General features: G+C 41.7%; 2 protein-coding genes across 2 annotated transcripts; one reads left to right on the top strand and one right to left on the bottom strand.

Moving 5' to 3' along the window:
- Nucleotides 1-11,067: 11,067 nt before the first annotated feature.
- col9a2 (procollagen, type IX, alpha 2) lies at nucleotides 11,068-32,401 on the top strand. The gene is made up of 32 exons (XM_034236710.1): nucleotides 11,068-11,275; nucleotides 12,366-12,440; nucleotides 13,599-13,634; nucleotides 13,737-13,799; nucleotides 18,044-18,097; nucleotides 18,323-18,358; nucleotides 19,792-19,815; nucleotides 19,910-19,963; nucleotides 20,078-20,131; nucleotides 21,323-21,373; nucleotides 21,463-21,519; nucleotides 22,126-22,179; nucleotides 23,916-23,969; nucleotides 24,054-24,107; nucleotides 24,567-24,620; nucleotides 24,708-24,761; nucleotides 24,870-24,923; nucleotides 25,016-25,069; nucleotides 25,159-25,212; nucleotides 25,966-26,010; nucleotides 26,115-26,168; nucleotides 26,249-26,302; nucleotides 26,383-26,436; nucleotides 26,520-26,591; nucleotides 26,957-26,992; nucleotides 27,132-27,176; nucleotides 27,589-27,621; nucleotides 27,751-27,897; nucleotides 28,169-28,223; nucleotides 28,344-28,532; nucleotides 29,650-29,727; nucleotides 31,198-32,401. Exons 1-32 carry the CDS (start codon nucleotides 11,204-11,206, stop codon nucleotides 31,401-31,403), a joined length of 2,076 nt encoding a protein of 691 aa, XP_034092601.1. The 5' UTR covers nucleotides 11,068-11,203; the 3' UTR covers nucleotides 31,404-32,401.
- A 793-nt stretch (nucleotides 32,402-33,194) lies between these two features.
- On the bottom strand, nucleotides 33,195-97,632 carry col16a1 (collagen, type XVI, alpha 1). Its single transcript, XM_034236739.1, is given in 72 exon segments — nucleotides 33,195-34,448; nucleotides 35,095-35,172; nucleotides 35,264-35,437; nucleotides 35,603-35,666; nucleotides 35,893-36,087; nucleotides 38,054-38,098; nucleotides 38,203-38,238; nucleotides 38,367-38,456; nucleotides 38,815-38,865; nucleotides 38,948-39,001; nucleotides 39,159-39,212; nucleotides 39,337-39,381; nucleotides 40,694-40,738; nucleotides 40,849-40,902; nucleotides 40,998-41,069; nucleotides 41,148-41,210; nucleotides 41,300-41,335; nucleotides 41,419-41,472; nucleotides 41,590-41,634; nucleotides 41,719-41,772; nucleotides 41,888-41,941; nucleotides 42,027-42,080; nucleotides 43,515-43,559; nucleotides 44,182-44,226; nucleotides 44,331-44,396; nucleotides 44,489-44,530; nucleotides 44,737-44,856; nucleotides 44,999-45,052; nucleotides 48,505-48,549; nucleotides 49,241-49,312; nucleotides 49,452-49,496; nucleotides 49,865-49,921; nucleotides 50,782-50,808; nucleotides 51,319-51,363; nucleotides 51,451-51,519; nucleotides 51,634-51,687; nucleotides 51,773-51,808; nucleotides 52,504-52,545; nucleotides 52,656-52,709; nucleotides 52,826-52,948; nucleotides 53,418-53,525; nucleotides 54,588-54,623; nucleotides 55,570-55,713; nucleotides 55,797-55,847; nucleotides 56,164-56,217; nucleotides 56,307-56,336; nucleotides 56,680-56,724; nucleotides 56,960-57,088; nucleotides 57,316-57,351; nucleotides 58,187-58,222; nucleotides 58,849-58,971; nucleotides 59,060-59,080; nucleotides 59,082-59,096; nucleotides 59,194-59,238; nucleotides 59,557-59,595; nucleotides 59,872-59,967; nucleotides 60,063-60,107; nucleotides 61,051-61,083; nucleotides 61,085-61,114; nucleotides 61,248-61,286; nucleotides 62,460-62,504; nucleotides 62,642-62,674; nucleotides 62,980-63,015; nucleotides 65,722-65,754; nucleotides 68,452-68,520; nucleotides 70,903-70,983; nucleotides 71,854-72,135; nucleotides 72,772-72,895; nucleotides 79,247-79,364; nucleotides 79,447-79,515; nucleotides 91,428-91,547; nucleotides 97,361-97,632. Coding segments are annotated over 71 exon segments (4,770 nt in total). The 5' UTR covers nucleotides 91,504-91,547; nucleotides 97,361-97,632; the 3' UTR covers nucleotides 33,195-34,257.
- Between the last annotated feature and the right edge of the window lie 25,639 nt (nucleotides 97,633-123,271).

The raw sequence follows: 123,271 nt of genomic DNA, 5'->3' as shown, positions 1-123,271 counted from the left end.
AGATTGTAGAAGGTCCCTAAACACTCCTCTCCCTCCTCCAGCTGCGGATTGTGACCAATTCTTGATGTTGAGCTCGGATGACGGCGCGTATCGAACTGTTCTGATAAAAACGACTCTGTAGCTCGTTGTCTACCTTGCTATGATTGTAAAGTCATGTTGTTTGTATTTTTACAACGTTATGTTCATGAGTTATCGATCCGCGAAATTCGAATCTGTCAATAACTCAGCTCAGAGGAACGTGCATGTCCCCTCGCTCTGAGTGTTTTCTTGAGGTGTCTTCACTTATGTGAAACCCTTTATATATACAGTCTATGTGTGAAACCCGTGCCTATTGCCAAGCACTGATGTTATATCTTTATATTTAAGGCCAAGCTCAAAGTAAAATCGATGAACCACTCCATTGTTGTGGTTTCTGTGTTGCCGTAGCAGCCGAACTGACCAGGAAGTACTAAATGAAAAGTATTGCGAGATCTCGCAAAAGTATTGCGAGATCTCGCAAAGGTTTTGCGAGATCTCGCAAAGGTTTTGCGATATCTTGCACGAACACACACGAACGCGCACATGACCAATGAGGGCACGAGATAAATTTGTGCACAGATGGAAGGCTGACAGGCAGTTAGGCCATCCAGTTGTTTTAGCCGGGCCGGCTCAGATGATTGGTCGTGCTTTTTACAGCGCTACGGCTTCCAGAGATTCATTTTTGTATGTATTTATTGTCAAAGCATTTAATATATTCATTGCTATCGGGACGTTAAGAGCATTCCATGGAATATAACAAAAAGTGTTTTCTGAAATAAATTACATACCCCATTGAATTATGACTGAAGATCGTCAGCTATCTTCCTCTCCCTTGTTGTTCCTCGATACGTAAAGGCTGCACCACCGTTGACAACTTCTCTCTACATATCAAACATACCGGTAAACCAGCATCGTTTGCTGTGAAAGCAGATAACTCTGTCCACACAGAATTAAATCCTGTGTTCCTCCGGTACTTTTCTTTGATTTATCCATAGTTCGCTCATCGAGCCGGGGGTCAGGTTATTCGCCTCCAAGAAAAGGCGCTCGCGCGGGACCGTAGCAGGATGTGACGCATATTTTAGTTGACCTAATTAAAACCGTTTTGTTTTTTATTTATGTGTCACAGTATCACCTCAAAATACAAGATACGAAACATTTTCAACCATGCAACAAAATATAAATAGTCCTACAAATACTTTTATTTTATTTCCTTCTTATTTTTGTCTAAGCTCAAGGGAGCCAGAGCAGAGGGCTTAAAAGGCCGCATGCGGCCCGTGAGCCGCGGGTTGCCGACCCCTGGTGTAGCCTTAATGTTTACCTGAGAGTCATCCCTTGTCACAGCAGATATGTTTCAAACCTTTCTTTATCCAGGTGTATCCCATTGAGATCATTGATCTCTTTTTCAAGGGAGACCTGCTCAAGTAGGTTCCACATGAAACATAAAAACATAAACAGAACAACAAAAAGGACATCATACAGCATCATTACAGGGATTTACAATTTACATAACTATCCACATGAACAGGTACCAACAGCTTCCGATTGAGTAGCATCCAACCAAGCTTTAAAAACATTTAGTGGCACCAGATTGCTCAGTTTCCATTTCAATTGCAGATTATTCCAAGACAGTGGAGCTGCACATCTAAATGCTTAAAGTGGACCTATCATGCTATATTTGAATAATATAGTGTAGGACCATACCTATATAAGGCATATTTATACTTTTTATTTTTCGAAATACCAAACAGATCATGCATTTTAGCCATTCCTCATTTCGCTCAATTTAACACTGTCTTTTCATGGGCTGATTCTGTGAGAACAGCACCATCTACAGGCCTGGCATATGTACTACAGCGTCTCCAGCGCTTTCGAACGGCAATGTCCGTGGCTGTCTACTCCTGATTGGTGGAGTTGGCCCAATAGCTGTAGCGCCACTTCTGTGACGTCATAGAAGTGTTCAAATCTGGATCAGTCTGTTTCAGATCCGTTGCAGCCCCTTTTTAAGAGATTTGGGTGTGGAGGAAAATAGAGAGGGTTGTGTTTTCTGACACTTGGTGAGTTCCCTGGAACACCGGGGACACATATTCATGTATAAGAGACGTACAAAAGTGCATTTTGCATGATAGGTCACCTTTAAATGTGGTGTGTGTGTGTTAGCTATTGTTAGAAGGGGCTTTTGGACGATGGAGCCGTGAGCTTCACAAGGATCATGAAACATGCCAGGGATTAGATATTTATTGTGCCAGATGTATATTGCCCCGGCAACTGTGTATGTTTGTCCTTAAATGTACCTTATAGTATAAAGTAAGGCTCAAGCAGCCAGCTGGACGTTTCTGTAGCGTATAATTGTAACCTGGTACATTTGAGCTATAACCTAGACCATTTTGGTTTAATTTGTATAACAACATATATGAAAAAGAGAGAATGAATGGAAGAAAATAGGAGCTTGTGCCTACTGCTTGTAAAAAAATGAATCACGCTCATGCTTTGTTCTTTGCATAATCCATTCAGAGCTGGTGCTGGAAAGTCACAGCAGGCGTTCCATTTAATTACAGTTCTCTTTAACAGTTTAAATGTGGCATTGTTAACAATCCATTCGTGCATGCCATCCAGATGTAATACAGTAATTATGATGCGTCTGTCTGCTATTTAACAACTTGATTGTATAACTAATGCAGAAATTGACTCTTCAGATTACCATCTATTTGACTGATAAATTGAGGCATGTTAAATGATATTGTATAAAGCCATGATTAAAATAGAGAGCTTAGTTTGTTACAGTTTCCATCTCAATACAATGTTTTCCCTTTTTGTGAGTGTGGTAATATCTACACAAACAAACACAACTATACCAATGTACTCACAGCCGCCCAAGATCTCTGAGAATAGGGTTGAACAGATAAAGCTGAAATAGAGATAACGCTGTTTTAGAGAGTCTCCCTGACATATTGGGGAGTTCTTTCTCTTTCTCTTTCTCTCACAGAATATGCAAATCTGAATATTGTTATTCCTGGGAGCCGGAAATAGCCGAGGCCGGCGTTATGTTTGTCCATCAATCCGTTTGTCTTCACGCTTTATCCTCAGTAATGCCGTGAGGGATTCTCTTTTTAAAACTAAAGAATTAACTGATTAGATTTTGGGGTCATCTCAATATCTCTTAAAGTATGACGGTTTGCTCTACAGGTAGCTTAAATTAGGTTGATAGTAACTTCTGTGGCCATTAACAATGCTGCTGTTCTCTAGAATGGGTCAACAAATTATATTTTAGATCCCCAAATGAGTTGCCTGGCTATTAAAATAATTGAGTATAATATAAATACATTTATCATATGGGAAAGGCTACATTTTCCTTCATTTTTTCACATATCTGCTTTTCAATATTCTGCTATTTTTATTCTTTATTGAGTGACAGTTATCTTTAAATTGATTGCATTTCAATGTTCCTGGGCTTGTGCTTGATAAAAGGTCGGAGAAATTAAATGACAAGTGTAATGGGCTCTTGTGAAAACATGTCATCTTACTGTACGAAGCCCTCCTCAAAGCCTAAATGCAGGAAGTGAGGTTGATTACGGCAAACCTGTGTGAAATTATCCTGCCTCCTGTTATGTCACGGCACCTCTTCATCACAGTTACATCCCATTCATCATCATACACTCGGTAAGTCATTCATTACATCATTTAGATAGCTTTGAAGGGTATTGCTGACAATAAAGATAAAACGCATCAACTGTTATCTTAACTTAAAAGAAAGACACACCAGCTTTCAGGATTAACATTTTGCATGGACATATACATAATTAAAACGGAGACCGCTGAATCTTGGTGCATTTATTTTTAAGTCACTCCTTGGGAACATCCAACGGGGGCAAGGAAGTGGATTATTCAAGACCCTTGTTTGTCGGTATCGTCTCATTTTGAGCTCAGGATTTTGGCCAGTACACCATGTGAATTTATTTTTGAATTACATCGGTGTAATGACACTTTGTGTAGCTGGACGGTTGTCAGACTCAGCGCAGCATTTTTCTCGTGGAAAGTACTGCAGGTCCAAAAAACACCCCCAGCTTATTCTTGTTCTTGGCTGGGTGTGGAAAGCGTTGCAGAAGACAATCAGCGGGGTGTTAGTGCGCCGTTATGCTTCAACAGGGCAGAGGGGAGTGAAGGTTAGCATACTGAGTTTGTCTTCCCTACAAGAGAGTGACAGTACATATTTGTAAGGCATGAAAAATGGCTGAGCATAGTTTTGCCGTAGGAATACAAACATAGAGAATATTCGTCAAAAGTGAGATTAGATGATCAACACCACCATATACACACACTTAATACAAGATAGAGATGGTTAGTTTAGGTTGTTCAAATGACTGGAGGCAGAACGGAGCAGCCACTTAAGCATATTTGTGTAAAAGAAAACCTTTCAAATTATGTAAATCTAACCAACAAAGCATATTGTAATGGTCCATTACCCCAACATTGTCAAACTACTCCTTTCAGTGCCATGTAGAGTGCAGCAGCTCAATGTGTGAAACATGTGTGGCTGCCTCATCCCTAAAAAGCCTGAAAACATCCCCGCTACATAATCTGCCTCTTTCCACTTCACATCTGCAACCGATATGTTGTGATAACTCGGATTTACTGTCTGTTATTTATGACGTTTCATGTTTGGAAATCTCAGTAAAAGTTCAAATAGGATTTAAAGGATGGAGCGCTTCAGGCCAGACCACCTCCACAGGCCAAGATATTTCACCAGTTATGTTTGTCTTTCATCGCCTGAAAGGTTCAATCAAATTCAGAGGAGGCTGGGAAAACTTGTGGAGCATACAAGTTGATACAACTATAATAGTGGATATCTAGCTACCATAATAGTGTCAGAGGATGACACATCCTTGTGTGTTACCCAATGCAAACACATGAAAGCAATAGTAACAATCTGCCGCCTTTTCCACCTCATCCCTTATCTTTGATGGAGGTGAAGTGCATCCCTGGGCTTTGGACTGATGTAAAATGAGTGTGTTGCCATGCTTGTGTTGCTAAGAAACAACTCACTGAGCTCAGTGTGGGGTCAGCGGCTGCTAAACAGTGTGTTTTTTTAAATCCCCCCCCAGCCGTCATCGCATTGTCAGCCTGAGACTCTGGGCCAGTTCTCAGCGTGGCTCGGTCTCGCCACTACATCAGGTTCAAGTCCACTAGCATGCTTTGGGAGATGCCCAAAATGACACAATGAATACACTTTCAAACATTTGAGCTTTCAAAGTGGTTTTGCACAATCAATGAAGATGTTTAAGAGTTGAAGTGACTAAACAAAATGGAAGAAAAGTCTGAAAGCATGTGTGAACATTTATATCCGTCACACACACCCTTAAATAAACTGCACTTTGTGATGGGCAAGCAAATTGCACCACAAAATGTCTTCATCTGCAATCATTTCACGTGTCAAAGAAGCTGTATTCGGAGCGATTTTCCCATCGAGAGAATAACCGCAAAACACGCTAATGAATGTGTTTCATAGCCTAACATCCTCAGCCTGTATATCATCAGTGTGTGCCTCTCCTCCCTCCTCTCTCACTGTAAACTTCTCCTTCTCAATGGAGGGCCTGACACACTGCGGGCCCCGGGGTCAGCCTGAAAAACTCTGCCGGGCTGTTAATGGCCTCCTCTGTTATCACTTTGCCGCTACTCCTCACACCTGCACTCAAGAATAATATTTACCCTGTCTGTCATCAGCACATGGGGGGCTTGTGTGTTTGTCTTCCTGTCTTTGCGTCAGACTTTAATGATGACTTCCATTCTGCCCTTTCTCTCGGGCGTCTTATTAGAGAAGGAATGGTCACAGGCTGTCGATGTGAAATGGATCTTTCTCATGAAAAAGTAAAAGCAGAAAGCCGAATACCAGCAGAACCAAAACCTCCACTCATAATAATTCAATTAGGCTCTACTTAAATGCATGAGCACGCGTGTGTGATTGCTTTGCTCTGTTTTGTGCATTTGTGTGGAGGCTAGATAATAACTAGGTGGGCAGAATTATTGCTCATTGGTTGAATTCATGCATCTCTCCGTAAGCTGTGATAATCATGCTATCCGCTCTTGAAACAAGATGTGATTGCTTTCATTCAAGAAAGTTACATTTGAGCCATATTCCCCTGAGAGTTTAAACATGAGCAGGGAGAAAGACTGAGAGAAACGGGAGAGGCCAATGTTTTCTTTGTCTTTTTTCGAAGTTTGAGAAGGCTGGGGAATCGTTTGTAATGAGAAAGACAACAACTGGTTCACGGTTCTTTTCAGTTTTTACCCGTGAGAAGATCAGTACAGCATTGCCATGCATTTGATTTTCTAATTTCCTGATATTCAAATATAGAAATGAATGCAATAGGACAGATTTTAAAATGCAGGCCTATGTAGATGTATATCACACATATGCCTGAAAGACTATTTAATAGCTGATGTCCAATGAAGGTGACTTCTGAAGGTGTCCGGCAGTGGCTCAGTCAGTAGGGGCTTGGACTGTGAGCCGTAGGGTCCCCGAACAGAACTAAATATGGAGTGTGGACTGCTACTTGGAGAGGTCCCAGTTCACCTCCTGGGCCCTGCTGTGGTGCCCTTGAGCAAGGCACTGAACAACCCCCCTTCCCCCCCACTCCAATTTCTCCCCGGGCGCTGTACAATAGCTGCCCACTGCTCCTAGTGCTAGACTCCTGGTACTAGGATGGGTTAAATGCAGAGGCCAAATGTCACTGTGTGTGCTGTGTGCTCTGCATGTGTGACCATTAAATAGACCCTCCAGAAAAACGTGGGCTAAAATCCTTGATTATGCGATTAAACATGCGGGGTTTTTATGTGATTTTATGCGGTGAAATTGCGGGAAGTTGCGAAATATGCGGAAAGTTGCGAAATATGCTAAATATTTTTTTGAAATATTGGGCTGTCTTATTTATTCTCTCTCACACACAACCTGCCACTAATGTTAAACCCCTTTACTATTCAATTAAATACATTCAATGTTTATTTATTGTAAAAGCAATTGGGCTATTTTAATCACACACTCTCTCTCTCTCTCTCTCTCTTTCTCTCTCCTCTCTCTCTCTCTCTCTCTCTCTCTCTCTCTCTCACACACACACACACACACACACACACACACACACACACACACACACACACACACACACACACACACACTTCTCCGCCTCATTCTGTTTTCATTTACTTGTTCGTTATCTGACCAGCTTCAATCTTGTAGGCTTCTCACTTCGTTTCTTGTAGCCCTCGAAAGGGTTTTGGAGGTTGATGCCTCGGTGAACGTGAGTTGTTTAGCTTTCTTGTCCGCAGCAGCAGAAAGCATTTTCGAATGTTTGAATGAATCAAAGTGGGTCGTCACCTTCGATTTTCTCTTATGCTCCAACAGAGTTGCACGGGGTGCAGAATAGTTTCCCCCCACTTTCGTGCAAGACATCGGGGTACTGCTTTGCCCGGTCTTTAGCAGAAATGTTCGTCGGTAAATGAGATGGATTCGATTTTTTCATCTTGGTGTTTTCTCTCTCGTGTGAGTTCCACACGTTCACTCAGGGGTGTCAAACTCAAGACCGCGACTTCATTTTCTGTGGCCCCACAAGAGCTTGCAACGAATATGTTTATTATACGGTTACATGCTACTTTACAGAAAGCACGTTGCCCATAAACTACATGTCCCACAATGCATCTTAAATTTGACTTTTTCTCAGAATTTGACTTTTTTTCTTCAACATATGCATTTTTTCTCAGAATTTGACTTTTTTTGTAAAAAAATATGCCTTTTTTCTTAGAATTAGCCTTTTTCTCAAAAATTACTTTTTTGAGAAATGTCACTTCTTTTTTTTTTTTTTTTTCTCCAGAATGTGGCTTTTCTTTTAAAATCATATTGTGACATTCTTGCAGAAGAGACTTGCAATTATTTTCCCTAGACTTCTGCTTTCAGAAGTAGTTAATCATGAAGTTATTACCCTATCTGATAATAATCCAATGCAGAGGCAATAATGTAATATAATACATTATATTATATATATTCAATATGTATATAAGTATTTTAATATAGTCTTAAAGTTACAACCGGCCCTTTGAGTGCAACCATCATGCCCATGATGAAATTGAGTTTGACACCCCTGCTCTACGGTGTTGTTTACCTTCTGTGATGCGCGAGCTGATGACGTTGCGTCATCATCATCATCACTACTTCACGTCAAGACGAGTTCACTTTTTTTTCTCAATTTTGTGTGGAAAAATGCGGGGATTATGCGCCCTTTTAATAAATATGCGCCCTTTTGCTGATTATGCGGTAAATTATGCGATCGCATAATCGCGTTTTTCTGGAGGGTCTAATTAAAGAGGGGTTTCATCACTCCCATTATTCTATTCTATTAAGCCCCCATACCGAAAAAGCGTTGGTTGTTGATTGGTTGTGTCTGCATTGCAGGGTAGCACTGTAATGGCACTGGAGCAGCACTTTATACTTTATAAAGTATAGTCATGACATCACAGCTTTAAGGAAAGTAAGGACCAACTGTTTACGGTTGTCCAGCACAAAAGCTGCATGTATTTTTGTAATACTGTTACACAGCCCTAGTCATCAGTCTGATTTCATGAATGCGCTGAAGGAACATACAGTTGATGAAAAAAACTGAAAGCTAACTATTCAATAAATGTTCCTGTCTGAAAAAGAGATGGACACATTTAAAAAGTCACTGGTTGTGATTAAATATAATTTATATGGTAAATGGACTGTACTTATATAGCGCTTTATCCAGTCTTTAAGACCCCTCAAAGCGCTTTACATAGGCCTACTACACGTCGTTCACCCATTCACACAGAGCAGTGTACCTAACTCTAGGAACTAACATTCATACACATGCACACACCGTTGGCCATGCCATCAAGAGCAACTCAGGGTTAAGTATCTTGCCCAAGGATACATCGACATGTTGACTGCACGGGCTGGGATCGAACCCACAACCTTCTGGTTGAAAGACGACCGCACTCCCTCGCAGCCACAGTCGCTATATACGCTTGGGAGCATTATCCAGTGTGCGGATTCACTGTTTTCCAACTTTTACATGTTTGTTTTGATGTGCGTGCTTTTGGTAAATACTTTTCTATGTCTGTCATTTTGTAAAAAAGCCTTTGCATTTCTTTACTTTCAAAAAAAGCTAAAGGTTTAACTCCTTGTGCGCACACACATTGTTGGGTTAGAATTGATAGTAAAATTGTAGTAAAATAAGTGCAAAACTAGATATGTACGTATAATCAATGTTTTTATTTTACCATCTGCACATATGTCATGATTTACACTCAAGACAGACTTGAAACTAACCCTTCCTGACCTCAGCACTTACTTCAATGGGGTCTCACAGTAGCTGTTTTAGTTGTTAACATTTGTAATGATAGGCTTACACTCATATTAATACCTTTAGAAGGAGGAGGGGCCTGAATTGATCGGCTATTAGTGTTGCCATCTTGGAGAATGTCCCACCAGATTTAGCAGCTGCGTTACATTTTCTTCTGTAAACTTCTTTCATTGGAAATGTGGCCGGGCTTTTTTTTTTTGGATACATACAAAAATAAAGCTTACTTATACTGGCTTCTTCAGTGTTACGCACCCAGCCTAGGTGTAGGTGTACCTACATAAACGCAACTGAATGCAAATGCGTGCAATTCATATTATTCTACTTAATAACAACCCCTTATTAAAAATAATGTGACATTGGAAAAAGAAGTGTTCACCGGGCGATGGTTAATATGTAATCTTTTTGGGCAAAGTATGATAAAGGCAAAAACATTACCGAGTTAGTGTGATTAATGCAGTGCAAGTGCAAATGTGCAAAACACATACAGTCCAGGAGCGTCCACTGAGCTGCTTTACCAATTCATTTAATGTGGTCTGATGAGATTCCCCATTGTGTGCAATACATCTCAATTTGCTAATAAATGCAACTCCTCTCAGCATCCTCAGTACTGTCTTTATCATCTGTGAGGAGAACAATGTGCTGCATAATCCCCAGTTAGAGCAGGGGAGGCCTCCATAGCAACCGAGCTGCTCTGCAGGTCTGTTAATGTGTGTCTGCTGCCATCTAGTGGACACAAGCCATGCTGTATGAGGTGTAATGTATAGTTTGTACAATAGGGGTCGCTATACTGTCTTTTCACATTGCCATCAGCTTTGTTTATTCAGCCTCAAAGGGCCACTTTGGATCGCTGTGGGAACTACTCGCACTTATTAAAATGACCACTAGATGTCAGCAAATTACTTTTCAAAACATGCAGGTGAATTGTGATTATGGTATATTATAAATTGTTTTATATATATTAATAACATTTCCAATTTTCATTAATATACTGCCCCTCTACAGGTGACCGTCAAGTTAACGCTCCCTATTTCCCATCATCCCTATCCCTAATATAATCTGTTTTATGTATTTGTTTCCGCTTTCTCTCATCGTGTAGCACAACACTCCCATGGAATTATTTTGGGAAATATTGACAGCACCTGGCAAACAATTTACTCAGAGAGAATAAAACGTCAGGACACATTTGAATGGGGGTTAACAGCAATGGCAAAAAGGTGTTCAAAAGCCTGTGGTTTTGGTGTTTTACACAGGTTTTACTCATTGGTCCACTCCTACAGCTTTGGGAGGAGCTTAGCGCCTCAGCCTAATTGGACACAGCTTTGGGAGGAGCTTAGCGCCTCAGCCTAATTGGACATTGGTCAAAAATATGCCAATTATTCATAAGCAACCAATCAGAGAAGCTGCCAGCCGAGCACATACCCAGGGAGTTTCCTCCTGTCCCAAAACTAATGTGAAAACAAAACTATATATAGGTGTGTGTGTGTGCGTGTGTGTGTGTGTGCGTGTGTGTGTGTGTGTTTCCTCTGCTTCCAGCGCCAGCTGTGGGGCAGGATTACACCTCTCTCTCTCTCTGTCCACCTCCTCCCCTCCTCATCCATCCCTCTCCACCCTCACATCTCACTCCCCTTGCTCCTGAGTGGATTTTTTTCAGGGCTGTGCATATAGCCCCCCCCCCCTCCAAGCCCCCCACCACCCCCCCCACTCCTGCCTCTCGGACAGCTTTGCTCCACCACTTTTCTGCACTGTGCCGGCCTGGAGAGGAGTAAGAGAGCAGAAACAGGAGAGAAAAGAGAGGATTTGGTGAACCGAGGAGAGGCACCATGGCTGCTCTCTCTGCCTTGCTGAAGACCTGGGTCATTCTGCAGACCCTGAGCCTGGCTCTGGCCCAAGTGGTGAGTGGACAAGGGGCATAGATACCTTTATTCTGGGGTTCAGTGTGGTTCAGGGCCTCTGGAAAGTCTTGATGTGATGTTAAAGGTTGTCTTGGTGCTGGTGGAAGTGATCTAAACGCTGCAGGTTGATGTAACAAAGGTCTATCTGTGGTGATCATCTTGCTTTGTAGCATGCATGCAAAAGAAAGAGCTTGAAATGAGTTTTTCTGCTGTGGAGAAAAAATTAAACCGGACTATCTCCTGTGGATTATCATCCTTATCGTGTCTGGACTCTTATCTCTTTTGAAGATTAGACTGAGGAGATACTGTTGAAGGCAAGGATACGCCATTACCTGGGCTCCTTTTTTCGGCCTTGGTGTTTTTTTTCCTTTGAAATTTGGAGAGAAACGTTGAAGACTATTTTTGTTTTTCATGGCCGTGGCAAAGATGGACACAAGTGGGCATTGACACACGCTAGCTCTGTTAACTGAGCGTGACAGCCCCTATGCAAACAGACACCTATGTGAAATCAGCTCGTCGTCTTTTAAGGATTATTCTGATTTTGTTTTCACATTTCTTTCTTGAAGAATCGGATTTTAAAAAGCTTTAGCACCTGACAGAATTGGATGATATTCATCAGGCTGTGGATACATAGGGAGGGGGGTGGGGGGTAAACAGTGCCAGTCTCATGATCCCTCCTTCCACATTCCTGCTCATTCCTTTGATTTTACCCCCCTCACTAACCGATTGTATTCAATAATATCCAATGTTTCTCTCTATTTTGATTCTGTTTTTGAGTTTTATAAATGTGATATACACAATACAGTTGCATTGAATCTGCCAATGTTATGCTGGTCTGTCATGCATCACAGGAGTTAGTTAACTAATATGATTTTACACTTTATTTTTTACATTCAATAAAACATTTGTACACTTATTTAAATGTGATTAAGCCTTCTGGTATTACCTCTTACAGTGTCACCTTCAAATGCATGTTGATACAGGATTATCCAGTTTATATTATTGGCACACTAGTTACACAGTATAACATTTCCATGAATGTTCTTTGTCGCTAACATAGTGTTAACATGTCTTTCTGCCTGTGTTTCAGAGGGGTCCACCTGGACCTCAGGGCCAGGGCGGCCCACCAGGCCCCTCCGGCACCCCCGGGTCAGACGGCATGGATGTGAGTATCCACACAGGTTTGCCCAGCAGATCTGTCACAAAGAGCATCATTGTGCCTGAGAAATACCTTCATGTGCTGTGCTGCAGTCTTACCAGCAGAGGGCGCTGCGAATGAAAACACAGCGGCACAAAAGAGCTCTGTTCAGCAGAGAGAGGGGTCTTTGAGAAGGGACCCTTGCCTCAATCATGGGTTTGTGTCACAGTAATGTGATACATCTGAGATATTTCAGGGTTAACTACACACAGGTTGTATAAATATACTGGAAATGGAAGCTGCTGAGCTAGCAGAGCAGGGGGGAAACTGCAAGGAAAACCTTGAAGTTAGTCCTGTTCCAGAAGTGATTAGTACTTAGTAGATTCACTAAAACAACTCTGTTATTTTAATCTGCATTCCTATTCATGTAGTCTTTTGTTACATGAATAGGCATTCTGACTGATGAGTGCTGAGTTACTGTTAGTCCTCAGCATTTGGTGCCACCAGCTGGGTCAAGTTATTACATTAACACCTCCCACAATGATGCCTTGTCCAAAGTGGAAGGTGTAGCCTTCTCATCAGTACACTTTAACATGTTGGGTCTCTGCCACAGGATAGGTGTGATGATGATTTGATAGGAATCTCAGCAAGAACAATCTGATAAGACCTCATCAAGTTGATTTACAACACAATTACTTATCTTTTCAGCATGTGTTTCTGCCTGGAAGAACCTCTATGCAAGTTCAAGATAACAACACAACAAGTCGTAAAAGAAAAGAGAATCATAATCGGGTTTATTGCTAAGTAGGTTTTCACATATAAGGAAATTGATTTGGTGTATCAGTAAAAAAAATCTGTATAATATAAAAAGTCGTACAATATATCTGAGTTAAAAACAAAAGAAATGGAAGACAGTCAGACGTACAACACATGAATCAATATCACAAAAACAGGAGAAGCACTTAGATTAACTATAGTAAAAGGTATGATTAATACTTTTGAGAACCCGCACAGTGAAGTGTAGGGCAATTAGCTTCAGTCTATCAGATGTATCAGTGATGAATGACTCTGTGGTGATAGTTAGACACAGATATGAGAAAACTAATGAGGGCTATAAATGAGTTTAAAAGGTCACATCATACCCCAAATTACCAAAACATCAACATCTTCTCTCTGTGTCTGCAGGGAGAAAAAGGACCTCCTGGGACCCTTGGTCCACTTGTAAGTCTCTACTGCACTGTTTATTCAGAGTTCTATCACCATTTATTTTTAGAATTGTATTTATACAGACTTCCTGGTTGACAATAATGTGTTTAATTGTAGGGACTGAAGGGAGAGCCAGGAGAGCCAGGCCTCGATGGAGCGCCAGGAGAGAACGGCATTGATGTAAGTAAACCCACTATGTTTTTTAAGAGAGAGAAAACGTTATTTATCAAGTTGATTATTTTATGAAATAGTTGTATCAAACTGTATACTATTGTATTGTTTTTTTAAAGCAGGTATAATTTAGAACCTGAATGTTGCACCTGAAAATGGAATATGTAAATCTTCTGTGAACTTACTTTGGCAACAACGTGTTTTTGTTTATGCCAATAAAGCTGATTGAAATGAACAGAGAGAGTGCAACACTGACAGAAATGGCTTTTAACATGTTAATGTAATTAAAACAAAAATCAGTCTCCCAGTTTCTCAAATTCTCTTAACCCTTAGATGCATGAGTGACTGGACCCTACACTCTTCCATAAGTGGGTCAAAAAGGACCCGTAATAGAATAATATGTGTTTTTATGCCATTTTTGGTTAAGGAAAATCACTTGTATAATATTTAGTATTATATTTTGGTTCACACTAGAAATATTTTATGTTAAATGTTTCCCTATTTAGAATTTTTTTTTTTTTTTTTTACATTTAAAAAAAGAAAAATGAAATTCCATAGAAATGCATGCGGGTCATTTTTGACCCACTTATTTACTGTATGGAAGAGTGTAGGGTCCAGTCACTCGTGCATCTAAGGCAGTGGTTCCCAAACTTTTTGTGCCCAAGGCACACCAAAGGACAAGTACAAATCTCAAGGCACACCTATTGTGCAAAATAGCCCTTATAACACGTGTTATCACTCATATCATGTAAAATATCTGTAAATGTGCATAATTATTTACTAATGCCAAATAAAATGTGACAAAGACAACTATATTACTCGTGAAATATTTATTAACGAAATATTTCAGAAATTAATTTGAAACTTTATCAAATTAGGTTTCATCAAAGCAGCAACACTCATTTAAACCAGACAGGTCACAACATAAAAAACGAGGCAAAGGAAACTCAGCAGAAATTCAGCACAGAGAACTGTCAATGCAAGGAAGCTGCATTGTCCATTGAACAAATTATAAATGTAACATTTCAGCAATCAGCATTGAAACATGTGCTATTGTAAATATTTTGCCGATATATTACACTACTTCGTTACTATCTACATAAAGTAACTCGTTACTTTACTCGCCGAGCACATGCGTGAGTGGCAATAACTTTCCTTACCAGCAGGCGGCGGTAGTGTGTATTTGTCATTCAAAACAGACCACAACCGAAAGACAGAGAAGAAGAACAGACTACGTGATATAAACAAACAACAAATAGCGTGTGCGGTAGCTTCACCTTAGCATGTGTTCTTTGCAGGTGTTGTTGAGGTTTGACGTGGTGTTTCCAGCAGTGGTTAACAGCTTCTGGCCTGGACACAGTTTGCACCTCACCGTCACATTCCTGTCTATTCTTCGGACGAACTCAATAATAACCACCCCTCGAAAGTTATCGCTGACTCAGCCATGTTTATGCAACACTGCACATGGAGATGTGGACGCACAAGTCGCGCAGATTACGTACATATAAACCTACAAAGTACTTATATAATAAATTAAACGGTAATTATTTTTGTGTAGTTGTATATTGCAATAATAACGTATGGTTGTCACAAAATCCCACGGCACACCCGAACTTGACTTACGGCACACCCTTTGGGAATGGGAACCACTGATCTAAGGGTTAAGAGAATTTGGGAAACTGGGAGACTGATGTTTTAATTACATTAACATTTTAAAAGTTGGAATGGAAGCTTGGGGTAGTAACGGAGCGTCCACACAGCAGCGTGCGTTGACGCTTGGAGGTGGGCGTATCTGAAGCTTGGGGATTTTTTGCGAGCAACACGACCAACAACCAATCACATGAATCTCCTGCCCCCGACATACAAAGCAATAGCAATGTTAAAACGAAGTAAACTGGATATAAAATCCCCAAACAGGCGAAAACCTACCAGTTTCACCCACTGTCTCTGCCACCTCCCTCCATGCCTCGCTCCTCCGGTTTGTATCCCGGTAGATGAACAGAGACTGATCATACAGCACCGGGTGATTCACTACCGCTACAATGAATGTTCCCTCAATTTTTTTTGAATATGAGGAAATGACCTGCGTAGTCTCTCCCAGCATACACGCGGTTTGATTGGCTAGCGATTGTACTGGCAGATTTGAATAAACGGGATTTCATTGGCTGACGCCTCCGTCGAGGCGTCAAAAGTTGAACATTGCTCAACTTTTGACGCCAGCTACGCCAGCAACGCTCCACGTCGCTTCCCAAAATGCAGTTCGGCTAAAAGTGACGTCACCCCATTCAAAGTGAATGGGCAGAAGCGTTGGAAGCTTCAACGCACGCCGCTGTGTGGACGGGCCGTAATTAATACAAAAACTACAATTTCTTAAAATGTAAATAAAAAATTTGAATGGCATGATATCCAAAACATGTTTTTTGAGGAATAGCTTGAATATGAAATGATAAAAAAATGTAATTACAAAGATACTTCAAGAAAACCACCTCACCGGGTCAAAAAAGACCCACTTATGCATCTAAGGGTTAATAGGAGGAAACAAAAATGTGAGTAAACAAATGTGATACCAATCCCATAGGAATAGCAAGATCAGCATAAAGAAACGGAATGTAACAGAAGTCTTTCAATGAAAGCCAAATAACTTTCAATGGATGATTTTAGCCACAAGTTATTAATAATCTGTAAGAGAACAAAGTGATGCATTTTTCTTTTAGAAACAACATTCAAAGGATGTTGTACAAGGAAATAATTGTATATAGGCAGGATATATCCCAATGTTCACTGACAATTATATCAAACTTTTAGGGGGACCCTGTCGTATACTTTTGCACACTAGTGGGGCCGTATAGCAATGTTTTGATGAAAGGTTCCCTGTGTTATTTGTATAAATCTTTGCTGGTGTATCCATGATAATGCACATGTCATGTGTTTCGAGTGACAAAATAGACCTATGTATATGGAGAGTTGTTACAGTGGAGATTGTATTAGTGTCAAAACAGTCCTTATCAACAGTGTGGTTTGCTCGTTTGTTTACATGTGAGCCTACTACTGATTTCAACCATAGCATATCTAGGACTTCAAAGCAATAGTAAGTAGCATTTGTCAAAACAATCAGAATTGAGTGTCCACTTTCAAGGAAGATATCTCCTGGATTCTAGACATTGTCTGGCTTTGCAAACGACAAATGGGGAAGAAGATGTATACATATTTCATTTTAAGCATGCAGACAATGGGTTTAATGAGAAAAGTAGACTGTAAATGAAACAATGAAACTCAAGAAGATTTCAAACGGTTATGAAGTCAAGGTTTGATACAAAATACATACTCATCCGAAATGTATGTTAGTTAGCGACAGGTTGTTTTAACTTTAACATGATTTTTAGAGCACTTCTCCTTTTCCAAATCAAGATGTAACTACATAAAGCAACTCCACATTTGCAGATAATTATCGTATTAAAGCATTCATAAGTTCCTTGTGAAATGGACCCTCAACGTGGGGATTTAGTAATTACAGCTTGTTTTCACATATTTTTCCAGAAATGAGTTTTGCCGAGGTAAATGGAAAGCCTTGTAAACAAATGATAAGCACGTCTACATGATGAGATTAATATACCAGACTTCTGTCAAAGCCATTATCTCATGATGATTCCTGTTAAGTCTGTGATAATCACAGGTAGAGAGGAGCCGCAGATATACACAGCCAACTTCGTCTTACAGTATTTTATAGCTTCAGGGCACTGATCGATTTAACTTAATACTTGATTTGTAGTGCAGCTACAGTCTGGGTTGGAGGTGAATTGAGTGCCAAAGCCTCTTGGTCACATGCTTACAGAAGTACACACACACACACACACACACACACACACACACACACACACACACACACACACACACACACACACACACACACACACACACACACACACACACACACACACACACACACACACACACACACACACACACACACACACACACACACTCATGCATTCCTCAGAGATTTAGTCAGTAATCCGCCCTGGAATCCCAATCTCAGGTTTGTTTCCTAATTAATCGCAAAAACAGTGTCAGCTTCGATTAAATCTGTGATAAGTCCTTTTTATAAGGTGAATTCAGGTCCCATATACCCCATGGGAAACACAGTGGTAAATAATATTGTAATCTTAAACCGCTTCAATGTCTTTTAATGGCCATGTTTCCCTCTGCATGTCGAGCCTATCTGCCTGCTAACATGTCTCTCTGTCTGTCTCCAGGGTCTGATTGGAGCAAAGGGGGATCGCGGTCCTTTTGGAAACCCTGGCCCGAAGGCAAGTGTCCAAACCTCCACCTGAACACATGATTAAAAAGAATCCATGTGAAAAACCTGTTTAACAGCAAAAAAAGAATAACTATTGTGGTCATGCTCCCATAAACGTGTCATATGAAAGCTGAACCTAACAATTAACCCCTGTTAACCAGAGAGTAAGTAACTAATGATGTGAGATCAGGCAGGTCACTACTATAATAATATTGTTGTTGTCTGTTGCCTGCAGGGTCAATCTGGACCCACTGGGGAACCTGGTCTTCCTGTAAGTAAATCATTTATGTATTTGCTGTCATTAAGTAACGAGTGAATATCTTATATGTTTCAATCTCATTCTGAATGTGTGGGAATACGTACCCAGACTTTGTACTCAAGCGGGACCTTTTGTGTTATTTGTCCTGGACACTATTTCCCCATGCTTTTGAGCCTACATGACTAATGGGGGTAACAGTTTTCAAACTAGTCCAGTATTCAGCGAGATAGCTGTAGACGGCTGCTGCTAAACAAGCTTCAAAGTATCGCTCTTTGCAATTTCACAGTCAATGTACTTCAATAGAAGTGCTCCACTTAGCCACTGACACTTTGGAAGGTCAAGTACAGATTAAATATAATCAAATGTTTTGGCTTTAGCTTCATTCGGTCTGTTAGTCATGCATGTTGATACAACAGTGTCAATTTTAGCTAAATGTTAATTTGGGTATTGACAATCTTTTAGCCAGAACTGCTGCCAACTAAATCACGATTAAGAGCTCTTACTAGGTACAGCTTTTTTATAAGGGGTCACAAGCCGAAAATGCTGGAAACCACAGGCTTATTGCATCATATTTAATATATATAAATGAAACGTAATAAAGAAAATAATTACTACGTAGTACAGTACCCGAGTAAAAGATACAATATGACAAATTATATAACATTTCATCTTCATCAAATTGTCATAATACTTATGAACCTGAGAGATGCAGGGCTAAATTATGCATCGCTTAAGTCACGTCAGTTTCCAAACAAACATGTTTTAAACCAGCTGGTCTGACAGTGGCAACCTCCTGAGTCTCTGTCTTCATGCATGGATGCCTGACCAGCTGTGCCCCCTTTTGGGCTTCATCTACCCAGATGTGGCAGATGCCTTCCGAAGCTGACATAAGCCACACTTCTACAGAGTCCTTAATAGAGAGGAATGCTTACATTATGCATTAGATATCACTGCAAAAAGAAACAACCAATATACCAGCACTTTATCTACTGTAGCACAGCCTAATACCACTAGATGGTGCTCAGTGTCCACCCAAAACTATAAAACATTAAGTCCAGGTTTATCCAATGTTACGCTTGAATGAAACACTATTAGGTAAATCCCTTGTTTAGCATTAACAGGTGGGGGGGATGTGCGTGAACATCAAGCTGCCTGCTCAGACAGGAGACCCGACCTGTGGGCCACTCTTCCTCCAAGAAGGCTTACTCACTTAATTACTTTGTTTATAATTAATTCCAAGCAAAACACACAGCGAACATAAAGTGATTGCGCTGTGCGTCTCTGTTCTTCTCGAGCACTGTTTACCCCGCGCTCTGACACTGCAAACATTACTGAATTACTGCCTCCATTCATAATTGGCTTTCACCAATGATAATTGATACTTTGATGGATTGGTTCCACTTGTTATGCAGTAGTTTAACCCCTCGTCCCTTCTGTCCACGCAGGGACCCGGCCTTCCAGGATTGGCTGTAAGTAGCTTGTTTGGTCGTTATCACTTAATTGCTTTGATGTGTGGACATACTTTTGTGGATGCTGGAATGTGTATCCCTTGTGTCTCTGTAGGGCGCTCCAGGGCCAATTGGTCTTCCAGGTGAAATTGGAATAAACGGACCAAAGGTAGGAAAACAGTTTTATTTCACTGCCTACATGATTTACAAACCTCTCAAAGAAGTTAAGTTTTCTTTACTGTGACGTTCTTATCAACAACTTCTTTCCATCTGCTTCATTTAGGGTGGCATGGGATCATCCGGAGCTTCTGGACTTCCTGGACCTCCTGGCAAGCCAGTAAGTTGTAGAGGAAATATCTTATCCATCCTTTATCTCTCTGATTCATAGTGGAATGATCCTGATATTAAAATGACCAAAACCTGAATAGGTTGGATTGCTATATAATAGCATCTTCTGAAAATACACTAAACAACATAGAACAAAACGTAGTAACTTTAAACTACTGTATAATACTCGGCAGGTCCCACCAGTACAGTACTCTAAATACACGTATTAGTCATTTCCCTCTGGTGGAAAAACTATGCAACTGTTTCAAAATACTTCAACCATATATTGTCAAATACGTTTTTTTGTGTTATTTTAGGCCTTGTAACTAACTCACCAGCACTCACTATGGTATAATCTTGCTTGAAGTGAATATATATGCACTTTCCTTGTTGTTCAGAGTTTAATTCTTTATGGTTTTTGCACTAAATGGAAGTCGCTTTGGATAAGTGTTATGTAATTTAATGTAATAACTAATATCTACAATAAGCTATTACTGGCTGATGGATAAACAGTGAGTTAAACTGTGTTGAATGGATAAACCTAAACCTTTTTTCAGTGATGTTGATGACATCAGGCTACTAGAAGCCCATCACGCTAAATGCACCATATGGTTACATCAACGTAATTGCAGTTACATTGTCTATAGATATTCCTAATAGGATCACTGTGCAAAGAAAAACTCAACATCGCATCGGCTAAAGCTATGTTGATAGTGCTCTGTTCTACAAAACCAGCAGCAATTGACATGCTTTCATAATATACTCGAGGATAGCTAAGCAGCTAGCGCCGCACAGTGCTGCTTCATCGGGTCCCCGCAGACAGCAGGGGGTGAATTATCTCAAACATTTTTGAGCGCTACACTTTCAAGTCTATTTTTCACCGGTGTGTGTTCTCCCCTGTGTGCATCTCTGTGTGCTTCCAAGCAGTGGGTGTGACTTTCCACCCATGGGAGTGTATTTGTTTAGCTTTAGTGCTGTCCTAGGGTAAATAAACCCCCATTAGATCAGTGGGCTGTCTCATCTGACTGTAGCAGGAATACATCAGCCCCCTGAACAGATACTTTACTTCCTAAGTCAATCTATAAACAGATAGAAGGAAAGATGGAGGGAGAAATAGATAAAGAGAGTGCTGGCTCAGCTCCTGGGAGCAGGGGCTACTGTGACCAGGTGACTATCTTCATCCATCTGTCTGTCCGTCTAGGGGTCTCCAGGGAAGTTCATCGGTGGAGAGGAGGGAAGTGCCGACTTCCAGGTAACACCTAACGACAACACTTGCTCTCAAATCTATTTTGACACAATCTCGCTTTTCATAATCCATATGTTCCCTTCTCCCGACAACAGTGCCCTCTTAACTGTCCGGCTGGAGTTAAAGGCCCCCAGGGACTGCAGGGAATCAAGGTGAGGCTCTTCAAGTCAGCATTTATTCAGCAAAAAAAATGTATGTTACATTAAAAAAAAATTATGACACCCTACATACGTTCTTTTGCCCTCTTACAGAATCGATTTTAAAATTATATTGTTAACTTCTAAAGCATTAAATGGTTTGGGACCCCAATATATGTCTGACATGTTGCCCTGTTACGAGCCCCCTAGAGCTCTGAGATCATCGGGAGCGGGCTTACTCATTGTTCCCCAGCTCAGAACCAAACACGTCAAAGCTGCTTTTAGTTTTTATGCTCCCCACAAATGGAACAAACTTCCAGAAAACCTGAGGTCTTCACCAACGCTGAGTTTTTTTAAGTCGAGGCTAAACACACTACTTTTGACATCTGCTTACCCAGAAGCCTTTTAACTTGTTTTTAGCACTTACCGTATTTACAATGTCGTTTTTAAACTATTTTGTATCTCATTAATGCATTGTTTTTATGAAACTGTTATTCCATTATGTTTATTTATTGTGTTCCTCTCTGTATCATGTAATGATCAATGTAAAGCACTTTGAATTGCCTCTGCGTCTGAAATGTGCTATATGAATAAACGTATCTTACCTTACCTTACCTCTAGGGACACAAAGGACGTGCCGGAGTTCTCGGAGAGCCTGGCAGCATTGGAAAATCGGTGAGCTCTGCAGAATGGATACACACAGTCAAACACCCGTACATGTACATGTGGCGAAACCCCCTACCATTCGGGACCAGCCAAGGTGAGGATTAGCTCTAATGAAGCCCCCCCAGAGGCACATGACTGGCACTAATCTGGCTGCGATTAGTCAGACCCGGGCCTGCAGTCAGCATGCAGCGAGCCAGATGAAAGGGGTGCTGAAGAGCCAGGTATACGGAGAGGAAGATGAGAAAGTCAGGGTTCACGAGCCCCCTCCCCTCGCTGTATTAAGCACAGTTAATGAGCACAGTAGGTTGTAAGCCGCAGTGCTTCTCAAAGTGTGGTCCGCGGACCACTGGTGGTCCGTGAGCGCCCCCTAGTGGTCCGTGAGTATATTGGTAAAATTTCACATTTGAAATAAATAAATAAATTTAAATTTTCCGCAATCTCGCGGGAATATCTCCGCAATGGAACGAGCTTAAGTTTCACTTTCGATTGCATGATATAGCCCAGATAAGCACCTTCATCACACATGTTGCCACTTGTTTGTACACTTTTCAGGCAATTTGTAAAAAACGATGTGTTTTTGGATATTTGTGGAGTTAGGTGGTCCACGTCCGCGATTTGTTTTTTTATTGGTTGAGTGGTCCTTGGTATGAAAATGTTTGAGAAACACTACTGTAAGGGAACTGCTAGACAGGACTCAGGTATTAGCCTCTGATCTTCCAACAAAATAAGCCTCTGATGCTAAAAAACACTCCACTGTACTCCACCCTGACACAGGGGTGCAAGGTGGTATGTCTCCCTCTTTTCAACTCAGCATGGGCAGTTTACATCCCCACTAGCGGTTCCATTCCAAACACAGATACCTTTTCTTCTTGTTATATTACTGATGATAATGTGAGTCAGACCAGAAAACAACTTTATTTTGAATCTGCTAAAAAATAAAAATATAGTAGCTAAAACGGGCTAATGGTCCAAACCTTTGTTTTTGATAGATTTGACTAGCTTTATACCGGGCAAACAGGATGCTGCTCTGGGAAGTAAATTAGGTATTTATTTTACAAGACCAACTAGATGAACCAGAAATATAAATTAATAATAAATTAAACTATGAGTATCAAATTGGTTTAATAATAAAAAAACAGGTTGCATTCTGTGTATTCTGTGGATGTTTCAAACAGGTAACAGGTGCATTGACTTCCAGTCGCTAGGAAGTAGTTAGAGTCATATAATCAATGGAAACCACTACATTTTTAAGTGAACGTGTGTTTAAGGTGGACATATATTTGGCCAGACCCAATTTAGCTATTACCTTCTGCTTCAGTTATTCATGCTAATCTAAGCTAATCACCATCTGTCTTCTGCTGCTTAAAAACAGTCCTGAGAGATTGAGTCATCTAACCAAAAAGGAGTATTTCACAAAATCTCAAACTGTTCTTATAATAACACAAGCATTTAGAACTGTTTTAGCTTCGCCTGATGTTTGTTAATTGAGTAGCCTATGGTGGTTGTTTCCCCTTTTACAATTAGATGACCTTTTTAACAAACTTGAACATGAACATATGCAACCATCAATGATCAGTTCAGACATCAAGAGCAACCAGCTGCCATCATAGACTGGTTTTAGCTGGATCTCCTTTCTGGCTTTGAATTTCTTTGGTCAAACTTTGTGAACAATGTCACTCAAATAAAGAGAGCAGCACAGAAAGAGACTTACTAATCAGCCTGTTCTTCTTCCTTTCCTCCACCAGGGTCCCAGGGGAGAAATTGGCATCTCTGGGGAGCAAGGCATCCCAGGACCTCCGGTATAATAAGAGCTTGTTTAAGTCACTTGGCAAAATAACACTGTATTATCTCGATCTGACAGAACGTCCTTGTTTAATTTGAAGGGTCCGCTGGGTCTGAGAGGTTATCCAGGAATGATGGGTCCTAAAGGGGAAGCAGTAAGTAAAACCATTCTCTTTTGTTCACACATCTAACTTTATTTGTCCTCTTTCTCTTTGGTCACGAGGCTGTTCTCATTCTAAGAAGAGCACCAAGGAGGCACACACAGACCTGCCCCTGCTATACAAACATCATCCATTACCAGCAATGGGGACATATGGAAATGATGCTAACACAAATCTCTCCCCTCCTCTAATGAGTTGGGGTTGTCTGGGTCCACAGTGCCTCCATCTGTAGTTAATGATCCGATGTAGCCATCCGTCTTACTGTTAACATTAGCCGCGTTAGCCAAGTTAGCACCCCGGCTTAATGCCAAAGCAAGAGTGGCTGTGTAGCTCCCATTAGTGAAGTGAGTTAAGCACTAATTACCCCTTTATCACAACGAATAGTAGGCTACTGTGACTTAGCATCCTCCCTGATCTGAAGTGACTGATGGCCATTTCTTTGTTTTCCCATAGGGGCCCCGCGGCTACAAGGGCATCAACGGACCTGTAGGAATTCCCGGGCCTCCTGTAAGAACACTCACCAACATTACAATGACATTAAAGAAAAGTACCCAGAATAAACCTCAGCTAATCTAACTTCTTCTCTGTTTGCAGGGTGAGGAAGGACCCAAGGGACCACCTGGAGAGGCAGGCGGCAAGGGAGACAAAGTAGGTGACTCTCCTAGCGTTGAAATACATACTGTTGAAAAAACAATGAAATATTTCTACTGATGTGCAATGTTCATTCGCTCACGCTGGTTTGGTTATCTTCTGCAGGGCAGCCGAGGTATCACAGGCCCACAGGGTGCGGTTGGCAAGAAGGGAGAGAATGTGAGTGAACGCACTTTTATTTGTACATGACACAGTCGTGTTCAGAAAGTCTGCCAAATGAGGTCCACTGACTCCTCTGCCTGCTTTTTCAGGGTCTGCCGGGCATTGACGGAAAGGATGGCACACCTGGTATCCCTGGAATCAAGGTAAGTGCTGCCAGCCGCAATAATGATGAGAAAAATCCGGTCGCAGCAAAAAGGCAATTTAATCTTCTTCTGTTCTCCTTTTTCTGCAGGGCGGCCCTGGCCTGGCTGGGAGGCCTGGTGCTCCCGGTCCTCAGGGGCATGCGGTGAGTGATCCTGCAGTGTTTCTTTGGGGTGGGAGGGTCACAAATTCCACTAAAGGCATCTGTCTGTAAAGGCTTTTTATCACTCAGAACACGTAGAGGGTCAATCTGTACTCCTCCATTCAACAACGCAGCGTGAAGCAGCCTGTAATTTCTGCTATGTTTTCTTTTCTGGGCACTCATCCAGGTAACAGTGACCCTGTGAACCACGCTGTTTTAGAATTCAAACCACCTTGAAATAGCATTCTACCGCCCAACACGAGTGATTTATCACAATCAGCACTGCGTGTGTGTGTGTTTGTGTGTGTGTGTGTGTGTGTGTTTGTGCTCGTCATTCTGACTAAAGGGTAATGGAGCATGAGATGCACACTTGGCTGTGTGGTCACTGCAGTGACACTGAGGCTGCTGCAAACTCAAACACTATAAGTTACCCTGCTTTATGCCCTACTGCAATATATACCCTCTCTCTAACACACACACACAGACACACACACACACACAGAGACATACACACACACACACAAAATCTGAGCAAGGTAAGGTGTATGTCAATAGCTGACACTGCACGTATTTCCAATGTTTTTACTCTATTAGACGTCAGCAGTATCACCACCCTCTACTATCACCCCCATACTAATATCCACTGACATTACCAGTTGCATTTTAAATATAATTTCCTCCATTTCAAACATAAAATACAGCAAATTAAATATATGTTTTCCTTTTGAAGAGTTTTTTGGTTTCCTCTGTGTGCAGGGATTACCCGGCGGCCCAGGGACAAAAGGAGGACCTGGAGGGAAGGTTAGTAATAATATATTGTATATATATATTGTGATGTATTGACCTTCTCTACTTCTCCTGGTGTTCATTTGTTTTAAATCTCATGATCTCTCTTTGCTTGTTAGGGCGAGTCTGGACCTCGGGGCCACGTTGGAATGCAAGGCACCTCAGGACCTCTGGTAACCCGCACATATGGATTTTTAGGATATATTTGTGTTCTTATATTGTGCAGTAGGGTGATCTTTAACTGTTCTCCTAGGGTGAGCCTGGTGTTCCTGGCGAGGCTGGTATGGAAGGCGTTCCCGGACCCAAGGTATACATCCAGAATTATCCCTTAAAAGCTCTAAAAAACTGCAACTTTTAAAACATACTCACCTTTCTTATTTTTCACAGGGCGACAGAGGCCAGCGGGGAGCAGTGGGTCCACAGGGAGTAGTCGGCAAGCCTGTAAGACACCTCTTTGCATATATTTAAATGTTCACTCACCTGTGGCTTCACTTTCCTTTATACATTTCATTATCTCTTTACAGGGAGGACAAGGAGAGAGAGGACCAATGGGTGTTCCCGGTGCTCAGGGTCTCGGTGGAACCAAGGGAGACAAGGTCTGTGCGTGTGTGTGCATAATGAAACACATATATTGCTTTATAAAACAGGGCAGTCATACATTCAGACATTCAAACACACTTGAATTACCCAGACGTGTCCATTGGGGGCAGTGTTCACCCGTGAATAAAAGTCACACCAATCCACAGTAAATCACCGAATGAGGCGAGCGATATAAATAAGCAATATAAATGATAATCAGAGCATCCTCATCTTCCATGTTTTAGAGATGAGACTACATCTTTCTTACTTTGTGATCTGCGGTGTCATAGCTTGAATCAATATTTAGTTATTTCTTTTTTTGAGGATATTAATATCCAGATTTAACCACATTTACGTGTACTAAAACCATCCTTCTTTCCAGGGTTTCCAAGGGAAAGGCGGGTCAAAGGGAGACGATGTGAGTAGCAGTTTTTAAAACCGGATTGTCTGAAACTGGTCTCACTTTGTTGTATTCCTGCTCCAGTGCTGACAAATATTTCTGTGAGTCAATCCTTCTCCATCCGTCCTCTTAATCTTCTCCTCTCTGCCGCTTTTAGGGTGACCCCGGTGTTGAGGGATTGGCTGGCGAGAATGGTGATAAGGTAAAAGTTGTTTTCGCACAACCTAAAGCTGTTTCAAAACGTTTTGAACCACAAAGGAAGTCTACAACACTCCAACCACCTTAAGATAAGAAGGTCTTAACATATTGTTACAAAATGCATCAGAGCAGACTACAATATACAGTAGAGGAAAATGGATGAACTATACAGACGTTAAGACAAAGAGAGGAAGTCTGTTTTTGAATTTCCAAGCAAATCCCCATAATAGTCCAGATGGCAAATGAGCTATTTACATGGCAGTGAGGCAATGATGCACGTTGGCTCTGTAAAGCAGCGTTTTACAGATTCATATACAATATTCGTTCTTGAATTATTGCTCAATGAGTGTCTCTGATGCGGAAAGGATCGCTGGAAGTGATGAATGAGAATATGATATCATCGTTTCCTTTCTCAGGGTATGTCTGGTGAACCCGGGCCCAAAGGACAGGTGAGGATGAACTGTGTGCAAAAATAATATCTTAGTCTTTACTCTAGGGTTGTTCATTTTAGTTTGAAACATCATCGCTTTTCATCAGGCTCTTTTTTTTACTCTATGAATTTGCTCATCTCTTCACAGCAAGGAATCAGGGGTGAAACGGGACACAATGGACCCACTGGAGACCCCGGTAAACCTGGAGACGTGGGCCCCTCAGGACTGCCCGGCCCCAGGGGACTGAACGGAGAGCGAGGAGTACCCGGCATGTCCGGCATTTCAGGGACAGCGGTGAGTTAACTGTGCAATATATACCTGGCTGCTAAATCCTCAGAACTGTTACAGGATGTGATTTTTGTAAAACTTTTGTTATTACAATTTTTTTTATGCTACTTAGGTAACATTAAGCTGTCTTTGGCTCTTTTCTGCTGTAACAATGTAAATGTCCCCTCTGTGGGACTAATAAAGGTATTCTGATTCTGAGTCCAGTTCTCTTTCGATCGCACTTCCGATGCACGATTCCATCTCTCTGTATCGCTCAGACTCCTCTTCCTCTCTCCAGGGCCGCGATGCATCAGACCAGCATATTATCGAGGTGGTGCTGAAGATGTTGCAAGGTGAGCCTCCGGACCTCGATGTTCACCTTTGATGTCCTCAGGGGGGGGGGGATTAGATTACTCTCGTCTCCCGTCATTAAAGGTAATTAAATCACCAATGTGCTGCTGTGTGGGTTACAGAGAGGCTAGCTGCTGTGGCGGTGAGCGCCAAGAGGGCGGTGCTGGGTGGAGCTGGTGTGATGGGACCCCCCGGCGCCCCTGGACCCCCTGGATCACCTGGTAGTCAGGGGCAACATGGCTTACCTGGATCCCGCGGCATTCCCGGCATGTTCGGAGGGCCTGGACAGGTCGGAAACACCGGACTTAAAGGTAAAGAGAGGCAGCGGAGCATCAATATGTTTGAAATATGACGCATATTGTGTTTAAAGTAGAGCTTTCATCGAGCAATTAATCAGGATTGTGAGATTTTTACGTTCATTTGTTTAACAACAAATCCACGGGGATAGCTGACTGCGAGACTCCACAGAACTTCGGAGTTCACTAAAGATTTGATAATTTTTTATTTATGTAGGTTTACAAACTTTCGTTCTCTCTCAAAAACAAGGGGAAGCTGCCATCTGCTGTTAAAGGATTGTACTTTAAAGTGCACCTATCATGATATTTTTAGGCAATAGCATAGGTCTCAGATATATAAAAACATATAAAAAACATGTCTATGAAGTGTTTTGCTCAAAACACCAAACAGATCACCCATTCTAGCCATGCCTCATATCCCTCTATTTCACTTCCTGTTTCAAAAGTGCTGATTTTGGGTATAAAGCTTTAAAAAATTTAAAATTTGATACAAAAATAAAAAAGGAGGGGTCTGAGCTCATGCGGGACCCGGCAGCTACCGTCTAAACTAAATACTGCCGTGATGAAACGCCATATCATGGATTATCAAGGATTATCTCTGAAACAGTATGGAGCTCAAAGGCTTTCTCTCTTGCCGGTTATACCACAAGGTGAGTTCCTTTTTATTTCCTGCTTCTTCACACACATGCTCTCCAGTACAGGTTAGCTCTGAGTGTTAGCGATGCTAATGTAAACACTGACCATATGAGGTCCAAAACAGTCGGGCATTGTTTCTGATAGCAACGTTTCTGATTGGGCCGTGGGTCCACATTTCCGATATTACGTCATATCGGACGCAAATCTGGATCAGCTCCGTTGTTCCCCCGTTTTTAGAGATTTGGGTACGGAGGAAAAGAGAGAGGGTTTTATTTTCTGACGCTGCGTGGGTTCCCCGACACACCGGGGACACATACTTATGTATACAAGACATCAAAAAGTGCATTTTATATGATAGGTCCCCTTTAAGTTAATCAGATGTAACAAGATAACAAAAATAATATTCAGGCAATACACCAGCTTTCCTGCAACGGTTATTAAAAGACCTTTGACTGTCAAACACTTCTTTTGAGCTCATCCTCCTCTGTCTCCCCAGGAAAGAGAGGACTTAAGGGAGAAAGAGGAGATCCTGGTAAACCCCATCCAGGAGCACCAGGACCCCCAGGAATACCAGGTAAGAGCTGTGGAAAACATTACACTGAAGCACGCACACTGAATGTAAAACAGTATGTTACGCTGACAAAAGAGGAGAGGGGGGGTGCAAAAAGAGAGAGCAGGTATTACCGCTCCTGCCACAGGAGAGGCTGCTCAGAAGCATTTTAAAAGCATCATTAACTCCAGTCGTTTAACAGATGCTCCAGGAAGAAAATGTAATATTGCAACAGTACACACTTATTCAAACAGAAAACACACTCCCCTGTGCCCGCAACTTAAATATATGCATACAGAACACAAGGGTAATCAGATGTGGAGATTTCAGATCTCAGAAGCCTGGAAATCGTCTTAAATCCCTCCTGAAATTCGTTACTTCAAGACTCCTCAAAATCAAAGTCAGTATAAACAAAATCCCACTTCAAAATGCTGGTGAGCGGTGGGCAAACCAAAGTTATTATTTGGTCTTTTAATGTCTTGTGTAGCTTTTGGGAAATGTCAAATATTTTTATAATATAATATCATACAAAATTCCTACTTATTTCTCGTGATAAGAATAGCAGTTATTAAAGAAATGACAAGGAATTGGTTAAAAGATGATAACTTAATTACCTCACAATGGAAGACTGTAGTTAATGAGAAGTATGGAATGGAGAAAATACCCATTATTATCAGAAACCAACTTCATATCTTTGATGGAAGATGGGAACAATTTGTGAAATTTAAAGAACACAAAACATGTATAATGACCAGGTGGTAAGATCTGAAGATATGTACTACTGTATGTTTTTCTTTACCTGATTTGTCGATTGTTATGAACAGAGGTGGGAAGTAGTGGAGTACAAATACTTTGTTACTTAAGTACATTGTTCTGGTATCAGTACTTTACTCCACTACTTATTTTTCTGACGACTTTTTACTTTTACTTCTTACATGTTGAACACAAATACCTGTACTTTCTACTTCTTACATTTCCCAAACAGCTGGTTCCTTTAGTCTGAATGTGTGTTTGATGCGTGATCATTATTATTTAGAGTCATTGCGTGCCTTGATTTGAACACGATCTGTGTATCCATCATTTCCTGGTCTTCTCTAAAGAAGAGGGACCAATGAAAACGTTGTCATGTTGCCGTTGTTCAGCATGGACAGCATGTTCAGCATTCATTAGCTAACAATGACATTATTGTTCTATTAATATAAAGGGAGGTCAGGTACTCTTTAAAGCAGCTGCTAGTTATGGGTACTTTTTACTGAAGTACATTTCAAAGCCCATACTTCTTTACTTTTACTTGGGTAAAGAAGTTTAGTCAGTACTTCTACTTTTAGTAGAGTATTTTTAAACACGAGTATCTGTTTCTACTTGAGTAAAGGATGTGTACTTTTGCCATCTCTGGTTATGAAGTTCATTTATGTATCCAAGTGTTTATTTTGTTATGTATGCCTAATTTCTTAAAATGCAAATACAAATAAGTAAATGATCCTCCTCCCACAGGTCCTTCTGGTGTTGATGGTGTGGCTCGGGACGGTAGGCACGGTGAGCGAGGACCCCAGGGATCAGCCGGAGAGGCGGGGTACCCCGGTAAGGCGGGTGCAGGGGGTCTCCCAGGGTTCTGCGAGGCGGCCATGTGCCTCGCTGCGTCGGCGTACACCTCCCCCAGACTACAGGAGGCGGGCCGCATCAAAGGACCCAACATTTAGAGACCTGCTCTCCATCAGCAGCTCAACACCTAGAGAGAGGGGGGAGGAAAAAGAGAGGGAGGGAGACCACTCCTCTCTGTAGGACAACACCGAGGACCAAGGGTAAGGGACAATAATGAAAAAGTGACTGGATGTATAGCGCCCCCTCCTGAAACTGAAGTTTTTGACTGGCGGGACATACTCTCATCTTAACCCCCCCACCCCCACATCACCATGACAACAGCAGCACCCACATCCTTCTGCAGTCTCTAGTGGATGATGTCAGTCAAATATCCCAGCCCTGAAAGAGGAACAGATTTGAAACCAGGCGTGGTGGAAGGTGCTTCTCTGTTTCACCGCGGTCACTTTAAATGTTTTTACTCATGCAATATTTTATTTTTGAGACTTGTTTTGAAGTTTAGCTGCGCTGCCTCTTTTGCGACATCACACATGATTTCTTAAAAGTGTAAAAAAGGACCAATAAATGATTGAAATCGACCCTCCGTACCGTACTGTAAAATGTTTTCTCATCTGTAAGCTTTAGCCAAATCCTTAAATCACTGTGTGTACCCCATCCCCCCCCTCCGGCTTTCTTTTCCGGAGCCTCATTTTTTTAAACTAACGACTAGCTTGATCTCATCCTCTTGTTGCCTGGCAACAGCATATCCTGATGGGCACTCCCATCTCCCACAATGCAGTGCTGTAAATCTTTGTAAATGTGTGTTGATTATAATGTAGGGGGAAAAGGAATGGGTTACGATGTGCACCAACAGATATCCTGTGTTAATAATTTCAGCGAGTAATAAAAAGTTCCGACAGATATTTAACGACTTTTCCTCGAGACGAATCAGCCGAATGTGCTTCCTATGCCACTGTCAGCCTGCACAGGGCGTCAGCTGTTTAATGACTGATTTATTTTCATCAACACAAGCTATTTATTGTTCTTCATATAATCATCTGTAAAGAGGTTGGCTGTTCAGGTCAACCCAAACCAATAAAGAGGAACCTTTTATAAAATCGAACGCTTTTCTGTATCGTGTGGGGAATGGACACTTTCTCAACTCCTTTTCTTGTTGTTTCTCCTATTTAAAATCTTCAATTCATGCATGTAAATATACTCCCGTTCTTCCAAAGCTGCATATGTTCAGCTTTTGTCAAATATTCCAACCATTCCACAAAACGACGTTACCAACTCTTATTGCTCTAATGCACACTGTTATAGCAAAGGAAAACTCACTTGTTTTAAAGTTTTGCTTGAGATTTGTATGTTTTTTGGTCAATTGTGTCATAACATGTTAACATGATGGGTTGAATAACAATGACAGTAATGTAACCTACACACCATAAGAGTTCAGAGAAGCCCCCCCGACCCTTTGGTGCCTCTGAGTGGTGGATGTAGACTCAAGTACTGTACTTAATTAGAATTTTGATGTACTCGTACTACTTTACCTGAGTATCTTTAGTTATGCATACTCTCCTCCACTACATTTTGGAAGCCTATATTGTAGTTTTTACTCCTCTAAATTTGATACATTGAAGTATATTTTGATGCTGATACTTTTGTACTTATACTCAATTTTGAATTCAGGACTTTTACTTGTAACAGAGTATTTTTACAATTTAGTATTGCTACTTTAACTGAAGTAAATAATCTGGGTGCTCTTCCATCACTGCTTACAAGAAATATTAAACAAGAAGAAACAATACCTCAGATATGGAAACGGAACAAAGAAATCAGATAAAAGACAAACACGATAAGGGTACAAATATTTGCTAAACAACACGTGTTGACAATAATAACAGGAAACAGCATATTTGAAAAGCAATTTAATTCAGTATAAAAAAATAAAAAACAGGAAAAAAAAAAAATACAGCAAAATGTCTACGTACTACAAAAACATTGGTGATACTTTTCAGAATATGTTCTCTCTCCTTGAAGGCTTGGTGGTTAGCTCAGTGATGCGTTACAGTATTTCTGGTAAATGGACTCAATAATTGCTCATATTTTTTTAATCAAATGCCTGTAGAAGCAGACAGATGGCTTTTACAGCCACTTGGAATCCACAATGAGATGCTTCAAAATGGCTGCATGTCCAAACATACTGCAGTTAAATGACACAAATGCAATTTTCCTTTATAAATAATTGTCCTTTGATGAACACAATATTCAATTAAAAAGCTTATTGGCATTAGAAAAATATCCTTTCTACTTTTTTTGATGCATTGACAATGAATAAAATAGTGGCTAGCCATGCGTTTGTCTTCCTTTCTGTTGAAATAGTATAAAAATCCACTATATATAAATATAAATATATACAAAACAGTCGTACCCATCAAAAAGGGGTATGATTGCAAAGTCAGTTTCTACAGAATTGAAATAATTTTTGAGGGGATTTCTATTACAAGTCAAATTCAAATGTGTATCACAGCACTAAGACAGAATATTATAAATGCATAGTTTAACTCTGAGTGTGATTCTGTGAGGAGGGAACAAAGATATCAGAGGTGCAAGCAAAGTGCTGCCGTAACTGTGTGTATTCTCCTGCTGCACATTTAGGCAAAGAGAATAGAAACAACACAAGAGGCCAGAATTAATCAAGGAGAAGAAAATAGAAATTGTGATTCCTGTCACCTCCCCTGGATTGCTTGAAATTGTACAAAAGGAGTGAAACACAGCGAGAATAAAGAGGCTATGAAAAGAAAGAATGATGTAATGAAAACAAAGTGCTGCTGGTGTGTCTTTGCAGGCCTCATTCCAGCGGGGCCCTCAGAAAGACATTGTGGATTTTTGTACCATTCAACAACAAAGGATGGGTAGATTTAAAAACTTTGGATCAAAGTCTTTGACTTTGAGCAGTACTCCACTTCCAGCCATTTACCAGGGGCCCTTGACTGGGCCCTTGGGACTGTACTCCACTTGATGGCTCATACAGTCCCCTGGATTACACCGGCCGTCGCTTCCCCTTTTCCCCGTCTGCCCAGGGGAGCCCGAGACCCCAGGAACACCCTGCTGGCCCACGGGACCTGGGGGGCCAGTCTTACCGTAGCCTTGGGGCCCGGGGACACCTGCAAGAAGGGACATAGAATGATTGACGCACGATGCTCCATAGAGAACTCATGTGGAAAGTTAAAAGAATAGTTTGGGTGATATGCACATGTCAAACGAATCATTTAAAGCTTTATCTGTACTTATAACTCACTGTTTTGCACCAATACGATGCAAAAACAAGTAAATAGTTTATCTCATTTATTAAGTGAGCATGGGGAAACATTTCAGAACACTTTTGATCATTTGATGTGTTTGCTCTTTCAACCAAAACCACTTGTTGACCCAAAATACATAAACGCTTTAAGTAAAGTGATTTAAACTAGATGATGATTACCGATTAAGAGCGATGCTACATCAATATCCTAATAGCTTGCAATTTTCCAATCAACAACCAATGCAAACTCAGTAACTAGCATAATGTATGTGATGTTAGCTCATTCCTACAGCAGGGTTTGGATCAGGTCTAGTGGAAAACTATTACAGATATAAGTGCCTAAACAAAATGAGACAATAGATTTGGCAACTTTTAGAGCATTGCAAAGGAATTGGCAGCGCTGGGCTCGGTTTTTGGTTGGATCATATTTTAATCTAGTTTACTCAGGTTTGAACACAACATGGCTGCCTTTACTACTTCCTGATCCCTGGTCCAGTGGGGTACATTACCTGGTGCTCCTGGAGGTCCTATGTCTCCCATCTCTCCTACACCCTTATCTCCTTTTACTCCCTCTGGCCCTCGTGGTCCTGCACAAAGACACATGTGGTAAAACGTTTAGAGTTAGCTAATGATGACACCTTTGTCACTGTTATGGTGCTTGAAGGACCCTAGGTATACCGGGGAGTCCTTGTCCTCCTGATCGTCCTTGTCTTCCAATCTGACCCGGGGATCCAAGTGCCCCCTGGCTCCCAGAAACACCTGGAGTACCGTCTTTCCCTGGGGACCCGGGCCGGCCTGGGGAGGCCACCGACTCTGGCATCTGCATGCGAGACAGGTAGTAGGCCATTCTCTCTGAGGAGGGAAAACATGCATTGAAAAACAATGAAGTAGCAGTAAATAACAGAGGTGTCCCAGAGGAGACATGGAATAACTCTTTAAAAAGGGGAAAAAACAACTACTCTAGAAACTGCAAGAATATACACAACAACATTCACATAACAAGGCACATGCCCTCACCATCGAAGATCTTGATGACCTGCTGGCGGATGAAGTTCTTGACTTCATCATAATTGACTACAGCCTGTTTAAGAATCGAGAAAAAAAGAGAAAAACAAAAGGGTAAACAATAATCAAGGAAGATAATTAAAAACTGAATTATTTACAAGAGCAGATGGAGCTAGTGAGCGCCTCTGGCCCCTGTCCTCTGTGACATCAAACAAGCTGGGTGTTGCATTATTTGGAGGATTAACAGTAGAATAGAGGCATTCAGGCTACAGTGCTGTGTGTGTGATGAGTCTGTATCTCACATCGTTTCCTGGTGACCCTTGAGATCCAGGGTTCCCGGGGGAACCGTCTGAGCCGGAGCTCCCCCTCTCCCCTCTGGGTCCAGCGGGGCCCATCATGGGCTGAGCATCCTTGGTGTGGTACCCTCCCCCGCCGGGGAGTCCGGGTCTCCCTCTCTCCCCTGCTTGACCCCTCTGGCCTGCAGCCCCAGCTTCACCCTGTGAGATGGACGGTGATGTTTGAAGTTAAAACACAATCTCTTTCTCCCAAATTAGAGCATGGATGAGATGCTGGATGAGAAGGACACACCTCTGTTAAGGGTCTCAGTGGTTTTATATGAACATTTGATTGAAATGTCAGCAATGTTTCTACTGAAATGTATTTTCTTTGTGTTAATAGCTTCAAGGTCATGTGACCAAGTGACTTCAAATCATATATATCTATATATTTATTATTATTTTCAAATATAACTAATGGGCAACAGAGAATGCCTTTTACCATGCCCTCTTTATTCAACATACTATTCTATGTTGGCTTTTGTGATATTTAATAAAAGAGCACATGTTAAATGTGAAAAGTCACAGTAGATATATAGATTAGTTGCAATTTGGTGCTATATATATAAAAAAAATGTAATAATAATAATGTTTTTTTTAAACACCTTGAATTTCAGCGGGGATGCGGGGCTCCGTTTGCGGGGCGCAGCGCCCCTCCAAGACAATGGTAGGGGAACACTGCATACTATGAAGTTTTTTTCCAGACAATTTCGACATACTGTATATTATGGATTTAAAACACTATTGACCTTGTGTTTTTTTTCGACCTACATTTTTCTTATAGTTTCGCCACTATTTTGTTTATTTCTGATATTTTAGAAATACATGTTGAAAAATCATGGCATAGTATTTCATAAAGAGTCATAGTATTGTATATTGTGGACTCTAACGCAGCGTCCACACGGCGGCGTGCGTTGAAGCTTGCCGGCGGGCGTGTCTGAAACTCGACCAACAACCAATCACATGAATCTCCCGCCCCGGACACACAAGCACGCGGTTTGATTGGCTAGAGCTTGTACTGGCATATGATTTGATTGGCTGACGCTTCCGTCGAAGCTTAAAAAGTTGAACATTGCTCAACTTTTGAAGCGAGCAACGCCAGCAAAGCAAAGCGATGGAACCACAATGCAGTTCGGCAAAGCGTGACGTCACCCCATTCAAAGTGAATGGGAAGAAGCGTTGAAGCTTCAACGCACGCAACGCACGCCGCCGTGTGGAAGGCACAAAGAAAATCATTGACTTACTCCTTATTTCCTAAGTTAGGCTAACTGTTGATGCTAATATGCTTCATATTTAACAAAGAGATAGTGGTATCACTCGTTTCATCAAACTCTCAGCCACAATTCTTGTCAACTTTTGTATTCTTTGTCACTTTGCTCTTTCTATTTAATTATTCCTCTAACTTTGAGGAGCATAAAAAGACTATCCTCAACCCTATTCACAGAAGCCTTTCAGACAGCTTTTGGGTACGTCTATATCACTTTCCACACAACAGGAGCCCACAATTGTGCTTGTTTAAATACAATACAAAACTCCTGCTACATTAGCGACAGTGATTTATCAAGGACAATGCAGCCCATAATGGACGTCTAATGTTTACACGTCACCGACAGACAAGCGGCTCTAGAAATAGAGAGGAGGGAGAAGAATAGAGGAGTCCGTCCTCGTCTCTCTCCTCTTCTGTGCAGCTAAAACCCTGACAATGCCGTCCTGTCAGCGTGACAAATGGCCTCATCTAGCATCTCCCCTCTGGCTTAATAGCATTATCCCAGAGCCAGAGAATAACTTTATCACTGCATCCACCTACACTACTGTAAGCCGGAGTCTGAGGAGAGATCCAACAGGCTCACAGACCGTTTGGAGAGGGGTGAAAGGAGGTGAGGAGCAAAGAGGGTGTCAGTGGGAGGGTCGGAGGATGGGTGAACTGATGACTATGTTAAGTGTGGGTGATTAGTGGGTAGAAAAGGAGAGAGTAAGCGTGTTCAGCACCAAGTCTCCTTGAACTAAAGAGAAGAAAAATAGGGGGCTCCTTTGTGCATGCAGATTCAGGTCTACGGAGGTGATACAGTTTGACGACACACACATAAACGACCGCATTATATCAGTACTGCCTCGAACCGGCTCTCACCTTTTGACCTGGCTGCCCATTATCTCCTGGTAGGCCTCCGGATCCCTGTCAAAAAAGAAAGATCCATCAAAGGAAGAAAACGAAAAATTCAGATCACCACAACAAATGTGCATTGATGAAGATAAACACCAGATTCAGACATTACTCACATCTTTACCAGCTGCACCATCGCTGCCTTGCTCTCCCTTAGAGACAAAGTTAAAGCAGGAGAAACAAAAGTGAGCAATATTGGCATTGTAGCAGTTCAAATGTGGTTTCATTTCATTTCTGAGGGTCTACATTTTGACGTGTACAGAATTATAGGGGTACCAACCAAAGGCCCTGGGTGCCCAGGTGGTCCGGGGGCTCCTCCCATCCCTGGAAGACCCCTCTCCCCAGCTTGGCCCTGGTCTCCATTTATACCCTACAGAGGGAAGATGGAGAATTCAAAGTCTAAGATGCTCTTGTTAAACATTCTCTCATACACAACAGTATAGCTCATAATGCATCGTTTTCACACAATCTCAAGGCACATTCATTTCAACTTGTGATTTTTAAAATGTATTTAGCATATCCTTCATCTGGTCATCATCCATCATCATCCATCATGTTTAGCCTCTGTAATGATTGTCTTTAAGAATGATTCATGTTCACCCAACAAACCTCAAACAAATATTAAGCCACTAAAAAACAACTCATGTTCCTCTTTGGGAAAGATTCAGCTAATCCATACCCTGTTTATTAAAATATGATGGTCACATGTTTCACTGCATTTCTCTCACCAGTCCTGATGGACCAGGTGATCCTGGTGGTCCAGCTGCACCTGATGAGCCCTAATGAGTAAAATAAAAATATGTTATTCAAGTTTAAAACACCAACTTAGTAGATATACTGTCTAAAGGGCAGTGAACTTACAATGTGGCCGGAAGGTCCAGGTCGGCCCGGAGGTCCTGGGGTCCCGGGGTCACCCTAAAAAGGTCACAGATTGACCTTTAGTAATCTCCAGAGTTGCACCGATTATGATTCAATTCTGTTTCTTTGGGCTTGTATACACAGATTATGGATTTGTATTTTAATCTTTATACAAATAAACTTGGTGTAATGATAACAAAATAGGAATACTCACATCATGTCCTGTCCTGCCTGGTGGTCCAGAGGGGCCTGAAGGTCCAGGTTCACCCTGAAGGAATGAGATAGTAATGAAAAGGCATGGGATGACTCAAAACAACGAGGTACTGTAGCACACCGACAACACTTGTGTCATGACATCATTATCAGTTATCAGCAACGAGCTGTTGGCTCACCTTCTGTCCAGGGAAGCCAGTATGGCCGGTTTTCCCTTTGAATCCCTGAGGGGAGACATCAAAGAGAATTAGATTGGTACAATATCAAAATTCACAAAGTCGACGCTGGCAAAGAACAGGCACACGTGTCTTTGAAATCCCAAACACCTGCTCTTGGGTGGAACTCAAACTGAGATACAGAGAGTGAGTCAGAGAAATAAAATCAAAAGAGAAGTTGACTACGGCATGTGTCAGTGTCGGAATTAAAAATGCAAAGAAAAGAAGATATGAAGCTTAGCAGTTTCAAATGAGGTCACTAGTGACAACGGCCACATTAACAAGACTCACGATTGCACCTTCATGAGTCACCAAGCTAATTTGATTTGGGCGCGGTTGTTAAAACCATATAAAAGTCACGAACGAGTTAATCACACCCGTCTTGAAACTTTTCTATACATATGCATTCAGGATCAATCCAAAATGCAAGTCACAATCTCAAGAGGACAGAAACTCCACCCATCGTTGGCAATCCATCTCTCCATTAAGAGCTTCAGATAGGTTTCCAATGAAAAAGGTTTAGTCATGCAGGCTGATTTCCATAGCAGTTTGTGAAACTCAAGGTGAGCCGTGGCAATGCAATTCTAAAGCATTGTATCAAAAGTATGCCTACCGCAATGTATCTATCAAAACAAGCTGCTGTAGATGAAACATACAGAGGGCATTGCTGATGGGAATATTAGGGAGAACACAATATTTGCATTTATCTCTAAATTATTCAATGTGTAAACATAAATAAGAGTTTGCAAATGGCTCTGAGAGGATGTGTTGAAATACACATCGGTTTAAGATGTTAGCATGATAACATTGGCTGATTAGCCATCAACACAAAGTACAGCTAGGGTTAGGTTTATAATTATTTCGCAGGTATTTGGTATAGACTTAAATAAAACCTGAGCTGATAATGGTGCTTTAGGATAGGTGAAGTGAAACATTAATAAAGTACAAATAATCCCGATGGGGGGCATTCATTTTAAAACAAAATTCCATGGCAATCCATCCAATCGTTTCATGAGGAAATTAACTCAAAACTACACATGTAGAACTCCTGATTAGAGAAGTCATGCTCATGGCTAAACACTCAGTCATTTAGGAGACTACATTATGAATTAAAAGCTTTTTTTTCTTTTACTGTCTTACTGTCAATGCTTGTTTTCATAACACATATTCCTAAAGGGCACTAAATTATTCATACAGATTGGTAGATAAAATGTATGATTGTCTATATTAAGATCTGGTTTGAACAGCACTTCATGCCTAATTAACGATGTGTTTTGCACTGGATACATCGGGTCATGTAGATGTAAGAGGTGATTCTTACTGGGATTGCTCTTGGTCCTGCTGGGCCTGCGGGGCCTGCCTCTCCCTGATGAAAAAAAAGCCAGCGTCAAAGGTTACATGAATGTATTTAACTATTACCCAAACTATAGCATGACCTCAGCGTGTCTTTGGATATTCTGCCAGTGTATAACTTACCCGCAGGCCTGGTTTCCCATCCTTTCCATCCAACCCCTCAATGCCAGGGGGGCCCTTTCATTGAGACAGACAGAGAAGGCGAATGAGAATTCATTTTATAGATTCTTGGAATTAGTCAAACTTGGATAAAATGCAGTATTAGAACACACCATGAGCCCAGGGGAGCCTGAAGAGCCTGGAGGTCCAGTTGATCCCTGAGAGCCGTGGGTGCCATCATTTCCCTATGGAAGCAAGGGTTTTCAGTACAACACAATCATTTTGGAATCAAACATAATGCTTAATATGCTAAGTGTACTCACTTTTTCACCTTTGAGGCCTAAGAGCCCTTCCCTTCCACTTTTGCCGGCAGGACCTGGTCCACCCTAAAAATACACACGGTGGCAAAAAAAGTTACTCCAACTAATCTAAGGGCAAGAAATTGTAATAATAAAAAGGTACAACATGTACATACTGGTGGTCCTGGGAAACCTGGTGGTCCTGGGAAACCCTTAAAATAAAAAGAGTAACATATGAGTGTGTGTGTAATGTCTTCATAAAGAGGACATTTTTCTTTTCATGTGATTTTTATACCGCATCTGCTTTGGGACCGACAGGCCCTGCTGGTCCGGTGACTCCTTTAATTCCCTGTAGACACAGATAGGATATACATTACTGTTGGTTTATGATAAATAAGTGTGTGATGATAAATGAGGAAGCCAGGCTTTAAATATTGCTGTGCACAATTTATGATGAAACACTGACCGTTGGGCCAGCTTGTCCTTGGTTCCCGGGTACACCAGGAGGGCCCTGCAGAGGTGAAGGTAATGTTAGCCACTAACACTAGCTCAGATTCATTGTGCAGTATATATTATTGATGGTGTAATGGCTTACTGATTCTCCTTTCTGACCAGCGCTTCCGGGGCTCCCACGTACGGCCTTCATTCCCTGACAAATACATATGGACAATAAATCACTGTAACCACCTGTCCATTCATTAAAGATGTCAGGTCGCTGTCAATCACATCCTTCTTTTATAATGAGGAAGGTGAGAGCAACTTACAGGAAGTCCAGGCGGTCCCATGCTTCCTGGATAGCCAGATGTCCCAGGAGTGCCCTGAGGGGGAGATCATATAATACAAAAATTAGATAAAGAAATCTACATGTTATGATTTCAGGGGAATTGATTGGCAGATATTTACCTGTTCGCCCTTCATCCCTGGCAGGCCTGATGACCCTGACTCACCCGACTGTCCCTGAGAATGATTGGAGTGAGGAATGATTAGAAAATGAGGTAGAGGATATGTATGATGTGATACAGTATGTATGTTCTCCAGCCAAGGACAAGGCAGGTCAATATCAAAGAGAGGAAACAGCTATTCCTATCATTAATTCACCGACAGACATTATTGAATGTTTATTTTAAAACAGTTATTATAGCTACGGCCAATTTCCAACGCCAGTACCTAAAAGTGTCTTTACGAAAATAAATACAAACCATGTTCAGAAATAACGCAGTACATTTTGTGTGCAATGTTATAAGAACAGCATGAATATTTGTTTACAATGTTTGGTCAGTATAGGCAGCACATTCAATATGTTAGCGCCTTTCGTTCTTTTCCAATAAGTTATACAACATTGTGTCCCGCCTCTCTTCCAGAAGTCATCTATCACTTTAAGACATCGAACAAACAACGGAAATATATGGGGGTTATTGTGTTATTGTCATACTGCAAACTTTACCTCTGCAATGAATAACATGTCAAATCTGAGAAAACACTGCATGTTTGTAAGCATTAATATGCATGTGTGAGTGTTCGGTGTAGCCTAGCAACAGCTGCTGTATGTGGAAGACAGATGAATGCTGGAAGAAAAATAAAACGTTTTTATTTTTGAAATGGATAAATAGAATATCAGTAGGTGCTTTCTTTAAAGTGGTAGCATGGGAGAATGATAATAAGCTGTTTAACTAACTTTGTTTTAATAAGAATGACCCCTTAAGAATACATTTAAAAAAAGAAAATAGTAAGAATTTCCTAGTGAGAGTGATAGAGTGATTGCTGAGGGTTGTAATCTCGAGAAAGTAATTAGTGATTGATCGTACTGAGGAGACACTAATTAGCATCTCATCAGTGAATATGAGTGATACATGCACAAACAGCCTAAACAGATTCACCACTGCACACAGCGGAGGCTAACACCTGCTATAAAGTGCTACTATGCCGCGAATTGATTCCATGCAGCGCTCGCACGGCTCCTTCATTTAGCATCTCTCTTCTGCGAAAACAATAAATCTGTATGAGGAGGAGGAAGGGGAGGGCTCTGTCTGCACGGCAGTCCCACTCTCCATCACTTAGACGGCGGAATAATTGAACAACTGGAGAAAGAGACGACCAAATGGTTTCCTCATCTGAAATAACTTTCATCCAGAGCCACGGAGAGATGACAAAGATGGCATAATCAAGGGCTGATTGATTTAAAAGATGAAGAAGCACAAAAGAAAGCCAAAAGAAGAATTTATTAAGATGCTAAATGATAAAACTTCCACACTGTTTCTTTTAGTGAATTTGACTTGCATAGAAGTGTTTTTTGTTTCTTTCTCCTCAAATAGAATGATCTTCTTCCATCACAGATTAAAGAATAGAGCGGATATGGATGAAATATTTTTTTTAAGTGTGAGTAAAACTTACAGGTGTACCAGGTGGGCCCTGGGGACCTTGGAAACCAACAGGTCCCTGTTGACAGAAAACAAAGAATTGGCAAGGAAATGTACTCATCTTAGAGCCGGTTTAAACTCCCGGAAATGCAGTAATTACTACAAATATTTCAATGGAGATGGCATGTTGATCAGAGTTTAAGATGCTGGTAATGTTGGGTCATTGTATGGTATATCATTTCCAGCAGGGGGCTCTGTCAAATCATGAAAAATGGCAACCACAAACTCTTCTCAATTTTAAATCTGAAGCTTTGAGACAACTCCCAGCGGTGCTGTCCTAAAACGTTCAAAAGAAAGAAAGAAATGGAATTGAAAATCTTCCCTGACAGAAGCACTGGCTCACTTATACAGTGATTAGAATGCACTTTATAGTTCTCCAACGCCTTTGGTCTATAATAGTTTTCAGAGTGACACCAAAAAAAAAGCCTTCAAAGTAGTGGAACTGTAGACCTACCTCACATTAGAGGAAGGTTTTAGAATAAGAATCCACCTCCACTGCTCTGTAGTGTTGCCATTAAGAGGATGGTATGTTTTGAATTAAACCATGGGAAAATACTCAGCTTTCTCTCCTATAAATAAGCTCTATGGCAGTCATTTTGCTGGAATGTATAGATAAGAGGCATTCCATTGCTTAATCTCACCATGAGTCCTGATACTCCAGCTGAGCCTCGCTCTCCTGGTATACCCTTTAGTTCAGATGAAGAAAGAAAAATGCTCATTTTCAAATGCATACAAAGGCAAACCTAAAAACACTCATGTAAAGCTAAAAGTATGTTTGCATCAGACTCACTGGCTGTCCTCTCATTCCTTCTGGTCCAGCCGATCCTGGAATTCCGGGTGATCCTGATCTGTCGTACTATAAAAGGTAGAAACATAAATAAGTTAAGAAAAGTGCACATTTGTTTCTGTGAATGTCCTCAGAATGTGATATAAAGACTATTAACTAACCGATGGTTGTGTTGCCTGGTCTCTTTGCAGTCTCTGCAAACACTGGAAACACACAAGAGAATCAGAGTAATGCCTCAGAGCCGGAGCTACATGCTGTCGGATGGATAACTACATGCAAGCAATGCAAGTTACAATACAAATTAAGGTATGGAAATGTATATCCATAAAAGCATAACAATACATGAAGTAACACATATATTAGTGATGCTTTAATATGATTCTGGAAACGAGGAATCTTCATGTCTCACCTTGTCACAGCTGTCCAATGGGGTTACACCAGGCTTACCCTGGTCTGTGGAATCTTCCTTGACACCGTTTGGGCCTGGCACTCCAGGAGATCCTTGGGAACAGTTCCCTCCACAGCCCTCCTGCGTTGAACACGGATAGAAACATACATTCATATATATATACACACATGCCCAAAAACTGGCATGGCAAAGAGAAAGCAAAGTCAATGGATACGATAAACGCAAATTCACCAAAATATATATTTCTTAATCTAGCACTTACATCACCAGTATCTCCACTGTCTTGAGGCAGCCGCTGTGATCCAATATATCCTGACTAGAGCGGGGGCAGGGAAACAAATAACAATTACTATTTATTTTATTGCATCAAATAGAATAGTTAAGGTAAACCTTTATAATCAAAATCTAATCTTTGATAATCTACAAATGCAATACATATTTCCCAATGTTCTTACATCAAATAATTTGTTCTTTCACAAAAATGTGTGATGAATCAGTTTCTTTGAAGACTTTACTAATTCCACAATGACAAACTTTTTTTCAATTGTATGTAACTCATGTTGCGGTCTGTTATTAGCAATGACATCTCTTTTGAGTTCCCGTACAGTTGAGTGATTCATGCTTATTCAAACCAGGATATACCTGTGCATTCATATGGAGGAAAAACAGCTATACGATATTTGTATTGCAATTTTATACATTTCGCTTTTTAAAAAGTTCCAAAGATACTGTTACAAAGAGTCACAACTTTTATTAGCGACATGTCCTTGTAGGACCATCTAATTTAGTAATCAGGACAAACGATGCAGAATAGGCCTTTTTCAAAGATACATTTGAACTTGTAGTAGTAGGAAAAGCACAGGTGTGTATATAATGAAATGATTAATAGCTGAATTCTGTTTGATGGTATGGTATGATTTTTGCTCGCTCACGGTCAATCTGAGACTGTTGAAAAGGATGGAGCCATCATTAGTGTTAACATTAAAATCTCTATCCATAACTATATGAAATGTCTGCTTTGAGGACATTTAACCCCTCATTCAGTAGGCTGTATACAGTAGTTCTGAAACTCCTTGCTTCTCTGTGTCCTAACGCAACAATACAAATACTTGTAATGGTTAATTGTATACATCCTGGTCTTTATTTTTTATGATAACCTGAAAATCACATTTTAAAGGGATCCTACTATACTAATTTTCTGGTTTCATAATAATGACATGTCTCCATGCTTTAATGTTCAAAAAAGCGCTTTATTTTTCTCATACTGCAGCACCTCTTTTCACCCTCTGTCTCAAACCAGAGCCCAGTCTGCTCTGATTGGTGAGCTGGCTGGCTCTGTTGTGATTGGTCAACCGCTTAGAGATGTCCCGCCCTTTAGCCTATCACGTACATTGTGTTGGCACACCAATGTAGCCAATAAAAGCACAAGTATTACATAGTGATATCACTATGATATATCACTATGTAACATGGTGGGAGAGAAACTCCCTCTGCAGGGAACTTTTGGGATTAGCAGACCATATACATGCACAAAAAACATAAATATATATAAAACCAAAAAAGCATGTTTAGGCCCCTTTAATGTTTTTGAACGAATTAAAAGTATTTCACAAATTAAAATACAGTGGCCTAAGCTTATTCAGCATCACCGTATAGAAACAACTAGGTTTATTAGTTCTGGAGTCTACTACAACATATGCCACAACTTGATTCTCATAAAGTGACACATGTGCACATTGTAATAAAATAAAAACAGATATAAACAAAACAAAACTCAGAGCCAAATTAAACTAATTTCTTTGAAGCTGCAATTTAAATCTGTCGAGACCTAAACTCTGTTCCAGAAAACCTTAAATGCAAGGCATATAATCACACACACACACACACACACACACACACACACACACACACACACACACACACACACACACACACACACCACCACACCACACACACACACCACACAACACACACACACACACACACTACACACACAACACACACACACACACACACACACACACACACACACACACACACACCACACCACACACACACACAAACACACCCACACACACACACCCACACACTACACAAACACACACACACACACACACACACACACACACAAACACCACCATTTTTGAAATAGGCAAGTACATATAAAAGAGAAAAAAACCAACAATCAAATGCCTCAAGTGCCTGTTAATATGGTGTTCTGAAATGAAACCACTCACTCCACAAGCCCAATCACATTTACAGTGTAAGGCAGTCTGCTCCCTATCAAAGCAGTGGGACCCTTTCCACTGAGAGTCTGTCAATGGCACCTGGCCTGGTTTCAAAGTCATTACAAACCCATTTTACATTGTTCAAGTTGGAGCCATTAGCTAGAAAGGCTATTTTATGCTCCGCGCCATTGGCTTTTTTTTTTAACTGGGACAAGGCTTTTGTGCATTAACGGACTATCTCCAAGAGAAGCTTCTCTTCAATAATCTGTTACTTCAGCATGTTCACTTTTGCCACACTTAAAAGGGATCAGCAAATTGCAAACCTTGTGTTTTTTCCGTGCAACTTGTTTTTCAAAGACTAAGACATTTGTGAGGTTTCACAGAGATATGCTGTGAGTGTCATAATAACTGCAGAACCACGGAAAATAAGAGGCATAAGTTAGTCTATATACCGACATTAAGGTCAAATGAGGGATTCAACTTGTCCACTTCTTATAGCGCATACAAATATTCATCAATTCTGTAAAAGAGCTTTCAGTGTGTCTCTCCCTTCTAACCATGATTCATGGATACATTTATATATACACAGATCATGTCCGTCTGTATGGCTGTAGTCATGTTGCCAGTGGAGGTGTTGCTATGTGATCAATCAACACCTTTCTGCACAGAGTTGACTTAAGTTAAATCCAGGCTGAAGACTTTTCTTTTTGTCGCTGCTTTTAATTGAACTATTCATATCTTAAACTGCACTGTAACTTTTATCACTGTAACTTTTATCCATGTATTTTTTCTTTTAATGTTTATTTTATTAGCTTTTCTTTTTAATGACTAATTTTAAATGCCATTTTCTTAATCTCTTTCATTTTTTGTAAAGCACTTTGAATTGCCTTGTGTTGAAAAGTGCTATATAAATAAACTTGCCTTGCCTTGCCTAAGTTCAGTCTCAAATCATTTCCAGTGCTCTACTGATTTTCCAGCACCTCCCTTTCCGTCTTTAAACTACTACTTTAATTCCTGTTGGAGGTGAAATTCCCCTTGAGTGCTGGCCAGGAATCAGCATCGATGTTCCTTTAATGAAATTAAGCCCTCAGCAGACTTGAAAGAAACAAAACTGACACGGTATACAGTCAGAATCCACAGATGACTTCCCAACACTTTGATGTTGTCCTTGCACTTACTTTAGGTAAAGTAGCTTTGGACACATGAGACCTTCTGAGATTTTAGAACAGATCTGAAGGTAGATGCATAACAGGTTGAATATACATAATGGGTTTTACAGCTCTAAATCTCAGTCACCATAATAAAATACAGGCATATACAGGAGACCAAGTTATACATATACTTTTTTGTCAAATGTTTTAAATGTGTACCCTGTGTTACTTGCTTGTATCCCTTCAATTAATAGTTTATGAGCTTGAAAAACTTGGGACCACAACCTTCTTTTTTTATAATCACCCCTTCCTGACATATGCATTGATTTGGTGCTTTTGCATGATTTATCGTGCCTCCTCTCCTTCCTTTACTCCCTAATTTTACTCACGCTTATTCCAGGTATCCCCTGTATCCCGTCGTTTCCGGGGTTACCCTGAAAGGAAGGAACTGAGGTTGAACTGGTTTGCTGCCCATCAGCTAGCCACTCCCATCTCCACCATTAGCCAAGGCAGAGTCAAAGGTCATAATGATCACACCTGCTCCCTCTTCCACCAGGCCTTATGAAACTTAGTATTTTGCATTCAGCCATTGTTACAAATGCACCCTTGTCAAGGACATGACCTCTTTCATCACCACTCTAGATGTCTTTGTACACCTTTTACTTTCACACAGATCACAGTAATACCTTATTTGAAGGTCTGCTCAAGTTTAGAAATGAATCAAACTTCAAATAACCACCGGTTTATTTTTTTACATTTAAACTTAAGACCTTCAAATAACTCTTCATGTCTTGACATTCCCAAAGCTTGCTCAGTCGCTTCCCACAAAAGATAGAGCTTTAAGCACCTGACTGGTCAGCAGATATCATTTCACCCTGATTTCTAAGACTATTTAAACAAAGCTGTTGCACACAATCAGTATTTGATGTCGCTCCATTTCCTACATGCACATTATGAAGGTTATATTTCCCATTTAGTTGCAAAGCATGTCCTTCCGAAGGACACCAGCTGCCCAAGCTGAAAGCCTACATCATGAGTAGCATGTCGTTTAATCCAGGCTAAAAGAGCAGCAGAATTTAATTTAGGTTACACCATCACCGTCCTACTGGCTCTTCTTTCTCTTACCTGTATTCCTTTCATTCCATGAACACCCTCAAGCCCAGGGGGGCCAGGGGGGCCGGGAGGTCCTGCTGGGCCCTACAACACACAAAGACATAGCCACATTTGACATACAGCTCAACACAAATTAAGAATTCTGTGAAGAATCTTTGCGAGGTAACAACAGAAACAAAGCTATCAGAGTTATCAGACACGACAGCTGGCTGACGGATCAGACCTGGGGCCCGGCCTGCCATGCGTTTATTGTAGTTCCTGGAGCTCCCTGGAAGGCAAAAGTGGTCAGAATCAGAGGAGCACTGGTGCTTGCAAAACATACAGACAGCGCACAGTGTGAAGTTAGGAATAACACGACAAATGTCAAAGAACATAATTATGCAGGAGGGAAATAACCAAGCATGAACGTAGGTTTTTCTGAATGTGTCGCCTGTGGAGTCGTAATTAACCGTGTGAGTGTGTGTTTAAGAAATCAATCTGTATTCAGACTCCTGTTGCAAGGCATCAATTCGCTAGATGAAATAATTGTACGTCTAGATGTGTTTTCAGTGTGTGTGTGTGTGTGTGTGTGTGTGTGTGTGTGTGTGTGTGTGTGTGTGTGTGTGTGTGTGCGTGTGTGTGAACATTTCTACTCACAGGTCCACCGACGACTGAGTGCCCAGGCGTTATGCAGTTGCACTCTCCAGGTTCACCCTGAAATATACATCAAGAAAATACCCATTTAAAAAGGAAAAAGGAAACTTTTTGCAAAATGTTTTGCACATGCTGCATGTCGTCATTCCGCATTAAAACTTCAGAAGGGTCGCAACTCTTTGAGCTTTAAGGACTATCGGTTCAGTTTTTTTTAAATCTGGAAATCTTACACATCAAAAAGACAGTCCAAACTGCAGGGGACGAAACGTTTTTTTATAATACTTTGTGATCTGGAAGTGTTGCATTACATGAAGTCCCTGAAACTGTAATGTAGTGAAGAGTAGAATGAGATCTATGATGCAAAGAAAGGTGTGATTCGCCTGAAATCTGTAATACAAGGAACCAAAGCCTGATCTTGCTTATTCTATCTCAGTTATTCGGAGAGAAGTTTTATTTGTCCTCCTTCACTGATTGCTCCTGTCTCACGTCTCCCACCCCTCCCGACCCTGGAGCACTGCCTCCTCTGCCCCTTCATCTCTCCCAGCCTCTCAGTGACAGGCTGGACTGGTGGCTCTGATGAATGCGGTAATTAATAGTCTCACACAATTTCTCTCTTAAGGCCCCGAAACTCCTCTTGTCTGCCAGCAACAGTACACTTGTCACCTCCTCTGCTACTCTATCCGTGGCCTGTGGCAGGTGTGTGTGTGTGTGTGTGGTGTGTGTGTGTGTGTGTGTGTGTGTGTGTGGTGTGTGTGTGTGTGTGTGTGTGTGTGTGTGTGTGTGTGTGAGAGCGCGCATATGTGTGGGTTTGTGTGTGCGTGAGACGAGGGGAACCATCTCTTGCGATTACCATCTGTTCCACCCCCGTATATTCAAACCCCCCCTCAGATCCCTTCATCCAAACAAAACGGTAGACTTACCTTGTCCCCCTTAGCTCCATCATATCCCTGCAAAAGAAGGAGAGACACACCACACACACACACACACACACACACACACACACACACACACACACACACACACACACCACACACACACACACACACACACACACACACACACACACACACACACACACACACACACACACACACACACACACACACACACACACACACACACACACACACACACACTTAGTTACTCTTGCTTTGTTGTTCCAGAAGAAAGCTCACGGGGCAGTGAGCTGAGCGCAGATCAGGGAACAGAGGATGAGATGGGAGCAGACATTGCCTCTGTTATGGATCGAGGCAGACATCCTTGGTTACAAATGACGCCTAAATCAAGGACAATTCCCAAAGAAGCTCACAGAAAAAAATCAACACCGGGAACAGACGCTAACACAGAGGCAGCAACTGAAAGTTTACTACTTTAATTTCTTCAACGTTTCTTCAAATTGTGGAGAAAACAACATGCAAATGAAACAATTTAGACAATGAAGGAACAAAACAACTCACAGGTTTGCCGTCAGCTCCTTGAAGCCCGGGAAATGCATCTCTCCCCTGGAAAAGTAAATAGGAACAAGTGTTTGACGATACAACAGAATGACATAATATATTCATTTGTAACATTATGCATTTATGTCTAACCGGTGGGCCTGGTACTCCAACGCCTTGAGGCCCTTGTGGTCCTTGAAGCCCGACTTCACCTCTGGAGCCCTAAGACAAGGAAACACTTACTGTCACATTGTTGCATTGCTTTAAACTGATTTATGTAATTTAACTGCATATTGCTACAATACATGTGGCCTCCAGCTCTCTATTTTATGCTACCTTTTCCCCATCAGGGCCAACAGGTCCAGTCAATCCTCCAGCTCCAGCAGGTCCCTGAACAAAACAAACAGATGAGAGACCACGGCCTGAAGATACAGAGTAGAAAAATATGACTTCAAATAAATATAGTTTCACTTACTACAAGTCCTGGAAGCCCTCTTGGCCCCTCTTCACCCTACGACACAAACAGAAAGACAGGTAGGGGGTTAAGATGTTAAGGTTGTTCTCGGAGGATACAAAGATGTGTATATTTTGGTGAGGTGGCCAGACTCTGACAGATGAGATGTAAGACCAACATCAAAATAACAATAAAGCAAGTAGGATTCCACAACTAACCAATGGGGGATACACCCATGATTGTTTCTTTAAATGGCTATTTGTAACCCTAATGGATGATGATGAATGATTACAAAAGCACCACATCCTGTGTGTGTGTGTGTGTGTGTGTGTGTGTGTGTGTGTGTGTGTGTGTGTGTGTGTGTGTGTGTGTGTGTGTGTGTGTGTGTGTGTGTGTTTATAGAAATTGTATTTATTGGGATAAACCCCTTCAAAGTGGTCCCGACAATAGCAACAACTTACAGACATACATAAACAAAAAGACAAAACATGACAAACAAGACAAACCACGTACAGTCTGTTAAGTGAAATTCAAGTAATACATACAATTATTACAATTTGAGAGACAGTCAAACAGATCAGTTGAAAGTGAGATGATGTGAGGTGTGTGTGTGTGTGTGTGTGTGTGTGTGTGTGTGTGTGTGTGTGTGTGTGTGTGTGTGTGTGTGTGTGTGTGTGTGTGTGTGTGTGTGTGTGTGTGTGTGTGTGTGTGTGTGTGTGTGTGTGATAGAGTTGCATCAGCATCAGTCTTACTTGTGGTCCCTGAAGGCCGACTCCTGCAGCTCCATTACCTCCCTACAGGGGGCACAAACGACACAGATAAGAGTCTGTCAGTGATTTATGATCAGGCACAATCCTCCGAATGTATTTATCAACAAGTTAATAGAATAAATGGAAATTCACACCTTGCTTCCTTTGGGACCAGCGGGCCCCTGAACACCGGGTAATCCTGGTTTTCCCTGAATAGAAAAACATTTGAGATGATCATCAGCGATTTGCCTAGAGCCAGATGTACATACATAAATAAAATACATAATATGTACATTATAGATAAATAAATAGAGAATTTCCTCACATTTTTGCCAGGCTTGCCTTCGCCAGCAGGACCTGAATCTCCTCTCTCTCCTTTGGGACCTTCCACAGCTACACCCCCACTCACTGCAGGGCCTGAAGAAGGACAGCTGGTACAAGCTTCACCCTGGGGAAACAGAACAAATCCAAACCATGATCCAGGGACCTCTTTGAAAAAAACGATCTTATATTTAAACATGCTAGAGGCCCCATTTTGCCATACAGTTTCCATTTTAAACTACTGGACACCATCATAGGTCTAGAAGTGGGACCAGGGATGTATAGCATCTTGTGTTGCACTGTTGGAGGAGCCTGTGACCTAAGATGTTCATTGTCATAACTACACTGTAGCTATGCACACATGACAATAAAAGCCTTGAAACTTGAATCGGTTATTTGAGGTCTCAATGGATAGAGGGCCGAAAGTTAAAACTCTAAAACAGACCCAACCACCTGTAGAGCTTCATCATATATTGTGGAAACCAAAAATGGCTGTTAAAACTGTACCCCCTTTACAATTGAAGCAATAAATATTATTTATAAAATCCATTTGCCGATACAAAAAATATGCAGTAAACAGTTTGGGAACTCCATACCTTTTCTCCCCTCAAGCCACTCAGTCCATCCCGACCAGCCTCTCCAGGCAGTCCTGGGGATCCGGCAGATCCGTCCAGTCCGTTGTCTCCTCGTCCACCTTCTTCACCCTGGAAACATTGAAATATAATGACTTAACATTCAACTCAATCTCCTGTAGCTTTCATGATTCCTATATATAAAGGTTCTATATAGGCACTTGGGAGTAATTGGGTCCTAAGCACTTCTGCAGTCTAATGGCCGCTGCGCTGCATTGCCCTCATACTGAGGTAATTGCTTATTACAATGTCCAGACCCACTGCCACAGCGCTAGCAAGTCAACTTTTAAACTATTCAAGAATAATAATATAAAAAATATAAGTTTTGCAAGAGTTTCATGAGGAAGGAAAGCACTCCTGTGTTACGGTGAATAACATCGAATGTAAACAAAAACTATTTGTTCGTATGGTTGTTTATAAGAAAACTCCACAGGGTACGATCAATTTTCCTCTGCAATCTGTTCTGTAGACGAGCTGTTGATAAGAAAGGAAAGCATTACTTTCCTTTTTATAATTGGCTGGTTTGTTTCTGAATTTGATTATGAGATTACTTTTACTGTCGAATAGCGATGTGAGTGGTATCAGCCTTAGAAATCCTCTCATTCTGCTTTGAAGTCGAAGCAAAAGGATTGTGGGAGAGCTTCAAGGTCATTTATAGTAGACGGGCTCTGTTGATGGCAGATTTATTTCCCAGTTTTTCTGGGGCTCAAGCAATGTGAATGTTCCAAAAAACTTGGTGAGCTGAAAAAAAGCAGGGTGCCTGGACTCCTTTGAAATACTTTTCCGTACCATGTGTGGTTGTTTTCCCGCAGATCTCCTACAGCAGAAGTCAAATGATCTAGTCTGCCTGTTTCTAAAGGCAAGCAGTGACTCTGAGAAGTGTAACTCCTCCAGGTTATGCAGTTTCTTATTTAAGGTTTTGGGTGTATGGACATGAGTTATTTATAAACCATACCAAATTCCCAAGAGACATTGATTAGTTGGTTTCAATTTCTCAGCTGAAGTGAAGCCTGGTTAATGTGGTGTGAATTTGTCGCTCGGTCATTGATGGAATACACAGAGTGTGAAAATACAAATACAGTACACAACGGCTTTCTACAGACAAGATCTAATTAGATGTGACAGCAAAGTTACCTTTTCTCCTATTGCACCAGCAAGTCCTGGTGGGCCCTGCGTAGGCAAATAGAAAGTGATGTACAAATGAATACAAATACAATAAACACAAACCCCATGTGCAGTCATCTGCGATCATCATGCAAGCCTCTATCCGTTCAGGTAAAAATAACTGACATAAAGACAACCGCAGAGGCACACGGCATGTAATTGGGAGGGGTGACAGAAGCCAACAGAGATTTATTACACTTAGTAACTATTCTTGCTGTAGGAGGAGACTTCCTGCAGATCCTATTTGTACAAAAAGCATTATGGTTGATTCTGCGGCAGGGTGAAATCATTCAGCATTTAAAAATGTTTCGCTCATCCAGATGCGACTTAATCGGTTTTATTATGGCAACTAAATGCGATAGTAAGAAGCTGCTTTGGTTTTTAATTAATTCAGATAAAGTCAGATCATTCAGATAGAGGTGTCATGAGCAGAATACATTTCTGTTGTAATAAAATAATTTTGGTTCTATAGGAGCTTGATAGTAAACTGCAGTGTAATAACTAATAAAATGCAATAAAAGCATATATCATAGTTTGTTATAACAAAGCACAATGAAACAAACTCAAGCAATGTTTAAAATATAATAACAACTTGAAGACAAGGCGAGCAGCAGGAATTAAAGAGTACCTTCTGTTTGCTCTTGAGCATCATACTGCCCTCTCAAGGAAGGATCGACAACATTTTGAGGCCGAGACAATTTTCTGATCCAACAATTCATTTGTGCGTTTCTCTGTGTTTGCAGTGTTGTGCGTGAATAGATACCATCACTCCATTTTATAGCTCCATTGATCAATAGTGCTTCCATTTTGAGCAATGCCACAATGCAAACACTCGGAACTAAGATAAACCACAAAAGAAAAGCAGCTTCTTTGTTTGTAGGAATTTCCTAGATTTTACTTTTAGATACGCTTTTGCTAGCCATACTTTTCTTTTTTTAAAGAGCACTGGTACCTGTCTGCCTTCGGCTCCCTGACCTGGAGGTCCAGCAGGACCTTGCTGGCCCGGTGCGCCTGGGTTGCCTCGAACTCCGTCAGGCATTTTGTAGCCGGCGGGTCCGCTACCAACCTCGGCCGGCTGGCAGAGACCACACTCGCCCTGGGGAGGGGTCAGGAGTCAGGAAGGTTAGTTTGCATGACAATCAAGCTAAATGAAGCAAAAACCAATTAGTTGTCCGTTACCTTTTCGCCCTTGGGCCCAGCTTGACTAACACCAGGCGGTCCTTGCTCTCCCTGTCACCAGATTAATGTCATAATAAAAAGGAATCAAATGAGAGAGAAGTATTTAATTATTGTATCGTAAAATATGCGCATACAGATTAGTTTCTGAACATAATTGTGAGATACTTGGGAATTCATCTGTAAAAGTAACATGTGGAAAATGTTCAATATCCTTGAAATTAAACTTTCCATTGCATAATTAGCAAGAAACTGTCTAGTAATCTAGCACTTCATTTGAGGAAGTACTGAAAAAGTTCTTGAAGAAGCTAAAAAACGGTGCTTTCCTATATGATGTTGATCAATGTTCCTCCTGCCTCTGCTTTCTTACCTTAGGGCCTTTCTGTCCAGCCTTGCCACCGGGTCCCTTTGGTCCCTGCTTCCCCTGCCACATGGACACATTTCATTTAACAACACTGAATCAGCAGGTGTACCTCGAAATATTCGCTTTCAAATAACTGAATCTGAACTTACCGGCTTACCGGCAGCTCCTCTGCTGCCTGCCTGCAGTCAAGTAAAAAATAGAATCACTGCAGCATTTGAATTGATAAAATAGATGGGTATTTTAAATTGGTAATTCACATTTCATAGTTAAGGTGCACCCTACAGGCAGCCATGGATTTCAAAACCTAAGCTTTTCACTAATAAGTTCCCTGCTGAGTAAAGTCCCTATGGCGGACAGTTTTGGGCCCTAAAATTAGCGCACTGCTGTGATTATCTTCTTCATGAAGTCTATTACGAGTCTCACTGTGCAGCCTATTGAGTGAATTCCCCTTATGTAAGCCTAGTCTGCAATTGAGGTCACCGATTCTCAGAGCTGTCTTTTTTTGTGTGGCACATTACTTACATTCTCTCCTCCAAGTCCAGGTGATCCTGCTTTTCCTGGCTCTCCCTGTGGAGCGGGAGAAATTAAACGATACATCATTTTAATGAAGGTGCTTATCGCTGCTAACACATGCTAGCAAACACACTTAACAAAATCATAAAAACAATTACCCAATCCGTTTTCTCCTACCATGTTATTGCTTTCTTTCAGTAAAACAGTAGTCCTTAAACAATGACAAGATGAAACTGTTTCTTATTGTTTCACCCCATGAGCCCTAGGATCGCATTAGGAACAGACTCACTTGCTCTCCTTTCTCTCCGATCCCAGGCTCTCCCTTCTCTCCCTTCTGCGTCAGGAATTGGTGCCCGACATTGGGGGGGAGGTTAGCGGGTAACTCTCCGAGAGTGGGGCACACAGCACACTGCTCCCCCTAAAGCATGTAGACAGATTAAAAAGGGGGTAAGAGAACAAACAATATCCACATTTAAGAATCATGAAAATGAAGAAAAAACTAACATGCAACTACTACAGTACTACAATACAAATACATACAGGTAAGGTACAAAGTGAAGCTCACTAATTAGGGTACTCTATGTGACAGCTGGATAAAGCAGTCTAATGATAGATTGTTTAATCTCAAGCCTAATAAAAACTGACCTTTTCTCCTTTGATGCCACCTGATCCTTGTTCCCCCTGCCAAGACATACAGACACAAAGACATCCAAGAAGGCAAATTAGTCCCAGCTCACTCCGGTGAACATGTTTTTCTTTGAGATGTCGTGTCTAGACATTGGAAGCTTACTGTAGTACATCAGTGTGGGGGAGAAGTGAACGTCATTGTCTTGAAAACTAGTAGTTTGACTACAATTGCACTTGTTAGCTGGAAGGTCAACTACATTAATATTTGCATAGTGATTCAAGGAGTTATGTGACTTTTTTGCCAGTATGTAGTAACTAATGAAAAAAAACTATTTTGAGATCTGAAAGGAGTGGTTTTGAATGTGATTTGTTGACCATTGCATCTCTGAACATCTTTGATCTGCAAGATAGGCCCAGTATTAAGTGTTCACGCTGTTCAAAAAGCGGAGGTTGATCACAACCTTTAACTGTTATGATTGGACAAAGCAGATGTTACATAAATGACAAGTAAGACAGCAGACATGTTCTTTTTTCAAAGTAGTTGACAAGTGCCACTGAAACTTCTACCTCCGCGACCCGACTAAGATAAGCGGTTGAAGATAGATGGATAATTGACAAATATAACAAATAGAAGTGCAAGTTACATATTTTTTAAATATTGTAAACGCATACATGTGCATATGGGTATAGACATACTACATTTGTAGGAGTACTGAATGTTCTTTTTTGGAGTTTTAGTTCAGCTAGTTTGCTTGCATGTGCTTTAAAAGAGCCTTCTGCACTGCTGATGTAGGCATATCTGAATGTGTAAAGATACAGATGAGTGGGTATAGGTCACGCTTCCACAGCATATGAATGAACCATGAGCTGTGAAAGAAAGACTCCATACCTTCTGTCCTGCCTTTCCATCTGCCCCCGTTTGCCCCTGGTAAATATGAAAAAGAAAGTATTGTTAGTTACACTTTGATAGAGAGAGGTCATACTATATCTCCCTCTCTCTCTCTCTCTCTCTCTCTGTTGCTCTACCTCCTTCTCCCTCTGCCCTAACCAGGTATGACAGATGGATGCTGGCATTATTGGAAATCGTTGCACAGAGAATCTCATAAGCCTCTAGATTTATATTCTCTTCTTTTTTTTCCTCTACAAATCATTCTCCATTCCACCTGCTGCAGTAAGTGGGAGGATGCAGAGAGAACAGGAAGAGACACATGATGCACAGTCCACAGAGAAAGATTACATTACCAAAATGACCTCTGCCTCGGACAATAAACTTTTGACAGCATATCACGCTTTTTCTCCTTGAGCTGCAGTGAGAATCACAAGGGCAAATACAACCCCCTGAAGGTGGAAATAAACCCTATACCTTCCGACAGAGCGATAAGAAAAATAATATATACACACACTATCAAACAAGTGCTCAAGGTTCAATCGTCAGCTACAGCGACGACTCGTAAAACATGTGGCAAGATCGTTAAAGTGTTCGACAGAATCACTCGGGGTTGGTTCAGAATACATTACAGCTTGTCATTGCGTTGAAACCGGTGTGCTTACAGTCAGTCCCGTCTCTCCTATCCCTGTCACTCCAGGCTCTCCCTTTGGGCCCGGTTTCCCTGGCACTGCCACTGTGTTATCCAGGTCTGAAGGCAGCACGGGGCACACTTCGCATGGGTCACCCTGAAGATTGAGCCAAACACACAAAATGAGGATGAGATAGCACACACGCATGCAGATTTAGAGATTACAGGACAGAGTTTGCGGGTACCTTGTCTCCTTTATACCCCCCCTGGTCCTCTCGGTCCCTATGAAAACATCAGAATCCAAGTCAAACACTGATTAAGCAGTTCAGTTAATGTATATTGAAAGCTGAATATGAATTAGTGTTTGAAAGTCTCTTACTGGATCTCCTGTTAATCCATCTGTTCCCGGGAGGCCTTCCATTCCCTGTGAACACAAATCACTGCATTTATCTGAAGAGTATTTATTCAGTTAAAAGAACATCCGTTTTTAACCTAGTATGTAAATATGGGTTTTGCTAGCCTGATGACAAGATGTTTTGAATCCACAGAAGCTCAATAAAACCTTTAATTACAGTCCAAACATAAAATGGAATGATGTTGTTAATATGCATGTCTGGATCGCTGGTTTCACAACATTCCTATTGGATGAGCTGATCCATCTTTTCAGTAATGTTCTAAACATTGTGTTACGAATGGATGACATAAGCATCATCTATATCTTATGTCATGTCTCAAAACCTACCGTGGCTCCCTTTGCACCACCAGGTCCACCAGGAAGGCCCTGAAAAAGAAAAAGAAAGTGCATAAATCTTTTCAAAAGCCATTCTTAAGATGTTTTATGCTTCTAATAAGGATAATGAATGCTGCACTTAAGAAGGAGTTCTGCCAAGTCCTGCCCTGCACTTTTGAGAGCATCATCTTAAAGAAAAGTACTTTCTGGTCCAACTGAAACCATCTCTAAGACAAGTAATGACATTCAAATTACACCTTCCAATAAGAGCACATATAATTAGTCAATTCCTCGAAATGTCTTTCATTATTAGAAAAACACACTTACCGGTGGGCCTGGCTTTCCAACTCCTGGTGGGCCTGGATATCCGGGTTTCCCTGGCTCTCCAGCCAACCCCTCAGGACCCACGAAACCTGGGGTACCCTGGGAAAAGAAGGTCAACACAGCTTTATTACTTCCAAACTGAACTGAAAGTATTTGACTGACAGGTAGAGCTCCCAGACGTAATGCAGACAGACCTTGTGTCCCTTGGGGCCGACGACACAGATGGAGCCTGCTCGACCCTGGGAAACAGGTGACATACAGAGAGGTAAATGAAAAAGCACTGGTACGGCAAGTGACATCATCAGTGTCGGCCCAGAATCATTAAGCAAGCTCTGCAGCAATCTATCTCCAAAATGTCTTCATAAATTGTAAAGGACACTTGTTGATTCTCCCTCATTTGTTTGACATTTTCCAATTGGAAATAGACAGAGGGTGAGTGTGTAAGATGTATTATCATCAGCGGTGCATATGCAATATTTTTCTGCCTGCCTGATTCAAGTCACATCAACAAGCACATTCATATTAACAATGTCAGATGGATGGAGGGCTTAAGAAATATCTCCCCTCCAACCAAATCCATCCGTCCACGGCCAGCACTTAGCCTGCTGAACGGCTAAATGTGAGTGTCTCTGGTGCCGGAAACTAAGGGGAATATCTCCGAGCACACACACGTTGTAATTTGCTCCTCAAAAACTTTGCATGCGTCTACAGGATCACCGCGCTGAACAGGGAAGATTAAAAGGTTTAAGACGTACTGAATAGGCTCCTGCCTGTGTGAGAGACGAATAGTACAGTCAATGACGCAGCATTGATTGTGCAAGCTTTGTTGCTCTAGCTAGCCTAATCTAACAGGTATTAACAGGCCGACTTAACGCCATGGGAGAGGGGATGGCGGGAGAACAGATATCAATGGGAGTCTTAGCTTAAAGATTAACACCGTATAAGTTTACTGAATATCCTCTCTTAGCCTGATAAAAGTGGCTGTGTTAAGAGCGTGTGGGTGTGTAGGTGTATCAGTGTGTTTGGGAGAGAACGCTCATTAAAGCATTTGTGATTTGTTTAACATAACCGTTTGACTTAACCTTGAAGCAAATGTAACACACTTAGTGTTTCTTATTATGGAAACTCTGTAAAACAAAGTCAAGGAGAACATAACACAGAAATAATAAAAAAGACACCTACATCCCTCCCTGGAGTGCCCGTGAGTCCGTGAGAAACCGAAGTCTCCCTTCTGACCTTTCTCTCCCTACGCCAAGTTGGGAAAAATAAAAGGACAGACACACAAGTTAAAATAATAATGGCATGGAAATGAATTAGATGAACATGTAAAGGTCATATATTTATTATTCATCACTGAATGTTTCTTAAAAACCTTTCACCTTGTACCCTGTTGCTTCGCCCCAGTTGGCGGGCAGTGCCTGTGGAGAGGAGGAATGGAGACGAGACCCAGATCAATGACCTGGCTCTAAAGAGACATCACACACACACCACTGGAGCATATCAAACAACACAGTGACCAGCCTGCAACCCGTATGGACTCTCAGCAGGATACATATGACTGACACACACACACACACACACACACACACACACACACACACACACACACACACACACACACACACACACACACACACACACCACACACACACACACCACACACACACACACACACACACACACACACACACACACACACACACACACACACACACACACACACACACACACACACACACACACACACACACACACACACACACACACAGAAAACACTGAAACATTGACTTTAATTAAATGTATTATGTCAACAGAGTTAATTGAAAGGCAATAATATTAAGTTGAAATAACAAGTATTAGGTCAAAATTAATATAGTTGCTTCCAACTAACCCAGGGGTGTCCAAACTACGGCCCGGGGGTCAAATGCGGCCCGCAGACCATTTTGAATTGGCCCTCAGCTAATTCAAAAAGTATAATGAAATATGGCCCACAAATGAAACTTTTGCTTGTCTTGTACTTCTTAAATATATATATATATATATATATATATATGTAGTCATATATTATACAGCAGTATTCATGTGTTAATAAGCCCACTTTCTGTTTTAAGGAATGAGTTGCAAACACAATAAATTAAACCCTCTGGAGAGCTGTGATGTTGGCTGTTTTCATAAAGCATATTCAAGTATAAAGCATCATTTGTCTACATTTGATTGATTTTGCTAACTTATAACTCCACTTATGAGGCAATATACTTCTCCTCTAGTAAGTGGCCGAGCCCTTTGTATGTTTTTCTATATGTGTCCCTAACCTAATACAGTTACGTGACATTTGTTGACACTAATACATTTATTTAAGTTTTTTTTTCTTTCAATCGATACGAATCAGTGTATACTTAGACACAGCAAATATGAATGCATGCCCACACAATGGTTAAATCAACATGCAAAGCACACACTCATTCCCACTCTATTATCAATAGAAAAAGAGGATTTTTTTAACAAGGATCAAACTAAATAGCTGAAGGGTTGGCGTGGTCGGAGGCAGTGTGCTGTGGTGCTGTGACCTGTGGCCGAGGATTGGCACTCACCAGCTCGCCTTTCTCTCCCTTCTGGCCCTGGGGTCCTTCTGTGCACTGAGGTTAGAGACACTTGGTTGGCATGTATCATCAAACAACACATTTTTGCCAATTTTCAGGTTCAAACAGTGCTGGATGCCAAATAACAAGACAATGTTTTTTCTGCGAGAGACGCAATGGAAAGAAATACTTACTGGACCTGAATGGGAGCCAGAACAGCCGGCACCCTAAGATGGAGAGGGAGGATGAAAAGAAAAATGATTGCATGCGGGTGAGGAAAAGAATCAGGCAACGACTAAAGAATGCATATCAGCTCAGTGGTGGATTGGTCTATAGCCAGAGTGATATTATACCACGGCAGCATCAACGTGTGTGTGTGTGTGTGTGTGTGTGTGTATAGATATCAGTGTTCAGTGCTAGGCATGTCTGAGCATGTAATGACATCACACATTCCCCTGATATTAGTCGTACTACACACAGAGGTTTTGGTGTGTCTGTTTGCATTTTGATCATCTTTGTCTTTAAAACTCACCTGGTTGCCTTTTTCTCCTTTCAACCCAAGAGCTACCTGAAACACACACACACACACACACACAGTCACACACACTGCAGTATTACGCTTATGACATGTTCTAACAGAAAGGATTGAAAGTAAAGATCAGGGATCCTTACATTTTCTTCCCTATTCAGGAATAAACAACCAGCACACTACAGACAGATAATTATTATTAATAAATTGTATTTAATATACTGAAGTAAAAGGAAGTTTGTGTAGGAAGTCAAATAGGCTGTAGTTTTTATATCTGCCAGGTGGTGGCACTGTTACACAAAACTAAACTCTGTTGCTCCGGTGCCGTTAAAAAGGATGGGAGGTGGACAAGACGGACACACACACACACGCACACGCACGCACACACACACACACACACACACCACACACACACACACACACACACACACACACACAACACACACACACACACACACACACACACACACACACACACCTCCCATGGGATACGGAGATCAATAGGAATGTCTGATTCCCACAGCACAGGAGTGAGGAGACCAGCTGCTTCTCACGGGAGGGCACACACACATACCCAAAAAAGGATAAGCTTTATAAATAACTGAGGCAATTTTAGCGGAAGCGAGTAATTAAAGCCAAATCCCCTACCCGCTGTTTCTGGGAGTCATGTTTTCACACACCAGGAAGTTTGCATATATTGGAGCAGCAACTACAAGCTTGCTGAGACGACGAAAGGGGGCTAGTAACAGCGCGGAGACAATGTGTAATTCTCCCTCGTCTCTCCCCCCCCTCCACCTTCCCTCCTACAAGCTACAGATCTATCAATGGCTGGCTCGGCCGGCTGCAGTGACGAGTCACTCTTTCCGAGCTCCTCTCTGGCTGTGGGCTTAGTCAAGTACTCATATAGTTTTGCTTATAACCTCATAGCCTATACAGTATGTCGTTATTGTTTACTCTCTACATCCTGCTTTGAAATGGAACGTTGAGATTGCTGTAAAAGGGCAGCATACTGTCTCTGTGCATTATGAAACGGCAGTAAAATGACTCAGCCCACTTTGTCGTCTTTACAATTAAGAGATCTGAATTGAGAATCCATTCATACATACACAGGATGTTACATTGGTACATCTATCAGTTGTTTTTCTACTTCTACAGTATAATAGGCAGTGATTATCTAAAAGCATCTCTCTAACCTTTTGTTCGTTTGTTGTCCACAAGCAAATGAGTGTCTCCCTATTTTCTCTCTACTTTCTTTTTAGTAGCAGCATTTAAGTGCTTTGTTTTTCACAGTAAACATTATTCTGTGCTTTTTTAAACTCATGGCACTAAGTGAAAGTTTCAAATTAATTGGTTGTCTTTATAAATGTTAACATATTGTTGACAGTACAATTCACAGATTCTAGAGAATGGGTAACAATCCACATTTAGCAGCTAAACGCTCTATTATGTGCGCTCTAGTTGCTTTAGCACTCTGTAAAGTTGAGGGAAACTTCTGTTAGTCATCACCAGCAATTATTTTAATGTTCCGCATAGCCATTTTATCCATTGGTTATATATAAATATTGATTAGTGCAGCTTCGAGTGCAAAACTGTATAATTGGCATCCTGGTAGAGTGCCTTATTTAAGTATTTAACATCCAAATAAATAGACTCACTTGTTGACATCCAGCATCCCAATACACAGGATGTCGTTACATTATGCATGCCAACACTTTTGCCCATTTATTAGATTAAACATCTCAAAGGATCTTTTGGCACCATCATCCTGTCAGTAAGCCATGTTTTTTTGGTCTTAAACATCCCAATGGGCTCATTTTTGAGCATCGTCTTTCTAGCTGCCTGGACTTGATAGAACAAGGGCCACACCTTGCACATTCATGAAAATATAAAACCAGAGCAGGAAGTAATTGATGTAGTAACAAGCTATAGAGGAACAGCTGAAGCAGCATGCCATGAACTCCGGAATTACAATTGGTTTCTGACTGAGCATTAGGATTGTGCAGGAAAAGCCATATCTACCCGTTATTCAGACCATTTATTAGCATAATCCCATTAGTAAAAAAGCTTTCTCGACATTTTTGTCGGCAGTTGTGTCGCAGGGCATTAGATCAGGTTTTAGTATCAATGCATTCCTACGGGCAATTTGCCTATTTGTACCCTGGAAAATCTTGTCACCTGTGTAATATGACCAAATGAAATCCACAGAACAGAATGAAAGTCACTTTGCATGTGTTTGCCCCCAGTGGCGAACCTACATTGGAGGAAGTTAAGGGATGTGGACAGCTGCATAAGTAAGCACACACAGGAGCAACATAATGAAGCGTCTAGAGTTTCGTATTCTATTTGTGAACAAAACATGTTGAAGACAAAATGAATAGGCAGCAGCAACTCCCGACTGAGACCTGGAACATAATGAGGTGTAAATCAGTCTTCAGTCCCTCGGCAAGCTGCGTATATGCGAAGGAGGACGGAGGAAGGAGGAAATAAAGATGGACTAATGCTTTTATCAATCCCTTATGTACAACATGCCTACACACAGCATACAATGTGTACTTCCTGTTTGAATTTCACACGTCTCCTACACTTCTGGAGTCTCTAATGCAACTGAACGTGCCTAGTTTGGACTGTGGGAGCTTGAGGCTTGCTTTGGGGCATCTTCCTGGGTCGAGGTTATGTGCTATCTCGCATGTCTCATTAGAAATGCAATACTGTAAAAATCAAGTGTGTGTGGATTGTGAGGCTTACTTTATCGGCAAGATCCTTTGTTGCAAAAATATCCTGTTGGATAGAGAGAGAGGGGAAAATGGCGAGAAAGAAAGAAAATGTCAGACCTTTCATTTTTCACATCATGATGAACATGACCTCAATTGAACTACCATTTTTGGCATCAGATTGGTCAGAAATAGTTTCTGTCTAGTCCCTAGCGTTGACAGTTCCATGGCCAAAACCCAATTCAGTACCTTTGATGAGCATTCACGGAAATATTATCTAGTCTGGTGTTCCCTATTTTGGCAGCACTGTAACCTACTTATTCTTTCAGCCCTAATTCTTCCATAAATTGTTTCAAGAAATCAATGTACTTATAGTTAATAGTATAGTGTTCGGATCAGGCGAGCACAGGTTCAAACCCCACTGCATGTCGTTGTGTCCCTGAGACACTTCACCCCAAATTGCTCCTGTGGGGATTGCCCACAGTATTGAGTATGTAAGTCGCTTTGGATAAAAGTAACATGTAATGTAATGTAGTAATATCTTCCAGATGTTTCCAGGAATGGCAGCTGTTGCACTTGAAAGTCGACATATAATCAACATCATATGACATATTTCGCTTAAGCAGCATGTTTACTTCTTGTTGCATGTGCGGTGCGTCCCTGTAAACCTTGTTTCCATTACATTTAATTGCATCATATACACAACAAAGAGTGGAGGAACAAAGAGCATATTGGTTTCAAACACGGGTCATTAACAGTGTTCCTTTATTCTCAGTGAAATAAAGCGATGGAAGCAGATGAGCAGAGAGAGAAGCAGTTTATCCATGGGCCCAAAGCAATGAAAAGATGGACCCTGCTGTGCACAGACTCACAAATCAGACAAGGAAAAAAAAGAAACATGAAGAAACATGGAGGAAGGACTGGAAAGCTGAACGGAAACAAATTGTTCAAGGCAGCAAGTTAGAAGGGGAAAAACAACAAGACCTCAACATAAAAACGGTAGTAGAAACACACTGAGAACAGGGATAGAAGACACAAATAAGCCTGTGGGTCATCTGAAGAGAAGATGACCTTTAAGCTAGGAGCTGGGCTGAAGGCAAGAAAAAAAATTGGTTTACAATCCTGGAAGGTTAGAAACAGTGTGGGTGAGACATCAAACCTCAGCAAGGAGGTTACTGCTGTGACCCAAAAACACAAACCTGATTCCAGAAGTAAACGAAAAAGAGATTGTGTGACATCACCAGAACAGGCGGTTTGCTATATATGTCCAATAAGAAAATGAATCCCATAATGCTCTATGATCAGCTTGAGGGGGCAGTTATTACAAAGTAATGTTGAACAGGCAAACCTTGTTCAAACCATGGCATATAATGAAGAATTTGATGGGATGGTGCAAACTTAAAAAGCTTGTCTTGGCTTAAATACTGCACCTTGAATAAGCATCATGTAATTTGAATGAATAGCTAGAAACAGCTGTGACCGAATATGCATGAATATTTATTCGCCAGCTTTAAAGTAGAAGTCATTTTGGGAAATATGCTAATTTGCTTACATAAATGAGTCTTAAGACCCAACCTGAACTGACTTGAGTAACATTGTACGAGGCAATTTGACGGATCAGAAATGTAAATTCACCAATTGCTGACCCCAGTTTACCCTGTAAATTATGTACATAACTTTTTCCGTATACAGAACACAGGACATTCCACGTGCTCAAAGTTGAGCATGTGGAATGTCACTCAGTGAGACTTAGCTTAATAGAAGCTATGGCTCAGGGACATCTGGCCTGCACGCTGGAATCTTGGCTTACATTGATCATTTACCGTGTACGAAGCTAACAGGTAAAAATAGAAACTCCTAAAGTTAGTCTGTGCATGTATGAGCACGTTGAGAAATAGGGCAAAAGAGAAAAAGAGACGGCACCGCTAAAGAAAATAGGAAATGAGGACAGAAATGTGTCTGGGCTGCTTTACTGATCTTTGAGGATGATGGTGGTAATATAACTAGGGCATGGAATACTGAACTATAAAGTACTTAACATCCGAATACAAGCAACTTATGGCGGAGGAAAAAGAGAGGAATGATGACAGGTGTGAGAGAGTAAAACACAGAGAGAAATGTAATGCCTACGTTTTTGTAACTGTGGATACCAAACTAATTTGTCTTTATATTGCATTGAACAAATCTATCAAATGTTTTTACACCAATGTATCACGCAGCATTGAAGAAGCTATAAAATACCATGGAAACTAACTGTTGCATAAGGCTCTATTTTTTTTTTGACACAGCCCACAGATATTATAAATGATAGCTGACAGCAGATTGAAATAATGGGAAGTCAAATAAAAGTTCTTAAGACTTGCAGCAGAGTAAAAAAACATGTTTTCCAGGGCAGAGTTTCAAAGCAGAACAACAGAGCTATTTGGTAAAAGTCCTTCAGGCCAGTGTTGGTCTCCCAGCAGGAGGATCGAAAACAAGTCAAACTGTCTGAAGAACAGCAGTTTGAGGCCAAGTTCTTGTTCGTGTCTGGAATTGTTATTTCTGTGCCTGATGGTGTGATCATTTACGGAAGATGTAATAACAATTCCTCTCAACTTGTTACCGGATATAAGTGCTTGGCATTGATTTCAAAATAACTAAAGCATAAGAAGTGTATTTTCAATGTATGTCACTGTATAACGTTTAATTGTGTTTGTATTGTTATGAATGTGTGTGCGACTACATGTGTGTTTCATTGTTCAAGTGTTTCTTTGTGTGCATTTACCTGGTTAAAAGTGTTTTCCAACAGGTCGTTTTCAGCAGCACGGCGGCTCTTGGGAGCATCTGGTGGGCACTGCAAACAAACAATAAACATATTTTAAGACCGGGAACAAGATAATTGAACCTCATTTTCAAGAGGAAGTGTATTATTAAACCCCACTTATGCACTTCTCACAAAGACATGTACTGTTATTATTAAAGAAGACCATCATCCACGCACACTCAAGAGTACAGTTGCGCACATTAGGGTACTAGCATTGTTGTGCTAATTTAATTTCTGCCAGTTACCAAGGGCACGGTTGCCGTTTGGCTGTTTTAACCGTTACCGTTTGGGTTCGACACTAACGGTTTCTCAACTCTTTCCGGGGATGATAGAACATGTGTTTGGGACGCATTAACCCCCCAAACAGGCGTCAACGGAGCACACCCTATTGTTATACTGATAATATTCCATTGTGAGACACCACATGTGTTTTAAAATCGTCAGGAAAGCTAGCTTACATTAGCTGTTGGCATCTGGTGAACAGAGTTTCACATACGCTCTATTACGTAAAAATCTGTAGGCCTTATCATGATGTGTTCAATGCAGTCTTGTAACTAGTAGTTTTTGGCGAGAAACTTCAGTTATACATTTGTTGGCAGAGGATGTTTTTACAGCATTGTAGAATATATATCACAAGAAAACAGCTACTGCTTATAGAACCACAATTATAGACGGGCAATATTATCCAACAATTATTTTAAGTACATGTTTTTATCTAAGCACATAACATAAACATAATTCACAATTATCCCATCTGAACCTACTGTATGTTCAATAGAACCAAATGGCACACCTGTGTACCATGTTATGTATGCTATGCAATGTAGCAGCAAGCCCATGAAGTCAATGCAATTAAAACCCAGCACTTGTATCTCTTTCCTTTGTGATACAAGACGCTACAAACTTCACGGGGGTGTGAGCATGCGGCTGAGTGCCTTAATATGTGCATCCATGCTCTTCCATTTTTCATTTTCAAACTTAAACACAGCTTGGAAAAGATTTCCTTCGTTAAACCATCAAATCAAAAATTCTTCAGCATTCAGTTCTTCTTCCGTAAGACTATCCCTCTGAAAAATTCATTTGGTAATAAAAAAGACACGAACGGGTGCACACAAACACGCACGCACAGACGCCCTCGAGAATTCTGACAAAAAGTTGGCTGAGCACAAAAATACCTCCAGCTTAAAAATAAATCCCAATAACTGGCTGTTTGCTATTCTTTCCATACCTGAACAATCACATGCTCTGCTTCTGTCTGTCTAACAGAAAAATGCTGTATTGTGGTCCAATGAATCACTTTTCTAGTTCTCTGAAGCCTGCAAACAATAACTGCACAAAAATACACATCAAGAGAAAATGAAATATACAAATACAAATACAAATACAAAGAAAATACATAGAGAAACAGGTAGAACATTTTATATTGGTGGATCGAGAAAAGAGCAAGTCATACTTATAATTAGGCTTTGGTCACACTTTTGGAGTACAAACATATTAGGAGTTGATGTGACATAATTGAACACAATGGACTTACTCTAAGCCCCAGCCAATGTGTATTCCTAACACTCTCAGTAAAACAAAGCCTCAGAGAATATGTTATTAACAAACAAAAGCCAGCTTTGGTGGAAACCTAATTCAAAAAATGGTGGTAAGCACAAATCAAAAAGTTGTAGTTAAAAACTAAAACGAGTTATAGGAAATCAATTGAGCTTACAGCATTATGAAGACAACATTTTGCTGATTAGAAAGAATAAACCTCGAGAGCAAATTCAAAGTTTATGATATGATTGTTTATGATTCATTTTAAAAACTCACACTCAGTTTTTTGCAGCAGCTGTTGCACAGAAACCCTCCAGCAACTAGATCATAACTAGATTAGGCTTCACTGAGGGAAGAAGTTGCTTCAAATGTATCCAAACAGAGTGGCAGGAGCCTGTTGCCTGAAGCTAAGATTTGTGTAAGCCTTAAACCTATAAAGAAACAATTTTAAAGCCACAGCAAAATATGTTCTACTGATGATGTTGCGCCACGCTCATACCCCACCTTAACCATGTGTAAACACTGGGGTTAGACCAATAGTTTGGGCTGGAAAAGGGCCAACATTTTGAAACGGCATAAGATCGTCAAGAGCCTTGTTGAGAAACATCAGATTGAAATGGATTTCATTTATATTATATACAAGCTTGACTTTTTACTCTTCAAGATAAACCTACCTGTTCATCTAAATCGTTCCTCAATGAAAAAAAGATCCCCCAAATTAATTCTCAAAAAGGTTTCCCCATTAAATTCCAGGTATAACAGTACTGTTATTACTGTTAGTACTGACGATGCAGGAAATAGAGCATATTTTATACTCTCGACTCCACACAAATCCATTGCTTCTTTATCATGAGTTAGGGTTGCCAGTCTCACCCGTGCTCCAGGGATCTCACAGCAGGCCTCCTGAAGGGCGAGGGAGGGGTCACAATACAGCACCACCTGCTGAATGTCCATCTAGGAAAGAGAGGCAGAAAAAATATATATTAAGCACACATTTAACCCTCCATAATTCCTCTGTTTGTTTGTCTAATAATGTAAATACAGTTTGGATTAGGTAGTAAACAAGGCTGAGAGCCAATTCATTTCTCGTTTATATAAAGTATTAGGAAGGCCCTAGAAGTATAAGCGTGTGTGTGTGTGTGTAGGTTTGAACACTTCGTCCCTGCACTAACAAAATACCCTGCCTGCTTTCTAACTAGGCCGGTTAATTGATCATCAAACTAAGTGCCTGGATTACCGAATCAATTCAGCGTTAATAGCCTTAGCTCACTACAGGTCCATTCTCCCAGGTAGTATGCTCACTTTTTTTTAAAACAGGAGTGAAAGAGATTGCCTCGAAGCAAAAAGCACCTCAGGGCCATAGCCTATGGTCTCAAAATGCACACACATAGACAAATAATTTAACCGGCTTTTATGGGAGGTTTGTTTACTAAAAGTATTTCATTCTGTCCTTCCTGCTGGAAACAGGGAGATTCAGAAAAAGCCTGGTTTGTTAAATTCTTAATGCCATAGGTAAAGTGGATTACCTAATGCAACAAAGCACTGCCACACCATGCTCTATGGCAGAGGTCCCAATAAGGGCATTTTGTTCATTCAAAACACTTCTGAAGCAGATAAGTAACCGTTTGCTCTTCGAACAGAGAGGGACTAAAGGTCACCGCACTTTCAAAAAGCAAGTTTAGATGACATTTACATTGTAGAGCTTAATCTTGTTCAAAAGCTCTTCAATAGCAAAGATAGGGCAGACATGCACGGAATATTTTACCAGAAGCCGCACAAAATTTCCTTGCATTTCCAGTATTTTATTTCGCCACTGAGTCGTACCTGCACAGGCCCAGCATCTGAAGCCCGAAGGCCCAGCAGCGTGTGTCCGTCGATGGGCAGGACCCCGCGGGGCTCCATGGGTTTGGTCTCAATGGAGTGGCAATCCACATGCAGGGAAGCGGCTCCATGTTGCACGCTGAGGGCCACCTTGTGCCAGCTCAAGTCCATCAGGGCCTCCACTCCCTCCCCGGTGAACACGCAGCTCACCTGGTCAGCTGTGGGGTCTACCCCCCTGGAGCGCAGGGACAGGGTGCCATCGGGTCCGTTGAGGTCTACAGAGAACTGGGGTTTGACACAAGCGCTAATTAAACACCAAACAATATGATAATGCATAATAGAAATGAACTCTATCTCTATCTTAAGATGTTGCTCCCGTAAAAGAGTGATACTTAAAAGCTGCTACCAGCCAACAAAGCTGTAGAACACAGTAACAGAGATGAAGTAAAAGGGAAGACATATTAATTACACACGCATGCAGTACAGCCGATCGATCACTCCTAATGAGGAGACCTGGCCTTCATCCATCATACACATTGAGTATTTCAATCTGGCCCCAGACTCTCAGTGATTATGGGGACTCTGAGGGACTCCAGTGCTTCATCATGGAACACGTATGAATAACAATGAAGGTGAATGAATGAGAGCAGAAGATGATGGAGGGAGGAGCGACGGAGGGACGGGGGAGCCAGTCAGATGGGGACTCGGATGAAGAATAAAGAGAGGACAAAAGACGCAAGGTATGAAAGGGGGAGAGAATTGAAAAGGTGTCACAAGAGAGAAGAAATCGAAGGGGAAAGTGGATGACTATGCAAAAGAGAGATGAGAGACAGGAAGAATGAGTAGACAAAAGGATTGATGGATGGTTAGAGATGGAGGAAGAGGGCAAAGGAATATGAGGTTGGAGGGGGGGGGGTGCACCTGTGGGTATCCCTGCTGATCAGAGATCTGGAAGAGGTAGATGGTGTCTCCCAGGGCAGCCCTCTTTAACGCCAGGGTGAAGATGAGGGTGAACTCCTCAGGCAGGCCATGTGGAAACACCTGACTGAGAGACAGAAGATCAGAAGTCAGGGACGTGTCAGTCCTCCAGACAGTGAACATAATCACAGACAGGTTTATGGGTTGCCTCAGATGTGGTCATCGGCGTTATCTTGGCATGGGCTTGAAGATTGTAAATGATCATATCAAGCCTGTGTTACAATCTGAGAGTGTTAATACAGTGGAGATATTATTGACTACATTTGAATTCCTACTAATATTCCACTATTATTGTAATTATGACGATATCTCACATTGGATACAAGTCATTTGTATTTCGCTTGAATTATTGAACTAAGGCTTTATTGTAGCAATGTTCCCTTTAAGATGTGTTGGACATGCCAATATGATGTCTTCTAATACAGTGCTTTTGGGAGATGTCAGGGTGATTAGTGACACACCACCTCTTGCCTGTTTATGACCAGCTTTGTGCATTGTACTAGTCAACCTAGCTCCGAGGCTGAGGTTCGGATTCAAGCCTAAAAGAAAAGCCCACATTCTGGTTGTAAGGAGAAATGGACCTACTTTTTAACATTATGAAACACTTGTTTTTGTGGAGATGCAAAAATATTGCAAGCAGACCTTTTAAAGAAAGTGGTAGATGGAAAGAATTAAGGAGGCAGTGTTTACGTGTTTGAACAAGCCTGACACTGATGAAAAACGTCAATGGGTGTACGCACGACTGCATGTTAACAGGAATATTAGCGGAATATTTTCATTTGGCATTTAAACAGTTTAGGGAAGAAAACGGACCTACAAAAGAGACCAGCATCTGAAGTACCAACGCTAAATAAAATCCCATGAATGATGGTAATGATGTACAGTATACAATGCCAGACATGCCACTTGAAGAATGTAGTCAAATTGACTGTATTGGATCTGTGTATACAGGCATGAATGTTGGAGTAAAACTATATATTTATATATATATATATGCACTTTAGTCAGTGTCCAGGTATACACATGTATTTGTACATTGTTCAATTAAGACATGAACATACTGTATGCAAGCTGTGAATACTAATTTGACTCTGGGACAATAACAACAATCAATGTAGCTTGACATAAAGGCAATTAAGTTTATGACGAATTAAGAAATAAAACTTCTGATTTCACATATCTTTGGCGACCTTGTGAGCACAATGACAACGTTTGTTTCCCGTGTGAGCAAGTTTGTATTCTACGGATTTTTTGTTTCCTTATTTCTGTCATTTTTTGCTTTTATACTCATATTTTGTGACCACAGCCGGCACTGTGCAGAGCTGTGTGTTACCTCCAGCCAGCAATAATTTTCATATCAGATACAGTCCAGCAAGCCTCATCCCTCAGTTTTGGTCAAGGGCATCAAAGCACACAAGTATGCGCGTAGCAGAATATTCACTGCATGGATGTGTGCAGATGTATTGAGAGATGAAGGGTCCACAAACAAGCCCAGTGAAATACATGCTCACTGAGATGGTAAGCACTTTGAAATATTCTCTCCATTTCTCTCCCTCTTTCACTCTTTCGCACACACACACACACTCACAGAATTGTTGATGCTGGCAGCTGGTTTCCCGCTTCTAGAAGTGGGGTGACAGTGATTTATGACTAAGGGATGATCCAAGGCCAAGGGAAAACAGCCAACTACAGGACGTCAAAACAAAGCGAGGATGAGTGGGAGAAAAATTGTGAGGAAAGAAAATGTCCAACCTGGAGACCCGCAGAGAGAGAGAGAGAGAGAGAGAGAGAGAGAGAGAGAGAGAGAGAGAGAGAGAGAGAGAGAGAGAGAGAGAGAGAGAGAGAGAGAGAGAGAGAGAGAGAGAGAGAGAGAGAGAGAGAGAGAGAGAGAGAAAGAGAAAGAAAGGCAAAGAGAGGCAGAGAAGAGGAGAAAACGATGGTGAGGGACGAATAAATGCTGCGTAAAATATTAAAATCTGTGAGACTTAATCAACGGATTCTCAGTTGGTCATTTGAAAAAAGAAAGAGAGAGTGTCGGCAAGAAAAAGAGACGGACAGACGGAAAGAGAAAGAAAAAGAAAACAATTTAAAGAGTGGAATTGCATTGCTGTTGATTAGTGACATAAGCTGCAGGGCACAAAACCACTCTCAAACTGTTGACTTTAAAGTTGGAAGTACCTCACTATGGCCTTTTACATTGAGAGTGCTGAAATAAAAAACACTTACACCCTACAGACACACACACACACATCTCCACAGACAAGCAGTGCGGAGATAAATCACTCAGTATGGGCCAGACAGATTCAGATCTAGCCTCGCCTGACTGAGAGAAAGTTACTTCTGCTAGATTTTCTTTTTTTTTAAGCGAGGTAGAAAAAAGTTGGTGTGAGCCAGAAAGACGCAGGGGATCAGGGGTAGAGGAAATCCAATGTTGAAAAAGCAGATCCACTGTTTAAGATGGAAATATCACCGAGAGAGGTGTATAGGAGGCACCCTTGTACCGGGTTCTAACTGAGCTGAAATCAATTGCCTGAGAGGGTTTCTATCCCTGAATGAATTATACACACCTGCCTGAAAGGAATTTTAAACAACTAGGAGAGACATAAAATAAGCTATACTGGCCAAATGCTGTTACACGCGATTTTTCTCCTATGGCTATCTTGTATTTGTTGTATTCCAAACAATATGTATACTGGAAGAAAACTGTGCATACAGCAGCACATAATGAGAACTACAGTGAAAACGTATCCTTTAAAGATGGGAAATCTGTACAGCTGATGATATAGTTCAATCATTTTGAATCAATGTACAGGGCATTTGGTCAAATATGCTATCTATATTCTAACTTCTTAAATTCAAAGTGAGAAGATTTAAAGGTTTTATTGTCATACTGTATGTCAACAGCAACAGCATAGTTGTGTCATGAAGCTCTTAAGTCCCAGGCTCCTCCAACAATGCAACACACGACTTCATGACTTTTATATGGGTTTTATATGTTCAACAACTTTTGAATTGTGCTGCTGCTTATTTATTTACCATGGATCTATTTTAGGAATGTGTGCTTGCCTTTTTATTTAATAAGTTAGTCTACTCTTTTCCCACCTTTATTTGCCCTCTATGTTTGCTGTAACAAAGTAAATGTCACTGCTTTGGGACAAATAAAGGATTTGTTGGGTTATGATTCTGATGACTATACTTAAAGGTGGGTATGTAATTCACCTCAGAAACATTTTTTGTTATATGCTATGGAATGCTCTTAACATCCCGATAGCAATGAATACATTAAATGCTTTGACAATAAATACATACAAAAATTGCATCTGTGGAAGCCGTGGCGCTGTAAAAAGCACGACCAATCATTTTAGCCGGCCCAGGTCAGATAACTGGATGGCCTACCTGCCTGTCAGCCTTCCATCTGTGCACAAACTTATCTCGTGCCCTCATTGGTCATGTGCGCGTTCGTGTGTGTTGGAGGAGGGGCTCTGTGAGGAAGTCTGAAGGAAGGGGCAGATTTGTTCCGGTTGTGTACTTTCAAATTCTAGCGCACTCGAGCTGGTTTCTCCATTCTTACCTACCCTACCTTTAAGAAATAAACATAAATAAAATAGTGCAAGCAGCATAATAAAGCAAATAAAATGGAAAAATAAAAAAACAAGATATACATATAGCATAGAATAAGATGAAGAATAACTGTAATTTGAACATCTGGATGATGTATATTATAAACATGTTTGGTTACAAATATCATTGTTTAAGGCTAATGCTTGGCAGGTAAAATGTTTACCATACCCCCCATCTTCGTTAAGCATGTTAGCATGCTAGAATTAGCTAAATAGCTAAACACGAACCGAACAAAAAACAGGATAACGCTTAAAGTCATTAGGCTTCATCTTCTGGGCACAATCAATGTTGTAGACTAAGAATTATCCACCTTCTGCTGATGTCTCCATATTGACTAATTTCGCTAATCTGCCTTCAGCATGTACTTTCTAAAAACAAGATCACAATTACTATATTTTATTTATATCCCTACAATATGTTTACTCTTTTATGATTGTTCCATGGTCAAAGAGATTGGGTAAGAGAACCCGTACTCTTACATTTGCCGTCTCAGTTATATTTGGGTTGAGCTTTCAATAAAATGTACAATTACAGAAGTGGTTATTAGGCTACTCCTTCACAAGAACAGCAGTCAAAAGCTTAAAGTGTAAATACATTGTGCCATATTTGCTATGTGATAATTTATCAACTGCATTTGAACTCTGTCATAAATATCTTGGCCTCGAGCCATAACATCACAAAAATGCCGGCCCTCTCTCCTACTCACTGTAGCTGCATAAAAAGCAACAAGCCCGAGGCAATCAAATCACATTTTGCTATAGATTAAAATTCATATGACCAGCTGTGACTGGTGCCCATTTCACTCTCAGCGAAAAATGCTGAAAGAAAGCGAGAGACGAGTAGCTTCATCGGCCTGTCACTCATCTGTGTTAGCTTGGATTAGCTGAATGGATTAGCTTCTGATACAAAGCAAAACGCTGCTTTCCAATTACTATACACCCGCCTCGTACTTCAGTCAAACTCAGTGACGATGAATTAAAGAGCTGCTTGAGTAATAGGGAGTCAGTGGTGGATGGGAGCCATGTTTTTATACTGTACAGCTTCAGAAATATATACAGTATACTCTGGGGCTGAAAAAAGGGGGGAAATATCATATGAGGCGCTGCATTTGAACACACAATAGAGAGATTTGAAAACAAGAGCACACACTCACTCATATTATCACTGAGAGAAGAAAGGCATGGAACAAGCCTGAGGGTTTGTTCTGATGCATTCACTTATTGCTTGGATTTAAACCTTTAACCCTCTTGTTCTCTCGCTGCATCTCTCAATCTCCTGTCTGTTCACCGCCTCCATTCTTCTTTTCTAAAAGTGTGAAACCGTTCCATGAAAAAAGCCATTTGAGAAGGCACAGTTTAAAAAGCAAATAAAGAAAGGGAATATGAATACTAGCTGATGAGGATTAATAGTCCTCTCTCCTTGAGGAGAAATCTACCCTGATACGGTTTAGTCATTTTGAGAAACGCATATAAGAGACAGCGAGTTCTACGTATAATGAGAAGCACAATTGAAGGCAGCCGACAGGCATTGCTGATGTGCCAACATTGATTATTCTCCATCTGAGTTGAAGAGAAGTCACTCAGGTATCATTCTTTACAGAGAGGGCTGACAGCAGATCTCTCGATGGAATCCTCATTTCGGTAAACGCTGCACCGTAACCTACTCCCAAACCAGAGAATGGTGTTCCTGTCCTCTCTCTGTATGGTTAGAGGCAAAACAAAAACGTCTTGTATTCTCCTCTATGGCTCTAAAGATGCTGATTTCCTGAGAAGTGACAGTTGTTTGTGTTCCCCACGTCTTTTCCTAAGGACAAGTTGTCTCAAAGCCTGTGACAAACAATATATGTGACACTTTTAGAACACAATGTCTCTACCGAAAAAAGGAGTGTTTTGTAGACAGATTTATCGGCTCTTCAAGCAAGTGGAGCTCACCGTGCTGGACAGAGTGATAAAATACTCTGGGCTAACCCAATTGGCAAAAACGGCTTTATTTGTGGGTAGAAAGAAGCTCCTCCGTCTGAAAACTGTCAATAATTTGTTGCGAGAGCTGAAAAATGAAAAACTGAAATACAGACAGCAAATAACCCTAATAACCACTTGTCACGCAATTCCAAACACAATTTACACCCAAATGCTGTGTAATAACAACTTGAAAACCCAGGAAAGCATAATTACACCATGTCAAGCTGCAAAATCCTGTTGTGCAAGGAAGTCGTGCTCTGCCGGATTTTATGGCCGCAGGTCTCTTCGCCTAGAAACAAGTTAAGAACAAGCTCTACCGCTATTAAAATCATAGGCTTGTAACTTTGTATTTCTTTAGCACCATGGCTTCTAATTGGGGCATCACTTCTATAGTTTGTGCTCAAGCACGTAAGAAGATATTTCATGTGAACAGTAGTTACAGTAAGTGTATGCGGTCACAACCGGAAAACCAAAAGGCTGTTAGAGTGGAGCTTTACAAGCCAGTGTCAGTGGTGAAGGAAATAAAGTGGTGTTTCTGGAAAAGCTATCAGAGAATGACCTCTGCTGCATGGTTTGCCAAGAATCTGCTTTTTACACATCGGCCATTGGACAGCGATGACATGTTGAGTGAGAGTTCAGGGTCTGCTTAGCCGAACACTCTCTGCCTTTCTCTTTGTTCAGACTTGAAAAGAAAGAGCCTGTTGACGCTGCCCTGTAGCAAGCTGAACATCCAGCAGATATTCACTTTATTTCACTCCCTGTAATATATTCTCCACCACCTTAAGCGGTACACAACATGTTGGTGTGAGATGTCTTTGTCCGTACTGCAGACTCACTCAGTAGGTTGGAGGAGTGCAGTCTTTCCCAGGCGCAGGATGGTGGGTCCTCGAGGGTTGCGGATCCTTTTGACATCTTTATTCTTGAGCAGGGAGAAGCGCCTCACCAGATTGAAACCTGACAACAAATTACATGTATCAGCACCAACGTAAATAAAACTCAGAGAAAGATATGTGTCTGTTTGGACTCGTCTTTTCACCTGTGATATTCTGCCTGGTCGTCTGAGGAAACTTCCACTCTTCCACTTGTACGGAGGGGCATTGTTCATCTGTGGAGACAAATAGACCACACAGAAATAAAAAATAAACTGTCAAGAGTCAATTGTAGCGTGAATTGTAAGATAATGTACTTCAAATCATGCTCAATTTAACAAAATGTCTTACTATGTATGTATGTATGCATTTTTTTTTTTTATTAACATGGGCTTTCCTCTGAATGTATAATATACTGTATGTTGACTTTACTAATTATGCACTATCCACCTTGCTGTAAGAATGTACATTTCCCCAAAAATAAAGGACTTCTGATTCTTATTTAAGCATTCACAAAATGTTAGAAGAGCTTTCGGGTAGTTCATTTAAATACAACCTTTCATTCTTACTGCCGTGTGACATTGAGTTTGTGCGAGAGAACGGACAACCTTTTAGATACATTTGAGAGCAACAGAAATATTGATCCAGAAGAAAGTAGTAGAGGGGAGTTGGTGGGGGTGACAAAGTCAAGAGTGTAAAACGCAGAGAGCGAAATGAAATGAGGGCAAAGCAGAGAGGAACACAGCCCGGCTGACAGGTTGTCTTGCACAGAGCTTGTCTGTCGCGGTAGCATCTGTTTGATGGATATGTTCTCACCCTGTCAGGGGAGGTTACTGAGAAAACTGTTGCCTGTCAGAGCGGCCTGCCTCAGCACAGAGAGATGTGAGATGTGTAGAAAAAACAGGGCTGTTCAGGTAGACATGGACCCTGTGAATCACTCTGACCACAGTTAATTGATCTCTTTGGGGCCAAAGCCGCGAGTAAGACATTCTACAGGGCACTGTTTTTTTTTTAATTCTAACTGCAGAGAATGTGAACGCAGGTTCGCATTAGCCAAAAAATAAAACTGTGTTGCTGTCAGTAATATTTTAAATCACTAACCTCGTTCAATGCTGCCCCATGGACACTATTTGAACATAAAAAGAGCGTATCTAAAGTGCACTTGAGTGTGAAGGTTAGTGTCCTTTTTTTAAATCACCTCTCCGAAACCATAAAAGTTAGGAGTGGAAGAACTGGCTCACGGAGGTCACTATGGATTTGTGCTTTAGATGGTCATTCATTGTTTGAATGAAAAATAAAAGTAACTATTGCTGCTATCTGCCTTCCGGGGATGACTGCACCGCATCACAGGATATGACCGTCTATCTTCTAACATTTCTGATTTAAAAAAAGAAAACAGGCTATATTTGATATTTAGGGGAAATTATTTACAATATCAACAATAGAAATTAAGAAACCTTTAGGCAATCTCCTTGCATTGTCACCTGCTACCCTATTTTGGTTTTTGTAGTGAAATTAGCAGGTGAGGGCGAGTCAATTGGACTGCCCTATTAGCCATTAAGTATAATGGTGCACTTCAAACAGAAGTAATGTTTTCGTCTCCCCTAGCTAAATGGATTGAGTTGTTAAGAATATATTTTTGATGAGTGCACTGCATGCAGAATTGCCTCGCAGCATGCAACGTCTGTGTTTCCAACCCGAATTTGACTTTATCCAGACTGAGAGTCACATAAAAAAGGAGGCGAACGAGCCTAATATAATAGCTTAAATAATAAGACCCAACTGACTTTAATTAAGAGTTTGGAATTTAATTTCACGGAGGCTCGGCTCAAGAAAGAATTAAATCACATTCAGCGCTTCATCACCTTTTATCAAGTTCATCAATTGACACCCTGCAGCTTCTGCTCATCTAGGCCTTAAAAACACAGAGTGTTTCAAAGCACATTAGAGCCTGCCTGCCTCACAGTGTGCTATTATCTTATTGCTGTCTGCATGTACACTCAAGGTGTGCAAAAGAGATGTCAAGCAGTACTGTTGTTGTACTCTGAGATAAAACTAGAGATGAAAAGTCAAAGAAAATGAATGTGACTGCTGAACAGATACAGGGGAGAGTACAGGAAGTATCAAGCAGGCTTCTGAGCCCTCTGATACTCTCTGTCTTACAATCCTTTTTCTTTCTCTCCGTTTCTCTCTCACACACACACACACACACATACACACACACACACACACACTATCCCACAAGCTTTATTTATACCTTGACTAGTCCATCTTAAAACATCTGCTGACTCAGCACAAAGTGCATTCACTGCAGCCTCACAAAGACTCTGCTGCCTTTGAAAAAAAGGGAAACATACACATTAACACCAAGAGCTTTTCTTCAGATCTCCCGGTGTATTTTTTGAAGTCAAGAAATGGTAAGATCTACCTTTCCTCTCTTCTTACCCTTTTATTTTTGCTGCTTCTTTTCTGTTTTGTTTTTCATCACTGCCCCATTTCCATCGCGCACAATCAAGATGAAGGCTTTGTCAGGAGTAATCCTTACTGAAGGCAAACGGGCAGCACAATGAAAAGTCAAGCCACAGAAGAGAGGAAAGGTGGAGAGAGAAGGTTGAAGGAACACAGGAGAGCAGAGAGGGGGTGAAAGAGAAAATGATAAATTAAATCCGATGCTTTTAATCCCAAAGTCTTGACTCGTCAGGCTGTATTTTATCACGCTTAATTAGCTCTATACCCTACAGCCTACAGCAACTAATTGTAGACTGAAACCGTTAGCATAGCATGTTAATGCAGTACAGCCAAACAGTACCAAGATGGTATGAGGTTTTATCATGCTTACATGAGAGCCTACAAAGCCTATCAGTGCTTTGTTTACTGTTAGCAACTGTCTTCTACAGTCAGAATGAGGGCGCTGAAAAGAGATTTGAGATTAAATTAAAACAAAAGTTGTGAGCTAATTAACCAAAACAATGAGCTGAAAGACACTAAAAGTTTCCATAGAGCTGAGAGGAGCTGGGAGATCATTCTCTCTGGGTTTGTCCCTCAGAGTGATCCTGTTTACATTATACATTGACACATGATCCATTGTTAATAGAAACACACTGATAATTAAGCAGCAACGGTTAATTATGAATCAATTTAGATGTTTATCCTTCTCTCACTCCTATAAATAAACAACATTTAACCGTCGCTGTGTTCACTCTTACTGGCGCTGTTGGGATCTAGAGGTTATTTCTACATAACTCTGAGGATGGATGATATTTTGGTGGACTGGTGTGTTTTCAGGCAATTGGCAGTTTGGCAGAGGGCAGACTGCGCAACTTGAACCCCATTTCCTCTCAAGCTGTGATCAAAGGAAAGCATTTGCTTGTTGACAAGCTCATTAGCAGTATAAGAGCTGCATGTAGCCTTAAAGAGATTAGATGGTCTTGGCCTGGGTTCACTTCCTCTTTGAGGGGTTGTTTAAGTCTTGCCAAAGCAGGTAATGATGCTACATTGGCAGCACACTGATGTGAGTGTTCCCCCAAGTTTCCACCTTGCCAAACATCAAAATAATCAGGGCATTTTAGGTGTTAAGGGAAGTTAAACACTACATTTTGATGTTTGCAGACTTGCACTCAACTTGGAGGGTATACAAGGGAAAGAGTATTGCCAAGCCAACCCATCAATACAACTTGATCTTAAGCAAAAATTGTCACGTAATGTGACAGAAAACACTGTATAGTATAATCTCAACCACTCCAATACATTAGCTAATATATGTAATGTGTGACCTTTTTTTAAGCCTTTTTTTTATGTAGTCTAGAGCTGTTCTTGTACTTACATGTGCTCAATAAATAAAGCTGCAAGTCTTGCCCTATTTTTCTTGATATTGTACAACAATAGAAGAATAAGGAATCAATGGCCTTATCTACCAGTTCCTTGTTTTGGCCACAGTCGGCTGAAAGCAACAGCCCCTGAATTGTAATACTGTTTCCGTATAGCAGCAAACAATTGGCAGAGCGCTTTCATTAGGGAGAAGAGGTCACAAGTGTGCTAACAGTGTCAGAGGGTTTGCTTTGCAATAAGAGAGGGTATGGTGGTTATTGAATAGGCTTTTCAATGTGGCATTCCAAGATAATTGGACTGGGCTGCTGCTCAGCAGAAAGGCAGACTCTGAGGGAGAGTTTACCATGTCCCAGAGCTATTAAACACATGCAATGTATGGAGAGGAGAGGGGCATGCTGGGTGATGTGAATGAATCAATATGATGATTCAATGTAGCTTATGAAGGGTAAATCTAAATAAGAGTATGGCGTGAAAAAGATGGAGGAATTGAGAGAGTTTTTTTACTTGCCCTCTTAGCCAAATGAGACGAACAAGAGAGAACATTCCAGTTTTTCTTTCCAAGAGATAAAACTGTCGTACAGTTGACTGGAAAGACTTGAAACGCTGTACTTAAGAGGGATGAGTTCACTCTTTTTCCCTTTTGTAGGCCTCTGGCTCACATTCAAATCACTAGCCCAAGCTCACACAGACACAAACTGGACTCATGATGCCACACACTTTTATGAGTTTTTCAAAACAATAAAGTTAGACAGTACATGCAGAGGTCTGTACACTTATAAAAGAAGATTGTGTCGTTTCACCTTATGTCTGGTGATCTGTGTGTAACATCATAGAAAAAATTCACTTTTTTGCTTACATGCTTTTTTTGTTATTTAGGTATATGTCTTGAAATGCTACTTAGCACTGCTTTACTGATTTATAGAGTTTGGTGGAAGTTCCACACTTAATCACCTTCTGGTAAGAAAATAACAAATATAAGCTTAAACCAAAGTATAAAGTTGTAACGTTATTGTATGCTCATAATGCTTTATGTAAAGAAGTTATGATAACACTTTTACTACATTTTTGTTACATTGCAGGACATGTTCATTCATGAAAGCAGCCACCCTGAAGCAAGGAAGGCTTTACATTATATCGTTTTTGTCAACTTGCCCGATAAGCACACCACAAAAGACTGCAATATTGCCCTCAAGAGTTTTTGTTTGCATTAGTTAAAAGAGAGACATTTAATGTTACCACCACTTTTTTTATTGGTTCCTTTATTGTTTATTAAAAAAAAGATTATCGGAAACAATTTCCTTTCATTTTTCTTTTATTTAACAAGCAATTGTAGCAGTATAATGAGAGCAGCAGTAAGGCTGAACTTAGCACACTTTGATACCAGTTTATTTAATGAAAGTAATTCAGATTGTTGCCTTACTTACAAGTTTGTGCAAGTCCAAATTTTGCTCTAGGTAAGGTCTAGGGGTCCTCCTAGTGGAAAACCTCAAATGTAATTCATCAAGCCTTTGTTGGATGTCCCTCCCCAAAATTCTATTCAAACTGAAATGACATAATAACTGCATTTACTGTACTACATTTTGCTAAAGCCTCTTCCTAACGAGGATAGTGGATTGGTTCCCTGTACAGTGTTGTCGCTCTGTGAAGTAATTGCATTACCATCACTAAGAGAGGGGGGGTTTGTATTACAGAGACCTGTCACTTTATCCATGACATAGGCTACATGCATATGGCATTAGTGTGTAATGTTGTGCATTAGGCTCAATTTGTAACTACTGTAGAGTGTTAAAGTGAAAGGAGATCCTTTCATGGAATTCAACCTCACTTTTTATTCCACTCATATATACATTATAAAAACATACAGTGTGTACTATAAGTATGATGCTAATCAGTTCTTAGTGTAAAAGCAAATACAACATATTCAATTTAATTATTTATACCTAACTTAAACAACAAGCCTTACCACTAAGGCTTTGTGTTGGATGTGTGTTTCTGCTGCTCGCTGCTTGTCTTTCTAACTTCTGATTCTGAGCAAATGAGCTTATTACTACCACAAATCATTGGCACCAGAAAACATACAACTTAGCTCAGACACTCAGAGGGAAGCTGAGTGAAAACAAATCAATACACAAATCCATTACTTCAGACTGCGCAGGGTCTGTGGTGCACAAACAAACCCATATCAGAAACACTTTACCAAAGGCAGGGAATCAATTTAATTTAACTGTGGGGACTAGTCTCTCTCGCCGATACACTGCAGAGCTGCAGTGCAATCATCCAGCTCAACGCTCAACACTAGTTTTACTTAAACCTGTTTTCAAGCTGCAATGTCAGCAAATTACCAGTAAGTAGATTCAGATCAGCAATGTGTGTGTGTGTGTGTGTGTGTGTGTGTGTGTGTGTGTGTGTGTGTGTGTGTGTGTGTGTGTGTGTGTGTGTGTGTGTGTGTGTGTGTGTGTGTGTGTGTGTGTGTGTGTGTGTGTGTGTGTGTGTGTGTGTAGTGACAAAGTGTTAAAGCTGCACTTGAGAGAGCACTTTTTTCCAAACGCTGGGGAGAGGACTCAGGGGCGCTACAAGCTGACTCAGTCTCATCTGAAAAGCTCTGACTAGGGTCTCCCTAGAGGGACCCCCCTCCTACACAAAGCTCTCTTCAGAGTTCCATGAACTATGGGGGATTGCACGACTTCCCAAGTGATATCACAGAGCTGTGCCCCTGAGAACACACTGACAGTGTGATGAGGGAGTATGACAGTTATACAGAAATAAAAATAAAACACAAAACAGTACAACTTGTTTCTGTTCACCTCCCTGCCTCATGATGTCTAAGATGTCTGTTTTTGTCTGTCAGACAATCACACGTGAAAAAACACAAATAATCATGCTGGCAATGAAATGTATGCACCAGTGGTTGCGTTAGACTTTTTCGTTGTCCGTAATTTTGACGGACAGGATCGTAACATTTCCGTCATAATCCATTATTACCCGTCATTGTATCTTTCATGTGTTAATGATGAGATGAGACATATTTAATATGTATGTTTGGGTACTAAGCAGCAAATGCTCATTCATTCATTTTTTTTAATGATTCATACAGAACTTTTAAGGGCATGGAGAAAAAAAAGATGAACAGAGTGTGGTCACTTTTCATGTCAACACGAACATGAATGATTTATTTGTTCATGCACTGACAGCACAGCAGAGGGGGGCAGAGGCCGCTAAAAACACCGCCTAAACAGGCAAATATGAACAATGCCATCGTTTTAAATGAGACAATTACAATCAGAATATGAACAAAACATTTACAAGAACAACTCAATTGACCTGCTGTAGTAGCCTGAACGCTGATTGCTGCATCGTCGTGCACCCTCGGACGAATTAGCTTCTCTCCAGATGTCGCAGAACATTTAGCCATCTTGCCTCCACCGCCACTTAAACTCTTGCTCCTCCCACTGAACCCTGTACTCCCGCTTGAACTCCTTGCCACTTGTTTGCCCCTCTGCTATTGGCTGAACGTTGTCAGTTAGTCTTACTGGCTTGTCCTTCATCCTCCACCGCATCAATCCCTCTTTTCCCCTCGTTTATCCACACCATCAAGACTACTGGGCTTATTAAAAAAGCTTCGGACGATCAGCTGCCGTGACATTTTGCGATTTCTAAAGCCGGTTAAACAACGGGGTCAAAAACAAGACTAGACAATAGCTACTTAATATGCACACACTCGCCACCAACTGGACAGAGGTGTGAATGACTAAATAATAGTTACAGAGTACAGTAGATCGCCCTCAGTCGACCTGGCCACTAAGGATGTAATATAATATAATGTGGGCCGCTGGTGGACATGTTGGCGCTGTTCCGAGTTGTGTTCTAATCTGTCAAAATGACGGACTGCTTTCAGATTTTTCCGTCATTGTTAGAAAAAATCCGTCATTGACGGAAAATATTCGGTTAACGCGACCTCTGGTATGCACATACAGACATTCAAATCCTAAAAACTCACATACACAGAAACTCAGAATGATTGATGTCTCATGAAGAGGAACACAGCCACACATGGTAAACACACACGCCTTCTTGCCAAAGCCTCACCACACTGCCACCAACTGCTACCAGCTGGATATGCACATAAACTGTAATCAGTGGTCATTTTCATTGTAGCATTGAGCCCCAAAACACACATAAGGCACATACACACAGACAGACACTGTCATCAAACTCAGATGGGTGACATTTGGTCTAACATACTTCTGCAGATTGAAGATGTGTCTTAGTTATAGCAGTTAAAATGGTTTTGTGACTTTGTCTTTTTTTTGCATTCAAATGAAGATACAATAATTGTTCTGTGAAGCAGTTGTTTGAAAGCAATTGTTTTTGGTTTTTTATTCAACTTTCTTTTTACTCAGCTTTGGTAGGCAGTTTGATAGCGTTTCACAGTGGCTATAAATGTAATGTATTGATTTAGTTAGTACATCAAGAGTGGAATAATGGTCCATCTTACTATGAATCTTATTTTAATATATTTTGTATGTTGTAGTGCCGAGAGATAGGAAGTCAGGCGGTGCAAGGAAGGTGCAAAAGGGTACTTTATTAGAGAGTAATTAAGGTCATGTTATCCGGTTGCAGTCCGGGAAGAAGAGAGTGAAGAGAGGAGGGCACACAACATATATAGTAAAACACATAACATGTCCGTGTGGGAACAATACCCCCAACTGTAGTTCCATGTATGAATTATGAACCCAGTGTATAAATAGGTGGTCACCACACAAGCCCCCCCAGAATTCAAACATGGCAAAAAATCCTCGCGTCCGTGGAGGAAGCACCCCAGGGGCCGAGGAGGGTGGGGTCGCAGGTGAGGGCCGGGCCATGGAACGGGCCGACGAAAGGGGGCCGCAGGAGAGGGCAGGGGCCCTAACGAGGGCGAGGGCACCGGGGGCGGGTCGTCGTAAGGGGGCCGCAGTAGGTGTCGTGGCGAATGAAATCCCCCGAAGGACGGAGCGGTATCCCAGGGAGGAAGGAGCAGTCACCCCGGGAGGAAAGAGTGCAACCCGGCCGCAGGCAGACGCACAGCGGCGGCGGGCACGAAGTCCCCGGCAGGCGCCGAGGTATCCCCGGAAGACTGGAGCAGTCTCCCTGGGAGGAAGGAGCGCATCCCGGCCGCAAGCAGACGCGCAGCGGCGGCGGGCACGAAGTCCTCAGCAGGAGTTGAGGTATCCCCGGGAAGCAGGAGAGCAACCCGGCCGCAGGTAAACGCACAGCGGCGGCGGGCACGAAATCCTCGGCAAGCCCTGAGGTATCCCCGGGAGGCAGGAGCAGTCTCCCCGGGAGGCAGGAGCCGTGGACAGATGAGAGGCCAGACAGGTCCCTGAGCGCGCCACTCATGGGCCGATGGAGCATGGGGCGACGTCCGGAACTGTCGAGGCGAGACGGGGTCCAGGAGTGCGCCACCCAGGCGCCGATGAAAACGTGAGTGGCGTCTGGAACCACCGTCAAGGTGGTGAAAAAGGTGAGAGTGTCCACACGAGGTCAACCGGCTGGTCGAACCTCCTCTCCGGCACCGGAAAAAATTGTTAACAGTCAGATGTTAACAGAAATACGTCGACAGCCGTTAACAGCTAGCCGTTAGCCGCTAGCTGGCAGCCATGGGCAGGGTTGCCAACTCTCACGCATCTGGCGTGTGACACACGCTTTCACTCTCAATCTCACGCTCTCACGCTGCCCAAACTATTCTCACGCCAAAAAACAAGAATACCGAAGACTAGAAACGGTTTTGAAAACTGTTGTGACGTAGTGATCGTCTTCTCAATAGAACATCTTTGATAATGTCTTCTGGCCAATCAGAATCAAGATAACGGCGTGGTGTTGTTGCAGGAAGTCCCGACGGAGAATACTTTTGCTGTAGTACATCTCTATATACATCGATACAATATTACGTGTTGATAGAAATCAACACGTAATGAAATAAGACCCCACGGTTTGATGATTGATAGGTGTGTGGGCTGTCTTTCATTTTGACACACAGAACAATGGGGGCTATCCACCCTTATCCACAATGTAAAGTCATTCACAGCCTCTTCTCTCTGTGAGGAGCAGCAGGTTCAGCTTTCAGAACAAAGTAACAAAAAACTAAAATGGCATTCATTTTTTAAATATGTCGTGTAGTAGGCTAATAGATTTATTTATTTTTCTTCTCAAGAGAGTACCAGAATGTGTATTTTATGTTAGTATTTCAAAAAATCTCCTGGGGGGAAATCCCCCCAGACCGCCCTGCAGGGGTTGGGTTTTCAGCATGTCAACTCTTTCACCTATGGGGAAGTTGCAGGATTGGCTCCAGGTCGCCCTTTTTATTTACTACAAGACAAATGTGCCTTTTTATTTCATACAGTTCAATTTGGATTGAGACAGGGAAATAATCTAAACCTCACACGTGGCGTTTCACTGTCAAGGGGAGCGTGTAATTACATTGCAAATACTGACTTGAGCCCCACCACTGTATGGGTTAGCCCTACCATAGATTACCCAACAAAAATACTCTCTCGCAACTGCCGACCCGTATTGCGCAAGCGCAGATCTAAGATCCAAGATCCAGTAGAAATGATAAAAAAGTAAAAGTCTGCTGCTTATTGTTCTACTAGGCCAAAATAGAGTGTGTTAATTAACATATTTGGCAGTTTGGAGTAAGTCTGTAGATTTGTGTGTGTGTGTTTCATGTATAGGCCTCTCACGATAATTAATTTTGTTGGATACATTTTCCCGGAAATTATTGCGATAAACGATAATATTGTCGGCACCGTTGTATGACCATTTTAGACCACTGACATAATGATAATATATAATAATAATTCAAGTACATCCTTTCAAACTGCTAGTCACATCCTCATGTAAATGGCAATTTATCGAGTTCATTTTTATTTATCGTACGATAAGTCAATTAAGTGCTTATCGCGACAGGCACACAATAAAACAGTGGAAACAAACATGTGTTGGACTTTCATTAGTGAATGAAACTTTGTGCCCTTTATCTGTGTCCAATATTGTGTATTTGTATATATTGTATATATATCCTATATATATGCTAAGGTCCCGCTACTGACACGATAGCAGTCATTTCGTGCGCATATGTGTAATCAAACCCATGATATCAAAATCTCACTCCAGCCAGGTACCCAAAGTTGGCAACCCTGGCCATGGGTAGCTGCTAGCCATCGTTAGCCCCTCGTGGTTAGCCGCTAGTCGTCGTCAGCTAGCGCAGCCGCACGCCCCGAAGAAACAAACCCACGAGGTAGCAATCGTCCCCCTGTTGGATGGAAAGCTGATGCGGGAATGGCGAGCAACGTCCCCAGCTACTCAGTCCGCGTGCCGGTGGCAGCCACGGACGATTCCAAAAAATCCCCGGCATTTCGAGAAAAAAACTTGCGTTCTATTTGCCGTGTTCGGGTCCGTCCCGGAAACTTCTCGAGACATGTCAGGGTCACCAGTGTAGTGCCGAGAGATAGGGAGTGAGAGGCGGTGCAAGGAAGGTGCAAAAGGGTACTTTATTAGAGAGTAATTAAGGTCATGTTATCCGGTTGCAGTCCGGGAAGAAGAAAGTGAAGAGAGGAGGGCACACAACATATAGTAAAACACATAACATGTCCGTGTGGGAACACTACCCCCCTACTGTAGTTCCATGTGTGAATTATGAACCCAGTGTATAAATAGGTGGTCACCACAATGTCAACATTTTAGGAAATAAGTTATTTTGTTGTCTTGCCACATTAATACTGCCTTCATATGTGTATGGTAATTAAGTAACAGCTGACAGCAATTTAACATAGGTTAAAGCCTTGTGTAGAGCTAAACAGCTAGTTTAGCCTATTTTTGAAGTTTACAAAAGACATCAGCACCTGTCACATGTCGTTTGTAAATCAGTACACAAAAGTGTAAAAATGCCAGGTTGTGGTTTTATGTGGGGTGTCCCGTCGTTTATTTATTGGCAAAGAGACTTCCACTAGATTGACAGTCATCCAAAGGACTCTCTACAATCAGTGCCTAGATGCTAACTTAGCTAGTTTGAAAGGAGCTAGGCAGATTTTGTTACAGAGCTAAGCTAGTTGTTTTCATGCTAGGCTAAGCTAAATGGCTGCTGTGCTGTGGTCTGATATTTAAAGGACAGAATTGAGATGAGTGTCCATCTTCTAGATATATCTCAGAAAGAAAGAAAAAAGCATATGTCAAACTATTTATTATGCCATAGAGAAAGACATTTTCTTTGTTCTGAATGTCACTTTGCTTAACTAGTGCAGTTGACATTTTTTAAAACTCCAGGGGGGAAAGTGAAACTCACCTTGCTCTGATATCAGCGTGTCACACGATCCAAAGCTGAGTGCCAACAGCGCCAGAGAGGAGCAGAGAAGCCACATGGTTTCACTCCACCGAAAACACCTCACGTCACCTCAACCACCAGCTGATGGATAAACAAATAGAAAAAGAGAAAGTCAAAAAAGTTGAATCCTTCCTAAATTTGGTCAGAATGCCACCCAGTCTGCTCACTCAGCCGACAGCTGCACATTATGCTTGACTCCTAAATAGACATTCATGTTTATTTATGATGTCGCAGTTGATGTGTTGATTATGTGGTAGCCTATGATGCAGGCTTTGTTAGTGGCATATGAATTAACCAGAATGTCCCTCATTAAGGAGTGTAACTCTATAAAGTCTGATCATAGTCATTACCCTGTCCATCTGGTTGGCCTTTGACTGGGCAGCTGCTACACACAAGCCCTTACACACACACACACACACACACACACGTGAATATGTCTGCGATAGTGCACTTATGGGACACAGACACATTCTAAAAGTCAAAAACAATGTATACCTGCTGCTGAAAAAAGTACCACAAAAAACAAAGGCAGATCAAAATGCACACATGAAAGTAAAATGATTTACATGCAGTCTGGTTGGTTCTGAGTCAAACACACAGTGGGGCCAAAACACACAAACACATCTGGAGACTATTCCTCTGGAGCCATGGTTGTGTTGCACCATTGCACCAGATGCTTCCACGTGGCTCAACAACAAACACACATACTCACAAACACAAACACAGGCACAGATTAAAATATGTGCCACGTATAAATAATCATTATATTCAGCCGCCCCACTCCTTCTCCTTTATTATAACCCCTTATACATAACACACAAGAATGCAAGCCCATAAACACACCAGCACCACCCATTCCGACTCACATAAACACATCCCACATGACCTGGACTCGCCCCCAGCATATTGTGAGGACCCCATAACTCTGTAGTGTTTACAGGTACAGCAGGGCCCTCAAGGCAGGCAGGCGAGCAGACTGTGTCTCTGTACACACACCTGTCCCGTCTGCCAGGAGAAATGACCCCCACACTCCCCTGGGGATGCACAATGTGGTGCTCCTGCCTGGCAGAGGACACTGTGTGAATACCATCTAGCTTGACCTGACTGCAGGCAGATTGCTGCTAACAGACAATATGGTGGAGGACAGTGTGTTAAATTATGTTCTGAAGTACTAAGGACAACTCAATGTGCGCCACATGGCCAATTCTGCATTTATTTTGGGGGGCTGCTGACCCAAGGTGAGGATGCTTTCTTTGTTTATACTATTTTAAAAAGGACAAGATACCATTTCATGAAGAAGTAAGGTCTTTGTAAAAGCTATGGCACCATTTATCTGAGAGCAAAGCTTTTGACCACATGGACATTTTTATGTGAAAGTAGCTGCAAACTAAACAGCAAGAAAAATAGATGTAAAATAAAGTTTCGACTGCAGTTGGATGGGCGTAAGGTTCATCAAAGCGGCTGGCTTTGAGCAGTCTAAAGCTCCATCCATTATTATAGGCTTCATGCCACATGATTACAATAATACAAAAAGTTCACACAGTACATAATACATAATGCATCACGGTCCAGAGAATACAAGCTGAGGGAAAAGTTACAGCTCATTGCTGTTATTATCTGGCTATAATCCAACCCAATTTAATAGGCATCCTAATATGTGTTGCTATGGATGTCTCTCTTTCTCCTTAACTCTCTGAATTCCATCTGCAGCTTCACGGGCCACCCAGCTGGCTATAGCAGATAAAGGCAGTATCGGGTTAGGCCACAGGGCTTGGCCATTGGGCTGGCCATGGGCCCGGTAAGCAGGCATGCAAGTGATCGGGTCACTGAGTACGAAGCCAATACATGGAAAACAATGACCGATTTGAAAGTCTTCCAGCACTAAAAGCCTGAAGACAACACTGGCGGACAGAAGTGATGACCAACATAGACAATCACAACACAGGCCTCATCATTAAGCGTTTTCCCCCCCCCAACAATACAGACCTGTTCAGTAGTTCTAGGGGTAATTTTGGTTCTCGGCCCAAAGCTATTGCCTAGTTTTCATTTCCAGTACAGCCACTAGTTCCAGTAGTTTATTATGGCTTGAATACACTGACAAAAGAGGTACCGAGTCTGCTATATAACAATCTAGGTAATTTGTGCTCAATGCTTAGCAATTGTTATTGTCACACATTTCATCATCATTGCCACTGCTTACAGATGGAACAACAGCCCCAACACAAGCCTGTTTAGAGAAACACACTCTGACAGAGTTAAATGAAACATGTCCTGTCTATGGCCTGACAAGAGAATTGCTTATTAGCCATCCAGACACGGATGATTAAATAACAGAGAACCAGCAGCCCACTGTTTAGACTACTTTCCATCTGTTTAAATCAGCCATGTTATATATGTTATATATTTTAGGGTTCACTGGCTTTCCAGCTGTTACCCTTTAAGTATTCTGTTGCAAGAAGATGGATGGACAACTTACTCACAAGTTTTTTTTTACAATTTACCCTGCTCTATCTTACACATGAAAACACAGTCAAGAGTGGTTAAGGTGCAGGGCGGTGAAAACAAGCCCCTGATCTGACTTTGGGGTCTCGACCCTGATTGAATCCTCCAGGGAAAGCTCAACAGAGGATGTATAGGAAAGTGTACTTAACGTTGAATGGAATGCAGCCATAAAACAGAACGTAACTCTGATTTAATTGTTGGTCTGTCTAAAGCCCTGTGGTCATAAGAAGAATAGAAGTCTACAGTCATTCTGTGGGTATATACAATGTAGTACTTCAGGCAGATAAATGGTTTCAACCTGGCAGCGAGCGTAAGAAAAATTTAGTCATCTACTGCAGTCAGTGAAAGGTCAGAGCGGTCCCTCTTGGGATATCTGCATGCACCCAAAATGTGTGACAGATCTGTTCCCACTACAATCAGCTGACTTGATCTACAAAAGTAAACTGGATGCTTGGTTTCTGAATTGTATGTCTCTACTGTGTTGTTCATCCTTGGCCTTATTATTGTTCAGTGATTCCACACACCATATTCTTTGACATTTGCATGTTGTTGTACAAAATACAACCAAAATGGTATCTCTTCGACCTGTCAGAAGATCGCCATCATGCTCTCATCATGCGGCATGTATAAAAGCACTTGCACATTGGTACCCGTGTACGTGTGCAAGTCCGTGTTCATCGTGGACTATGATCAAGTGGAGATGGGGGTGCTGCAGCCCCCTCAGCACCCGCCCCTTCCCGCGTCCATTCGCGATGTCTCGCTGTCTCGCTAACGCCATTGTAACACATAATCACTGATGTTCCACTGTAATGGTGGTGGACTCATCAGAACAGAGTGGGCGAGCTGACCAATCAGAGCACAGTGGGCTCATTGGGAGGGGGGGGGGGGGCAGGAGCTCGAACAAGCCGTTTAGGACAGAGTGAATACACATACTATACAGAGATGCTGTATGAGAAACCAATGTGAGTTTGGAAAATTGCACAATGTAAATCTATTCTAGTAGACCTCAACAATGGAATTATGATCAGTAGAAATGGCCATGACATGGGACCTTTAAGAAAAGATTATGCTGAAAGGAATGGGATTTATTTTTCAGGCATCACCCTGATTACAAAATGTAATTTTGTCCAGATTTCATGACAATCAATGGGATAGTTATTCAGACATTCGACTCAAAACCATAAATGTTAACCTCATGGTGGCGCTACAGAAAAAAAACTTGGTAGACTGATCCAGCAAGCAGCTGCTGAGATATTTCAAAGCATTAATCAGAACTTGCTGCTTATGAGGTTACATAAAAAAAAGGGGGAAGACCAACTTCATAAGGATTCATCCTCCATGTGTGTCTTTACAGAATTGCATGACAATTCCTCAAATAGCTGAAGAAATATCTGGTCTGGATCAATGGTGGACCGAAAAACCACTATGAAACTAGCATGGCAAGAAAAATGTTGTTCAGCAGTCAATACGCTGCCAATTTTCAGGTAGCCTGGAGTTCTTTTTGACTATTTGGAAGAATAATAGCATTTCTGTTGGATTTATTTGACAGTCAGAAGCTACTCTTTTCTGTAATTCTAAATGTCATCAGGGACAAAAAGACATTTACACTCTTAGCTCCTGGAACTTCTAATGTGTTGATGCCAAACCTCAGTGTATTGCAGGCCTGTTACAACGGGGAACTTGTAGTGAATAATAGAAACTTAAAAAAGGCCTTGAGGCTTTGAAAACTGATCCAGATATTCATTGACTGGGAGTGATAAAACCTCACAAACTGGTGAGGGCAATATCCAAAGCTGCATCACACTCAAGGACGACTGAGGCAAGTTTTTACTAGTCCTCCTTACTGAGCTGTCCAAGGCCTTAATTTGAACATTTGTAAATGAGAAACAGGCCAGGTAAGTTGCACATTGTTAAAAAAATGAAATGAATGTTGAATACATGCAAACCTCCCTTTTCTCAGGGTTGCTTCAAAGTTCCACTGCCACGGACACTTTTGATCCACGAACATTAGCAATGATGTAAAATAACGCCTACTCTAATGGCATGACGCCCTCAAGCCTGTGCTATGATTAAGTCAGACTTCTGCAGGCAGATGACCTGCTGAAGGATGACTATTCCTGCTTAATGTTTACATCACTGCTGACCTCAATAAGCAAAGAGTCAAGTGGATGATACAATTAGCTGCAGGCACATAGGGCAAGCTAAAATTGGAAGCAGTAAATGAAAAAGATGCATGACCCGCAGCTAAACACTGCATGTGTGGCCTGTAGCAGGTTAAGTGAGCAACACTTAATGTGTAGTAAAATTCAAGGACACCAATTTCTAATGTTTACAGGGTAATATTCCCCAGGGATTGAAGGAGTAAACAAGTAACTGCAGGGGAAAGTGTCCCTGAAGATACTAAGGGTTCCATGCTTTTCAGATTATGTTTCTGTGTAAATGACCCTTCAAAAACACGAGTTGTTTACCAACGGTAAAGAGGTAGAAGTGAAGCAATTCACACACCTCTCAACAGAGAAATACATCGTATTTTCTCTAAAGTTGCAGCTCTCTGGTATGAAGACTCAGAAAACCTTCAAGATGTGTGCAAAGACAGGATGCAGGAGCCAACAAACATGGGATGGTTGAGTAATGAAGAAAACAGATGTTCCTGTGGCATTCAAACTTCCTCCTCAGCACTTTCCTTTTTTCCCCCCAGTTGGAGGCAAAAAGTAAGAATTTGGACACTGATCTCAAACTACAGCAGGGTAAGGCTCGGCCATTACTTAGTCTGAGTGATATGCATGTTGCAGATCCTAACAGTGTTAGTCAGAGGCTTTTCCGAGCCGCAGGGGTTGGATGCAAGCCACAGATTTACAGTAACCCTTAGTTAGTGTGTTGAATGGAGGCCTGGCTGAGATGTGATCGGAAAATCAGCATCACCTTTGCCAGCAGCTTTACCAACTAGTTGCGGTTCAAAAGTTATTTTTGCAACACCCAATAAATATATTCTACCATGTGTCAGACTCAGGGCTACTCAGCAGGCACACATTTAATGATCCCCACTGGGAGAAAATGAGTGTATCATTCTTATATTTAGTTCTCCAAATATCACTACATTGTTGTTTAGCATTAGCCTACTATGGTAAGTATAGGGACATTGTAACTATGGTGCCTAATAGGCCTACTGACTTTACAGAGAGTTTCTGTTTCTGCTGTATAATACCGTTCCCATGTGATTTAGCCTGCTGTTGTAATATGAAACTACTGCAAAAGTTTTTAGCATAAAGTTCCACTGCAGACACTTAAAAACTGTTGTCTACATTACTTATTAAACTGCGACGTTTCTTTCAAACCTACATCACTTGTAAACAGCATCGCTAACACGTCCATAAAAGTCCACAACACCATACCTTCAACTATTGATTAATCCACAAATGTGCGACCACATGAATCCGGAAATACACGCGTAACTATCCGGGGAAATCTCGTGGGTCGATGCAATTGAATTGTAATCCAGTGTGTCTTTTGTAACGTTGACTTGTCTTGAGGCTTCTTCCACGGAGAAAGGAAAGAAGAAAAAAAGTTCCTGCAAGATTGTCCGTGTCCAATTTTTCCCCTCCCCTCTTCCGCGGCTGCACAATCCAAACCCCAAATGTCTCCCTCTTCTGCCCCCCCTTTGCTTTCTCTGATTTCGTCCTCTCGGTTTCTCCTTACTTTTTTTCCTCTTAAACTCTAACTCCCCCCCCCCCCTTGCGTATATATCTTCCTGTCTCTTTTTAACATCCCCCTTTTCTCTCTCCCCTCCTCTCTCTGTGGGAGATCCCAGAGAAACATGCAGTGACATCACCTTGTCCACAGTTCTGGAAAAAGAGCCTGAAGGCATCTCTCTAATCTTTCTACAGAGATCTTTCAGGCCTCTACCCCTCCTTACCCTCTCCACCACCAGCCTCACCTCCTCACCCTCCCTCCCCCTTCATCGTTTGATTCATGGCTCGCACGATACCAGAGGGGGAAAGGAAAACTTCCACCATGTCTGGGTTAAGGCACTGTATTAAGACAAGACATATGGTTAATGACAGCAACGGCTGGTGCATTATTGAGAAGAATTTATGCCATTAAAATTAATGAACTTGATTATCATACTTACCTTTGATTGACGGTGAGGTCGTCAGCTTCCATATTGTTTTAGCACTGGGTTTTATCGCACAGGGGTTGCCTCCCCTGTCCATTTAAAAACACTGGTCTTAATGGCCACATAAATTCATCCTTTATTGTCAGTAAGTAAATAGTTCAGCAGGCAAATAAATATCACGTTGAAATTTGATTTATATGGGCCTCCTTCTCTGATGTGGCTGTATAGGTACTGAAAAGTGCTCACATCTTCAATTTATGTTTGTCCTTTGCTCAGAGGTCAATTTCCCTTTCAAGCCATTATCTTTGACTTCGATCCTCATTAGCTTTAGAAAAAGAAACAAAATTCAAATGGCATAAAAAGCAAGGAGGCTTAATGACTAGTAAAATCAAAGCAAAGCCTCTCTGTGTATCTGTGCTTTCTCCATCAATGACCTGTGCAGCTGCAATGCAAACCTTTGAACTACGTGTTGACCTGGACGTGACCTTTCTGAACCAAAAACGTCAGTGAAAACTAATGTGGCCACCACATGTGGGACATCAAGTGTTTTAACATGTTTCTTCACATGTGCTAGTGGCAGAATAATATGGAAGCAAATAAAGGCTCACATAATATTATGGGAACACATCTTGTACCCACTGCTGCCATTAATGATAAAACTTAAATACCATTGAATAGCAATGAGAAAAACTCCTTAAAAACATTGAATTGAATGTACAGTATGTGAATTAGGTCCAGTACACCTGAATGTTTATTTTTTGCATCATGATAAGTTGATGGATTGGCAAAAATGTTATACCAGAAGTCAACATTTCCAATTGAAGCATCGATGTTAATGAAGTGATCCTCTGACTTTCCCCCTAGCACTATTGTGTTTGACATATTTGGTTTTTAGTGAAATGTTGCAACAATGTTTGGATAGATTTTGCCATGAAACAAAAATTACCAGGTCAATGTGAGCGGGCTATTATACTAAAATGTTGATTTTAGCGTTTAGCTGCCTGTTGCTAGAATATCCTTACATCATGGCTGATTACAAAATGAAATTAACCATAGCATTTTCAAAAACAAAAAAGTGTATTTGAGAGACCCATTGATAAAGGCATGAGACCATCGTTCTATATAAATGTAGGGTTTCCAATATTAAATAAAGACATTAGCTTACAGGAAGCACACAACATGGCTGTCAGGGCCGTGTCCTGTCAAGGGACTGCCTGCCTTCCTGCATCTGGTTTGATCATGTGATCTGATGGGATATTCTGTCAGTAAGAAAAATCCACCTTTTATACAGGTCCTCTTTGCCTCCGAACATTACAGTAAGGGTTCAATCCCATAAAATGAAAGTACATGATGCATCAAGTTTTCCAGCCCATTGAATGCATCTCCATGTAAATATGGCGAGGGAAACCTATTGCACAAGAATATCTGCCCTCTCACACAGACATTTTCTCTCCTACAGTTTGTTTTTAAGCTTTAAATACACAATTTGATCGCCATTGACGTGTAGCTATTTGCCTTATCCACTTTGTCAGCATCAATAAATGTCGTTGATTAAGTAGCAGAGATAAATCTCTTTGCCAAAGTGTTCTACTTTATAGCACTCTGTTCAAAAGTTGCCAATAGAGAAGTAAATTGCACATAATTAGACCATTCCTTCAAAGGTACTATGAGTGTTTGTGTGTACAGTATGTGAGAGGAAGAAAGAAGACAAAGGATTGACAAGAAAGAAGCAATTATTTTGAAGGTCTCTGTATTATACATGAATAGAAGCTGTTTCAGAGGCCTCCTGAGAGCTACACATGGGAAACAGATTTGTCTTCTCTACCAATTCTTCACAGCTCTACTGTTTCAATGAGAATTGATGTAAATGCTTCAGTTCACATGCATATGAGCCATTCATATCCTCGCCTGGTGGGACTAAATTGGGATGACAACCCAGAGAGACATGATCATAAATGCTTCATCATAAAAAAGGGAAACAAAAAACTATAAAACAAAGTAAAAGATTGCCGTGAAGGATCGAAGACTGAGATATCTTTGTAAAAATGCAGAGCCTTCGGGTAGGCGGGGGTTGCGAAGAAATTGTCCTCATCTCAAATCAGTCTGCGCTGTTGTTCACCAAAATAACAGGAGGATGAGAAACAGGCTAGCTAAGTTGCACATTGGATGTTGAATATGGCCTGGTTAGACTGTTCAACTGGACTGTGTGTGTGTGTTTTTTGCATATATGTGATCAATTATAATCCCATATTGTACAAGGTTGGTAGGTTTGGCCGAGTTCCAGCTCTCAACGGGGGACCATCTGTGAAAAGGAGGATCAATGACTTAGTCAAGCGGGATCGTATGGTAGTCTGAAAACGTTCCATGATTTACGAGACGCGAGTCCTTACTCTAACCAGCTTTATTCTGTCAGCACTCTAAGAATCGACTCACCTGCTGTTCAACTTTAACTCTGCCATCCTTTTTTGTTTAAATGCACCTGTTCAATGTTTGGACGTCGCTTCCAAAATGAAGTAGGTATTTTCAATTAAACCTAACCCTAACCCCAATAATAAAAAATGAGCTGAAAAACAAATCCCTTTTGATTACAGCTGAGGACTCTTGAGCGTTCTGTGGCTAGCAAAGAAAAAAGTCTGATGTGTTGCAGGGCTGGAAAGGATCGCACCTGTAGGGGGTACTTCTGGACCAGCACAGGTACCCAGAGGAACTATGGGAATGGGGGTCCATATGTGTTCCCTCCAGTGGCGGCGCCAGAGATTTTCTCTAGGGGGTGCTGTGGGGTAGCTTGACGTTTCATAGAGGGTGCTCAAACATGAAGGGTTTCCCATTAATGCACCAGCGCTACAGAATTTTTTTTTTTAAATATTGAAGTTAAAAGCATCAATCTGGTGCACTTTGAGAACAAAATGAAGAGATCTATGGATATACTGTATCTCTCAACATACATATGAAACAGAACTGTAAACAGATTTTCTATTTCTTTATAGATAAATCACTCCCCTTTTAAAACAAACCGTTTCAGACCCACTGAGATAACTAGACTAAAGTTAACTATCTAAACACTGAGAGTCCTTTACTTCACCTGAGCTGAGGTTATCTGAGACTCTCCGTCTGACAGGAGAGAGTTCTCCCTCCACCTTGTTGTTGAAAAAGCTCCTTATATCCGTTAGCTTGGCTAGTTAGCACCAGATGCTAACCACAACGATCTCCGGTGCGCGAGCTCTCGCTCGCTTGCGCACGCACACAAAATGGCTCGTGCCACACACACACAGAGCAGAGCTTGAATGAAACAGACCCAGAAGTAAGCTACTTGTACTCACGAGGCCTATTATGTGCAGAATCCCTCTCGCTTTCAGTTGGTTTTGATTGAGTGTCCACATGTGGACGTTTAAGGACTAAAAAACGATCCATTTGTCACTTTGCTGTTAGCAAATAATGTGGGGCTCCAGCTAACAGGAAGTCACTCAAGTGTCACAAAGTAATTTAGCCTATGGGTAGGTCAAAAATCTAATGGGTGCTGGCCATTGGCCTAATCATATCACCTGTGTTGGCTTTATGTTTTTGGTCAAACATTTGTTTGTTTCACATTTGCATTGATGTAATCAATAATTTTTCTGATTTAATTTAATAAAAATAATATTAATAATTTTCGGGAAAAAAAAAAAACACATATTTCTTGGGGGTGCTTAGGGGGTGCTTTGGCAATCCTGGGGGGTCCTTCAGCACCCCCTAGCTCCCCCCTGGCGCCGCCCCTGGTTCCCTCCCACATCCACCATCTCGCTATTCAAGTCTCTCCATCTTCATTCTATCCTGCCCTCCTTCTCCATTCTCCCTCATTCATCTTCTTCCAAGGCCACGCCTACTGCCTCCTCTCCTCCACCACCACCACCACCTTCCTCCATAGAGAATATAGACAGACTTTTCTCTCTTTTTTCCCATCCCTTATTTCCCTCTCCAACACTCTTTCTCTCCTCCAGCAACTATGTGAGGTGCAGGGAGTGGATGGATTCTGGCAGTGTCTTTATTGGCTCTGTTATTTCCACTGCATGCTCCCGTGCTCCCCTAAGAGGATGAGGGATGGGCTAGCAAGGGAGCACTGTGAGAGGACAAGAGGGGATGGGAGGGTGGCTGTAAGTTAGCTTTAGCTTGGTCAGGGTGGACGAGGAAAGAAAGGGGGAGAACGAGAGAAGCGTACTTAGTCTTTTATTTGTGCCTCACCTCGGAGTTGCAGCCAGCGCAATGCAAAACATAGGACACACACACAGCAGATGGGAAGATACTCTCGGCGAGTCCCTGCATCTCTACTGCGGACAGAGGAGTAGATTCTATTTCAAGCATGAGTGCCTATATAAATCAGTCAATCAATGAGAAAAGAGATAGCCAGACATCCTTTAAGCTACACAACACACAGCAGAATTTGTGTTAGCCACTCCTGTTTCCATAGTCATTAAAAGCCTCAGTACACTGGTGTGTACCAGTAAATTAGCTTAATACCTAATACTGGCTTTTGTTGACTGATAATGTAACAGAGGCTTCAGCTTAACATGAATAAAAGGGTGATTGTGTGTGTGTGTGTGTGTGTGTGTGTGTGTGAGAGTGAGAGAGTGTGTGTGTGTGTTATTGCTGCAATAAGCCATGGAATAAAGTCAGGCTCCCACTGCAGCACCAAAGTGGCAACTTAAGTTACAACATGGCCACACACTCAGCACACTTCGGATTTAAGACTGGAGGGAGAAGGCGTAATACGTTACTAAAGTCTAATTTGCCTGTCGTGACATCGGGGGGAAGCAGGAAATAGAGCACAATAAAGACAAGGAATGGGATCCATAAAGAGCGAAAGATTGTTACTGAGGGAGATGGGGAGATGAAAAAAAAGAGATGAAGAGGTAGTCGATTATGTCTGCCACATCCTGCGCCATTACAACAAGCATATGGAGCCTATTTGGCCAACTGACACATATTCCAACTACAGCATTTTTTTCCCTCCCTCCTCAGTATTTCCATCCAGATGAAAGGTTCCAAAGGCAGAGATTTGGGGATGGGTCTGTGGAATATGCTGACACATGCTAATAAGAATAAGGGAGGAGGGGAAGGGAATAAAAGGAAGGACAGAGACCAAAAAAGTTGTGGAGGAAATACATTAGCTGCAGCAGTAGTTTTCCATTTGAGTCTGGAAAGAGTTGGTGTACACCTCTCACTTGGAGCCAGGAAGCATGGGTGGTCACATGATCATCAGGACACGTTATGCAGACATTTTCAGGATTTCTAGAAAGAGAACGATTTTCTTCCTGCCAGGTTTTCCAAACATGCTGCACATGAGCCTCACCGCATGCCAAATGTATTTTCCACATTAAACACAGAAAACCTTCTTGTTCAGATTATTTCCACTCTGTTTTCTAAGTAAATCAGAAATACTTACCCCCTTTCATGTATGTCTTTCATTCTCAGCTTCTGGAAAGGAAATGTATGTGTTGATGTGTGTGGACTGTGTAATGTGTTTCATTCCTGGTGTTCACATTTTGGTAATACATTCACATCAGATCTGTACCTGAACACACCTGTGCAGCTCGCAAAGCCAACAAGCCTCTACCTGAGTCTGAGTCAGTCTTGTTAGAGATTAAAAGGGATATCTGATCCGCTTTTCAAATCTCTGCGCGTCCCTATCAAGCTGGTTAATACAGGAAGGAATCCAGAGCTACCAAATAACCGTTACTTTAATGATAATATGACAATACAATACAATCAATACAGTACAAATTCAACACAGTTAATCCCTGGGATCCCGAATTTACCTGCACGTGAGCCAGCCAGAGGAAAGAGGCTGAACACCGCGTGTGTGTCTGTTTATACTATTTGACAATGGGAGGAGTTATCAGATCCTCCCATTTGGAGCTCATTGATTGGCCGCCCAAATATCACAGACACCTCCGACCTTAGGTTTCCCCAACCACTGTAGCCAGATAAGTTGAATGCAAATCAAGACATGCTCTCACCTTCCCCCCATCTTCCTTTGTCCTCAAAAACACATGTCAAAAGGCCCCAAATCCAGCTCACAGTTTTACCCAAATTATTCTCATTTTAAGCTTATCCATAGTTTGCTAACATGAATAAATACAAATATAACTCTACAGTCTGCAACACTGTTTCAACATTATGCTTTCCAAAATCAACAACAACTGAAGTCTGAGTGGGCTTGTGCATATTCCTGAAATATGACATTTACTACACATCAAAACACAACACACCAATTATGTTTTTGAGAATATGATTAGACAACTGTTTCCATGTAACCTAACCTAACCTAACTTCTCAAAATGAAATAGTATAGGTATAACATCAAATGAAGTATGTAATACGTTCCAACTCCAGGGTATGTGGATTTTGTCCATGTGTAAAATGCTTGGATGTTTTTTACATTTGCATTAATTACTGAATATGCAACACAGCTTATTGGCAAACCCAACGACCTTAAATTGCATGCATGTCATTAGGTTGTTCAATGTTGTACTGCAAAGCATCTGTTCTAAATAGTTAACAGGCAGGCAAAAATAATTGCAAACAGTTATGAGTGATGTTAAGGTATTTACTCAGGTTACAGTAATTTAACCTTTATCAAGGATTGGTAGGGCTGATTTGAAGCTGGTTTTGATTCAACAGATTACTTCGTTTCAGGATCATTTTCATTTAGACCAGTGCTGATACCTTGTCACAGTAACAAACAAACTTTTCTCTGAGGTGTAGGCCATTTCTCTCCATCAGTACTTGAAGTTAATCTATTTGCGGATGTGCGAGGGAGCCAAGCAGCTCAGTAAAAAAAGAAGCCCTCTTCACTTTGCTGTCTCTGCAGACTCAGGAAGAGATGTGTGTAGTTCAAGGACTGGAGACGGCCAAAGGAGCATTAAGACTTGGCCAAGGTCGACTGTTGACACTTGCCTCCTAATTGCCTAGGGGCTGCAGGGCTTGCAATCTGCTTTCAAATGCAAAACTGCACTTTAAGAGATTGCAAAGACACACCTGGAATACATATTACCAATTTTGCATCACCCAATGCATTTCTCTCTGTTTATCAGCCCAGATAGTTTATCTTGGCTAAAGTGTGCCTCCGCACGTCTCTAACACACACATATTGAACACCTCGGCAAAATCACACACCAACTTGCACTAGCAGAAGCAAAACTGCAGCATGACAAGTTTTACAAGGCAAAAGAGGATGTAGAGTCATCTTCATGCCTTCCAGTGACTCTAGCTAATTACAGCTGGCCATAAAGCACACACAAAACACATACCACAGCAAGTGTCTGACTCAATCAATATCAGGGTGCTTCATGCCACGCATGCTCAAACGCAAGGTGTTTATAATCAAATCAATAAGCGCAATATCAGCGTTGCATATCCCAGCTGTAAACTCAGGGCTGTGTCTGTTTTATCTGCTCAGTTAACCCAAGGGACCCGACAATCTTGAATGAAGAAAAAACGTTATTTTCGTGTGTGCATAGATTCATCCTGAAGATAGGTATAAAGAATCCCAAGTACCTACTGTACATCTTTGAGACGTTTCATTTTGCCCTACAGCACCGACAACATATTGGAAATGTAAATCAGCCCAGAGTAGGAGGCTTTCAGGCTAATCGAACTGTCCGCCAGGTAAACGAAGTCCACCAGGAGTTCAGGAAACTTCTGACAGCCGATGGTGGCAGCTTTAATGAAAGCGTTGGCTCATTAACATAGGGCTCAGACGGTGGCCTCGTGCTGTCCCTTCCAGACTCGTTATCTCAACAGCTATCCACCACATCCATGGATAATTAGCTTTGGCGCGCAATACAACTTTTTGAGAGATCATTAGGTTTGTTTTCGGAGCTTGCTAGCAGGGCAACCGGTACAAAGCATAGGATGACTGCAGGGTTCACCCAATTTCTCCACCTTAATGATGGATCCTGAACAAAGAATAAAGTTTGAGTTGGAAAGTCACAGTTAAACAAACAGGAGGGGGTTCCGCTGTACTCCTTTCTGGAAAACTATGTTTTGTCCAGGCAATTCTTTGGCTGTAAAAACTAAACACATTGTACTGTGTGGGTTACAAAACAGCCAGCTCTATTAAACCTGTGCAAAATCTCATGTTTCAAGAAGAGAAACTTCTCTATTCTTTCCTTCTTTTGTATACAAATGTATTTTGGTGGCTTTCCTGCTTTATTAGATATTTAATAAGGGATGACATCCAGCAAAGGGCTGCAGGTCGGTGTTGAACCTTGGTTCAGGAGAGCTACCTCTTCACCAACCATATTTGCTGACGTGTTACACAGGCTCTCAAAAAACACCTTTTCCCTGTCTTCTACAATGAAAAGAAAAGTGGCGAAACAACACAAGCTTCATTGCATGCTTCAGTTGCAAATTAACTGCATGTATTTACGAGTAAATGTTTTCAGATGCTGGCTTAATTGCATCAAAGTATAGCTCCTTGTCAGACATTAATGTAGCTGCGTGTTGTTGTCAAAAAAGCGAACTGTTGCCACATCTTATGCTGCCATGTCTTTTCATTTCTGTTAGGGCTGCTCTGTGTGTCAGGGCGTAGCAGACAGGATTTGAAATTGGGTAAGACAGAATAGCACGCTGTATTTTCTCTCGTTTCCAAGTAAGTAATGACCAAATTAATTCTTATTTTTATTACTGACAAATTGTTGACTAAATCTGCACCACCACTGAGAGGGCCAGACTGCAGCCTCAGGAAATTAAACTGAAGCATCATGCTACCCCTGCCTTAGGACTTCAGATGACTGGTAATAAGTTTAGGATATCTGTGCTTAGGCCCTTCTCCTATTCTCTCAAACATATCAGCCCTGTACAGCCAGATGATTTGTACATGTATCTTGTAAGCCCCCCGTCTCTTCTTTATAATCCTCAAATCTGTATTTTCTTGTCTCTAAATCTTGGACATGTGCACTTGTAAACTAGCAAGACATGGAAGGGCTATTTTAAATGTAATTACATTTTCAAGATTAAATACTAAGGAGTCTTAAGGTATCTAATGTAATGTAAAGAATTTTCAACAGATTGTAGACATACAAATCAATGCAACTTGGAGCCCAGTGCTACTGTATACTGTAAGTAGAAGTGCACTTAGAGGATGCAGACCTTGGCAAAGGCTGTTTCCATAAGTGGGAGAGTAATGTGTATCTGCCCTGTGATTCGAATGTGCTCCGAAATGTTATGGGTTCTTTCTTGAAAAAAATGAATAATAGATAAGGTACCTCACCCCATAACTGACCTATGGAGAATGGAAAGATCTGGTGACCTCACCCTTTGTTAACCCATTATCGCTAATGTAAAAGTACTTCAGATCTCCAGATTTCCTTAAACCTACAATACTGTATGGGCCTCCCCACCAAAAAATACACTCCCGATCTTCTGTACCCAATCTGGAAGTGCTTAATGCACCTTTTGGTTTGTCTTTTCACTGCATCTCAAGAGCTTTAAAGATTAGCAATGTAAAACCATAATGTAAAATGTGACACATCACATCAGCAGCCCAACAGTAGCAGCTTTAGTCCTTTTTCAGTCTCTACACTCCATGCGTTCAGTCATAGTGCCTCTGTGTACTGAGCACACTGTGCTCACAACCTGATATACATTTTAGTTTTCGGAGCAAAAAGATATTGAATACTTGAGGTTTCAAGCTTTGAGAGTGAAACATGAGATCTTATGCAGAGGCTAGATGTACTCTAGACAGATGTATTGCACACTTTTTTGCAGTTGTAAACACACTCCATCGGTTCTTTTTTGTGTAAACACGTTGAGTATAAGAGAATGTGGATAAGATTTCTCTGTCTTTCAAGGTGTAGCAGTAGCAACAGGATAGTGCCTTTCATTTGGCATTGGTCCCTGTGTACTTTCTCTCGTCCTCTTTCATATGCATCAGTAGTCCTTGCAATTAGTTAAGATTAGCTAGACCTTGTCGGGTTGAGTCAGCCAAAGCCCATCCCTTTACAGCAGCACAGTTGGCATATTGCATACATGAAGTCTTCAACAGACGGCTTGCACAGGCAAAATCATACAGATGAGGTAACGCCTGACATATAAAGACTTGTTACTCTCTGACGCCCATATTCCTTCGCATTGTCCATGGTCATGAGTCTCAAAGGGGTTTAGCGTGGACCTCTTCAACCCAACAGAGAAGATATTCTCGCTATCATCGCCGGAGATCGATGATGGTGCCGGACAGAGAACAGAGAGGGGGCAAATGGAGAAAGACATACAGAGGAAGAGAGAGAGAGAAAGAGACTGTTCCACATCAAGTTCTAAGCTGATCGATTCCCTCCTAACAGGGCCTAGTAGTATTGATTGTAGTGTAAGTAGCTGCCTCACTGTGGCTTACACTGAAGCCCACACAGCACTGCTGCAATGCTCCACTGACACACAATAGAAGACGTTTTTTATTTATACCTATTCTATTTCAATCAGGTGTTTTCAATATGTTCACATTATTTGAGATGTTATTCTCCTTATATTGCAAGCATGCCGTCATATGTGCACTGAGTAAATTATTTACTACCCCACATTGAAGTCTGCACGAGACGGGGGGCCTATTATCTTTGCAAATGCTCACCCCCTCACGCTTGTTTGTGTTTTTATCTTTGAACTGCGTGTTTGTGTGAATGTCCTTCGAGCCGCACACTTGAAGGGATTTTTGTATATGATTTATGATATGATTTCAGCACAGAAGAAAACAGGAGAGACTGAGAAATACAATTAGATCTGTGACAGAGGAGACAGAGATGAGCAACGGAAGAGCGGTAGAAAAAAACAGAGAAGCAGAATGCAGGTCAGGCCTCCGAAGATTACTGTGTATAGGTGGTCTAGGCAGCACAGCTAATTACGCGTGACATTACTGAATAAGCTGTTCCGCTTGCTACATTTTATTAAAGGGAATGAGAGGCTGCATGCCTTAATTCATTATTCATTGATTTTAATGGATATTTCAGAGTGAAAAGACAGGAAAGAGCAGAGAAATTGTCCACTGGTGAAAAAACCTGGCCTTCAGAAAACTTCTATTTCCAAGTAATCAACTTATCGATTGAGAGGAAAACAACAACATGATCTTTTGGACAACACATTCTGAGTTATATTGAACAACACAAGCCGGGAAATGGTTTTATCGGGACATCGCACTTTGACAGAACGTAAATGTCTGTGGGCTAGAGGGAGGTACAAAATGTGAGTTGTGATGTTTACATGCAGGTGAGATCTCAAGGCAGCATTGCTCCATTTACCCAACCACTGAGGCAATCCAGTTTTACAAATAACAATAAATGTTGAACGCGAGACAGCCTCCTGTGCCAAAGTTAGAAGGAATTAGAGGAGAGGGTTTTGTTCACAAGGCATTGACTCAGACCTCCAGCTGCGTGAGCTGTGATTCTAATCCTTTCATTTGTTTTCCTCCATCCTTACAAGGCACTTGCCAAATATGTTAATCCACCCAGATATGGCAATTTACACTACAGCACAGTGGGATTTTCTCAAAGCAAAGACCACAGACCTAGTATAGTATATAATTGTGTTGTAAAAATGCACCCCAATACATGTAAACTCTTGTACACCTGTCACTCACACAAATACAAACGTATAAGCTAATTCTTCATCCCCACATTTCCAGAAATGTAAAGGCATACATACAGTATGCACTAGGGATGTAACGGTACACGTACCCGTACCGAAGGTACAGGTGTGTACCGAAGTGTACCGAACGAATATAACGTTAAACGTAAAAAATTGAGAACGTGAACAACTTTTTGGAATTAATCTCAGGTGCTGCGTCGCAGCATTCAGAGTAATTTGCTCACATTGGGTTCAACGCGTCATATAGCGAGCAAGTCATTTCATTGGATGAGAGGCATACTATGAGAGCTGGTCAGAGGGATGCGTTCAAATGTAGTCAGTAATTTGAGGAACTGTCGAAAATGAATGGCGAACGCAGATAAAGTTGAGCTCGAAAATCCTCCAGCATCATTGAAGTCTCCGGTTTGGGAACATTTTGGTTTCGCAGTTACGTACAAGGATGAAGGACAAAGACAGGTGGACCGAACCAAAGCTGTTTGTCGGCATTGTTCAACTAAAATTGGTTACGCGGCTGGCAATACATCAGACTTGCACACTCTTGAAAAGGCATCACCCGAACGTGAATATCACCGGTACCAAAAGAAAAAAGACTGAAGTGCAAACCCAACTCCCACTAGCATGTAAGCCTCCACCACTCGCAGAGAGTTCAGACCGAGCCAAAGCTATTACAAACGCCAAATATCCTTATGTTGCCATGTTAGCAAAGCGCTACCTGGCTGTATCTGCTACCTCTGTCCCTAGCGAGAGGGTGTTCTCCACAGCAGGAGACATTGTTAGTGCCAGCAGATCTGCCCTTTCAGCAAGCAATGTGGACAAGTTAATTTTTCTTTAAAAAAACATGAAAATACAATGACAAGCAAGTCCTAATGTCAAACTGGCTGCTTAGGAACTAGTACAGTAGGCTACAGTTCAAATACAGATTATTTCAGTTCATCGAAAAGCTGCACCTTAATGTTTATTTTATTTTATTTTGTATTTTTTTGAGTGAAGATTCACAGTTTAATAAAAAATAAAAAACCCAAAACTAATAGTTTATGTTTTGTGAGTACTAGTAGCCTACAGTAAAGTTCAAATACAGATTATTTCAGTTCATCGAAATGCTGCACCTTAATATTTATTTTATTATATTTTGTATTTATTTGAGTGAATACATTATTCACAGTTTAATAATAATAAAAAATATATATATATGTTTTGTTTTGTGAAAAAAAATTCTGCTGTACCGAAAACGTACCGAACCGAACCGTGACCAAAAAACCGAGGTACGTACCGAACCGAAATGTTTGTGAACCGTTACACCCCTAGTATGCACACATAAAGTTAAACCCCTCTGCAGAGGTGAGCTTTGGGAGCAGCTGTTTTTGTGCATCTCCGGGTTGCTACTGTGAATTAGAGAGAAGGCTGCTCTGCCTCCTCTAAATGTTTCATGATGTTTACTAGGCTGTTTGTTCAGAGAGCATATCAAGGGCGAACCACTCCCACTGGCACCCACCAGAGGGGCGCAGAGTGGATGAGGAAAGGAAACAGAGGTGGATTCATGAATTTCTGTAAGGTTGGATTGACATTTGGATGGATGGATTCAGTAATGGACCCTCAGTGGACGGATGTAGACATACATTACACCAGGAAAACACCTAATGTGGAATGCATTTGCCATTTGTAGTACAGCAGAGTGCCACTCAAATTTCTTGTGGCTGGATTAAATGGAAAAACATTCATTAGATGGTTATCAATCACACATTTTCATAATGAAACATCTAACTGGCAGCTGGCCACATACAGGGCTAAACAATATTCAGCATGCATTATCTGTGCATATGTTTAGAATAATTATCAGAACGGGCAGCAGTGAATCTAAACTCACTGCAATCATTGAGAACACAATCCGTTTTAAGGAATATTATGGCTGGGAGGCACTGAGCAAAAGTGCCTTGTCAAGTACAAAGAGTGGCAAACCTTGATGGGTAAAAAAAGGTACAGTATATTAATGGAAATGAATGAAAGAAAGAGGACAAATATATTACAAAAAGGATGAAGTTAAAATAAGATGATTTGAAATGAAATTAAAAAATCACAGAGTGGTGTAAGATGGAAGGATGGATTTAGCAAAGCAGTCGGAGACCATAAGGGACCTACAAACGTTGATTATTGCTTAAGGATGGAGTACACAGAGTTAATATTGATAGAAGGACGAGTAGGTGGACATCAAAGAAAGCAGTGAGACAAAATGAGGGTAAATGTTTTTAGAAGATAACACTTTCAGATGGTTTCTCCTCTGGAAGACATTAATGGTGTTGCACTCATTTATTACAGTTTTGTATAGAATTTTTTTTTTTTATTCAGAGAGAGACTTTTGACATGAGCATGACATTTGGATTGTCGGTTTTGGCAAGTTACCAAAATTGTCTTTTGCAGACTTTCTAATTCCAATTATAGAAAGGTGTGGGGTGCAAAAACATTTCCCAAACATCCAAAAAGCAATGTTTTAGACTGCAGAGGCAGTCAGTGTCTTGAACCTGTTGATAGAAAATAACATCAGTATCGGCCATTTTATTTTCAAATACAGATTACTTTTTTAAAACAATGTTTTAAGTTACAAATGCCATTATCAACTGGCCATTGTAATTTGGTTAAGGTTAGGGAGATGAGAGTTTATGGCAAACAAAATATGGTAAAATATTGTCAAAAAGTGATAGTTCACCATTTTGAGAAATATGCTTTCTATCCAAGACCACTCTCACATTTGTAAGGTAGCCTACAGATGGAGAGGGGGGGGGGATTAGTCTAATTTAGCTAACTCCCCCTGTTTTCAATCTAGAGTGTTTAAAAAAGCTATATTTGCTTAGACTCAAGGCTGGTGTGTGAAAACAAGATGTCTTCATCCTCACTACAATCAATCAATGTTTATTTATTTATAATAACTAAACTAACTATTTACTACATAAAAGACAAACTTCTTCCTGCATTGGCATTAGACGTGATGTAGACAGGTTGTAGGTATCTTTCAAGACATCATTCCTAGCCTGCTGGGCTGTATACAGACCACAGATTGCTTCCTCTTCATCCTCCCATGTGCCATGAATAACTCAACCGATCCAAGATGATGTGACATAAAGCGAAGTTGGAGATACAGTACCTTGCTCTCTTGCCTTATATCTAATATTAAACAATGAACTCATTAGATTAGATTGATTAGTATTAGCCTTATCTTCCGTGCTCTTCCTCTTCTTTTCTTAAGCTGCGACGTTGGGCAAATGTCCTCCCTATGCCATTTTTCATCGTTCTCAGCCCCTCCTTCTCCTTCCCTTGCTCCTCAGACAGCGTTTAAGACTATAATTGACATTCTCAGACAAGATCAGTGCTGACCTGGAAGCGAGCGGGGGACGTTTAGGAGGTGGTAAAGCTCACAATGCCTCCGCTGTTCTGCTGGTAATTACATCCGGGGCACGGAGATCGGCGGCTGCTTATTGAATTCATATAAAAATAAAACTTCGGAGAAAGCACAAGCTGAGTGCTGTGTCAATCCCACCATCCAAGCACCCTCCCCTCCACCATCACCCATCCCTCCTCCCTTCAACCCCCAGCAGCTCATCTTCAGCACGGTTTCTCATAATTCACTTAGGCTACTGTCATATCTGCACCCTCTCTCTTACTTGCCGCCCTTCTCTGTCTTTATCACTTTCCTGCCTGGTTGTCCTTTCTCTTCTTGCTGTTATCCCCTTCAACCTCTGAAGTTTTGTTTCAATGTTTTTATCGGATTCTCTGGCTGCTTTGCTCTCCACGAAACCGGGTCTCTGTCATTCTCTGGTCCCTGCTTTTTTCTCTGTCTCAGCCTCAGCTGTGTTTCTACCACCACTCTGCTTCTGTCCTCACCTGGCCCCTCGCTCTGCCCATTGCTATTTTCATTAGATGACAGATCTGCTTCTTTCTGTAATCATCACCTTGCATTCAACATTATAATCCACTCTTTGCATATCTTTATTACTATTTTAAAGGTCATAATTGGTGCAGAGGAGGATATACAGATTACTTATAGTGCTCTGTGAACTATATGACAGTTATTTAAAGCATGTTTGCCATTTCTCTTCCCTGTCGTCTGTTGCACTGCAGCAGTATGTCCCTACTAGAACAGTTGTACTGCCTGCCACTTGGGGGCGATATGACCATATGCTGTATTAACTGATCTGAAACTGCATGTCTACAGCCTCTACTGCGCCCATAGACTGCGCCTCATGCACAGTCCACAGTCTTTGGGTAGCTAGCTGCACCATCCCATGGGCTCCCTCTTTCTCCTTCTCTCCATCCCTCCTGTCATCACTCCATTACCCCCAACGCACCTCCACACTTCTTAAATCAGCTGCGATAAAAACAGACGTCGGATTGAAATGTCAGAAGTGTATCTCAAACTTCCATAACATTAACCTGTTCACACCCTTAGGTGCCTTGCTTTTCTCAGAGGTACGAAGGGGGGCTAAACTAGGGTGGAGGCAGGAGTAGAGGAGGAGGACGTGGCGTAAAGGGAGAAAGAGAAGGAGGTCCGGTGAACTGCCATTTATTAAGAGCCCTCATAGTTTACGGAGAGCAGGCAGATATAAAGGCAGGCTGTGGGGGGACCAGACGGCGTAAGCAAAGTAGACAGAAAATACTCGAGGGGGCTACGGGAAGGAGGGAGGGAGTAAACAAGGGGAGAGGAAGGGTGTAGAGAGTGCAATAAAGCAGAGAGACAAGCTAGAGAATAAGGGAGGCAAGAGCCTTGACTGAACAAGAGATGCAAAGTCAAAGAGACGAGGAAGAAGAAGAAGGGGGGGAAAGGTGAGAGGGGATGAATAAATACTAAAGGAGAGGTAAAAGGTAAGAACGGGGAAGTCAATTAATGTATGGTGATGGTGGCAGGGGTGAGCATTGATGTGGATAGAGAGTGAGTGGTGATACAGAACAGAGTAGATATGCAACATCTCAGTGGGGGCGATTTGGTTGATAAAACCGCCGCCTGCTCTCAATGCCTGTCATAAATCTTTCATTGTTATTCTCGTCTCCCCCCCCCCCCCCTATTTTTTCATTTTTTACTTGCATAGCCATCTCATCGGCCTTTAGCCGTACAATACAACTGCCACGATTGAAACAGGCCAGTGATGCATTTAAAAAATGAGCACCACAGAGGGAATGTGGGAGAACAATGGATGAAGCCACGTGTTCCCGCCACCAAGAGAAAAGCCCGTCTTTAAATTGATATGACTCTGAAATGAGCATTGGGAGGATTTTGAGAAATAGACTGAAAGGGAAAATAGTTCTGAACTAAAACAAATCCTCAGCTTTGACATTGAGCCCTAGTATTAATATTGTCTAACACAAGGATTTGTTGAGCACCATCACTACTCAGGTGTCTCATACTTCTCCATGCCCGCTGTGCTTTCACCTGTCCTCTTAGAAATTCCTCCTCTCCATTTCCACCTACTGCACTCGACTCTTCCTCCTACTTCCATTCTCCTCCTTATGCCTATCTCTTCCTCTCCCTTGACACGACAATAAATCACGGGCGCTAAGAGGGTCTTGTTTGCGTTGGGGGGTAATTATATGTACCGTATGTAAGCTTTCAGGCCATGATGAATTAGCTGCCCTATATAGGCCACTCCTGACTGACACAGATGGCACAAGCATCAGCCATCGCTAGCCTAGCTGGTGCTTTGAGAGACAGGTAAATAGGTGAGAGAGGGGAATGGGAACATACATGAAAAATGGTAAGGGGAGAGAAAGAAGGATTGTGGATTGTTGTTAGCTGATTAAATGCAGCTAGTATCCATGCAGTCCTGAGATTACTGCCTTAAATTCACTTCATATGATACATACAAGTATGTCTCCTCTCCTCTGCACTTTAGGCTTAAGAACTCATTTGTTTTATTTGGTTGGTCACGTTGTGGCTAGAGCACCGCAGCAGACGGTCAAAGTTAGCAGCTAGCTTGTTAAGATGGTGGACGATTTAGCACCAGAGAAGATGAAGACATTTCCTGCTAGATTTTGTGAAGACAAAAGCAGAGGCGAAAAAAAATGGAATGTTGTATTTTTCTTTCATTAGTGAGGTTGCCAGAATCTCCAAATGCTAATGTTGCAACATATCTGCTAGAAGTTGCTATCATTCACTAGCAATTACCCATAGCAACTTGCTTTGGCTATATCTTGCATGATTTTGAGCTTGACTTGACGGAATAACTTTTTTACATGTCAGAGAACAGCCAGGTCCTTTAAATGTGTAGCTCTGTTAACTGTTGCAATGTCATGGCTTACAGAAACATGTCGATGCAACCAAACGACATTAGCGTTTTTAGTAACAGCTAAACTTTTTCTTCTAAAACAAGTCAGTACACCATCCCTGTATCTAAGACCAAATGGATCCTGCAACTAGTGATATTTTTTGTAGCTGTTATTTATTTATACATTCTAATTTACATTCTCACAAGCGTATTAAAATGTATGTTTTAATGAGCAACCTTCAGTCATATGTATGCAACTTCTCCGGGTTAAATAGAAAAGCCTCATGTGAATCGCTGTAAAATATTCAAAACAGATATTTTTATTTATTAAAAAGTGCTATTTTCACAGATGAGAGTAAAATCCCGAAAAAAATTGGGTACAACTTTACAGTTTTTAATAACGTGTAGGCATATCCCAGCTCAACTGCTATTTGCTATGAAAAACATTACACTATTCGGCTGGACCAAATTGTAACTGTCCTAGGCATCCCATAAACTGTTAAACCGTAGCACTCATCTACTGGAAACGGCCTCAAAAGATTAATGCTACAATTGGGAGCAATGTCACACAATTCCTGAATGTAAAGCAGTTCATATTGGGCAAGCCCCTCAGAATCAATCTGGGCTATATTAGTTTTATAACTGCATCGATAATGTATCACAGTGGAAAGGAAACAAATCTTGTCACCGACTGCTTAGCTTTCCGACAGAATTAATCGATGTAAGTGTATTTTTTGAGAGGCTTTTGGACTTTTTTAAGTGCTGAAAGATATTAGATACATTAATACTTTGTAATAGCCGAGGCCTTAGCGAATTAGCATCCGTGGCCTCTTGTAGAGAAAAAAAACATTTGAACACAAAGTGAGACCCTCATTGACTTTTAGCCAAGAAAAGAAGACTCCAGTCCGCCTTTAATGGGATTTTAAACAAAGACGGAAGAGGCTTGAGGTAAAGTGTCCTGCTTTGCCTCCAAACTCTCCGCTCCATGCCAGCCATTGTCGTCCCTCAGCTGACAAGTGATGTTCAGTGTGTTCCAAACACCGGGACAGAATGCTCTATCGTTCGACAGCGGTAAGGAGGAGAGGGAGCAGGAATAATGTGGCTGGACTGAGGAATACGAAATGAGGGAAGGGGGAGAGATGGAAGAGCGGCTGCGGGTGAGGGCGGGAACGAGGCAAGTAGTGAAAATACATTTATCTTGTGGCATATGAATAATCTTTTTGCCATCCCCACAAACTCTAACCAACCCCTTCCATCCATCCATGAATAATGTTTTTTTTCCAGCACTGGCAAAGGTGCTTTGTGAGAGTGAAATGCACGAAGGGAGAAAGTCTGATATATCTGACAGATATGGCAGCCTCAATATGTCTCTGAGATACAGTGCAGACACACAGCTGGACTCTCCCTAATGCAGCAGATGTGAGTTGTATTTGTGGCTGTTCCAATGGTCACCATAACAACATGACACATTGTTGAAATGTTTCTCCCTAGAAGCTGCATGCCCACTGTTGGAGCACTGAGGACGGTGGTCTGAAGCCCACCTCGGCTCCGCGCGTCCCTTGATGAGCTGGTCAAATTATAAAAGAAGGAATTCGAAACACCAGGATAAAGGATAAACAATCATCTGTTTTAATGGTAAACAAACAACAATACAACATAAGGAGTACTCCTGCTCTGTTCCTAGTGCTGGGATATCTTACTATCTTGGCAGCAGGAGGAAAAAGAGACCGGACACAAGGACACAATAGGGCTACATGTAATCCCAACGGGAGGAGTTGTGGAGATGCTCCTCCCACAGGGGTCATCTATTGGGAGATACAAAAACGATGGCCTGTCGCAGCGAATCAGCGCGAGCCAGCCGAGGCGACCCTGAAACAAGAGTCTCTTAAGTTTGAGGTATTTTGCATATACTTCCTTCTCTCCGGCCCCCTCCCCCATCGGTTTACTCTTTGACAGAACGCACACACATTTTACTCTGCAGCCGTCCAGATGTTTGCTACGCAGTGTCCAAATAAGGATACCTCATCTCTCACATCTCCACTACTCCTAATACAAATGTTTCACTTCTCATATTTCCAGCTTCTTGTTATACAGGCTGCTACTATTTAATACAAAGTAATTAAGCACACACATATGTTTAAGCAAACTCATATCTGGACACTGGGAACACAGGTTACTTCACCACCTGCATATGTGGGACACAAGCATGCACACACTGAGGTCAGGATAAAATATTTCAATTATGTTTGTGCCATGTGTATGTTTATTTGCAGTGTGTGTTGGACAGTGGGTTGGCGTTGGTGACTTTTGTATTCGTACAGTGTTAAATGTGTTTCACCTTACCTTTGGGATGGATCTCTCCTCTCTTGTGTCTCCTTGGCTGTGGCACCGCTCTCCCTCATTGTCTCTTGCCTGCTTCTCTCTCTCTCTCCTTCCCCCATACCCTCGCCCTCTTTCCTCACTCTCTCTCTTCCTCCTTGTCTCATTGGCACAGGCCTACCCTCTCAGTGGAGGTGTGTGCACATCCAGCTGGTGCGTGTCAAGCTCTGCTGCCTTGTACTGCTCAGTAATGGCCACAGTGGCCAAAAGAGCAGCTGGACACACACATTCACACACACACTCGCTCACACACACTCACTCACACGCGCATACATACACAGGAAAGTCATTCAGTCTCCACATTACCATATCGTCTTCTGTCTCTCAGCGAGGAATGACCAAAGGGGGGGAGGCTATATGTGCTGCTGTTGTTTCACCCTGGAGCACAATCCAAGTGCCTTGGAATAGCTTTCACTGTGATGACCAATGGCTCCTTTCCATTTCCATCAAACCAGAAAATGCCACAGAACTAAATGTTTAAGCCTGAGCTCACAATTGCTGGATTAAAGCCTAAACTGCCATTTGTAACAAAACAGTACCAATCACACGGGCTCTGTAAACAAATCCATCTTAGTTACAAGTCTCACAGAAGTTTTTTTCCCCACTAACTCCAGCTTCTGATAACATCTTCATTCATCTCAGGTCAGTCAGGTCCGGAGGATGCTTAAAGAAAAGGAGCACAGCAGAACCACGAACATTTAAAGAGACAGTTCACCCCCAAATCTAAAATAGATATTCCACAAACTTCTAGTACTATTTATCAATGTAGCGTATATTGTTTTAGTGTTTTCCAAATGTTGGAGATATTGGCTGCATAGATGTCGGCCTTCTCTCAAATGTATTGTAACTTGACTGTGTTGCACAAAGCGCCAATAAAATATATTTAAAATACTCATCGTTCATGTTGACTTCCAAGAAATCCTGGCTAAGCAAACGATGTCCTCAAAACTCTAACCAAATCATTGATAAATAGTAATACAGGTAAGAGGAAAACAATATATCTCTGGGGTAAACGTCCCCTTATAACCAACCAATGAGTAGACCCCCACACACACATAATAATACATTTAATTTCAAAGCGCTTTTTCAGGTGCTCAAAGACGCTTTACAGTGGTTTGATAAAACATGATAAAATAGAATTAAAAAGAAAATAAATAAATATTAAAACACAACATAATTCACAAATTAAAAGCCAGTCTGAAGAGGTGTGTTTTGGTCAGTGCCACATATAACAACTAAGACTAAAACACACTGTGCAATACATTCTACCAGCGTTCATACGTTCAGCTGGCTGCTATATTTGTCAAGGAGAGACTCTGAGGAATGAACTCAATTGCACGACACAGATAGTGTTCTCAAAAAATAAAGACTTTACTGGAATTTTGCACAGTAATCAAAACAAGGAAAACAAATATACTCTTTCGAGGAAAACTAGCAAGTGATCAATGAGGTAGATCCGTGGGAAGTCCGTGAGGTAATCAGGAACGTGGGTCATAGTAAGACAACGAACTGACAATGAACAGGAGGAAGCTACCACAATATATACACAGGTAAAGGGGACACAGGTGGAAACAATCAGGGCGGGGAAAACAATCAAGGACGCAGGAGACAGAAGGGGGCGGGGAGCGTGGAGGCCTGAAATGAGAGGGATGATTAATTAAGGGAATAAACATAAAGCACAGGGCAAAGGGACATGACAAAACTAACATAAAGAATACACTTTCACTATTAGTTTCCTAGACATGACAGTACCCCCCCTTCTAGGGACGGCTCCTGACGGCCCAGACTCCTCTGAGTTGAGGCGGTCAAAATCCTCAATGAGGCTTTTATCTATGACGAAGCGGGAAGGAATCCATATCCGCTCCTCAGGACCATAACCCTTCCAGTCAACCAGTAGCTGTCGCCCTCAACCCCTTTTCCGACTAGCCAATATCTTCTTGACGGTGTAAACCGGACCTCCATCAATCATCCGGGGGGGCGGGGGGGGTTTGGCGGTGGGAACTATAGCGCTTTCCTTCAAGGGTTTTAGTTTCCCTACATGGAAGGTGGGATGTACTTTCATGGACCTGGGAAGCCGTAGTCTCACTGAAACCGGGTTGATGACCTTGGTGACGGGAAAAGGACCCACAAACCGGGGAGCCAATTTACGGGAGAGTACGTGGAGGGGAAGGTCTCGTGTAGAAAGCCAGACTTTTTGGCCTGGCTGGTATACAGGAGCTGGTCGGCGTTTTCGGTCTGCTGCTCTTTTCACCAGTTGTGAATTCCTGCAGAGGATCTTCCTAGCCGCAGCCCACACGCGCCGACAACGCCTGACCAGCGCGTGGGCAGACGGGACCGTGACCTCCCTCTCCGTGGCTGGGAACAGTGGCGGCTGGTAGCCATAAACACAGTGAAATGGGGACAGGCCCGTGGCAGAAGTAGGGAGGATGTTGTGCGCATACTCAACCCAGGTGAGGTGCTCGCTCCAGGAGGATGGATTCTGGGACACCAAGCAGCGCAAACAGGTCTCCAGTTCTTGATTTAGGCGCTCTGTCTGGCCGTTAGACTCCGGATGGTATCCTGACGAGAGACTGACCGTGGCACCGATGAGGCGGCAGAACTCCTTCCAGAAGCGTGACACAAACTGGGGGCCCCGGTCGGAGACAATATCCTTTGGGAAACCATGAAGCCGAAACACATTATGCATCATGACCTCAGCCGTTTCCTTCGCTGAGGGCATCTTGGGCAAAGCAATGAAATGTGTCATTTTAGAAAAACGGTCCACTACCGTAAGAACTGTGGTTTTACCTCTAGAGAGGGGCAGGCCAGTGACGAAGTCCATGGAGATCTCTGACCAGGGTCTGTTGGGAATAGGGAGTGGTTGTAATAGTCCTATTCGCGCCCTGGAAGAGGTCTTGTTTCGAGCGCAGACAGGGGCACGCCTCCACATACTCCTTCACCTCCTTCTCATGGATGTCCACCAGAAACGTTGTTTTATGATGAACATAGTTCTCTTGACTCCAGGGTGACAGGTGAGCAGCGAAGTGTGAGCCCAGTGGATCACCTGTGGTCGCTCGGCCTCCTGAACGAAAAGCCGGTTAGGCGGGCAACCCCTTGGTGCAGGAGCTCCAGCATTGGCTCGTATTACCTCCGTCTCTACTGACCAAGTCAGCGCTCCTACCACCCGGTTTAATGGGATGATGGGTTCCGGCTCCTTGACTGCAGGCACAGGGTCAAACAGACGGGACAGAGCGTCAGGCTTGACATTCTGAGACCCCGGCCTGAAGGAAAGAACAAAGTCAAAACGGTTGAAAAACAAGGTCCACCTAGCCTGGCGGGAGTTCAGTCTTTTGGCCTTTCTTATATATTCCAAGTTTTTGTGATCGGTCCAAACCACGAAAGGATGCTCGGCTCCCTCCAACCAATGCCTCCACTCTTCCAGTGCCAGCTTCACGGCCAGCAACTCACGGTTTCCCACGTCGTAATTTCTCTCTGCTGGGGAGAGCTTCCTGGACAGGAAAGCGCAGGGGTGAAGTTTGTTGTCCTTCTGTAGTCGCTGGGAGAGGACCGCTCCCACCCCTTCGTTGGAGGCATCCACTTCTACCACAAACTGACGAGTGGTGTCCGGCAAGGTGAGTATGGGAGCAGAGGTGAACATTCCTTTAAGCCGAGAAAAAGCCTCCTCAGCCTGAGGAGACCACAAAAAAGGCACTTGAGGGGACGTGAGGACATGAAGAGGGGCTGCAATAGCACTGAACCTCCGCACAAAACGTCTGTAAAAATTTGCAAAGCCTAAAAACTGCTGCACTTTCTTACGAGAGTCAGGGGTAGGCCAACAAGCTACTGCGCTAACCTTCTCTGGGTCCATCCTAACCTGACCTGGCAAAATGATGAAGCCCAAGAAAGTGACTGTCTCTGCATGGAATTCTCATTTTTCTGCTTTGACAAACAACCCATTCTTGAGCAGCTCTTGTAGAACCTGGCGGACATGTTGTTTATGGGTGTCAAGGTCAGGGGAGTAGATCAGAATGTCGTCCAGATATACAAAAACGAAACGGTTCAGAAACTCCCTCAACACGTCGTTGATCATAGCCTGGAACACAGCAGGAGCGTTTGATAATCCAAATGGCATTACACGGTATTCATAGTGGCCTGAAGGGGTGTTGAAACCCGTCTTCCATTCATCACCCTCCCTGATCCTGACTAAATGATAAGCATTACGCAGGTCTAACTTGGTGAAAACCTTGGCTCCCTGAAGCTGCTCGAAGGCTGACGAGATGAGAGGAAGGGGGTACCGGTTCTTAACCGTAATGTCATTGAGATGCGAGTAGTCAATACAGGGCCTAAGAGACCCATCCTTTTTCCCAACAAAAAAAAACCCCCGCTCCTGCTGGTGATGAGGAAGGGCGAATAAGGCCTGTTTTGAGGGAGGCATCAATATAGTCCTTCATGGCCTCTTTCTCAGGTCCTGAAATAGCATATAGTCGACCCTTAGGAATTGTAGACCCAGCAATCAGGTCGATAGCACAGTCATAGGGGCGGTGAAGCGGAAGAGTCAGAGCCTTGGATTTACTGAATACTTCACTTAAATCGTGGTAGCAGGAAGGGACTGAAAGAACATCAGGAAAATATATTTCTGGGATAGTTCCCTGCCTAACCCTCCCAGTGTTACCTCTTCTGTCAATCTCCGCTACCTGCTTAACACAGTGATCTCTGCAATTCTTTCCCCACCCCTCCACCCTCCCAGATTGCCAATCAATGTGAGGGTTATGAAGTTTCAACCAGGGAAACCCCAAAATGAGTGGATGTTGGGCTGAATTAAACAAGTGAAATGACATTGTCTCGTGATGGTTATCATCACATCTTATTTCTAAAGGCTCTGTTTGGTGAGTCACTTTAAACAACAGCCGCCCATCGAGAGCACTCGCTTCAAGAGGCTGGGGTAGAGGTTTAGTTTTTATGTCCAATTTTTT

The sequence above is a fragment of the Gymnodraco acuticeps genome, unplaced genomic scaffold (assembly GCF_902827175.1).
Source record: "Gymnodraco acuticeps unplaced genomic scaffold, fGymAcu1.1, whole genome shotgun sequence".
Classification (NCBI taxonomy): Eukaryota; Metazoa; Chordata; class Actinopteri; order Perciformes; family Bathydraconidae; genus Gymnodraco; species Gymnodraco acuticeps.
Note: the sequence above shows the minus strand (reverse complement) of the source record. Positions and strands in the feature narration are given on the sequence as shown.

What these genes read in the sequence shown, in the direction of transcription:
- col9a2 (XM_034236710.1), top strand. Translation starts at nt 11,204, where the DNA reads ATGGCTGCTCTCTCTGCCTTGCTGAAGACCTGGGTCATTCTGCAGACC. An exon ending in CTGGGGAACCTGGTCTTCCT is followed by an intron (nt 18,359 to 19,791) that starts GTAAGTAAATCA and finishes CTGTCCACGCAG; the next exon opens with GGACCCGGCCTTCCAGGATT. An exon ending in TTGGAATAAACGGACCAAAG is followed by an intron (nt 19,964 to 20,077) that starts GTAGGAAAACAG and finishes TGCTTCATTTAG; the next exon opens with GGTGGCATGGGATCATCCGG.